We start from the raw sequence: 136,529 nt of genomic DNA, 5'->3' as shown, positions 1-136,529 counted from the left end.
AGTCAGACATCATGGATGCTGCTATTTGCTAGTTAACTGCTATTTGGCTAATGGCTTTATAGAAGCTATGGTTCCTTCCTTTCCAGTATTACATAGTGTAACTTACCTTTATTGAAATGGCAAATAATAATAACCTGCTATACGGTTTCTTAGAACCTGTGAGGTCTGAATAAAGCAAGCAGCACATTTTTATTTCATAATAGAAAATGTGATAGTCAGTGTTTTTTGGAAACTGCTAAGACTCCCCAAAATAGAGTTGTAGCTATCATCAAAAACAATACAGAAAGCATTTAAGGCTATAAAAATAAAGCTGTTATAAATATGACAGCAGGTAAGTCTTGATGCAATAGAAAAGAAAGATATGTAAGCTTAAAAGGAAACATTACAGCAAGGAAAGTACAACCATACTAAAGAATTGCTAGCAAATATACTGAATTCAAGCTTCAAACAGAAGTGTCTTTCTATGACTAAAAAAATAAGGCAATAGCAGCAATTTACAATCTGGTAGTTTTAACGTAACTCATTGAGAATGAATGAAAACTAGTTACTACTTGTGTTATACTATTGGACAGACTTTTGCACTGAAGAGTATGCTTTAGATTTGTAGTTATAAAGCAGGTTTGGTGGGTAAGCTAGGGGTATGTAGCATTGCTTAACTACTGAACAAATCAAAACCTCTGGCTCTTTATATTTCAGTATGATGAAGTTTTCTTTTTCATCTCAGTATCTTTCCAGAGTTTTATCTTGGCTTGTTAACAGTGCAGTCTGGGGTTTGTTCTAGCTTTGTAAAATCCACTGGGATGCTCTCACTGGCCTCAGCATGTGCAGGATCTCACCACTACCGTAGTACTTCAAGCAGAGGTGTGCTGTGCACAAAAGTGGAAGGAGTGCTGGAACTCCAAATGCTCTGTGGTGACAAGGACTTCAGGGAGTCCAGGCGGAGGGAGAACAGCCATGTTCCACAGGCACTCGCTGATAGGGTTTTCATATCAAAAGCTGGTAGTGTGACTTACTGTTTCTTCCAAGTTCCTCTCCCCAGCTGAGAAGGCATTTCAGGACACCCGACGTAAAATTACCATTCTTACAGGAGCTAAGCAGACAGTTTCTGACTTTCTAGAGCAGCATGCAACTTCCACATGTTCACAAAATATTTTCTCTCTGAGATTTTGTCAGTTGAGCAAACCCCATGTACTACAGTGGACTCCCTAGAGAATTTTCCTTCCTCCTCAATTTTCTCTATGGAGGGGGCGGGACGCAGAATGGCTCAGGTTTGCTAAATGGGTGTAATTCTATGTATTTGTCACACACAAAGTCTTTGTAACTCATCATGCACATTATCTGGATCTGATATGGGAAGGATATTTATCCATTTAGTAGAGAAGCTATTTAGTATTTGTGAGTGTGTGAGGATTTATGTGGACTCTGTCTGGTGTGAACACTATTCAGTGTTCTCCCCTCTTCTATTCAGAAATTAGGGAGAAAGACAAAAAAGTGGAAGACTAAACAAATGTATTGTGAGTGCAAAACATGAGATTGAACCCATTCCCATAGCAGGAAGGAGGGAGAAATCAAAAAACAAACATAATACACAGAAGGTTTCTATTTTTATAGTAGTTCTGTTACACGGAGACCTAATTTTAAAAAGCAATTCTTGAGTTTCAGCCTAGAAGCTGTGTTGCAACATTTGTTGTTTGGATTTTTTTTTTTTTTTAATTGGCATAAATTCTACAAAGTAAAGGATTTGAATTCAGGCCAGTGAATAAGTAGAACCTTTACAGTTTCTGTCATTCAGTGCCAGGAAGCTATTGGAGAAGATGATTCAGGTACATGCTTCACATAAGTTCACCATTTGACTCAAAACTATTCATTGAGAGCAGTATTTGATTATTTCTCTTTTTGCTTATTTTGCTGTTCCCTGCCAGCTAAATGTTGATTCTAGGTGCTTCATAAGACTACCATATGGAAAAGCTATAGGTGCTGTATAGAATTCCAAAATGACATGCAGCAGGCATTCAAGAAAACTTCAGGAAGGTCTGAATTTTCACTTGTCGTTTCCTCAGGGAGACAATGGCCCCTGAACATTAGAGATTTCCAGTAAAATTAATGGACTTACTGAATTTATACATGTACTGAAGTAATGAGCTGAAGACAGAAAGTAAGTTAGAAACTTCAAGTGAAAATTACTATTAGATACCGCAGGAATAAATTACAGATGTCATGTTGTAAAACCTGCATTAGGTGGGATCATGCAAATCAGCTTTCAGTGGGAAGCTTATGTCTGCCACAAGCACTGTGCTGGGTAGACTCCACACAGCCTGCTCCCATTACTTCTTATTTTCCCTTGACTCTTCAGCGGTGTCCTTTGTCTTGATAGCAGCAGAAAAACTGATATTGCTGTCTTGCCAAGATGACCGACTGAGATGTCGTGGTGGTATGTTGTATGCATCTTTCATGACTTTTGTTTCTAGAGGCAGGGGCTATTTTTTTTTTTCTGTGTTCATATACTGCTTAGTGCAGTGGCTTCTGATTAATGACAAGGCTTCCTAGGTGCTGTAGTAACAGAAGCAGTAATTATTGTACTTTGGCCATATTGTGCTGTTTATCCATCATTATATTTTGTCCTTATCATGAATGAGTAACATAAATATATCACTGGGTGACAGAGGGTCCCTTTGCTTTTATTTTTTGCTCAAATATTTTGAGGGGGAAAAAAGGCTTAGAAGATGTCTCTATGCTTGGTTCACATTCACACATACAGGTGTCAAATACCTTATTTATGTAGCCAAAGCGGTTAGTAGTTATTCTAGTTTTTGTAGTGCTGCATGCGAACTCTTGTGAAAAAGCAGTGGCCTGCCTATTTTACAGAATATGTTGAAATACAAGGCAGGCCTGGCCCTCTTGGAACACTAATTAGCTCATCAAAGGAGGCATGGCTGGGGTCATGTGACATTTGATGAAGTGACAGCTGTCTAATTTTGGCCTTCTTTCATATCAACTCATTTGGAAAGATAATTTTGAGGGCAAAAGATGAGTATTTTCTTTTAAAGCCAAAACTGACTGCTTGGATAAAATTTAAATGATTAAGATAGACCCTGCAGGGCAGAAAAAGTTATGTGATTACAGGGACTTATATTTAAAACTCTTTCCCTTATACTGAGCACTAGCTTTTTCCTTTCGTCCTACCATTGTATATCATAGGAAAGAATGAACTTCAGCAAGTAGGTTTCAGGCTCTTTTCTATCATATTGCAAGAGATGGTAGCTGAGAAGAGACAAATACGAATATCTTTCTATGCTGTTTGACTGAAGAAGTCACTTGACTAGGCACTAACATTAAAAAAAAAATACTGGGAAAGAGGTGATAAAACGTGAGCATATTAAACAATGTTCAAGTCACATCAATTCACTTCTGCTCATGCACTCCTCCTCTTTCCATCTTTTCTCTGTTTTATTTTTTCACAGAAAGGATTGTCTGTCTTCTGAATCAGGTCCTTTTATATCCCAGCTCAGTAGTCTGATGTGTGAAGCACAAAGTCTTTTTTCTTCCATCTGTTTTTCTTTACATTGAAATTCTTGGCATTGGCCTACTACAGAATAATAGATGTCTTAAAACAACATCAGTTTTCACAGAGGATTGTTACCTTCCCAGGACTGTGTAAATAGCTGTCTTCCAGAGAATAGGTAAATCCCTAAAATTAAATTTTGAGGCAGGTAGGATATAAGACAATACCATAACACAGTGTTTTACAGCATTTTAAATTAGCAGAATGCTGTATGCTGACACCAAACATTTGTAAAAGTGCTAGTCTGCCTGCACTGTGAGACAAATGATGCTCTTAGACTCCATTCATATATGTAACAGCATATATTAAATTTATTCCCACCCAATGACTGGGCAGTGGGATGACTAAAAAGATTGTTTCTTCTAAGACAATAATTTGTAAACTATACAAAAAGATCATTGTATAGGCCATTTTATGCAGAAATCTTATTATCAGAGAACAGTTTATAGCATGCTGGTCCTTCCAGAGACTTCATAAACCACCATGAAGCCTGCCTGGAGAAGTGGGACAAGTGTGAAGTTACCCAGTTATCCTAGCATAATTGACATTTTCTGTCTTCCAGAGATCAGATGTAATTTAATCCAGGTTTTATAAAAGAAGGGTAGGCCTTAATGGTGAAATGCAAGTATATGATTGGTGGCATGTCAAATCATTGCTGGTGGGCTCTGTTGGACTTGTCCCAACTCTGGGCAAAGCATGTGGATGCAGCAGTCTTAAGTCAGCACGCTGAAGAGAGGAAGGGGAGCTAGACCCTAAAGGTGTGAAGCACCGCCAATTTTCTGAATTTGGGTTCAACTACAAAAGCAGTGGGAATGAATAATTTCTTCCTTGTAATTCCTCCCTTCAGCCCTGTGTTCCCAGTCTATTGCATTAAGTGGTTTACAGGGCACCGTGACAGGAAAAGACCATGAGAGTGAGTGAGCTGGACCAGTGTTCTAACTTTGTAGGTAGAGACATGAGAGTGTGAGAAGCTTTGATAGAGGGAGCAGTGTAGCTGTCAATCCTGCAGGTCAACTGAAGACCCATGCCATGATACTTCAAGAAGAAGTTACTCCCTGGGAAACTGGACAAGAGACCCTATTTCATTTCTTCCATGTGCAAAATACAGGTAACATGGCACAGGAAGCTTGTTATTTTGAATTAGGAATTGGTACTTTTATCTGCTTTCTGCAAATATCCGATTTCGTATTGCCTAAGAATACCACCAGTAACGATTCTAACAATTCTGCTTACTGTAAATGAATTCAAGCTTTTGGAATTGAGTTAATCACCTCTGTCTGCTCTGAAGTCCACTGCAACTATTGACTAAAAAGTCAGGGAAATGTAGAAAGACGCAAGGAAACTTGAAACTAGTCTTTCACTCTGGTAGCATCTGCTGTTGTTAAGAGTCAGCTGAACCAGGAAATCAATATAAGCATTTAAAATGCAAATCTTCTTTAATTAATAGGAATACTGTTTCCTATAATACGTAACTCAATCTTGTAACAATAAAAAAATGCGGACTTCTTAGAGCAGAATTAGCTCTAAAAGATTTGCCAAGTTCTGTTGCATGCTACTTTGTATTATTAATTGCTGGTAGTCTGTTCCTACTTTCTTTTAATAGGATGCAGTTCTTCCTTAGATGGACATTCTATTGTAATTTTTTTTCCTTGGAAGACTGTAAAACTTGTAGGGGGCTTCCAGAAGGGTTTGTATCTTGGAACTAAAGCAGGATGCAACAAGAAAAACATCCTGAAACTTCAGTAGGGCATCAAAAGAGGGGCCTCCTGGAACTGAGGAAGGAACTTTGTTGAAAATTTGCAAATACTCCCAACTGATGGTTAATACTTCCAAAACTAGAGCCAAAAAAAACCCCAACATTGTTCATGTTGTGCTATAGTTGGAACTCACTTGGAACTCATTCGGAACTCATTCGTAACATCAGAATTTTAACAATGTAAACTGCATTTCATTGGACTGTATATTTAAATTGTTGAGATAAGAATGTTTCACAAGTAATTATGAGGAGATTTAGTAACTTGTGCAACAGCTTCTAACCATTTCCTATAATAAGTGGGATGGTGCCAATGTAGAATTATAAAATAACAGATCCCACGCATCAGGATGTCACTTGGCGTTAAACAGGGTTTCATGGGACTGGTACAAGTTATGAGGAATATCGCTGTGACCCAAGAGAAGGAAGTTGTTAGTGTGACAAGATGAAAATAACTAGATACAACCAGGCAACTGGATAAACTGTTTTGTTAAAACTTTTAGTTAATTTTCCTTCTCTATAGAACAATGATAAATAAAAAGTTGTTTATATATTTTCCTTGTAGTATACCTACTCCTTTTAGAAAAAAGAGCACTAGGAAAATGGCTGTACTGCTGTTTTTTAAATGCAAAAATAATGTCTTAATTGGAATATTTAAAGGAATTGCAGAAACATTTCTATCTATGTTGTTCCAGGATCTTCCCTTTCAGACTAACTCTATTATCAGTGTTTTTGTAGATGAAACTCTGCCCTTGGGATTCCTGCAAATTACTAATGAGTATTACGAATTCACTGCACTTTCTCTTTTTAGAACCATATAAATCCAAGTTGTTAGTCTGGGTCATTTTCTCCTGTATGAAGTGTTAGTGTTCCTTGAAGTATTAAGCATTTTTCAACTCTGAAAACATTCCATTCACGAACAGTAGCCTTCTGCATGCTCTTTTACTTGGATTTAAATTTTTGTGAGCCTCCACAGGGCTCCGGATTCTCAGTTGTGAACATAAATGGTTAACTAGAAATGCAGAAGCAGTCCTATTTACTTCAACATGAAAAAAAGAAAAAAAGGTTTAACTGTTTGTTGGAATATAGTAGGAGTCAAGATTTTACTCTGACAGCAGTCTACTGTGAAATGTTGACCATTACACAGAATATACCCAGACTGACTACAATATTCTTTGCAGTAGACAAAATTGTGGAATATGTATAAATTAATTATTCCATTTATAATTGTTGGTGGCTATTCAATAATTCAATATTCAAATTAATTAAATAACTGTTCAGCATATCAATGGACCAGCATTTTATATCTAGGCCTTGAAGATTGTACCTTCAGTTTGATGCTGAAACTAATTTTTATTTGAATATGTTTATATTTTAAAAATACCTTTAGTTTCTTATATGCATGTGTGGTATTTAAGTGTATTTATCAGAAGAGTGGGAAGAAAATGGCAAGATTCAAATGCTCTCTCCTAAACTGGACATTACGAGGCAATTCAAACTGGAAATAAATTTAGTAATCTTTAACAGAAAGCAAGTACAGATTTATTATGCTACAAAATACTTTGCTAAGTGCAAAATTAAGCAAATATTTAGTGTTCTAGAGAGAAGGAAAAAATAATAAGGCTCCAGATTTGCTAGTAGTTAACCCTGTCACAATCCAGGCTCCTAACATGGGACCTTGTCATCTTGTCCTCGAGGAAATGTTAGGTCTTTCTCTTTCTGGAATGAAGAAAGAAGAAGGACAAGAAAAGCGGATGGCATTGCTTGTGAGCAAGAAGTAATCAGCATGCTATTTTTGCAAGTGAAGTTCTGTCTTTGTAGATCTCTCTACAGCTCTTTCCGGTAGTATCTGAGAGTCTGCAAGAAACAAAAGATGGCAGTGATACCTCTTCTTTCCTTGCTGACAAGATAAAAACGGTGGCCAAGTTGCTTTCATTTTCAGTGTACTTTCAAAACCTTTTTGGCTTAAAAACATCCCTGTGACAGGCTTATCTCAACCTATGTTAACTGCAGAGCAGCTATTTTAATCTTACCAACACATCTCTTCTATAGCTGTCCATTATTACATGAATTCTGTTAGTTCCTCTAGTATGGTGATAATGCATGACTTGGGGGAACTTTTAATAAATAAGTAACAAAATTAGTGTTAATACAGACCTGATATTTACCTAGATGTTACCAGCACTTGAGAAATTTGGTGGTTGTTTTAGAAGCAGAACAGCAGATGGTGCTCAAAAATTAATTGCAGTATAACTGAGTTGTTGTGGTGCATTTTCAATTAACTTATTTTCCTTTTTTGTTCTTTATAGAACAAATAAATATATGCTTATTACACATATTTCTTAATTAAATGGAAATGTGAATAAGGATAGAAGAACGGAATACCCAACGCTTCTTGGAACTCAGTCTCTGAATCCTTCCTAGTTTCCTTCTAGCAATAATTGTTGGGTTTAATTTCATCATTTGTCTTATATTACTTAATTTCAGTTCAAATGTTAAGTTTTATCTTAAAACTTTAGCTTTCCTCCTAATCAGACTGAGATGGTTTGCGTCGTATATTTAAGAATAAGTATGATGATATTCGGAGGGGTGATGGAAGCTGCAGATGTTAGTTATTAAATTTTTTAAAAAATAGAAAAAGTCCCTGCTTGATCTGAAGTTAAGTTGCAAAGATACACCAGTAATCTTAAGAGCCTTGGGAATTTTATACACAATATGTTAACCATTAAACCTTCTGAAAATCTGAAAATTCAATGTTAATTTCATATTCACAAAGCAAGCATTGGCCTGTGTTAAAATGTAGTAAAATTAATATGTTCTTCCATCCTGTTAAGTCTCAGTCTACAGCCATGACAACCTGTTGACATGCTATATTCTAGATGATGTGAATGATATGCCCAGGTACTTTGAAAGCTAGCAGCTTTACAATCCCTGCTTTCTTGGGTATTTCACTTGCAGAGACCTTGATAAATACCCACTTCAGTTTATGCAACAGAGTTTGAAGAGGAACCTAGCTTGGGAGCTTTGGTAAACCCCACCTAAGGTGTATAGTCTGTTTTTAATTAAATGTATTGGCAAGTTAGTGAAGCTGTTTTGTTTGAATAGTAAAAGCTTAACACTGGCAGTACCTGCCTTGAGGTAGCTGTACCGACAAGAAGAGAGAGGTGTGAAAAGAATCAAAAATGTGACATGGTATACTGGTGGTGGCATTTTGTGAAAGAAGGATAAATTAGACTGGTCTTTGGCAGGACAGGGATGTATACGGTGCTAGCTTGCACATCAGTAGAGCTAGCTACAGAACCCAATTCATCTAAGATGTATATAGCAAGTAACAAATTTTGGGTTACGTAAATTCCAGGGAAATGCAAGTAGACCACGTGCTACAGTGGAGTTTGGGAAGTAGAAATTACATGTGTGCATACACACCCACACACAAAACAAAAGCAAAACCGCCCGTACATTCTTTGGAAAGGAGAAAATGCAATTTAGAAACAGGAAAACCTTGCAAAACAGATAATTTACACAGCATGCAAATAAAACAAGGTACTGGTCTTTGTTTCTTGCTACTAAGCCCATTGTTATAGACTCGCTCTTAAAGATAAACTTTCCATTAGTGTTTCAACAGATGCATCAGGGGAAAAAAGTAAAGATTTATCATCTCTCTCTTAGACTGCACATAAAAGGTGAGGCATTAATATATGACCTTCAGAAAAAGCATTTTCAAACAATCACAGCCCTGTGGAAACACTGTAAGTTGCTTTGTGTAATTGCTGGTGCTTGGCGCACTTGCAGCATCCATGAGAAGCACGTCTCTGTTTTAGATTTTCTGCTGTAAACTACTGAGGTTGCTGCATTTCCAGCAGAAAAAAAAAATTACTAAAGTGTAAATTAAGATTAAATTCAAAAACTCTGTAAGCATACATACAATGTGATTTTCATAGACCTTAAATACAACTTAAGATCTTTGATAGACTGAGAATGAATCAGACTACCCAGCAAGTCCAAAGCCATATATATATGGAGACTGACTGACTTTCAAGTATGCTGTAGGCATGAACAGAAAAAGAAAGGTATTTTTGTAACTGCCAGTGTCACAATAATCCAGTTTGGAAGTTACGTATGCTGTGACATGTCTTTAAACTCAAAGCTGATCAAACAGTTTCCTGCTCCTCAGCTCTTACTCTGCTGGCAGTGTAGGCTCCTCTATGTAGAACACCTTGCTTTGCTTTCTCAAATATAGAAATGAAGTAATTTGTTCATGTTTTTAGTGAACAAACAAGCATTGTAATGGTGTATATTGATTTTGTGGACTATGCAGCTTGAAATCAAGGCCATTCTTTAGAGTGTATCTACCCTGAAGCAAGATATTTTGGGCATGTTCTCATGGAAGTGGTCAGGAGTTCCTTTGGAAATAATAAGGATGATGGTAACTATTAAAATTAAGGATGGACATAGATTTTTTTCTTTGTCACACTGCCATCCTTTTTGGTTTTGATTTTTAGTACTATTGTTGCTTTGTTACTGTTGTTGCATATGTCATTTACCACGGTGTCCATAAGTCCTCTGATTCCAGTATGTTTAAAAGCCTTGTTTCCTGCTCTGTTTTATTCACATTCATCTTCAGCTAGGGAATGACATCATTCTTCTCTTCAACTGAGTGCATATATTTATATTTTGTAGACTTGGCCAATTGGAAAACCAGCATAGATATGCTGAGATGGAGGTCATGGGGCTTAATGTCATGGAGTTCAGACATGCAGTAGTTGCTGACTGCTGTTTTTCTGTGGGGAATAGGAGACTGATGTGACAGAAGCTCTGAAACCTCTGGCAACGTGTAGTGGACAGGAACAGCACTAGGCTCAGAACAGGCCTGTATGAGCCTGGAGCTTTAGCATCTGTTTCGACAACAGCTTCAACAGAAAGTTATTTTCACCTGATACTTGTGGGCTACCTAACATGTGGTGTCCCTCACACTAAATTGGCCCTTCAGGAAAATGCAGTATCGATTACCTCAAAACCTGGCTCTTTTCAGTAGTTTATTAAGGGTTTAGGGAGAGGGGTCTGGTCTCTAGATCAGAGGCCAGATAGCACAGAACTGGTTATAGCCACAATACGTATCAGTTGGCCCTTGATGTCCCCTGGACAACAACAGAGTACTGCTATGACTCTAGGCATAATTTGTGTGTGCACGCACGTGTGTGTGCGAGAGAGTTTTTTCAGCTCAGAATATTCAAAATTATGTGAAGGATGTGCAGCAGCTCATGGGACTGGTAAAACACTTACAGATAGTGTTATACAGAGGGTATGCGAAAGAATGCTGGCTGGTACAGTCAAACCACGCCAGGAGTGTTGTAACAATTAAGCAGCATTGATGAACAAGGGTGCAGGGTTCAATCTTGCTCCATGTTCCTATATAATTCAACAGTAGAGACACAGCCTGCCTTTATGACTGTTGAAAAGTCTGTGATAAATTGTCAACGCTATCAGGGAGATACCACTGTACCATTTACAATTTTCAGACAATGTCAGTACAGGCTAATAAGGACTAATATAGACTTGTTTCTTTAGTAGCTACTTAATAAATAGACAAACTGAAATCAATCCCAGATTTATAGCGGTTTCTTGTTCTACCTGCAGAGGGCATTCATACTATTCAGTACATCATTCCTCTCCATTGACAGGGAATTCAAGGGATTATTTACAGTTATCTCAGTTAAAGGTGCATGAATCAGGAGCTTTGTGGTACTTGGTTTACTGAGCATACCTGCCTTCTGTAAAGACTGAGAACCTATAGCTGGGTATGTATGAAACAGCTGAAAAATGTAGTTGTGAGAAGAGTTGTAAGAGATGGTCAGAAATTTTCCTAAGCAGAAGTATTTTGCTTGCTGAACTACTTTTTCACTTCAGTTATCGAGTTTTTTAAACTATTGTTATTACTAATTTCTAACCCTTTGCATTTCCATAAATCTCTAGACTTAGTTTGTGCACAGTGCTAAACTCTTTAAACTCCTTTTCGATAAAGCTACTCCACAGAGCCTGCACTGAACTTGCAGAGAGCAGCAAAAGTTGCAAATATGAAAATTTTGGAAAAGACACAATGAAGTCAAGCTAGAGTGTAGAAAGACGGTATTTTATTTTCTTGGAACCAAGCAAGAAGCATAAGAGGGGAAAGATCATTATATCAGGGCTATTAATCAAAATATTTTTCAAAGCATTTATTTCAGTTTTAAATTTATTATGAAAGTGATTATTGTTGTTTTTTCGAAGAGGGAGCATGGCCCTTGAGGGAGGCTCAGGAAGTATCTTTATAAAGGATCTCCCCATCCTGGAAGTGGAGAGGGCAAGGAATGTAGACTAGCTGGAAGAACAGGTCTGATAAATGGTAACCCAGGCCCATTGTATCAGACAATGGCAAGTGCTGAACAAACACTGGCAGGGCAGTATTAGTCTGCGCAAGGAACAAGCTGAAGCACAGAACACTTGAGATCCTATTCATGAGACAGTTGTTGATCCTTAGATGCCTCTGGAAGAGATGATGACTGTTGGAAAGTTAGCAGTCTGTAACAGTTGAGAATAGAGCTTTAAGAAACGGAGAGGAACAAGAGGAATTTCTGCCTCTTTTCGAGCCTAGTCATTCTACTCTTGGGAGTTCATTCTTATCACAAGCCATAAGACAATATTCTCAGGAAGTTTGTATTCACTATGTGAAAGTGACTGTGAAGTATATTACTGAGAATCCAGGGCACTGAGATGAGGATAAGGTGCTTGTCAAGAAGGTCATCCTTGGCAGCAGATGCACCTGTATTGCAGAACACAGTATCGCTAGAACTGCGGTTTCCTTTCATGTAATCATGAAACTGAGAGTGACTGAATGCTATATTCCAACTTCTAAGTGCCTGACAGCTCTCCCCTTGGATGCGTTTCTATAGTCTCTTTGTACTGTCACAAGCTGCTTGACACACAGCTTTCTTCGCTGAACTCTCATCAGCTCTCTGACAAAGCTTATTGATTATTCCTTAGTGGAACTTACATAATAAATATTTGAGTGCAATCACTGCAGATGGTGTGCTAAGACTTGCTGCTCTCAAACATATTTTTAATACAGAGGCCTTTCTGCTTATTCACACTTCCAGTAAAATAGGTTATGAACCTTAAACATTTGAGAAGTGACTAGTGTTACAGCGATTACCAGGGGGAAGAAATTCAGAAAAGTTTTTCTTGCTGGCCAACACAGAGATTTCTTTCTATAGAATCCCCCCAACCTTACAGTAGGCTCTATAATATTCTGGTAAATTAGGCAAATGATGCCTAGTGCATGTATCTAGGCATGGGAATACAAAAAGTACTCTTAGGTCTGCTGGGTCAGGTGTTGCCAGAGATGAAATTGCAAGTTACCTGACTTTTGTATGCCTCTGGGTGGTGAAACGGAGGATGGGAGGAGTTGTTGGAACTTGCTGTTTGTTTTAAGTTTGTCAGGCGATTCTACCCATCTTATTATTCCTCTTTTCTGTTTCGTGTACTGCAGATTAAACATGATTACTATTCAGGCAAGAGCTGCTGGTGAAGTAGATCTTGAAGCAGATAAAGAGAGATTTCTAGCAGAAGTGGGAAAAGGCATTAGCAGCCCATTCCTTTACCACCAGTTCCATTGTGGCAATCATAAAATATTTAATAGATGAGATTAGAATTCCACTATTCCAAATAAGTCCCATTTTTTGTCATGCCTACTATGTAAATGTGAGGCCTGACTTAAAAGGTGTTGAGCTGAGCTTTACAAATCAGTAAAATCGCTGTGGTTTTTCACTGGACAAGGTGAAACCGTTAATAGTCTCTGGAAAGTATATTTGGTCTTGATGAGACTTCTCACATAAAAATGATAGACTGTATGCAAAAGCTAAAATATACACTACAGTCAGGTCCGGAGGGTTTCCTGTAATTTCCAGCACGCCTTTTGTCATACCTTGCTTTTACCAGCTGCTAATATTCTCCTTCAATAAATTAAATCCTTTCTGTTAATCTGTAACTGAAGTAGACTGTTTGCAAATGAAACGCTACAGTTCTAATCAGATTGCTGTTTACTATGGCATTTTGCAATGTGTGATACTCGCTGGTATCTGGTGCAACCTGGAGAGATCTCTGGAAAGGCAGGTTTGCTGGATAAACACAAGGAGTAAGCGGTGTTGCGTGGAAGGATGTGAGAAATATTATTTCACTTTCTTCTTCCCAGCATCAGCTTTACATTTGTCATGACTTAAGCACATTACAGATTCCTGGTGTTCTCTGTCATCATACTGAACTTTTCTGTGCTGTACTCCTGTTTTTTACCTAGATGATACTTGACTTGCACAGTCATCAGAGAAAGCTTCCCAATTTTAGTCCTTCCCCCCCTCCCAGGAACTGTATACAACTTAGATTCCTGTTTGTAACAGTTAACTACATGTAATTGCTACAGCTCTTAAGAGAAGATTCTCTTCACAGTGGCTGTGATAATGAATGCTGAATGCTGCCCTCACTATCTCTCCCATTTTCTATTTTGCTGAAGATTGCAAAGTGTTTTTCTTATCATAGGCCCCAGATGTCTAGGATTCTTTCACAGAAGTAACTTTCAGAATATATCTTGTGATTTAATTTGGTGTTAAGAGAGTGGCTCAGTTAAAACTAGAAAAATGGATGAGAGAAGAGGTTAAGGGAATTTCAGTAAATAAGGTATAGCTTAATGATTGTTGATAGTTAAAGAATCGAATTAGTAGATGATGTTTAGTGTTTTGTTAGCAAGGAGATTTTTAACCCCTTACAGGACAGTTCCTGATAAACTAACAGGAGCAGGAAGATTTGTGGCTCCTCACAAGGACAGCTCCTGGTAAGAACCAACGGAAACTGACCCTTTGGCTTGGACGAAAGCCAAGGAGCAACTGAGTCTGCGTAAGAGCAAGGGGTTACTAGCGGTGACGAAGAGGAGCCACCGGCCTTCATCCTCACGACCCTCAGCGACCACCACCAGAAGGCACTGCGCAGGCGCAGTTGGGAGGGGATCATGGAAATAACGTGGGGACAGATCATGCGTATGTATAGGCGTATTGCGAAACTTTATGTGTATGCAACACTTCGCTGTATATATCCGAAGTAAGTGCCGCGTTGGGGCGCGCGCAACTTTGGTGGGACTACCCCCCGTGCTGCCCAGCGCTGAATAAACATACCTACTTCACAGTCTTACAGATTGTGGAGTCCGCTTTCTGCATGCAGTTTGGCGAGCGAGCCCGGAGGCTCTCTGCTTGACAGCGGGGCGGACGCCCCTGGGCGCACCCCGAGCACTTTCCTCGGAGGAGCCTCCGCTGCCAGCCGCTCACCGTGGGAGCAGACAACAACCTCCTGAAGCCGCGGAAGAAAACGGTATGTTTTATAGGAGGGGCCTGTAAGTCATACGCGTGGCCGGGGCAGCCGGTAAATCGCGCAGAGACGTCTGGCGTGCAGCAGAGTCCCCGTGTGGGAAGGGGTACCCTGCATGGTAACGAGGGGATTTGCTGACCGATGGGGCGGCCGCTAGTGATCTTGGGCGTAGATCGAGCACACCTGAGCTCGCCGCTGCATCCCAGTGTCGGGAGCCAGGACGGACCCGCTAATGACTGGTGTATAAGAAGCAGGAGAAGGGTAAACGGGCCTCTCGCAATTGCGATTGTGGATTATATTTGCAGCTGCTGGATGGAAGTTAACTGCAGTGATAATTGTATGATTTGAATGCCCGGGAATTTTATGTTAAAAGTCTTTGTCTTTGTGTGAGTGTGTATAATGTTTAGATAGGTTGTGAATGCCTCTATATGTTAATGAAGGAGGAGGGTGAAGGGAATCACTCCTTTGGTGGTTTGGGATCACTCCTTCGGTGGTTCGGGCTCGAACCTTGGGAATATTTAAATGAAGGAGGGCATTGGATAAGAAGGGGAAACGAACAATTTTATTTAAAAGGAGCGTATGTGACTCCTGCAGGGCGGAAACTGGCTTTAGATTGGGAGCAGCCTTCAGATGTCTTTATAAGTCCCAGTGTTGGTGGACAAATAGAAATAATTCCCTGGTTTACATGTGGATTTGTTCCTAGGCTATATGAAATTTGGCACCAGGCTTGGGTTTTGTTGAGGTGTAAATCTTGCGGGAAGAAGGTGGTATTGTATATCCAGTAGGCGGAAAGCAAAGTGCCCTATGTGCTTTCCTCCAAACCCCACAGTTTTATGATTGGGAAAGAGCCCAACAAGAATCTGAAATAGTGAAATTGGTGTGTGGAAAGGAAAACTTGATCCCGGAAATTTGGGCGTGTGGGAGAAAAACTGGGAGAAAACCATAGGGAATTACAAGAAACAATTTGCATGGAAGCTTACTAAAAAGATAGCAAAAGCCAAAATAAAAGATTAATAGAAGTTACAAAACGGGTAACGCTCAAGGGGGAATTTTGAAGAGAAGTCCCTTAGGCTGTGTGCTTGCTCATTGGAAAGACATTGTTGAGACTGGAGGGACAGAAAGTAAAAAGACCCTTATCAAGTATTGTAATCAATGGTGGCCGTTGTATAAATTAGAAGGCGAAGCTAAGTGGCCACTTAATGGATCTATAGATTATAACACTCTCTTACAGTTGATGTTGTTTTTAAGGAGAGAAGGGAAGTGGGATGAAGTTTCATGTGCAGATATGTTTTTCACCCTCTGAAACCATCCGGAGTGGCAAAGGGACTGTGGAATGGTGCCACCACAGGACCCTATGGTACTCGCACTTGAGCGAGAAAATAATAAAGAACTTAAGGGTAAACTGAGGCGGTGTTGTTCGGCATGTAGTATTGGACAAAGGTGTACTAAAGTAGACAAAATTCACCAGGCACCAGAACAAGATCTAACTGATTTGTTTAAGCCTCCCTCTCGATCACAGGAACAAGATGCAGACTCGGGCGAAAACTCCACTCCCCTGGACAGTCCCATATCTTCCCGCACAAGGAAGAAAACTGCCTCTAGGACTGTCCCTACAGCTTTACAAGACCCTCTCCAAGAGGCAGTGGGGCCTGATGGATGAGCAATGATGATTAAGGTGCCCTTTTCTACCACTGATCTAGGAGAATGGAGAAAAGTTGCAAGGGTGAGTGTTACTAAGCATTTTCAGTTCATAGTAAAACAACATAATCCAGACTGGAAAGATATACAATTGCTCTTAGAATATATGACAGAAACAGAAAAGCAATTAATTTTGAAAACAGCAGGGAATTTAGCTGAAGACCATTACAAGATAACGGGGGGGATGTCAAAGAATATTTTCCCCTCCAAGACCCAAAATGGGATGCTAATAAATCGGCCCATATGGAAAGGTTACAGGAATATCAAGAATGGATTTCAAAGGGAATGGAAAGAGCTATTCCCAAAACCGTAAATTGGTCAGCTCTATATGCAGTTAAACAAGGTCCTTCTGAGTCCTCATCTGAGTTCCTGGATCGACTGAGGGATGTAATGCGCTGTAGCACACCGCTGGATCCTGGGTCAGAGGTAGGGATACAACAATTAGTCTCCCTGTTCTTGAGGCAGTCTACGGGAGATATTAGGTGCAAACTCCAAAAGCTGTGCCCTACGGAAAGTAGAAATTTGGAAACCCTGTTAGATGTAGCTTGGAGAGTGTTTAGCAACAGGGAAGAGGAGGGCCGGAGAAAGGATAAACGGGCCTTTGTAGTAGCATTACAAGAAGCTGAGGGAGCTAGAAGAACGAGACCCAGGGTACCCCTAGGAAAGGATCAGTGTGCTTGGTGTAAGCAGATAGGACATTGGAAGAATGAATGTCCAAAAAGGTGAAGAGGGAAAGGAAGAATAGTAGCTCATGTGAAAGAGGATTGACGGGGACCTGGGGAATCTACCCTTGCAGATCTACTGGTTATAATGAGGCTAGGGAAGAAACAACAAGTAGAATTTTTGGTTGACACAGGAGCAACATACTCTGTTTTAAATCAAACCTTGATGCCCCTGGGGAACGACTACATCATGGTAAAAAGGGCGGCTGGCCAAAGCGAAAAGGCATATTTTTGTAAACCTTTGAAGTGTAAATTGGGAAAACAATGGGGTATCCACAAATTCCTGTATATGCCCAACTCCTCAAAGGCACTCTTGGGAAGAGATTTGTTGGAAAAATTGAGCGCAAAAATTACATTTGAAAAAGGAGAAATTACTCTGGAAGTAAAAGATCAGCAATATATACAGATACTGAATCTATTCTTAAGCAGTCTCCACACAGAAGGAAAGAATAGGGAGGAAATCTTAAACCAGGTATATCCTGGGGTATGGGCCACTGATGTACCTGGAAGAGTGAAGAATGCACTAGCTGTTAGGGTTAGACTCAAAGAAGGCTGGCAACCGGCAAGAGTTAAGCAATATCCCCTAAAGAAGGAAGATAGGGAAGGAATTCGGGCAGTGATTGCAAAATTTTTACAACTAGGATTATTGAAAGAGTGTGAGTCTGATTTTAACACTCCTATATTACCTGTTCGTAAGCCTGACAGGTCATACCGTGTGGTCCAGGATCTACGGGCCATAAATAAGATAACTGAGGACCTTTACCCCGTAGTGGCGAATCCATATACCCTGTTGACTGTATTAACACCTGAACTAACTTGGTTTACTGTTTTAGATTTGAAGGATGCCTTCTTTTGCCTCTCTCTCCATGAAGCCAGCCAAAAGTTATTTGCATTCGTATGGGAAAACCCCAAAACTGGCCGCAAGACTCAGCTCACTTGGACGGTGTTGCCACAAGGATTTAAGAGCAGTCCTACCATCTTTGGCAATCAGCTTGCAAAAGACTTGGAATCTTGGGAAATCCCATCTGAAGAAGAGAAACTGTTACAATATGTGGATGATATCCTGATTGCCACCAAAACAGAGAACGATTGCATGACCTGCACGGTGAGCCTATTAAATTTCTTGAGGCTCCAAGGGTACCAGGTATCCAAGAAGAAGGCCCAAGTAATGCAGCACAAAGTGATTTATTTGGGCTATGAAATTAGTGCTGGACAAAGAACTCTGGGACAGGCCCACAAAAAGGCAATATGCCAAATTCAGAGACCTCAGACAGCGAAAGAGTTACGGACTTTCTTGGGAATGACCGGATGGTGCCGACTGTGGATCTATAACTATGGACTGCTTGTTAAACCATTACATACACTAATAGCCACTGAACAGAGGCCCCTTAAATGGAACAAGGAGACCACGCAAACCTTTGAGCTACTAAAACCAGCTTTGATGTCGGCTCCGGCCTTAGGGCTTCCAGACGTGAGCAAGCCGTTTTTCCTTTTCTCCTGCAAGATGCAGGGGATTGCCCTGGGGATATTAGCACAAGATCTGGGTCCATATTGACGAGCAGTTGCCTACTTCTCCAAACAGCTGGACGCAACTGCGAAGGGTTGGCCTGGATGCCTGTGAGCGGTTGCAGCTGTAATACTGAACATACAAGAAGCCCGAAAATTTACACTGGGCCAGAAAATGTCTGTCTTTGTGTCCCATACAGTATCCGCAGTGCTGGAAGCGAAGGATGGGCACTGTTTTTCTCCACAAAGATTCCTGAGGTATCAGGCTATACTGGTAGAACGGGATGATGTGGAGATTGTAGTTACTAACATTGTCAACCCAGCTTCTTTCCTCAGTGGAGATACAGGAGAACCAGTGCATCATGACTGCTTGGAGACTGTTGAAGCAACATATGCAAGCCGCCCAGACCTGAGAAACAGCCCTATGGAAAGCAGGGAAAACTGGTTCACAGATGGAAGCAGCTATGTCCTAAGAGACATGCAGGATACACCATTACCACCAATCAAGAAGTAATAGAGTCAAGACCTTTGCCCATGAATACCTCTGCACAAAAGACAGACCGTGCCTTGGAATTGACCCAAGGCAAAGTGGTGAATATTTATACAGACTCAAAATATGCCTTCGGGGTTGTGCACGCGCATGGAACAATCTGGAAAGAACGAGGATTATTGAACTCGCAAGGGAAAAACATCAAACATGCAGAAGAAATCTTGAAGTTGTTGGAGGCAGTCCAACTCCCTGAGAAAGCGGCAATCATGCACATTAAGGCACACCAAAAAGTGAGCTCAGAATTGGAGAGAGGGAATGAACTGGTGGACAGGGAGGCAAAACAAGCAGCCAAAGCAGAGGTAAAAATAGAAGGAGCTTTGGTCCCTGATGAGCAAATCTCCCTAGAAGGTAAGCCAGAATATACCAAGGAAGATCAGAAACTTATTACAGACCTAGAAGGGTCGTATAGCAAAGAGGGGTGGGCTCACACCCCACAGGGAAAACTAATTATTCCCTCCTGCCTGATACGGCATTTGATAAGAGAAGAACATAAGAAAAGACATTGGGGGATGGAGGCTTTATAAAAACATTTAATTCGAGAAATTGTGGCCAGAAATTTATACACCACGGTGAGGCAGGTGACTCAGCAGTACGATCTTTGCCTCCAGACTAATCCCAAAAATAACCCCAAGCCAGAAATGGGCCAAATTGGGAAAGGTAATGGACCTGGACAACAATAACAGATTGATTTTACAGAACTCCCAAGAAAAGGGGGGTATCGGTACCTACTAGTATTGACTGATACCTTTTCAGGCTGGCCAGAAGCATTCCTGACTCAGACAGCCAAGGCTCGGGAAGTGACTAGAATATTAGTACAAGAGATAATACCACATTTTGGGGCTCCGGTAATCACATCCTCTGACAGAGGACCACATTTTTTCTCGAAAGTGGTACAACAAACTAGCCGCCATTTGGATATAAACTGGCAGCTTCATACCCCATATCGCCCTCAGTCGAGTGGCCAAGTAGAAAAAATGAACCACTTAATCAAACAGCAAATCGCTAAATTGGGACAAGAAGAAAACTTAGCCTGGCCTCAGTCTCTTCCTCTAGCCCTTTTACGCATACGAACAAGACCAAGGACAAAGGAAGGATTGAGGCCCTTTGAAATCTTGTATGAACGACCCTATGGAATACAGAGAGGGATGTCCGTACAAGCTGGGGATGAAATCATGACTTCCTACATAGTGGCATTGGGCAAGCAGCTCAATAGAGTCAGAAAGCATGTGATTGGGACTTGGGGAAGAGAGTTAGATGGACCTGTACATAATATACAACCTGGAGATTATGCATATATAAAGTCTCTTGCAGAAAAGACTCTGGAGCCACAGTGGGAAGGACCATTCGAAGTACTCCTTACCTCCTTTACAGAAATCAAGATCAAAGAGCAGAATGCCTGGATACATCACACTAGGGTGAAAAAAACACCACGAAAGGTTTGGACCTCTGAGGTCCAGGGACCCCTAAAGCTCAAACTTTATGTAAAGCTCAAACTGCGTAGGTAAAACGCAGATTAAGATTTGTGTAATCCTGGTGGTATTTGAACCAGGCACTCTCCCCACGGTATATACAGTATAACAGAGTTAAGAGAACAGAGGATTTTGGGTGTATTAGATATTTTGTTATAAAACAGAACGATAGATCAAGCAGAGATAATGGGACAGAGTAGTAAAACCATAGTGACAGTTCTGCTTAGACTGATAACTGTGAGCAGCGTCCGTGCGGTTTTTACAGCAAATACGTTTGTGTCACTTTTACAAAATGTAGTTAATCACACTAATGTCACCAACTGTTGGATTTGTGGGACAGCAGAACAAATCCAGGACCCGTTGTTGGGCATTCCTCTGAGCGATTGGACGGATCAGAATCCCTACGAGACGCTTAAGTCATTATTGTGGACACGGCTTTGTACCATATCAAGATCAACACTATTCTCTAACACTAATCAATAAACAGTAGTGTATGTTAATTATACAACTGAGAATGGTATGTACCTGAAAAGGTTTAATCAGACTGAAGGAAACTGGACAACACTTGCGTTGTTGTAGCCACTGTGAGATATTATCAAGGCGTTGAAATTTTCACAGGGACATAGAGCACAATGATGGGCAGACTATTTTGGGGGATTAAGCACCACCAATAACAACTTTAGCATAAATGCCACCTGTAACTTACCAGAAGGGTTATGGTGGCTGTGTGGAGATCAATTGGCCAGGAAACAGCTACCCAGAAATTGGACAGGGGAATGCACCATGAGCCTCCTGGTTCCTAATTTGCAGGAATTCTTCTAAAATTAGCGGTATCATTAGGGGCACATGGAAAGCCTTTAGAACTAAGTGAAGTGCAAATCCTTTGGTAAGATATAATACTGGTTTTCATAGCTTTGTGCGAACACTTTTTCCATCACTAGGAATAGTACAGCTAGAGAAAGCGATAGTTAATGTGTCAGCAGAAATGGAAATTATTGCTAATTGCACTGTAGATGCAATTGTAGGCTTACAGCAAGAGATGCAATCTCTTAAAGCTATGGTATGGCAAAACCGTAAAGCGTTAGACATCCTCACTGCTCGAGCAGGAGGAGTCTGTACTCTGATAAACGAGACCTGTTGTGCTTATGTGGATAATGCCGGAAAAATACTCACAGATGTTAATGATATTTGGCAACATGCCAAGATATTACATGCCATGGCGTCTGATAACACCTCTTGGGGGTTTTCTAAGCTGTGGGAAAGGTTAACCTCTTGGCTACCCAACCTAACATGGTTAAGGCAATTGTTTGTCGCTATAATAATCATTGTCTCTTTGTCTATAGTCCTTTGTATAACAATTTGATGCAGTTTGTGGTGTTTTCAGAGCACAGGAGACTCTTATAGCGAATGGAAGAAGAACCAGTTACGACGCAAGCTTGAGTCAAACAAGTATTTTGAAAAGATGTTAGATAAGGATACACTGTATTAGAAACAGGCATAGTAAAAGAATTTACTAACTTTTTAGAAAAGGGGGGACTGAGAGAAGGAGTTAAGGGAATTTCAGTAAATAAGGTATAGCTTAATGATTGTTGATAGTTAAAGAATCGAATTAGTAGATGATGTTTAGTGTTTTGTTAGCAAGGAGATTTTTAACCCCTTACAGGACAGTTCCTGATAAACTAACAGGAGCAGGAAGATTTGTGGCTCCTCACAAGGACAGCTCCTGGTAAGAACCAACGGAAACTGACCCTTTGGCTTGGACGAAAGCCAAGGAGCAACTGAGTCTGCGTAAGAGCAAGGGGTTACTAGCGGTGACGAAGAGGAGCCACCGGCCTTCATCCTCACGACCCTCAGCGACCACCACCAGAAGGCACTGCGCAGGCGCAGTTGGGAGGGGATCATGGAAATAACGTGGGGACAGATCATGCGTATGTATAGGCGTATTGCGAAACTTTATGTGTATGCAACACTTCGCTGTATATATCCGAAGTAAGTGCCGCGTTGGGGCGCGCACAACTTTGGTGGGACTACCCCCCGTGCTGCCCAGCGCTGAATAAACATACCTACTTCACAGTCTTACAGATTGTGGAGTCCGCTTTCCGCACGTCATGGACACGTGTAAGGATAGAACTTCAATATGTGACAAAATTTTTGCTCTGAAATCTGCCTCCTGGCTTTTTTCCCCTCTTCAGGACTGTGGTTCAAATCTTTCTCTGAACTGAGAGAAAACTGTGGAATGTCTTCAAAAATGACATTGAAAGAGCCATCAGTTAGGGATGATCTTTGTGATGATCAGTAATTGTTGTTGGTACCCTTCCAGGCACGTATATAGCGCAGATGGAAATCCCGGTACAAATTCACTCAGAAGATAGGACAGCAGTTTCCAGCTGTCTGCCTCGCGGAGGTGAACAGGCTTCTGATTAAAGTCTCAGTCATAAACTATGCATGAAAAAACTGCTGTAAGTAACATCAGGACTAGAAGCCTTAATAAAAGAAAAAGCGTACAAGATAGTATTACGTCATGTATAAAGCAGGGAACATGTTGTCCACAATAGTACATTTTATTAGGAAAAAGAAAGAAAAACATTAAAAAGCTTCCACATACATTTAAAGTAGTTTAAGGTAATTCCCCTTCTTCATTACTCCCTCATCTAAGTGACCCCTATCTATGTCCTGTCTTTTACCTGTTTTTGTGAACTAATTTAAAGACAAATGGGGACTTAAATATCTGTGACCTTTGAAAAATTAGACTTCTTAGCCTGAATGGTAATAATAAGGACAACCTTGAAAACACCTATGCTTGAACCTTGAAACATCAGGTAAATTTGCACCCCTACGAATCACAAAGGATCTTGCCCTTAAGCCAGTAGGTTGGAGTTCATCCATGGTGTCTGACTCTTCTGCGTTAGTGACTCAGTAGAATAGGTTCTCTTCTTTGTAGAGAGTAATTTCTGTTCTGTTTTACTGGAGAAACAATACATGTTTCTGTGACTCCTTGACTCTTGGAATACAAGAGACTCACTTTTATTGTCTGCTTTGCTTTCAACAGAACATACGTTTAGTCTGGTTTGCAATTTGTAAGCATCATATTAACTGAATAAAATGTATTCAGGTTAACTACTAGTGCTTTAAATCTTTATGAACTAGAGTTTACTTTTTGTCAGCTACAAATTTATTTTTTAACAGATATAATTTTTATCATAAGAAGGATTAAAAATCTGTTACTTTCTTGAAAAGCATGGGCAAAAATATTTCATTTTGTATTCAGTAATTCCAACAAAAAATTGCAGTAATCTAGATAATTAGAAATTTAGTTGTCTCTGCCATTTCAGTTTGAAAGACCTAAATTCAGATTGACATTCATTACCTTTCAGGTTTCCATAGGAATGATAGCTGCTTGATGAAGCTGCATCACTTTGCTTCTTTTCATACATTAAGACAGTAACAGATCTGATTTCCTGACTCAGTCTTAGACCATTGGTCAAAGTCATCAGAGCACAGGCCTTGAAGAATACCAGCATTAAACACTTTCACTCTTGACTAAGGATGAAATCATGGCAAAATTCATACTTCACTTTTCTTTTTGCACTGTGCATTTTTTTCATCCACTTTCATGTGAAGTGGAAAAAAGGTGGCTTGAAAAAAATAAATTAAAAAGAAGGAATGGTTTATCTGCTAGAAATGAAGACAAATAGTTACACAGTCTAGACTAATAGTCACTCTGATCTAGAAAGGACAGAGTGAAAGGGGGATTAAAGCTTCAGTATGCAACGCTAACCATCTGTCCAGCCCAAGAACATTATTTTAACTTGTGCCTTGAATCTGTTCCTGTACCTTCATGTTCCTTAACCATGTAGTCTGGCATTGCTGGACATTTTTACCTCTTGATTCTCTTCCTGTCATCTCAGTCTTCATATTTTATGCTGAAAAATGTGATGTTTCCTTTTAACAGTGATAACTGCAGTCTATGTTTTAAAAATATTCCTGTGAGGGCAGAAGGAAATTGATCTCCTTGAGCCACCATGCAGCTTTATCTCCCTGTTCTTTTTCATTCACCTTAAGTGTTTCAAAAATTTTCTGCCCATGGGCCGAGGATATTCTAAGGTGCATCTTGAGTTACTTAAAACAGGTTATGCAGCACATTTCTATCTGTAAAATCAAGAGAAAAGAGTTAGTTCACTTGAAAAATGTTTGTGTGACTCAACCCAAATTGAGATCATGTTGACCAGAGTCTACAGCTGCATATTTCTCAAAGGCAGTTTCGTAAGTAGTAAAATAAAAAAGAGTACAAACCATTTAGGGTGACTTTTTACTTCTCTATTTTCTCCTGCTTCTGGGCAACACTGTTTCCGTCTTTTCTCTTTCAACTGTTTGTCCTAGATACACTCTGATGCATTTAATTAGTATATACATGTTTATCTTTGTGAATCTTAGCCTGGAATGAAGCCCAAGAACTTGTATCTGACTGTAATGGGCTGACTTTTAAGGTTCAACCAGGTCAATAAGCCTTTCCTACACTTCTAGGGAGAGATAAAACATCTCCTTGTCCCAGTGCTCTCACTTTCACACACACTGGCCTCGGAGTTGTTAATAAGGCCATTCAGCATCACCACTTTACATAGAGCTTCTAAAGTCAATACCCAAGCAAGTCATTCAGCAGAGATGTGATTTACCTTCTAACACCACCAAACTGCCTTTACCAGCTCTTTGAATGCCTAATTCTTGAAAGGTGTGGTGCATTACAATGTAAAAAATAAGACTGAAGGCAAAATCTTCAAATAATAATTACAGTAGGTTCAAAGAAACCACAGACGTCTATAGCACTCTTTTACCTTTATTAAAAAATGAGACCTTTCTGTTTAAAAGTCAGACCTCCAAATATATCTAAAGAACCTCGGAACATAAGAATGGCCTCTCTATGTCAGACTGAATGTCTTATCTAGCCTGGTATCCTGTCTCAGACAATGTCCAAAAATGGATGTTGAGTAAATACTGTAAAGGAAGGGAAAGCATATATACTTCCCCAAATATTCCTATCATCAAGCAATCTGTGGTTCAGGAACTTCCCGAGCCAGTGATGGTGCTTTGTATTTAATAACTCTTGATGGATTTCTTTTCCATTAACTTGCCCAGTCTTCTCCAGGAAGAGATAGAGGAGATAAAACTGGTGCTCTTTTCGTTTTCTAACCTTTATTTCTGGGAAGTACATTGGCCCCATTCCACAAAGTCAGAAATAGCTATAGTGCTCATATAGCAGCAGCATGGCCTACAGCTCCAGTACAGAATGGCAACTTCACATCTCCTGGCATAAATGTGTGACACTGGAGCTACACAGTGGTCATGGAGCTGGACTGACTGATGCATTCAAAATGGTTTTGCTGTATTTAGTTGGGTTTTTCTTTTCAAAATGAAGGTTAAAAATACTTTTAACAAGCTCCTTAAAAGTTGAATCTTCAAATCTTTTAATTGTGCAATTGTGCTGCTATGCATAAAGCATTGCACAGTCTTCTAAATCTGGTCTAATGCCCAAGTCAAATTGGCTGAGCTAAGGGCATTTCTGTTTGCTGGTTCCATGTGGGGCATTTAAAGTGCTAGCCTAGCTTGTTTATTTTTTTACTTTAATGAAAATATCTGGACAATTTCATGCAACCTTTGTCTCTGATTACTACACAGTACTTAACTGGAGTGAATTAATAGATGTTAATGCATAGTAAAAAGCAATGTAAACTGATGCATGTATATGTAGTAATTAACATGATAATTCTAAGCATCGTTGTATGTGTTTTTATGCTACAGTAAACAGAACAAACCCAAAGTTTTTGTAAATTAAGCCTTTTTTTCCCTCCTGACTGTGTCAAGATACGAATGAAACTCTCCAAGCCATGCCGTACTCAGTGGATAGTAAACAGTGGCTTTAGCATAGCTGTTTGGAGGGAAGAAAGAATGAAGTAACAGCAGCTCTGATGCCAGGAAGAGTGCTCCCATGGTGTACAGACACAATCCCTCTATTATAAAAAGTGGGAAAACTAGTGCTAGAAAATGCTCCATATATTTCTTAAATAAAAGTAAACTTAGCTAAAACGTAACTGCTTAAATTAGAAGTGTTTCAAGATGCTGAATACATACACTGCGGTTTGGTAAATCAATAGCAAACAGGTATGCATACAAGTTATGTTTTTATAAAACACACGCAAAGGCTAGACAGCTTTCTCAGTCTGTGTTGCCATGGGCTTGTTGTTATGCGTGAGACTACTTTGCTCTTTATCATTTTTTGTTTACAGGGCAGATACAGTGATATATATATACTGATGCATACATACCAGAGAATATACTTGTGCTACCCTTGAGCTATCCCGTCCTGTGTACTGCTGCTAAGCATAGCCGAAGACATAAAGAATTAAGCTTCTAAATTCTCCAGGAAACTTGGCTCTGAAAATGAGTTGTTAGCCCACGCTGAGCTCAGCTGCTAGTTTCAAACTGTCTTTGACATGTCTGCACAAGCTGTGTTGAGTACGCGTAGATGCGCACTAATGAGGTAATTCTGTAAGTAGAAACTGGCAAACTGCAGAAAAGAAATAGTCAAAGCTGGGGTCTGAAATTACTTGAAGTTATTTATGCAAACTTTCAAACTCAGATCAGTAACAATTTTCAGCTGAAGATCTCAAAGAATTTCTGCAACCGATGTTTCATGTCCCGCTGATGAGGCAAATACTAGATATAAAGCCACATTCATTTGTAACACACAGCCTTGAGCTCCTGTCCATGTTCATTCTTGCTTCTTAGAATCATAGCAATAAGTGACATACTTGGAGAATGTGTTTGAAAAGGTTGTGGGAATTATCACAGTTGGTAAACGCAGCCAGGTACTCTCACTAAAGCCTTTGTATAAGTATCTGTTTATTACTTTTATTCAAACATTTATTGGGAAAAAAATTCCGACTTTCTACGAGCTTAGAGCACTAACAATTTCTGGATCTATCAAGTGGCATATGTGCCTACAGTGTGACTTAAATGGAACTTGGTGCAGTGTGGTATTTTTGAAACTGCCACCATTGAAGGTGGGACGAGCCTTTTTTGACAAATACCTTTCCCCAGGTCCCTAGAATTCACTGTATGCACATATGTGACCAGAATGATCTTGGATCTGTCTATTCTGAAGATCTCGGTACCATCTTGTCTTTATAATAGGCAACCTCCTTTTGGAGCTCCTTTGTGGGGTCCATTCCATCAGTAGGTCCCTAAATCATCATACCTGAATAAGCATGCTGCACACAGAGCAGCATCTCGTCTCTTGTTAGCGTTCCAGAGGAGGACCGCCTCTTCCCTCTCTCCTCCCCATTTATTCAGCTGTCTAATCAGAGCATGCATTTCATAACATCCGCGTTATGCACGCTGCAAAAGCATCGTAACATATGGCAGTAGATTCCACCTAAATGTACGTAGTGCCTCAGAGGGTGTGCAGAAAGAATGAGCCCTGTAAAATTACCCAGGCTAGTTCTGAGTGAGCTAGCTAAAGTACCAGGAGATACAAATTTGTGCAGCATAAATCTTCTCCTGGGCTAATATATCTTGCTTTCGTGATACAGTACAACCATAGCAGTATCGCTTTCAGGACCTAAGATAACTTCTCTACTGATGGCTTAGCTATTGCTACATTTTCTCTATCACTGTTGAAGAAATTGCCAAATCTCTTTTGGATCTAAGTGTGTTTTTCTAATAGAAAAAGGAGATTATGTTTCTTGTAGTGTTATTTTATAATACAATAAGACATAAGCTAATGCATTACTAATCACCTGAATAAATATTATGAACGTGTTTTTTCCCAAAGGTGTTTTTCTTCCTAAGTATTTTTTAGTGTTCAGACTATAGACTTCACTGTTGAGGATTTTTGCACAGCTTACTTTCCTAGTTATATATCAACATTCATAATTTGTAAATTTAGTGCATGATGGCAATTTAGTGAACTTGCAGTTTCTTCTAAACCCTAGGCAAGCTTAATGTTTAAATTCACTCTTATCTATCCTTCATTGCAACTACTGCGGTTAACATGATTTGAAAGCATTAGACAAAGCTGTTTTGAAAAATAATTAACATTGCAACAGGATACTTCAGGGCATATGTGATACCATATCTTAAATCTCTCACTACTCCGCATCATCTGAAGCTTTCTAATACTACTGAAGTGAAAAGTTATTCCACATGAATACCTCACTAATTGTTATTTAATGCATTCCCAAAAACACTGTTCAACGAGCAAAATAACTTACAAATCATGAAATGTAATGTGGTAAAACATTCACCTGGATGATCCAAAGGCAAAAATAAAACCAGCAGTGTAAAAACATAATGGTAGCAATGGGAATGCATCATGCTAATCTTAAATATTACCCAAAAGGACAATGTATCTCTAAGAAAGTAAATGCCTGTAATGTACGCATTAGGAAGAAAATCTGTTTGGGGCAGTATTAATGAAAGAAGAAAATGTTTTTGGATCTGCCCCTGCATTTACTATTATATGTAGTAGCAACTATTGGGAAAACCTATAAAAGGCAAAAATTACTTAGCCCTATATCTGACAGTATCAGGTACATTTTTGTAGTCTTATTTGTAGTTCCTCTATCAGGCCAAAGCATTAAACAGACAGCTGCATTGCTTACAATTTAGAATAACGTGATCCATCTCCTTGTCAGGGTGAAACCTGTCTTTGTGTAGATGGCAAGCATAGATATGACCTACATATAAATTACTAAAATGTAACATTAAACAAGAAGACTAAATGGTACCACCTGTGTAATTCTGTTTAGGTTAGAGAAGTCTGTGATGCTTTAGTTACTGTCATTGGACTCCATTGCAAAGCAGTACACTAGTACAAACCCAGCTGTAGGGTAATTTTAATATTACTTTGGGTTACATAGATAGGATAGTCCTAACTTGAACTATTTCCTATTTTTTCCTTGTGTAAGAGAAGATAAATCATTCTTTTATATGTTTCATTGCACTTCAATAATCAGCCGGTCCAAGTGGTCAGGCAGTTGGTCCTTGGATCATTGTAGGTCCGTCCCAAATGAACTACTCTATTCCATTCCATTCTACTCTATTCCGATTTAAAAAAATCAGTAGCCCTACCCTAAACTGAATATAAATCCATCAACATATTGCATAGGATGTCTTTATGCTCAGATGGTTATCAAATCCATGTATCAGTGCCCTACTTGGTAAATCTCTGATGCAAATTTTGAGCCTACTCATTTTAAAACCAGTTTTATAATTTTCCATGTACTTAAAAATATAGGATCCACCCAGGCAGATGCCTTTTATTATTGTAATCCAATTTTCTTTAAGATCATCTGCTGATGAGAGTAGAGAATACAAGTAGTTGTGATATAAAGTAGTGCTATCCCATTTGTGCTGTTAACTAGCTGGGATTTTAGCAAATTGTGTAATCTGCAGGCACTGAGGTTATTTAACATTAGACAGAAATAATAATTTTAACTTCTTAATGGTGGTAACATTGTATTATTTAGAAATGCTCCCCAAGCTCCTTAGAAAAAAGGCGTTAACAAAATGCTTACTATTCCTCTTGTGTATTTATAGATGAGATGTGTATAGTGTTCTTCAATTAAATGCACTGTTTAGATGGGCACAAAAACCTGCCCCTGTGCCTACAGCAATACTTTCAGTGGCTATATGCATGTGTGTGCATGCTTCCCAAAACCTCACCCGCATGCTGGAATGCAAACACAGAAAAGGCAACTGTTCAACACGATGCGATGTAAGCTGATTGCCTGCTCTGTAGAAAAAAATCACATACAGATTTGGTTTTCATTTAAACAAAAGCAAGAGTCATGTAATAATTTCTTGTTTTATGTTTATACTGTAAGGGTAAAAAAAAAGATATTTATTGTGTCTGCTATACTGGCAGAATAAAACAGCTCAGCTTTCTAATATATTTTAATAATGCATCATAAAATTAATTTAACAAGGAAAACACCCTTCAATTCCATATTCTATTTCACACCTATATTGCACAATGTCACACAAAACATCTAGTGTGTGATACAGTATGATTTTCTATGTACAAAACTACACTAAGAGAGCATTCAGATTACCTCCTTAAATCACATAATGCCCCTAATACGCTGTTAAAAAGAAAGACCTTGTAAACTGACATTTACAATAGTGAAAAATATCGTAAGACCTTGTGGTCTGTTTAACACATCTAATAGCTTTTACCACGGGCAATAATGGGCATACCTGTTTGAAAATCACACAATCTATTACATTTCTACAGCATCTTTCATCCCAAAATATTTGTATTCCACATTTCTGGCACTCTCTTGAACACAGGAGACCAACAACCAGCACTATCCTACCGTGTGGGTGGAAGCACAGAGATTTTCCCAAAGCCATCTAGGACAACTCCTGACTGTTATGAAAACACCATGGGATATTACTGCTTTTTCAAAACAGGCAGGACTTTGTTTTTAGTCATTTAACTTGTATGAAAAACCCATACTTAGTAAGCTGCCTGGAATTCCACGTCTCTACCTAAGATAGAAGTTCTCCTTCAAATAACAGTTGGAACTAACAGTTCTTACTACAAGCATAACTTGAAGGTTATGCTAACAGTAATCAGAACTGGGTATTAATCTGCAAACATTTATACTGAATATACAATGGCACCAAGTACGTTCACTGAGTGCAACGGGTGGTGGCTTGTCACATGGATTAATGCCTCCAGCTAAGTGATAGTTTTACCTCAAACCATAGACAAAGGATGGCATTACTGCAACTGTGCTAATAATATATTATTAATATAGGTTAATAATAATAGCTTCCTTCTTTGTTAACTGTGACAACGATATCTTCACAGATCAGCTTGAAAAAACTAGGGAAAAAACTTTTCTTTAACTGTTCTTGCTTTTGACTACTCAATTGGAGAGACATGAATAGTGTATTAATAGCCCATTGACTTGGTATTCCCTCTTGCAGCCTTCTTTTTATCGTGTATGACAGTTTTATTTGCTTATATGAGCAACATTTTGAGTTCAGGATAAAGTTGTGAACTTTTTAAAAATAGAAAAATAAAAAAAAATAATTTGACTCTGTCAACATCTTATGAAACTTGAACACAGGAGTGATTTTCTATTATTAGAATACAAAGTGCCATAGGAGTCTAGAATTTGTTTTTAAAAACTGAGATCCCTAGGACAAATGGTATCTCCAGCATCTCAGAAAACCCGCTATTTTAAGTCTAGTCATCATAAAACTGTCACTGGAGAACATGGCCTGCAGGCACTTAAGTTTAGATCCTAGATTGTTTCTAGTGATCAGTATTTCATACTTAGTTAACAATCAAGATTTGAGTAAGAGAGGTGGTAGTGTAAGAAGATAAGCATAAGCTCTCCCCTCTAAGTGAGATTGGCATTATTCAGTGAACTGCTTTTTTAGATAATTCACCGGTCTCTATTGGAAATTGCCACTACTCACACATTTTTTTAGGTTCTTTCCCTGATGTCACTTTTCTCCCTGGCATTGCTGAGTTTCAATTATTAGCCCATGTGAGCTATTCAATAGATTGCAATCTTCATGGCATTAGTACTTGCCAAAAGAATTACAGTATAGCATATAGTGGTTTTCAAATGAGATTATAAAGAGAATGGTACAACAGTTCCTTATCTGTTGGCCCAGCAAAGTTTATTAGAAGGGATGACAACATCACACCAACTTATCTTACTATTCTAGCCAATATACAATCAGCTACGAAGGTCTTCAGTTCAGTTGAAACAGTGCTATAGTGTTGAATCATCTGACACCTTTGCAACATGGGAGTTTCATTACTATTTAGAAGATGCAGTTACTTAATGGTTTTGCCCAAGAAGTAGCTAGTTGGAAACATGAAGTTCTTTTGTACTTAAACCAAGGCTACGCTGTGATTGCAAAAAGTTACCCTGCCCTTACTGCAGGAACAGTCAACATACAAAGGAATTATTTGTCAACCTTCATCCTAACCTAGAAAGTTGCCAAACAATTTGAGGAGCCTGAGAACAGAAAGTGGACTGTCAGAAAAAGGGTCAGAGACTTACATAAGGTCTTCAGGGGGATTGTTGTTGTGATTCTTCTTATCGATCAGTCTGTTGAACACTGTGTCTTTGAAAACTGGACCGTGGAAAATCCATCTGTCTCATCAGTGATTAATTTTTTGGTTTAAGAAACATACACAATTAATGGGCCATGCCTGATAATGGCATGTGGTTATTCAGGGTGTGAACAACCTCTAGGGTCTGTCAGAACAGGCAGCTTCAGGGTTACTTAATCTCTATTGAAGAAGCAGAAAATAAAAGCAGAAGAAAATCTTTATTGAAGCAGCACAGGACAAATGAGAAGGACATACTGGGAGAAGCAAAATATTGTTAAAGTACAGATCTATGTTATACTAGATGCTAGACAATGTTCGTATTATTAACATAGAATGGTCCATTATAATATTTTTTCCAGATATTTAATCTTAGAGCTGTTCAGAAAAAGGACATGGATACAAAAATGCAATGTTCTGCTTTGGGGGGGAAAAAAAAAAGTATAAATGCTTTGTCGTTGACTATTTTTCAACGTTGTGTTAAGCACTGTCCAAAATATTACCTGCATGAAGAGTTGTATCTCACGCTGCGTTATCATCTCCTGGTCACACGGCCCAGCTGGGAAGGTGCCCTGTGCTGACAGGGGCAAGTAGCACCTACTGCCCCATCTGCGCTTTAGGTACTGCAAAGGAGCAGCCTGTCACACAGAAAAGACTCAAGTCCCGCCGCTCTCGAAGAGCAAACTGCAGATCCAGCCGAAGCCACCCTTAGCACCGGCCACCGGTTACCCGCGACGTGAGCAGGTCACACAGTGCTTCAGCCGCTGCAGCCAGCTGGGCAGCCCCCGGGGCCGGGGCCGGGGCCGGCGGCCAGGGATGAGGCGGCGGGAGGGGGGCGGAGGGGCGACCCTAGGGCTGCCGGGGACAACCGCGGAGAAACCAAGGCGCACACACCCGGGGCGAGTCCCCGACGCGCTCGACAACGGGCAGAGGGCGAACCTAGCTTTGGTCACGGAACAGAACCGGCGGCCTGCGGGCGCTGGATCCCGCCGCGGGGTCTGGCCGCCGCCCCTGCCCCCGGCCGGCCCGGGGCTCCTCGCCTGGCTCTGCCCACCTGTAGGGATTTCGCCCCGCGCCCTGGTGGCTGGAATGGGGAAGGGCTGAGCCCGGCGCGGCCGCCGGGACACTTTTGGTCGGGGAGAGGAAAATTCCAGCCGAGAGGAGCGGCCCTGCCCCCGCTGGCCGCCGACAGCCCGCGGCCGGGGCCGAGCGGAGTCCCCGCACCCGGGCCGCCACTGGAGGGAGAGCCGGGTGTGTGGAGGCGGGCAGGCAGCGAGAGCGGGAGGGAGGGAGGGAGGGAGGGAGGAGCTGGCATGGGAACAGGGAGGTTCTGTGTCTCCGCGGGTGCCGGAGCGGGAAAGGTTCCGCGTTTCAAGTTTCTCGCCGCGAAGTTTGTTTTTTTTGTGTGTGTGTGTGTGTGTGTGTGTTTTTTTCCCCTCCGCCCAAGGTGTGGTTCAGTGAGCGGCCGCCCCGGCGTAGCCAGCCCGGCGGGAGCCGTGTGCGTGGCCGCGGCCGCCGCCCCGGGAAGGCGTCCCATAGCCGTGCTGTAAACAGCGGGGAATGCCTGGGCTCGGGAGCAAGGCGGCGCTGGGGGCGGCGGAGCGGGGCCGTCTTCCTCAGCCCGCCCCGAGCAGGTGAGGCGGAGAGCCGAGGCGCTGTGCGGGCGGATCCCAGCGGCTGCGCCCGCCCTGCCCCCGAGAGCCGACTTGCGCTCGCCCAGCCGCCGGCATGGACGGCCGCGCTCCGCAGGCGGTAGCCCCGCCGCCCTCGGGGTAAGCAGAGCTCACCGCACGGGTGGGAGGCCCGGGCGCCCCCCGGCTCCAGAGGGACAGCCGGCGGGGACCCGCGGTCATGCCGGGCCCCGTGTGAGGCCGGGTGAGGTGAGGTGCGAGGGGGCAGCTCGGGTCGGGGAGGCCGGTGGTGCGCGCGCCCGGCTGTGAGGTGCCGGCGTTCGGGAGGCAACCGTGGGCGAGGGGCGGCTGCCCCGCGCCCCCTCCCTGCCTTCGGCAGCGGAGGGAGCGACGCGGAAGCACCGCGCGGGAGCGCAGCGCCTCGGCCGAGCCGGGAGCGGGGAGGCGGAGGCAGATGGAGCAGCGCGACCGTTAAACGGCTGCCGGTGCGGCGGGAACCGGCGGGCAGAGCGCCGTCCCCCGCGCCTTGGCGGCACCTCGGCTGGTTCCCCTGGCTGAAAACGGGCTCTCCGGCGTGACGAGCACGTCTGGCCCTCGGATCGCCGGCGCCCTCCTCGGCGGTGCCTGGCCGAGCAGCGGCGTACCTGTGCGGGCTGCACCGTCAGCCCTCGCCGGGGGCATATCCGCAGGGACGAGCCGTACCCTGCCTGCCGGCCTCCAGCATTGCCAGAAACCGCTAGTGCAGGACCTGTCGGGGAGCGCTTCCTTGTCGGCATCGGCTCCTCTAGGAAATCTCTGAAAACGCAAAATTTACCCGTCTGACCATCTGTAAGGTGTGTGTATGTCATCTTTAAGTTCTCTGTGTGAAAGCGGTGGTAGCGGTGTGGGAGAGCGGGGCACTGCTCAGTGCTGTGGTAACTGCCCACGTTGTAGGAGAAAAAAAATAAACAAGCAGCATCTGTTGGGAGAAGTAAAAGGGTTTGTTTGTTTTAAAATGTTAGGCTCCTCTGACGAATTGCTTATAATCTGGCAGAAAATCTAACTTTAAAGAATGTAATTTCAAATCTAAGTGAAATTACCCCACTTATAGAGCAGGAGGAGGAGGACTTCTGGCTGTCAGGTACGTTTGAAGAAAATGAATTAACCCGCTAACTTCAGTAGAAACTTGAGGGATTCAGAATACTGACAAGACTGTTGGAGTTATCTTTAAATAGAAGGGCAAAATACATGGTAAGTGTATTTTTTAATACCAAGACTTTCTTGAAGCTTTCATATTATATGCAAAATGAATTCGTTGGATTTCTGACCAAATGAATACAAGATAAACAGGTGCAGTTGATGGTAATTTACAGTAGCATTTGCAGTAGCAATCAGATCAGTTTGAAATCATGGCTCTAGTGGATATGGAAGACTCCTAGAGGAGGCCTGTTTATTCACTTTGGGCCTCATGGCAATTCCACGTTTATGTATGGCCATTGAGAAATGAAGTTACTCAGTGTAGAAGGTATAGTTACAGTATAGATAATCACTGCATTTTTAAGACTTTGGGTATGTAAGCACACTGGAAAGGACTGAGCATAGGATAATACAGCATGGTACAAGGCTAGGAAGTGACTAAAACAGTGTGACTTGAAGGTCCTCAGATTTACTTGGGGGCAGGAACATGAAAACAAGCAAAAAGGCACAATTAAAATTTTGGTTGTTCTGATGGCTTCTCTGGGCCTGTCAGCTGCCATAAAGCTGTTGGTTATACTGAACTTTGGCTGTTGCTTGACTTCTGGAAGTCAGGAAAAGTAGTCTGTTCCCTTAATGTGACTTCAAGCATCTGTCAGCATTCACATCTTAGTTTTGAAAAACACGTACCTAACAGCAGTGCTTATTTGTGTTAGCCCTGCAGATATATTTTCAGGCCTTTTATCAGCTGTTGCCATATAATTTGGTACTTAGGAAATCAATTTACCATTCCTCTCTTGTTACAACAAGAGGTCTTTATTGGCTGTCTTAATTATTTCCTGAAGATGGTCTCATTTGCTCATCAAAACGCTAGATTTGAGGAAAAAGATCTGGATGTACCACAAAAAACGGCAACTCCCAGTTTACTGAAAATGATCCACAGATACGTTTTTGAACAGTAAGCAGGATTGAGGTTCTGTCTCTGAGATGATAGGAAAAATTGTGCAATCTGGGAAGAATTTCAGTTGAAATAGCAATTTTCTTTAAATGAATTACCAAAAGATATGATACTGTGTTATATCTCTTCTTAACCTGTCTAGCCAGGTGAAAGAATGTTGTTAATTTGCAGCTGAAAACTGTTCACCGGTAAATGTGTTCTTAAATCACTGTTTGAAGTTATGTGGTATAATTACTGATAACTCTTCACGGCTTAGAAAGACTATTTATGCTAACTGCCAAGAAGGCTAGAGGTGTTAAAGGTGTTTTGTGAGTTTTCAAGCATTGGTGTTTATTTAGCCTTGGAACTTCTAGATAACTTAATCATCGGCGGCTTTTCAATACCTAATTATGTTATCAGTTCTATGGGGACAAGCTTTGGGAAAAGATCCTGTAATTATATCCTGGAAGATAATTTTTTTTGCATGCAGGATTATGCTTTCCTATCAAAATTGTTTATTAAAACTGGTTCTGAATACAAATGTTTGTTTGGATTTGGGGAAAAATATGCCAGTGTTATTCTCACCATACAATCAAGGTAAATCAGTGAAGACTTTTACAAAAACAGCCTCCTCTGGAATTTTTTTTTTTTTACATGGTGAATAGAAGGTGTGCCCAGTAACTGGCTGGAATTTTTTGGAATTTGGTGAATAGGAGGTGTGCCCAGTAACTGTCTGGACATGACACGTAGTTTCTTCTGGTAGCAGAATAAAGTTGGCTGGACCTACTTCTAAGGCATTTTATAGCTCATCTCTCTTGCCTTGAGTCTGAGCAGCACTTATGACACTGTGCTCCTGCCAGGCCAGTTGACACAGTCTGCTCGTGTTCATCACAGAGCTGAAATGGCTTTATATATTGGCTGCAATACAGGGTGATAGGAAAAATGTGTGTTTGAATACTTTAAAAAAAAAAAAAAAAAAAAAAAAAAAAGGAAGAGTGGCTGTGGTTTGTATTTGGTCTCTTGAACACAGTTTTCCTGCTGTTGCTGGATAGCAGTCCTGTACCCTGGAGTAAATAATTTTTTACATTAACAAGTAGATTTCACTAGTTGACACAGGCTTTTACCATGAAGAACTGTATTATAAGTTACTATGTTGTTAAAATATTGGAGCAAATTTGGATTTTGGTATGACATTTCCTTTGAAATACTAGAATGCATATTGAGTCCACCTTTAATTCAATTCTAATCAGTTTCTGATAATTTTAGATAATTTCATTTGTTCCCTTAAATCATATTTAAAGCTATATGCTTACTTTCAAAATAACAGCTTCTGACCTGCTTTACCTAAGCACACCCCCCTTGTTTTGTCATTTTCTTTTTTGTGTGTCTAATGAAAACATGCTTAGGAGGTACAGCTGCTCTCCAGGGGCTGAAGATAGATGCTTGTATGGGGAGGTTATATGGGAGCCAAACTAACCTTTGGTTAGCTGACTGCCAGAAATGCTCCTCCTGTGCGTCTTCATGCTCCCGGTTCCCTGGTTGCTTGGCCTAGTGAATATGTTTGAAAAGTTTAATAAGAACAACAGGAATGATGTCTTTTTCCCATGTTTAGGGCTGTCTGAGGAAGTGAGAGATGTTTTCAGAAAGAACAAGAAACCTACCTTTTCTCTTGTGTGTGTAACCATTGAGTTTTTATCAAATAATTTCAATCAGATTACGGATCTCTGGAGACATCAGCTGTGGCTCAGTGTTGAGAAGTGTGTGGCATGAAGCCTAGAACACTGATTTGAGCTCTCTTCCTCTCTTTCACATTGTCGGTTGAGTCAGTTCATGACATCACCACAGGTTTGTTCAAGTATAAATGAAAGTTTTGTCTGTTCTGGAGTGTGGGATGGGACAGAAAGTGTGGCAATAGCTTCAAACCAAGTGTCCTATTGCCAAGCTACAGCAGCAGATTGCGGGGTGGCAGTGTCTGAATTTGCTGTTTGGTGAAATTTAAGTCAGGGACAAAGCTGCATTTTTATCTTGCAGTGAATTAGCTGTTGCTCTATGTATTTCATTGTCGTATATGCATATTTATGAATAAATGCAAGACCTTTTGTGCTTGTGCTACTAAATGGTAGCACTGCCTAGGATCAGAAGTTAGGCTGGCATGGATCTAACAAATAGTCCAATCTTAGATGTGCTTTATCTATTAGATTGAGGACTTCAAGATAAATAGTTGGCTCATTTTTTTTTTTTCTCACCCCCATGACCCTGATGAAGATCAACTAATTGCTCAATAACAAAATGGAAAGAACTTTGAGAATTTGTGACCATCGAGTTTGCTGGATGTTTGGAACAGGGAGTGAGTTAGCTACTTTGTGGGTGGATCCCCATCAGGAGCCACTTGAATGCTAATCATTCCAGGGGGTAATTTGCCATCTGAGTTCTGAACATACACGTAATACTTTTTGAGGTGATTATGTTCTTTTTAATGTATCTGCCTTAACAAAGGCAATGTCAAATAGTTACATGAAACAGTGGTGCCATGAACTGAATGCTATATTTAAAAGCTGGTTTGATTACTCAAACTTTGTCAAGTCTGAAGTCATAGCTGAGTGCCTATCAAGTAGTCAGTGGTAATGTTGACTGTTGGAGTGTGTTGCTGTGGGAATGAGATCAAGGAAACCTTAGGGGGTTGAGGAATGTGGATACTAGTGTGAAAAAATGTGTGGGAGGGTAATACACAAATAGAGAAATGAGCAGAGTTATTTCAAAGCTTCGTCCAAATGTGATGGTAGCCTGTGAAAAGGAAAAGTGAGAGCTAGTCTTTACTGAGGTATCAAAAGCATGTGATAGGGAAAAAGTGCTTGAGACTGGAAGGTGGGTTTCAGCGTTGCCTTAGGATACGTTCTTCTGTTTCTATTGTTACTGGATTTTTTGGTGAACTTTAAAGGAGATTACAATGTTTATGTAAACCTGAAGATCACTGTTTATGTTTTGTAGGCATATCTGTGTTGGGTGGAAGAAGAAAAGAGCCCATTGCAGGGGACCAAAGGCTTAGATTTTAGAGGAGACTGAAGATATTTACAGGATTCCTGTCATCTGGCAGATAAATTAACTCACTAGGAATATTTTAAAGTCACAAATAAATGTTTCTCCTTTAATCTGGCAACATCTAAATAGGTCTGCCTTCATGAAATCCACTACTGCTTCTGACTTTCTTGACTGTAGTTTGGAAGAAAGTTTCTAAGTGTGCAAGGTTTTCTAGTTTGCTGCTGTTTCTAGCTGCCACTGTTGTAGTTTCATACGTGCTGGGGAGCAGCAGGTGCCAAATTATTCAGCCAGCCATTGGAGCTGTAACAATGTTAGTGCCTGCTCAACTAAATATTTTTTTTCCTAGAAATTAATGAGTAAATATGATGAGTTGCACTGTTCATGTAGTGGATGCAAGGAGTGCTGGGTGTTCTTTTAAGGCTGCTTGCAAGTTAAAACAGATCTGATTGTGCGTTTTCTTTCCTTTTCACCTGGCTCTCACTTGCTTTGCCAACAGCTGACCTGCTTCTCTGACTTAAGTTCACGTAGCTGCCTGCTGTTTGAGAAAGAGTTGCTCTTTACTGTGAGTATTTGCTATCACTATGTACTGCTCTAAAACTCAGAGAGCTGACATCGGGGAATTAGAGGATGACAAGAAGCCGAGATGTTGGCTCCTAGACTCCTGTAGAGTTCTGTGGCCATGCCCAGCATTAGCACAATGAAGAGGAAACTCTGACTGTGCAGCATGTGACAATGGAGGGTTCAAGGGGGAAAACCACCCCCTGCTGTCTTCAGCTGTAACAAGCAATTAAAAGCTTGGTTTCACCTGAATTCTCTCCTAAGGTAAGGTCCCACAATTAAAAATGCAACTCTTTGTATGAAAATAAACATTTACTAACTTGAGTTCCAATAGATGCATTCTGACAAAATCTGCATGGTAATGGACTATTGGATAAATGTGCATTTTTTTCATAGTTTAAGAAACATTTTTTATGCGTCAGAAGTGGAACACCATGGGAATCTTTACAGAATTGAGAGTTCTTGGATTTGTTGTTTATTTGCTCGATTATCTGGTTCAAAATGGGCTTGTACATTTATATGCATCTTTTAGTGGTTGTAAATGATCAAAGTGCTGTAGGTGGTTAAAGGATGGATCCCTAATCTATCTATGAAATGTCTCCCTGGGGAGCTTGCATATATGTCAACTGTGCTGCAAGACTAGGGTTGTCAGGTTTGTTATTTTCAGTTAAAGAAAATAGAGCACACGAGTATTTTCAGCTAGGAATAAGCTTTCTTCTGTGAGAAAGCACTGGTTTTGTTGGAAGCTTTAGTTCTACAGAGGTTTTCATTGAAGAAATAGCTTCCAAGCTGTACTTCCTTAGCTGTATTTTAAAAATCCTGTCTGCACATTTCTTTGTATTTTATTTCTGTTCTGGAAATAGAGCTACTTGGTTTGGAAAAGAAGGTCAAACTTATTTAAAAATAGACAAACAAACCAACCTCTCCTCCTTCCCAAACAATGCAAATGATTACTCTGTGCTAAACAAGAAATGTTGTGAGCTTGAATTTTTCTCAGATACCACAATGGTACAGTTTTTGTTCTTTGCCCTACATCTCTCCTGCAAAGTGATACTGTCTTAATAAAAAAAGAAACCCACAACACTCTATGTCAAAATAACAGCATTAGAATTTGTATTTTTCTTTAAAATCAAATCCCTTTTCGATTTAATATGCCCAGATATTGATTTGTTGTTTTAAAAATCTCGTTCTTTTCATGGGCCTTGGCTTACTGTTGGGAACTAATTTTCACCAATATTTCACCTGGCTTTCATGTCAGACCTTCAGATGCATTTTCTTCCAAAGACTAAGGCTCTGTACATGGGTTTTTAGCAGGTAACTTTTAAATGTTTTGCTATGGAAAAGGCATAAACATCTCTTTCAGTCATCCCTATAATACAAACATATGATTGACAAAGTTGCCTGGAGGGACTGCTTTTTCTGTTGTTTTCGTAAAATTATTATTTTTTTTTATTGCACGTTGCATCCCATTTGACTTGTTTGTGGTGTTTTCTTTCCCCAGATTGACACGCTGGGAGCTTTGCTGTTATTCAGCAGTGGGTTAAATAAGAATGTTCCAGAATATGGGACTGTCAGTAGGGTAGCAGTGGAAATGTTCTGTTACTGTTGCCCAGATACTTCTTATGTGTCAGTGTCAAGGTAATTGGAAGGGCTATAGGGGAGAATACAATGTGAAGTTTGGGTTTTGTCATTTACTATTTTGACATGTGTTTAAGTATCATTGTATTGCTATTTTACTGTGTAAAACCTAGTACAGTCCTCCTGAACTGTCAAACTAGACTGACAAAACAACTGGATGTAGTGTTGCAGGTAGAAGATAATCTGGTGAGGTATCTATTGTTTAACTGTCCTTGTCACAGCAGTGTTGAAAGCATTGTTTACTTGGTTTTCATTACTTGTACTTTACAATGTTTTGTCTCTGGATCTAGTAAAAAAAAAAAAAAGAGGAGCCAAAAGGTCTGTTAGTAACAAAATTGAGAAAACAAATGTTTACAACTGGTCATGCTGGGTTGTAACCCCTTCAGGCAAAAATGAAGTACATCTTTCTTCACGACTAGCTGTGGACTTAAACCTTTTGTTCTTTTCATTAAAAATGCATGTTGTGCAGAATTAAATATGAAACCAGTCTGGCTTTAAGGGCACAGAAACTATTTGCATGGATGGATTTATTTTTAGTTCTCTAGTTTGTAAGACAAACAAGGTGTTAGTTGATGGCGACTGTGTAGTAAGTAGAATTGCCAGAGGTGGAATTTGTGATGATTTTCAGGAGTTTGTGTAAGATCAGAATTCAAGCCATGGCAGAAATCTGGGCTTTGACCTTTTTTTTTTTGGGGGGTGGGGGGTGGGGGAAGTGGGGGTAGGGTTTGTTTTTTTTTTAATTCAGAAACTTTAATTCAAAAATTTGGTACCGCTATGTGTTGAAAGTTATCCTGAGGTTCCCAGACTTTAATTTCTTAAGAGTTATTGCTTTCTCCATCTACTTTATGAAGTCTCCAGACATAAATGTTTCTGTATCCTCTGCTGGTCTGTGATTCATGGTCTCTTGCTTCCCCTTGCCTGCAATTTTGATCCTCTCCTTCCACCCACACTACAAAGCAGCCTCACTAATTCCATCCTTGGCACCCTCCTTGAGCTATTTTTACCTCATTCAGTTTTTAAAGTACTCACTACTTGGAGAAGGTCCTGTTTTGCTGAATCTTAAACTTCAATGTGCTACTGCGTCTTTTCTAAAAGCCTTTTTCATAGGTCATACTTAGGAACTTTGAATAATTGTAACAATTCTGAAGGCACCTTAACTGTTGTGGCGTTTAACATTTGGAATCTGAAATGGTCTTTCCCCATCTGATTTTATTGGTGGCAGATGCTCCTGAAGACAACACTTGGATTTTGGGTGTTTTGGGTTTTTTTTTCTTCCTTTATGGGGGAGGAGATTCCTTCCTCCTATTACCTTAAACTGTTTTGCAATGTGTGACCCTGTCCTTAAACTCTTTCATAGACATATTCTGTTTTTGGCTTTTTGGATTCTGTTTTTGTGTGTTACTTTAAAATTTGAGATTTAAAAAGAACCTGGCTCTTCAGCTTGGTCCTTCCATCTGTAGTTGGTTTTTTTCCCCTGTGTTCCATGCTGCCTGTATCTGATTTCTCTTCCCCCCTTCACCCTCAAACTATAGATTCTTCTTTTTCTAAATGTGTCTTTGTGTATAAATATTATGTATCACGTTTTACCTAGGTTAATGCATCTTATTCCCTTGTACATACATGGGCATGGAGACTATTTTCGCTACAGTGTTAAAGGGGAGAAGGGCTTCCTTTCATACGGCACTTCAAAGAGGGTTCATTGTCTGTCTTTGCAGTTGCTGTTCTCGTCTGCTTACTTATGTACAGTTGAGTAGTGCCTTGGACATCATGCAGGACTTGGAGCTGAGATCTTAAGGCAGCAGTGATAGCTAGAGACATGAAATGGGGTTTATTTTATTATTTTTCTCCTTTCAACTAAATCAGTTTACTTATGACTTCATTGGTCCCGTAGCAGTAATTTTCTTAATGTATTATATGCTATCCTGCCTCAGAATTAGATATATAATTTGATGTCTGCATGACAGGTTATCAGGATATTTGTTGTAGAAATGAACTGATGGAACTGGGTCAGATTTGTCTCTCTTCCTTTAGCTCCTTAATGCTTCCCTTTTGTTTCTTGTTGGGTGGGTGAGTTTGTTAGGGGGTGGGGAGAGGGATCTGTTTTTCTTCCAAGTGATGCGTACAAGGATCAGGATTTTGAAATCTAGGTAACTTTTGGATTTTGTTTTGATTGTTGTTCTGCAGTGTAGGGTGCCTATCCCACCCCCAGGTATTATTGAGATAGTCTCAACACACCAGGCAATGCTTGTTCACCTTTATAGAAAAGCAAGGTGAAAATCTAGACGGTATAGAAAACCAAAGCATTTTATAAGCATTCCTTCAGAGCTGATTGTCAATAATGAGGGAGATAGGAGAGAATCTGAAGGAGCTTATTTTGGAAAAGTAATAAGGATCTGACATCATTGTCTGAACTGTTGGACTCTGTCTTATTTCTAAGCATCTTTCTTTGAATGTTCTCATATTTCCACTGCCCAAACATTCTTACAAATTTTCCAGTCTTCCTCCCAAATGCGCTGCTGTAATGCCTCTTTATCCATAAATCTCAAATGAATAAAGGAGAAGGAGAGAAATGCAACCAATTGTAAATGTTAAATGAAACCTTAAAAATATATAATGCTTTATTTTAGAAAAAAAAAGGCATTTGGTGCGATGATAGTTTTAGAAATATTGAAACAAATCAATCTGTTACTGCTTTTTCTTTCTGATGGTGCTCTTTAAGATACTGCTTATAGGCTTCTGCCTTTTTTTTTCTTCCTACTTTTACGTACCGAAAAATGTTCCTGGATTCTGTAGCTCCAATATGTAAAGCCTGCCAGCTAACAAGTTTACGGGATTTTTTTCTTTTTTTTTAAGACTGCTTGCCAGCACTTAATCCAGAATAAGTTCTTCTGGTAGAATTGAGAATGTTTGGAAATAATGACACATAACATAAATGCTGAAACTTCATCCTATGCAATGAGAAGTGTTTTATATGTGTTGACTGTAGATGCAGATTTTAAAATTACTTGGTACCCTGACTGAGTGGCCTTGTTGGAAGGTCTATATGGTGTCAGTCAAAGCTCTGCCCCCTGCAGCAGAGACGGATGTCGTGCATGCTGTCACTACTAGAGAAGTAGTTCTGGATTTTCCTTCACATTTCCTGAATGAAATCTCTCTGTATTCCGACAAGCTGATGCTGCCTCTTCCTGTTCGTGGTGCAGAGATCTGTACTAGGAAATGAAGTGTCCAGTGAATTGTTTAATTTGTAAATAAATGTTTGTCAGAGACACTTGGAAAAACTTTAGCAACTTAAGGTAGAAATACCCTTGCAAATCCTACCATGATTAATTGAGAATGTGCAGTTCATTTGCCAGCAACATACTCTTAGAAAGAAAATGTTAAAGTATATAAACAGTTCTTCTGTTACATGTAAACAAAAGGTCCAAGATTAGAAGTAATAATTTTATGCGTTTTTAACTTTAATTTTAAAAATAAAATTAAAAAAAAATGTAATCTGGAAAACTTTATCTACAGTTATTGGCTTCTCCCACATCCTGTCACATCACGTTTCACATCTCAGTCATGCACTGAGAGTGTTTCCTTGAGTCATTTTGTGGTATCATGTGAATAAATGCTCAATGTGGTAGAAGATCTCCAGTCTGTTTGTAGAAGAGCATGTGATACTTTATGAACAATAGGAAGGAATAGCTACACATGGCATAGCATTTCTTGAAATTGTAAAAATTTAGTCATTAAGCTCAACCCGTTAAAAAACTTTTTGGCTTCTGGCAGTAAAATGAGATCCATCAGAAAACGTGAATCACATCCTCAAACTGACGTAGCTGTACCAGTATTACATGCCATTATGTTTATCTGTGGCTTTGATTAACAAATATTTTCAGTTAACTATTTCAATGGCAGCAAGAAAGAAGCAGTTCATTCAGAGCAGTTCGTTCATTCAGAGATCTGGCACTGGATATGGAGATTCACCCCCCTCCCCCCCTTTTTTTTTTGTTTTGTTTTTTTATAAGTAGTCGAATAATTAGCAGAGGTTGCGTACCTGTCTCCCTCCCTTGTGGACAATCTAGGTGGAAGGAAGTTTCAGTGTCATCTTCTGAACTGAGTAGGTTTGCTGCTGTTGAACTGGTGGAGTAAGTTTGTTGCAGCTTCATTATATACTTCAGTTAGAAGTCAGTGATAAGCTGTTTGTAATCACAAAAGTCTGAGGTAATTCCTTTTTCTCTTTCTAAGATTAGGCAAGGCTTTTGTTGCTTTAGGCCCTCTTCCCTTGTCTGTATTCTCCTTAGGATATTCTTTTAGTTTGGGACGTTTTTGAAGTGTCAGCTTTGAATTTTTGGATCCAAAGAGAGCCTTTCTGCTTTAAACTAGCCCCACAATGGTAGCGACTTTATATCCATGTAATAAAAATTCCAAAAATTCTGGAAGTTGTTCTTTTATGTGTGTGAAAAGAACAGCTGGATAGCTGTTAGCCACAACTTGAATCTCTTCTCCGATGTGAAGCCAGATTTCTTCCTATGGATTTCCTCCTTTGGGCAGTGTTTGAAAGCCAATGCTTATAGGGAGAGAGAAAGTGTGGCACTTAGAGGTCAGTGGGGTTTAGGTTACTAGTGCTTGGAGTTTTACTTCGTGGAGTGACGGTGAACTCTTCAATTGCACAGTTTTCAGCTGAATTTTAGCACGCTCTTGTTTGTGTCTCCTGCTTCTGTCTTCTGTGTAGATAGATGCCCATGAACTTTTCCCAGATTGACTGACTGCTCTGTTTTTCAGCATGTTAACTTTAGTTTTATAACAACATTCTGCGAAGCACTGATCTACTGCAGTTAAGTTTGGGGAAATTGGGACAAATTTTGGAGACATTTTAGCAAATGAACTATCTGCAGCCTGTCTCTGACCTAGCTCCTATCACTAAGCACAAGAGTGGAAGCTCTGGTCTGATCTACGCACCTTGTCACTGAAGCTCCTATTGTAGCTGCTGATTTTGCCTATCCTTCCACCTTCACCCCCACCACCCACCCCACCCCAGGCCTTTTTTTGGCCAGTATAAGCTAATTCAAAGTTCTCTAGTGCTTTTGAATCAGGGTCATTAGTTTCTAATTAAGAAATTTGCCCTGTGTTGGTATTAGTAGTGGCCTTTTTGTTTCCACTGACATTCTGCTGGCATGCTGCTTACCACTTGCTTGAAGATAAATTGGTAAAAAATGTGGGTGCCTTGTAGATACAACTAGCAATACATTCCTCATAAGTTTTTAGTGATTTAATGTATTCAACAAGCAACAATGTCTTCTAAAGCTGTTTTGAAACAAGTGCAGTGGTTAACAGTGAAGCACTCTTGGTCTTTCTATTTCTAAAGCGTGACAACATGTGAATGGCATGTTCATGAGTTACTGCATGGTTACAGAGTATGAGGATGTAAATCATTCAAAATGCTATTTGGCTGGCTACTTTCATTGGTAGGAATGTGGAAAATACTGGATTTCTGGCAGGATTCTGACCATTGTGATAATACAGGATACAGAATTATTAAATACGTGAAATAATCTGAGAAGTGTCTAATAAAAAAATTTTATACCTATATTCTTTTAGCCATTTTACAGAGATTCTCTGTAATATTCAGGGAAAACTTATAAATCCACGGAGAACTTACAGAGGCAGTTTCAGATCTCAGGAATTTGTGTGTGTCTGTTTTAAGGGTTTTACGAGATCTTACGGCTTAGGTCATTTGAGCAGCATTTCTATCTTTTCCTCTGAAAACCATAAAGTAAGAAAATCTTTTTTCTCTGAATTTTCTTGGGTGGTTTTATATTACTTCCTGGGTGGAAGAAGTGTGTTACTTTTTTTAGTTAATATCTGTGAACGTAAGTCACATTGTTTCAAAGCATTTAGTATACATCTATATATTCTGTAGATCAGGTAGGTACCGTATTAGAATTTTCAGAAGGAGAGAACCAGGAAGATAAAATGCTGCTAAACTGGAGGGTGCTGTTTCTCATAGTGAGAAGGCACTCAGTTGTAGGAACTCTTATAAATAAAGCCTGTAGACAAACTGCCCAGCTGTACTTTAAGATGAAAACAGGATGTTGGTTGTATTGCTGGAGGACTACTGTATAAATCAAAGGATATGCTATTATTGCTGTGTAAGGAAACTGTACTCCCTTAGAGCAGTTCTGTATATAAAAGAATGGTAATTGCCATGCTTATCAAGGACTGGCAGTTCTCCTTTTCCAATTGTGACCTGGTGAATCCACCTCTAGTTCATGAATTAAAACAAAACGTTGCCAGTTATTTTAATTCCCTATTCAATAGGACAAACAGAATGTGGTTATTTTTATCTCTTTATGGTTCCTTAGATTATACAAATAGAAAACCTCTTTCCTGTATTCAGGCCAAAGGTGGGTTACTGAGTGGGGTGTGGGTTGTTTCCCCAGTGCCTGTTAAACCCTGCCCGTTCAAGTTGTGTCCACTTAGTCACGTCACCTGGAAACGGCCAGGTGGCTTTCTACCCTTGCCAATGTCGGACCTTTCCTTCTCCTAACTTTGTTTTGGTGGGTTTTTTTTTTTTTTTGTTTTAGGAGTTGACTTATAGCCTCTGTAAATTTTTGTCTGATACGCTAAGCCAATTTTTGTTTATTCCTATAAGGTCTTTTAAAGCACTTCTCTGCCCCTGTTCCACTCAGTGTACTGTTCTACTGTTCCTCAATGCTGACTAGAATGGTGTTGCTTTTAATTTTGTTTTTAAAATTAATTTAATTTTTATGCTTCTAAGCACTATATCCAAGTACACTTTCTGTCTTTAGGAAGGAAGTATGTCTAATTACTTTTCTGCTTTTGGTTTCCACCAGTTTATTTTTTTCTTCAGGGACATCATAGAACCATAGAATTGTTTGGATTGGAAGGGACCTTTGAAGATCATCTAGTCCAACCCAACAAATAGATATGTAGTACACTGTCGGATAGCCTAGACTTATTTAAGAAATATAAGTTTGTCTTAGGCAGAAGTAGCTGAATCTGGGACAATAATAAGTATATGGATAAAGGTTAAATTGATGTTCCTGTGATATTACATGTGTTTTAATAGAAATTTTTGGGGGGATATGTCCTCAAAACCAGAACTATTTTGGTGGAGTGATTTTAGCATAGCAGTTTACACTGGTTAGTAGAGAGTTGTCAGTCTCTTCTTACTGCTAGTCAAGTGTAGAGTTAGCCTCCCTGCAGCAAGACTCCTGACCATGAATCAGATTTGAAACCAGTCCATGCTGATGATGCCTACACGGTAGAGGAACAAAGAGAATACAAAAGTGAGAAGGTGGCAGTGGTGACTCAGTAAAGCAGAACTGTAAGGGAAAGTAGATATGCTTCACTCTTGAAGGCTTTACAGCATAAACTTAATATTTTTATAATATTGATTTTACTTTATACTGAATTATAAATTCATCTTTCAATTTTATAGTTTTCAAGAAGTTTGGTATTCAGAATGACTTTTCTATTATTTACCATGGCTTACCTACATTTCCCTGAAGGTCTATGCGAGAAGGATGTTGCAGGAGCTGTTTAGGCTTATGTAACAGGTCCTCGTAATGCCTAAGGAAAAATATTTCTATAATACAATGTTCCAAAAGACTTTTCAATCCTGTTCAGATGGTAGGACATTTGAAATAGGAACTTCTTTAAAGGGCTAAATAGTGTTGTTATTTTGGAACATTACTCATGGCTCTGATAAATTTTCACAGTTGAGACAACTGGTTGTATTAGGTTAAACAAGCTACGCTCCTGGTGTTTGACCTGTTTTCTAAATCACACTTCAGCTGCCACATTATTTATGTACACTAGAAAACTATTCAGTCAAAAGTACTGGAGGTGAGATTCTCTCGGGGATACCTATTGGAGCACTTTCTGTTATTTTTTTAACATAAATGCTGATAAAATAACTTTGGATTTAAAACTGGGATGTAACTGTATGCCAATATCAATTAACAGATGTATTTCTGAAGAAGTGAGACCTCGCTAATGGCTTCTTTCTGCTTTTTCGCAGGGGTGGAATAGGAGGAAGAAATCTCAAAATCTTGAATTTGTTTCATGTCTGTACTAAACAGTAGTAGGAATTAATCGGGAATGAAGTAGTCTTGTTGAAACACAATGAGTTCTGTAGTACAGGTTGAGTTATATTCGATGTACTTGGAGGATACCGTATTACATGTAGAGATATGTACTTTCTATGGAGGGAGAACCTTTTCTTGGGCTAGAAACTAATTTATTGGAAGCATTTTTTCAGTTATCAAATGTCTTAAAGTCTGTAGCAGCAGGTCATCAAATAAGGGTAGGTAATGATTTAGGGTAGACCAGTGATTTTGGAAAATGCATGTAACTTTTAAGTAGTCATGCCCTAGGGTCATTAAAGAAATTTTAAACTCTAGCTGTTCATATAAACACGTGGTGTTCTTTAACAGGCCAGAAGCATGGTTATCAGGAGATATGTTGTGGTATTACCCTGATGTGACCTTGTAACTGGTGGATTTGAAAAGCATTAAGCGTTATTTGAACTCGTTCAGTACTCTGAAGGCCTCTTAATTATACTGCCAGTATTATTTTTCTTAAAACTTCTAATGAAGGGGGTTGTATTCTGGAGCTGTTGTCTCAGTTATGCACTTACACAGACAGTCTTCACTGTGCAGGTTGTATTGTATCTTAAAATGTTTGTGATTTGTTTGTTTTCTTTTTAAATTTTTGAGCAAATATCACAACTTTTCATCCACAAAGCAAATAGCTGTTGCTTTTGATTAGTAACTTAAACCTTGGCAAGTATGTAAATTCCTCAACAAGGCACTGGTTTTGAAGAGCTACTTATGTTCCAGTGAGAAATCTTTTGAACAAATTGTTTTAGAACATGTGATTTTTTTTTTTTTAACACTTTTTTCTTGCTTGTGTACTACACTATCTGCACTGATTTACTCCTTTCCTCCAGGAAACACATTTGCATTAAAGATCCGGTCTTCTGTTTATTTAGTTCCTGCTGCTTATTACTTCCATGGGGTGTTCTTTGACCTTATAATTAACAGAAAAATAACTGATATCCTGGGAATTAAAGCAAGCAGAAATTAAGTACAAGGAGCTGATAAATTCTGATGGGTTCTTTTACTAATCAAGCTTCTGTTTTGACATGCAAAGATCCTCAGTAATAAATAAAAATACTTAAAAGAAACACACATAAGGAGAATGTTTTTCACAGCATCTCTGGTGCTTCATGGAAGGCTTTAAACTACAGCAGTCAGGGATACCACTGGTTCCTGTTGATAAATGTAGGCTTTGTCATCAGAAAAAGTTCAAGTGTGATTTCTGGAAGGTACTCTAACCTGGCCTGAGCCAATTTTTATTTATCTGATCTGTTTTGGCTAATTGCCTTTAAAGTAGAATATTTGCATTATACCATAGCATTTCATAGTCCCAGCTGATCTACCCTGACTTCTACTTGAAATTGAACTGCTGATGAACAGATTCTTGCTGAAATTAGTGCAATATTGAAATAGGAGTAAGTATAAGGGATCGCTTAACTTGCTTTTAAGCTTAATCACATACAGCAAATCCAGTGAAATCGGTGATAGTTCCGAGATCTGCTTTCTTTGTTTCTTCATACTGTATTATATTATTATAATTTTTTTGGAAATAAAGAAGACTGGTGAGAGATGAAACTGGCGTATCAAAGAATTGAAAGGCTTGATTGCAATGTTTTCTGCTTAATGTCCCTTTAAATAGCCAGACTTGCTAATTTGGTCTGATTTGAATATAACAGTGACACATTCAAGGCAGAGGATGCCAAGGAAGGAAGGAGATGATTTACATTCCTTGAACTTCCATAAGTGAGAGTTTGAAATTGCCATTTGACTATAAAATATTCACATTTTTTCAGGGAGAGCTACATGATAAAACAGGATGGGATACCAAGGCATGTACCTGGATCCTTTGGCAACTAAGCTTGTATGTTTTCCAAAATGTAGAAAAGGGTCTGCTCTGTCTTGGAAAACAGCCAGCTTGTTTCAGTTTCTACTGTCTTGAGTTTTACAATGTACTTACATGTTTTACAAAGCCAAAAAACTTCAGGCTAGTATGATAAACAAGTGCTACTGTACATCTTGAGATTGAGCTCTCCTGCTTCTAACTCAACTAATCTTAAATACTGGTTAGAAGACCAGACATAACAATACCAAGCCTTAGTGTTGGTGAATGTATGGAACTGTGTTTCATTATGCTGATGAAACTAAGCTCTCCATCCATATTTGTTTGTGGCGTATAAGCAAGAGTGTATTTTGCAGGTGAAAAGATCTCATTCAAAACTACTAGAATTGCTGTTTACTCATTTGACTTGTTCTGTTGGCTTACATATGCTTACACATACTTATATATGTATACTCACTGACAGTGTTTGAGTTAAAGCATTTTCCTTTTTTTCTAGACCTTAATCTTACAAGTTCTGCGTATTTTCAGATGACGTTGTTGTATATGTTGTCACTGTTGGTAGTTGCCAACAGTAGAAACTATCTGCAAAGGATAAATTAATTCTGATTACACACTTTCCTAAACACACCTTCTAAAGCAAGCTAGGTGTCTTGAATTCCAAGTACACAAACCAGGATGCTCAATATACATGTTCTTCAGGAATCTGTGGTGACAGTTGTCACTGACCACAGTGTGGTGCTTCACATAAGCTCAAGAAGAGCAGAAGGATTGTTCTTTCTAGTTTTAGTTTGTGTTGTTCTTCACCTCCAGCCCCCTCACATAAGAAGCATGGAAGTCTGGGATTTCTTGCCAGTGTTACCCAGCGGAATGTTGCAGGTTTGCCCACTATGAGCAAGTGGGGATGATTTCCTTTCTTCTTTTTCTCATTTAAAAAAAAAAAAATTGAAAGAATACGAATAGGAGTGGACAACCTGAAGAGATGGTTTCACACCTTCAATGAAGAAGATGAGGACTTGGCAGCGTTAGGTTTATGGACTTGATCTTAAGGGGTTTATGGACTTGATCTTAAGGGTATTCTCAAACTTAAATGATTCTGGTTTTTTCCTTCACCAGTCACTTAGCTGCATCACTTAGCATTAGTTGAGATAAAGTTATGCAGCCATGTAATTGAGGCTAAAAAAGACCAGTAAAAAGATAGAGAAATGATAGCTTGGCCTAGCTGTAAAATTTGTCTTGCAATTTTCTCAGGAGCTTATGTCATTGTTATGATTCTTTGCTTTTGACAGCCACCTGATATCCTTACTAGCCACCTTTGACCCCAGAAAGCTAATGATATAGAATATTTTTAACGGCTGCTGAATCATACTTAAAGTTATGGTCCAAAAAAAAAAATGTTTCACATAGTCTGCAATGTTATTGTGACAGATGTATCCCCAGTTCGACCCTGTTGTTTCACATAAGCAAATATGCAGTCAATAGAATTACGAGACTAAAAATGATGGTGAGCTTGAGAAACTATGTGACTGCCCAGACAGAATTAGCGTACTGGTATGAGGTGTTTTATGAACAACTGTTATTTAGCCATGTTAATTTTCTTTTTTGTTTCGCTAAGAGATTCAGCCAGGCTGTTGGTGAGTGGTTAGAAGATGTGGTCCAGTAATTCATATGTGATTAGCAGTGGGATCCAGTGAGTTTGTGTAGCCAGTGGCTGGTCCTTAGATACAGAAGATGGTGAAAGGTTGGTGGACCTGATGAAGAGGAGGAGGAGGGTGAAGGCATCCAGAATCACGCAATCTGTTTCCTCTGTCTTTACCTACTGTAACCCCGGATTTGATGAGTGAATTGTGGGTATCTCCTCGTACTAAGTCACAGCTTGTTTGGTCCTCTCTACATATCTGAAGTGACAAAATAAAGCCATGGCCTGTTTTTCTGATCCCTATCTGTATGTCTAAGTCAATACTAGACCAACTTTGTCTAACAAACTTAATTTGCGGCTATCCCAGCACTTTCAACACAAAACCACTTACGTGTTATGGTAGCTGCAGTTACGTGATTACATCCGTTTTCTGTGCACATTAACTCCCCAGCTCTGAAATTATTAAAGTAGTCTTCCTGTATGCAGGCTGCATTTTTAAACTGAGTAGATATCCAGGAGTGGAAATACTTTTTTTTTGATCTATTAGATAATCTTGATAGCTGTTATTAATCTCTTTCAAGTAGATGATAGAATAAATGTATTTCCCCTAGAAAAATGCAGAAAGTTAGCATAAGTTTTAGTCATACATCAACAAGAGACAGAGACAAGATTGTCATGGTGTGATTGGGCTTCTGCATCATAGGTTTTGGACTCCTTCTGGGAGTGATCTGATGATAAATAGTCTGTCTAAACTGTTACATTTTTAATTTGGCAGAATTTGTACTTGTAAGGTACTCATGTACTGTTCAGTTTTTAGCTTATGCTGTCAAGCATACCATACTAGCAATACAGATATTTTTGTCTTTTTTGGTTGTTTTTTTTTGATCTTGCAACCTTGGTTGTTCATTTAAAGGAAGACATATGTGTTCTAAAAACAAATGACACACACAGAGCTGTGTAACCAAGTGACCCAGAGAAACGTGAGTTCCCATGATTTATGTGTATATGCAAGTGATGGGGACCAGAACTTGTTCTTTGTCCAATAGTTCAGTTGTGCATGGCCTCAAGGGAACATGTTCCTTGTACTGCGAACTTCCCATGGGAATTTAAGAATGTGTCTCACAGTGCTGGCTAGGAATAGTTGTGTGGGGGGGTGTTTTGCTTTTTAAAATTTGTTTTCTTAGATATAAGTTTCTGTGGGTTGTATAGAAATTTGGGCTACATATTGATTGTGCTTTTGAGGAAGAGCGTAAAACTATGTGATACTGCAGTTGTTGAGAGTTAGACATAAATGTTTTGCGTTGCAGTGACAAAAGCTATGCAGCCGTTTAATTTCTGTTCTTTACATTCTTGAACAAGTACTTCTGTTCTAGGTTATTTGAAAAATGAAGGGAACTTCTTAGTCATCTGCATAAATAAACAAATGAAGTTCTCAAATACCTGTGATGTGAAAACGTGTTTGTGTGTGTGTTGTTTTTTTTTTTTCTACAGTGGGTGAGACAGGACTAGGATTGGCATAATCTGTTGTTTGGTATTTGATTTTTGTCAGTTTAAATTGGAGTATTTGAAATTTTTTTTTTCTTGGGGGTATGTGCGTGTAACCTCTCATCTAGAATTGAAAAGTTCTGTAATGCCATATCATAGACCAAGTTCCATGACCAACTATGGAAGTTTAATGCATTGGCTAGTTTTGCAATTACAATTAGCAATGTGATTATTAGCAATATGATTTGCAAAATTAGCAATTTAATTGCAGTAGGGTTCCTAGTGCCATCCTGAGGCATTATGCCAAAGCTGTGCAAAATATGTACAAATTAACTATGAACACTTCTCTGCCTTTTAAGGAAATCAAAAAGCAGAAGAAAATAGAACTCAAATAGAAGAAATGCTAGTTACTTCCTCCATATATCTCATTATACACAGCTTTCTCAGAGGCCATGCTTTGAAGTGTATGACCTTGATGAGCAAAGTACCTACTTCCTGAACTTGTACAGTTCTGTTTAGCTTTCTATTAGTAATGGTATAGGTGGCAATAGAGGTGGACAGAAGACCTATTTTGAAGCACTGTTAGATTGCATCTAGTGCATCTATTTCTAACTTAGGCAGTTTATTTTATTTAGAATTAATGGAGCTCACTTCCATTAGTTGCATCAGCGCATGACCTTACTGTGTTGTATGTAAACAATATTATAGTTTGCGTAATTGATGAACTGGGAAGTTATTGTATGAAGTGTTGTAATTATTGCTACTCAGTGTCTGCAGGCAAACACTTCAGCAAAACCCCTTGCTCTCCAAACCCAGGCAGAGGAAATAATAATAGCTAAATCTTACCCGTAATAAGTATTTTTCTTTGTGTTTTGTTGTTGGTTGTTGGCTTATTTGGGCGGTTCTTAAGTACTTTTCTATTAAACACATAGTTTTTAAGACTGACTCCAGGCACTGAGTTTTTGGTATCAAAGTCAATTTATTTTACCAGTTCACTAACTTGTTAATTTAGTATTTGTCTGAAACCGTTTAGAATGTAGAGTGCTTTAGTGTAAGAGTCAGCAAAATAACTATACAAATTTGATTTGACGATATTATTTACCTTCGGCAATCAATACTATTACATAAACATCTGCCTGATCCAATGTTGAAGTCAGTGCTATACTGGTGTATTTCTTTGCCGACATATTAATTTCATGCTATCAAATAGCAACGTAATCTCCATCCACAAACATGTAAGAAATACAACGAGCAGTATTGTAGCAGGAAGAGTGGTTTATAGTTACTTTATAGTCAGTTTAAACAACTACCAATCCACTTTTGAACTTCTGTCTGAGGGAATAAAACTTTCTATTTTCTAGAATTCTTTCCCGCTGGGGTAAGGAAAATGACAGCAGATGAATTGATGTTCTTGTTTGTAATATGATGCAACTGAGCTAAAATACAACTTTTTGCTTATTTTCATTTATTACTGGAAGCATTGACAAGAAAGACTGTTGCTGATCATACTTTCAAACTGAAAATTTAAAATGATCTAGGGCTTCAGGCAACTAAAATGGTCATGCATAGTCATATATTATCTGTTAGTTTAGAATTTACTGAAATATCAGCTTTAAACCCTGAAGGAACCTTTTGTTTTATAGAGTGGAAAGTAACTGTTGCAATCCTGGATGACCTCCAAATCTCCTTTGAAAATCAGTTTCTTCACTAAATGAACAGGAATAGCTTTTCCTGCAAATGTTTTGGCTTTTAACGCAAGTGCCAGGGATTTGAAATTTGGGGGAGAAGCAGCCAACAAAGCAGATTAGACAGACTGCTAAGTTTAGCTTTGAAATATTGCTGTATTAAGTCTTCTATTTTGGATGAGATGATCTATGATTCTTTTATACATGAGAAAGGAAATGTTTCAAAAGGAGGTGGTAGTGTTGAATGCAGTATTAAGACTTTTTCACAGACTTTCATTCACTTTCTCAGAAGTTAATACTGTCCTTCCTTTCAGAGGAAGAGAAAACTGTTTAGAGATTTTTGCCATCTTGAGATTGATAAAAAGTCATGGTATGAAGAAAATCCTTTAGCCTTTGTATGAAAATGCACATGCTTTTGAAGAATTTTTTTTTTCTTAAATTATTTCAAAATGAACTGACAAACCCAAAATACATAGAAATTCTTAGAGTATTTTTACAATAGCATTCTTGTGTTATGCTCTTAAATACCATTTAATGAATTTATAAAATACCCTGATATCTCTGCAGTTGAGTACCTCTTTTAAGATACGATTTATATTCTAGGGATATTTGTTGCTGGACAAGACAATGCTTGAAGAAAAACTAATGAACCATTCTTCTGGTTTATGCAGAAGGGATTAGATATGCTCTGCTTTTGCCTGGAAAAGAGTAAGAAGCCAAATAGTCTCAAAATATAGCCTACCTGCAGTGCCACCCTGTGGTTTTTTTTTTTTCCCCATGGCTTCTCTTAAACTAACCAGTTTCTGTTCCTTCATCCCCAGCGGGAAGATTACTTGTGAACTTCTAAAATGTCTGTGTTCCTGGCTGCAGACCTGGTTTAACCAGGCTAGTACAGCACAGCTGTCTGCCTAACGTCTGGCTGCATTATTTGTTCCTGCTGAAACCTGCTTAGATGGAGAACCAGAAAGAGGATTTCTGAGCAATACCAGTTCAGCAATGACTGGTTTGGTCATCGGAAAGGAAAGTTCACATTGGAGCTGGAGAGCAAAAAATGTGTCAATTCACAGCAATAACTTGAGCATGTTAATTGTACTCATCGGTTCCAGCAATGCTATGTATGCATATGGTTTGTTTCCAGGTAGTCAGTTTTCTAGGAAAATGTTTCATTTTAAAATTAGATTGTCTAGATAGACACAGCACTTCTTATTGAGATAGTTGTTTTGCATTCAAGACATCTGTGTTTTAGTTTACTTCAATTGAAGGACGTCAGAGAGACTTTGTTCTTAAAAGCAGCATTACCTTTTTGAGAGATATGTTGTGCTTTGCCTTGCACCGTTTTAAAGAGTCACTCAAATCTTGGTGGGGTAAGTACCTGCAGGTTTAAGACACTGGTTTTCACATACGGGAAAGAATACAATGTTGAGGCTGTTTTATGCCAAGCAAGCATATAGGAAGGAAATTTTCAGCATTTCACCTGCCTGGCCTGCCTCAGAGAGCAAAACCTGTTTGCTTCCTCACAGCCAGCTTAGTCTTACTAACATCTCTGGATGAAAGGCAGGGGTTTACCTATCTGTATTTTCTTCCTGCTCTTCTGGCAGGGAACTGGACAAACTCTCTTGCCCCTTCTGCCTGAGTGGCAGCACGAACATCATTGCTCAATGCAGGAGCTTCATCAGCAGTTCCCTGGGCTTACCACCACAGCCCGCCGCCTGCGCCCAGTACGCCAAAAGCGCACCTCCTCAGCCCAAGGAGAGTTTGGCTACTTTTTTGAGTGTTTAAAATTGGTGCTTTTAATATTATGTTTTTATTGTAATGTTTTGAATGTGCTTTCAGTATTTTCTTGCTGCAAAAGTAGTTACTTATTTTAATGAAATGAACTTTCCATGCTTGCGTTGCTCTGCTGTTGGCTTGATCGTGCTGCCTCGATTTCCTCACTTTCACAGAGCGCTTGCTGCCTGCCCCAGAGCTACTCGCACTGTGCGGAGGCAGGACGAGTGACTAAGGGGACAGATCGAGTCTGGGCTAGCAAAGCCCGGGCATGTGTTATTGAGACACCTCCGGACTTTGGCGTCTTCACTGAGGGCTTTGTATTTTTCTGTAGTAGAAACTTAAAATATGAGAGCATGGTAAGTACTAAGCTGTATATTTAATATGCATAGGATTTCTCTGATAAGCAGGTGCTTATGTTCACATTTGTGTCCTAATTATAGAAATTATACTCGGCCTTTTTTAGAAGACAAGTGCTTCTTTTTCTGAATTCACATATCTTGCTTGTAAATTTTAAGTGGAAGTATGTGTATGTGGGGTCTGAGTTCTTGCAGAAATATCAGATACTACCGCCCATACCTGTAGGTTGCACTGTTTGTTTTGTGGAGTCGGAAAGTCTTAAATAGTGAGAATTAAAAATACAGAGTTTTCTTCTTCCAGTGTTGGCAGAAGGATTTCCATTCTTTGACAAGAAGTGTAGCTTTTTAAAAAAAAAGGTGTTTAATATAAACGCAGCGAGTATCTAAGCAAAATGATGAACAAAAGGCTTAAAAAGCAACAGTTAAAAGACTGTACTGTATTTTCATAAAACTGTTTTGAGTAGTTCAATACTTGCGTTTAAATACATCCTCTTGGAACCCTGGCTTTCCAGATAGTAACAACCAAAAGTAGGAAAAGTGGATGTGAGGGAAGTCACAGAGGAGTTTTTGATTACTCATCTTTTGTTTAGGAAGCTTGTTTGCTCTTTCTACCACACATCAGGCTTCTGCAGTAGTAGGGATGTATAAACCAATGCGTCTGTGATTTAAGGTTGTTATTACAGAATCTCTTCAGGCTGCTATAAATCGCAATGGAAGGAACAAGTTCATTGTACTTTATATCTTGGTTTTTGTTCAGTGGATGTTTTTCAAATGCCTCAAATGTAAGTCATGGACAATTCTGATTACTCTTTCTTAAAGCAGAAGAAAGACTATTGAAATGTACACATGCATGTACATTCTTGTGTATCATAGGTCATGGCTTGAGTCCTTCCTGTATTAGAATTTTGGCTAGCAAAATGTCTCGCTTCATTCCCTAGATCACAAAAAGACTGCAATTTTATTTTAAGAAAATACATTTTAAAACTTGTATACTGTGTGATTCAAGTTCTAATAAGACTTCAGCATTGTGAATAAAAGCCTGTTAGTATCCGTGATGGCTCTTTATTTCATTGGGAAAGAAAATCTGTGCTCACTGTTCTGAAAGTGAAATTCATGACTCTGCTGTATGCCTTTCCATATCTTTTTAATAGATACTTTTGTTTATATCTTTCTTTAAAAACAAATTCAAAAAATTGTCATATGAGCTCATCTATAAAATTTTCTGTCTTTAGGAACCTTTATGAAAAGATGCTTTTTGGTTTTTACAAACAGTCTCCAAGGGGAGGGGAAAACAAAACAAAAACCCAAACAAAAAACCCTCGTGTTGATACATGCTGCTCCTTTAGTTCTGTGGTATGCTGTGTCTAACTTGGACTGTTTGATGCTTGATAGGAAAAAAATCTGCTAGAAATAGCCACCTACCACGACTTTTTGCCCTTCTGCTGAAGGCTTTCCAAGTTTATGGGGCTGAAGTAAAACACTGAATCATAAAAACTTGGTGTATTGTGTGCCTAAGTTTAAAAGTAGATAACACCAGGTAAGCAGATGAAATGTTCTGTGCCTGCTATATCACTCTACAATAATGTAATGTTTTTTTAGCAGCACATCAAGACAAGACACCTAGAGTAATTTGTGAATTTGCTATGGCATAAGAAGCCTCTTACTGCATGAATAAATATTTTTCTTTTTCTCTTTTTCTCTTTTTTTTTTTTTTTTTTGCCAGCAGAACTCGGCTTCATTAAACTGTGCTGTTGGCGTTTCATCTTTCCTCCTGCTTTCATTCATTTTGTTCTTTGTAAGCTTTTTCAGTTGATAGGATTTCAGTATTTGTACTCCACAGAAATAGAAGAGTTTGAATACTTACATCACGTCTTTTTTTTAATCTTTTCTGAGTAGGTAGAAAATCAAGCTGACAGTCCTGCTCTGTGAAGAGCTTATAAGAACTTCGGATGTTTTAACATACAGAATTTTATTAAGCATCTGTTTTGTACTATTGCACAGAGGAGACAGACTGCGCAAGTGGTATAATGGCACTGTGTGATGAGCTGTACACCCATGCAGTTTAGGGTGTTGTACCTAGTTTCTAGAATATCTGGTTTATCTAGTAATTTCAAGGAGCTATGAGCCACTGTTGAGGTAGTGCAAGGAGAGTTTCTACATTCAAGTGGGCTTTCCAGCAAAATATTAGAATGGTGGAAGATAAAACATGAGCTCTGTCAATTTTTGCTGATGTAAAATATTCCCCCCCCCCCCCGCCCCCAAGATAGCTCATGGCAGGAATATTTTTCTAGGGTTATATTGTAGATTTTCGAAAAATAAAAAATAATACTCCCCAATACTATAACATGTGTAATAGAGATTGAGTATGACTGGAGCACTTGTACTTCTGAATATTACTCTAGAATTGTGGTTTGAAGCAGACAAAACCAAACCTGAGTGTTTTAAAAAAAAAATTTAAATCATAATGGTGCAAACAGCACTTTCAGGGTGTTAACCTGTTATGTCTGATCTTCTTGGAGATAGTTTAAACTGTTTTGTTAATATGGTAAACAGAATGGTACCATACCATTTCTGCTACATCTGGAATGAAGCCTGTATTTTGGGAAGCATATTTTCTTATCTTTTTTTTCAACGTCATTCGTTTGAGATTTCTTCTTTTGAATGCTAGAGAGAATGCCCAAATATGACTAGCTGCTCCTTCCAGAAGTTGGTATGGTACACTCCCAGTTTAGTTGTCCATGATACTGATTCCAAAGATACGTGCTTATCTGAATTAAGAAGCTTGTGTGTGTGCATATGAAGTAAGAAGGAACACTGTATTTTAGTTCCTCATTCCTGTCTTATGGGTATCAGGGAACCTGAGACATGTTCCTTCCCACATGCCATCTTTGCAACCTTGGGCTTTTGCTCCCTAGATGGCTTCTTTGGAATGAAGGCCCTCCTGTAAATTAGTTTAAGGTCCTGTAAAACAAACTCTAATCTGAATTACTTGATGTCATCGTTAAAAAGGGGAAGGCTTTTCATTACAAGTTTTGTTATTGATCCCAGTACAATTAACTGTATAATTTTTCCATTGTCTCGTGATACTGATTCTGATACTTCTGAGAAAGTATCAGAAACATGCATGGCAAAGTTTATAACTGTAGGATAATGTTTGCTTTTGTTCTTTTTTTATTTATTTTTTATTTTTGGGGGGTGGGTTTTGTTTGTTTGTTTGATTTATCATCTATAAGCACGGGGGCTCAAAAGATTAAGAGAACACCACCAGATATGCAGTTTGAAGAACAAAGTGAGTGAGTGCTGGACGAAGCAGACAGAAGGTGTCCTTGCTTTACAAGCTGTTTAGCGTTGAAACATGGCAATTATTATTAACATTTTGTTTTGGGAGGAGAAGAATGAATGTTACTGGACTTGACCAGAGGTACAGGTTTTTAAAACCGGCATTATACTATGTGTAAACATTCAGAACAAGAAACTTGTTCAACTTCTTATTAAAGCTACATCTAAATTCCTTACAGCAACAGTGCCATGAAAAGATCCATCAAAGTACAGACTATTCTGTCAAGGAATGGCTGTGATTATGAAAACTTGTATGTGAAACTGGATCTGAAAGTTTCTGAATTAAAGCATGGGATTTTCCAGAAGCAAATCGCTGTGGGAGCTCTATTTTGTTTGTTGTTTCTTGATTAACTTTCTAGGCCTCTGAGGGTGATTTAAGGAAGCACAGTAACTCTGTTTGGAGCTGTAATTCTTAGATCTCCAAAAACGCTGCGAGTTTTGTTCAATTGTTTGGTTTTGGGTATATTTAATTGTTGAATTCCATAGTGACATTTAGTGTTCCAGAAAGTCTTTGTTGTGCATGGCTTCCGCTGGTTAAGGAAGATAATGCTGTTTCAATTCTTAATGTCATCTAAATAAATTGTGACAAAGTGGGAGGGTTCCAGAATCTTGCAGAAGAGTCATAATAATAATGTGTTTATTAAGTAAGGTGTTTGTTAGAAAATCCAAATTCTCTTTCCTGGCAGTTCTCTCTCATAAGTGAGTTTGGGGGCTTGAAAGATATTTTTAGCTTTACAACTTTTAAACAGTTGGATACTGCCTCTCTTTAACTATATAACTTCAGTCACAAGTAAAATTTTCCACATTATGTTCCTTTCATGATGGCTTGGCAGTAGGTATCCTCTTTCGAACCTCTAGCACTATAAAAAATGGTACGGTTGTTTCCATCAGGCTTTGCCTGGTAGCTCAGTACGTTACTGCTTGTACAAGAGTGCTGTCAGTGTAGATTTTTGGTGATGGCAGTTAAAAAAAAAAAAAACAAAAAAAACCCCCCAAAAACCCAACAACAACATCCAGTAATATTTTGGGAGCTGATTGTGCCAAGCTACCAGTTTTCTTGTGCCATAGCACCAGCGCAGGTATCAGTTATCTGGGGATAGGCCGGTACCACCCGGGGAAGGCATGGCCGGGGCGTGGGTATGGCTACTCACTGCAGCTTTACTCTTGCAGCATAGGTGACGCGGTAATGCGAGCTGCAGTGTCATCAGTTAGTAACTGCTGTGTGGATCACTAAACCCCAGAGGGCTTTTAGCTGTGATACCACATCCTTCACTACTGTTTTAATTATGTTGTTTAACTTACAGCTTGTGTTATGTCTGTCTGTGTTACAGCAGCAGCTTCATTTATGGAAATAACCTGAATACAAAATTTGTGGTGATTTATCTTTTTTTGTCTTTCTAGATCCCAGATTTAGTGATATCTAAATATGTCATATTTCAAGCTTTTGTGGAGGATCATAAACTGGGATTTAAAAAAAAAAAAGGATTTATTTAAGCATTCATCAATGATCTTATGGTCACACTGAAAGCAATAGAGCAACAGTTGTTGAGCCTAGCTTTTCTGTAGAGTGTTTGATGTAATGTGTATTTGAAGAATTCTCTAAGTGTAAGTTGGTATCTCTAAAATAAAAACAAGTTGAAACTTCCCAGAGGCAGCTGAATTAGGCCTGTTCATGGCTTTCCTGCCTACACGCTCTGCTAAATAAAATAATACAGTTGTTTCACAGATAGAGGGAGTGTTATGAAGGTAGCTTTACTGTGACATGAAATCAGACTTGAGAGCTTTCCCAGAAATATGAATATAGTAATTATATGATTAAACAATAAGGAAACTTTCTGGGTTGTGCACTTCCTCAGGCTATTAACCTAACCACTAATTAACCAACAGGAAATTCCAGACCTGAAAGTTTCATTATTGCTATACTAAACTGTGAAAATGTAAGTGTGTTAATGAGAATTTCATTATAGCCATCTGTAGCTTGTTTTTAAATTGTGTCAAAGCAGGAAAAACATGATATACCATCTGTTACCTGGCCATATCAAGTTGACATGAAAAATATTAGAAAAAAAATCCCCCAATTTACAACCCCGGTTGTCTCTTATTTCTTATATTTTATTTTAACCACTAGTGCCGTGGCAGTACCACCACCATACTAATGTGTAATTTAATCCTTAAATGATGTATTTTATTTAGTTTACAATTCCTACATTGTAACCTCAATACTTGGGGAGTAAGAGGTGCTGACTTTCTGAAATGGTAATTTCTGGGCAATTAGTGACCCCTCAGTTTCAGTGTCATATTCTCTGAAACATGTCTGAACCACCAAAACTCAGAAGCTGAGGATTGTCTTGCAATTTACAGTTCTTTTTGGTTTTAAATGAAAAAACTTCTGCATAACATCTACTAATATTCTCTCTTAATAGTTAGCATGAATTGAAGCATTTTGCTGTCATCAGATGCTGGGGTTTTTGCTGCTCCTTTTACCTTGACCCTTGTGTCCTTATAGAGCTTAATCCTTACAAACTTTCCCAAGTCCCTTGCTTTGTGGTTCTCTTTGACCTTAAATAAAAACGGGGGAAGTTGTAATGTATTACCATGTTGTAATGTATTACCAAGTTGTAATGTATTACCATGCACTTATGAAGAAATATTATGGATTCTTAATTGTCAGATGTTTGTAGGTAGAATGCAGGTAGAGCCCTAGGTGAGAAGGTGGTGTTCCCATGGAAAAACTTACAAAAATTGCTCTCAAGAAGAGAATCGGCACAGAAAAAGATACCAAAAGAACTGTGGAATAGTGAGGCAGGTCCTTAGCAGCTGAAATGGTGACTGAGGTCATAAAATGTGCTAATGTTTGCATGATGTGAAAATGAGGATAAAAGGATGTAACTGAGATAAAAGATGTCTTACAGCAGTTTAAGGGAAGTCACGCTGTGGACAGGCAGCCCAAAATATGGGCTTGTCCTTTTGTCCCCAAAAGTTTTCTGAGAAGACACTCTCTTTTTGTCCTGAATTTGCACAGCAACTAGCATGGCTTTGGTGAGGGCTCTTAAGTACTACCTTAGTATTCAAGACAAACTACAAATTTGGTGGCTGAACTTAGGAACAAAATGTGTTTCTCTGCAGACTGTGATGCAGCAAGCACAGTTAGAATAAAATGAGGAACTCTTTGATATAACAGTATATCTACAATGTAAATGTCCTAATGCTGTAAAAATATAAAAAGAATCCAAGTGCTGTGCTGACCAAATGGATAAGGAGAAGCCAGATGATGCAGTCTTTCTGGTCTTTCAAAAGGCCTCTGCTAGTCTCTAACCTAAAGCCTTTTAGGAAAACTAAACAAACATGTCATAAGACAGACAGTAGACCTTGCAACAGCTAAATAATTTGCCTCAAAATAAGAACAGAGAAAACTGTCTACTATGAAGGTGAAGGGAGAGGCCACCTTGGAGTTCCCCAGTTATCCGTGCTGGAACTCTTAGTTCAACATGTTAATAATCTAGAAAAGTGTCTGAATAGTGAGGTGGCAGTTTGGTGACAGTAAAAAGTTATTAATAGTGATTAGAGGAGACATGACTCTGTAGACTTGCAGAAGGATTTTACAAAAATAAATGTATAATGAAATGGGATTAAATTCACCTTAGATAAATTTAATACGAATCAGTTTGCCATGTGTATTAGTGAAGGAATAGAGAAGAGAAAAACATGACTATGCCACTGTATAACTCTATCATGACAATACAGTGCACAGTTCTGGTCGCTGTCATCTCCAAAAGGATATAGTAGAACTGGAGAAGGTTCAGAGAGGATCAACAGGGATGGCCAAAGGTGTGATATGACTTTCATGTAAGGGACATAGTGACATGGTCTCTCTGCTCTCACGTTCTTACGTTTACCATTTGTACATGTACCAATTTGTTGTGTTCTAACTGTTCCGAGTGAGTGAAAAGAGAACATACAACAGAATTGTCTAATGATGCTGCATAAAATCCTTAAACCAAATGTTAATAATGGAAAAATAATTAAGTCCCCTTTAATGTTGAGTTATTGTACAATCTATAATCAACTTTCCTTGTGGATGTGTGACTCGCATAAGAAAACCAAGTTCTTGGTCTGCTTCCAAGCCATTTGGAAGCCTCTCCTCTATGCTCTCTTCTCCAATTCTTTTTGACAGAACAAAACTATTTGCCTTTCCCTGGAGACTTGAATGTGTTGATCCATCACAGATGAGATGTCATCTCAGTAGGTACAAAGCAACTGGAGAAATGGAGTATTTAATAAAGCAGGAATTTAATCTGGAAGAATGCCTATTCTTAGCCTGGTAACCCAGGTTTCCTGCTATTCTTGCTGCTTTCAGACTTTAGTTTCTCATGGATATTATTTTAAAAAAATAATCATTACTATTTCAGGGTTAGATGAAATACCAGATAGTTTTAAAAAACAGTCTTTTGTTTATAACAATAGAGACAATAGGTTCAAAGAACTCACAGCTTCATAGATCTGTCCCTGTTGGGGATTTTTAAAAAACGGATAATAACTCCGACCAGCTTTTCCATATGCAGATAATTGGTACACATCCGTTGAGTTCTAACAGCCTATTGGGCTTTTGGAGTTTTGCGGGTTTTTTTCCCCAATGCAGAAATACTCAATGCTCTGGGTAATCACAGACAAGTGAATCTGAAGGTATTAAAGATCTAAAAATTAATATTGTGAAGCTTTTGTTTTACTGTACTCACTAATATATGCAAGTCTTCATACCTGTGGATTAAAGAGCATGAAACATCTGTACTAAAAATGTGACCTCTACAGGGACCTCTTTAGAAAGTGTGTTGTATTTAGCACTATAGTGTTTAGCAACATTAGATTGTTTACTACTATTAAAACATACACACAAGAAATAAAATAAATTCCATGTTTATGATCCATTCACATTCATTCCCTTTTGCTGCTGATACTAGTCAGTTGATGTTTCCTTTTTAGGGAATGTTTGCTAATACAGCAATGCCAAGATGAGTAGTTTAAGTAGATGCTTTATGGAAAAATGAGAAGCATTTTAAAATTCTAATCCTAAAGAAATTCTAACAAAACACTTTAATTCCATTCCTTTAGATGGAACTAAATTCCATTCCCTAATACCCTGTCTAAGCTCTCCTCCCACTCCGTCTTTTAAAATTCTCAACATTTTACCTTTCACAAGTGTTCTAGGAACTTAAAAAAAAAAAAAATACTAGTAGCCTATGCTGAGTGATATCGGTGGGAGAAGAAGTAAAAGTAACCTCTGTGAGATGCAGGGGAAATAGCCAGGCACATACTTGTAAGAATGGGAAACCTTTCCTTTCTTTTCATTCAGGTTACCTGAAATGTTAGGCTCTTGCTTACCACGGTGCTAATAGTAGTACTAAAGTCCATTGGTGACTCCCTGAATGCAAACTGCATGATTTTTCAGCAGCAATAAATTTATTGCGTAGTATGTGAAAGCCGTAAGAAAGGAATTGCTAAGCAGATGAACAGCATGGAAAACTTAGTACCACAAGATACCAGTAGGACTGAAAAAAAATCAGATACATTATTATTGTGAATATTAATTGAATCTTTCTAGCTACAACCCTTAGACCCGGATAGTAATTAATGCCTCCAAGTGGAATTCCCAAATGTTTTGTTTGCGTAGGACATACTAGCCATAGGGATTGTGCTGGTGTTTTAGACAACGTAGATATCCTGTCTGCACTGAAACTTTTACTGCTGGCGGTCTAGTCCTGCAAGTCTGGCTGCGTCTGCATTGTCGCCATTCCCAGCTTTTCAAGCAGTTAAAATTGCATCAAGGTTTTCTATTTGTTGTATTGTTAACTCTTGAAGTTTGGTTGCAGGGTGCAGTTGACTTGGAACACCATCAGCAAGTGATCTGACTTTGTTTCATTCAACCTTACATGCATTAGTTAAAACTGACTTAGATTTCTGTTTTGTCTGACATAAAGGGGGATGGATGCTGGTGGTAGGATTTCTCAGGTAAGAGAGGCTAGATAAGGAACTGTCAGTAATGTTGTTCACTCAGCACACTTACACAGGTGTTATCCTCTCACTGAAGTGCTACACAAGCCACTTCAAAACACTATGTAGCCTGATAACAGATCTAGAAGCAACATTTGCCAATGACAGGAACCTGCAGGGTGTTGCCATTGATGATAGTGCTGGCCCAAAAGAGTTTGTTGATTGCATTCGTTTCCATTTTCTGGGCAGACTTAATTGTAAGCAGTCCTCACATGGCTGTATGCATTAGGTTTGACTTTGGAAAGAAGTAGCTGAGTTGAGAATTGCTTTTAAGCAGCTTCTGTTTTTAATTGACAATACAGTCAAGCTTCTATAAATTATCCTGCCTCAAACCCTGCAAAGTTGTTTTTTGTTTTCCTAATAGCATAAATATTGTACTTTTGTTTGTGAAATTAATTAGTCAAGACCTTAAGCTTCAATGATTTTGTAGGTAGTACTGATGAACAAATTAACTGTATGTAAATAGGCATTTGCCTCTGCTGCCGAAATATTCCACTGGTCACTAATATTTTCTCACCTGAACTGTTTAGTTGGGTGTCTTACAGACAGCAAGATAGGGAAGGCTAAAAAGCGTGGAGAGAAGGAAGACTCTTAATTCTAAAATTTGCCATGAAAGTTGTCTTGCAAAAATAAAAGGGGCATGGAAGACAGGAGTGGAATCTTTTTATGGTATAAAGCCACAGAAGACACAACAAAGCTACTTAATACTCTCTTTTGAATTGGCTGAAGTAGATATGTTGGGGGATTAATGGCTATACAAATCTCTAGATGTACTCTGTAGGCTGTTTGGTCAGGTGGTGGGATTATAAATAGGTAGGCTTACTGATGTCACCAGTAGCGGAAGGGAACAACAGTGAGCTTGCCATGCACACACATACTCCGTCCCTTCTACCTACATGTGCTTTTGAAAGAAATTAATTTGATTTTAATGGAGAAGAAAAACCTGTGTTATCTTGGAGGTGAGCAGAGAAGTACTATAATCCATTTTAGCTATTCTTTTTCCCTCTCCTTGTTTAGATGATCAGCAGAATGGCTTCAAAGTAATACTTGTATTATCTTACCAGGGAGTTTCATACTGACAATTTTTGTTTGCTATACGTGGATAGAACTTTGACCTACAGAACTGTTCTAGTTGCTGAAAAGTGCTTGTTGATGTAAAGTGACATGTATTTTGCAAGACTAAGGATGCAAATGTTAGTATTTACACAGCATTTCCTTGCTTGTTTGGTTGAACATGTCCTAACACCTGCTGTGAGGAAAAATATTTACCAATAATTATATATCTGCAGGAGCATTTAAGTCATTTCTCTTTGAGGGAAGGCAGAATTCGGGTGTAGGGCAGGAGATAAATTGCCAGAACTCAAACATAGGCCTGTAAAAAGAAAGAATAACTAATGTCTGTTCTCCTATTTTCAGAGAAAGTATGCAACTGTTCCAGTCCAAGGTACTGGACTTTTTTTTTTTTTTTAATAATCTCATTTCGGGCTCAAAGATTTGGGTATATAAAGACTTGTAAATTTATCCATGTGGATGGACTGCTGAAATTCCATTGGTGCATTTCTGGATATAGAAGCTGTTCTGTATTTTATTTTCAGTTGATGGTCGGGGCCTAGAAGTTCAAATGAGGTTCTTCAGATTTATTTTAAATGAGGAATGTTGTTATTTCATGCAGACTGTAAGGCTTTTCTGACTTTGATTGTCTTTCATCTGATTTTGATCTAAAATTTTGTTTGGAATAAACACTCTTGTTTGTAGTAACTTGTAAAAGTCAATGCCTTTAGTGTTTAATATAGTAGAGTCCTTGCTGTGTATTCCTTGAGTATTATGTATCACTTTCATTTATCATGGAAAGCTATAAAACAATTTTGTAATAGCTAAAGAGACTAAATACCTAAATAACTACACAATGCCAAGATGCACTTTGCTTATAACAACAATGAAAGAATTTAAGCAATCTTGTTCAGTTGAACTTCTTGTAAAAGTCAGTATGCTTCTGGCACTGAATCATGTGTTAATATCTTAAAAATTCAGCAGTGAAAAATACCGGGTGTAAACTTGTGATTGTGAAAGTTGAAAAGGATGAGGGGGTGAATACAGGAGCGAAACGTAGTTACAGCAAATTATTCATCAGCATAGTTGTATAGGAAAGTTTCTCAACTGCTGCTGCTGATTACAATTGTTATAAAGATCATGAGGAAATATGCTTCTCCCTTTCCTAAAGAGTTTTTTCCTGCTTTATAGTTAATGCTGAATTCCTGTACCCTTTTTCAGGAAGAGCAGAGGCTTTCCCATTGAAGTAATGGGTCATCCAAAATAGCTTTGATGTTACCACCATCACGCAGGGAGCCAGCTTGCTTTGAAGAAATATCTTCTTCCTTCCTTGCCTGTTGCAAGAATCCAGTAAGAAATGGATCTGTGGGATTTCGAGTACGCAGAAGAAAGTGGAGAAGGGGACTAATGACAGCTGTTGTATGTAGATGGGGATGAGTTTGAGGGAGGAAATAGTAGCGTTCATTTGGGGCTCAGGGTTGCCAACCAATGAGGGAGTTTAAATTAAAGTAGGACAAAGGGGAGGGAGCTGCCTCTGCCAGCAGCAGCAAAGGTGGCTATGAAAACTGCTGGTTGGGCTTGTGCTATGAAGAGAGCAGGGATAGGACTTCTGGCTGCGCTCTGCGCTTCGTACCACCTATCTCCCCTCACACAGTGCCTAAGAGATCAGGCTTGGGCTCCTGCAGCAGCACTGGCATTTGAGGACACGGTTAAATGCAGCCTTGTTCCTGAAGGTAAGAGGGTTTCCCACTTTGCTTTCTGAGGAGGATTCAGGGAGGGGAGTGAGTGTTGAGGAAGAAGCTGTAGAAGAGCAGAAGAATCTGGTGGCAGGAAGGTACTCAAAGCATTTCTTCATTTTGCAAGGAGTGTTAGCCTGAGATGCTCGGTGCTTCTGTTTGTGGAACTAAAGCTATGTTGTTCATACTTTGGGAGAACCGGCTTTACTACATCCTAGCTTTCAGGATATTAACTGCCAAGATGCTTCTCTTGCAATGCAGTAAAGAAAACGCTTGTTTTAATACAATTTCTTAGCCTGAACTTAACTTTTTTCTCTTTCATTTTTCTTTCCTGTAATGAACTAGGATGCCTTGTCTGCTGACATGGCTGTCTGTGTAGGAACACTGTCCATTCTTCATGTGTCACATAGCATCTGTATATATACATATATATTTTTAAAGCTTCTTGCTCAGGATAGGAAACTTTTCCTGCTTTGCATTCTCTTCCAGTGCTTAATATCACGTCAGTTCTCCAATTTACTAAACCCTTTTATTTCTTGGTTATGCAAATGTACAAAACATTTTGAAGTTTTTACCAAAGGTAGGTAGCTAAAGCTCATAACTGCTAAGAGAAGGCTCCTGATGGCTGAAGAGCTTTCTAACAAGGGAGAAAACTTGTGTTCCAAACACCTGCATAAAACCCAGAAATTAGCTGCAGTGCTTCCCAAAGTCATATTGCTGTGGTTGGCTCAATTATTTTTCCTATATCTGAACCTTCAGCTGGGAAATGGGACTGTCGCAGTTGAACCCAACCTTTTATAGCAGCTAAAAGGAGGAGGGAGTAAAGTTTGTCTTCCTTGTTACTGCAGAGCTTCCTAGTTGCTGTCCTGCATTATTTTGTCTATTACCCACCCACACCTGCACCCACATACCTATATTTGAGGTATGTGTGTATGTGAGGAAAAAGGGAAGGGTCCATATTAGCCTCTTTCCTGGCTGTTGTGATACTGAATGGCTCTGCTTTTCTTTTCCTTGCCTCTCCCAGCCTCTAAATCCATCCAGTGCCTGCCTCCAGTGTTACTTCTAAAACATGATTTGAACAGGAGAGAAAAGTAGCAGCAGAAAAGCTCAGATAAATTGACAATTCTTACCTCTATTGATGTTCAGAACAGCAGCTGAAAAAGCTATGAGCCGCACTTGGTGTTTTATCTGCAGGCTTTGAAAAGACAGTGGTGTTATACCTGCTTTCATGAATAGGAGATGACGGCCAGAAGGGCAGATTCAGGTTTTGCTCTATTTGAGAGCCCTTAATTGAACTTCTTTTACTGGTCCTAAGAGCAAAACATCTGTATGAGCATCCTTTTACAGCAGTTCTGAAAAAAGATTTGAGGGTTTGTTCCTAGTATGTTTGCTTGTGTTTCAAGCATTTGTTAGATTTATTAGTGTACCAAAGGTTAAGCTCCCCTTTTCAGTTCAAGCTGCTCTTTGTTTTCTTTTCCTGTTTATTCAGCCAGTTATATATTACTCAATTACTGTTACAGATTTACTGCTTTCTCTTCCCTGCTCTCCTTCCTTTCTGTCAGGCTGTTTTCATAACTGTAAATATAATAAAGGCTGAGTCATATGAGGTTTTAATAGTTTTGAATGTCATTCAAGTTTTCGTACTTTCTTTTGGTAGTTATTTGGTTATTTTTTTGCATTTGATGCTTTGTGAAAAGGTTGTAAATAGATAGAAGTATCTGCTTACTGCAGAGGTATGTTGCACATGGACATGCCAAGTTTGTATTTGTATTTTGTGTTAGCCCTATTTACTTCAGGAGTCTAAGTTCTTAACCTCCATAGAAGTGACAACTTTGGAACTAATTTTCCACTACATGTCTTTTTGTGTGTTTTTTAGGAGAGGAAGAAATACTTCTTTTGGCACAACAGAATGTGCTGTAAAAGAACTTTTGTATCAGAACACATTTCTATAGTTCCTCAGTAATAATAATAATACATAAAGTATTTTTTATCCTCTGTTGCCTGCTAGGATTCTGAGCTCTTGTCTGTCTTTCTAACAGTGAGGCATTTCTTACACCTCGAGAAGTGTTAACTATGTTTTGGTGGATGGTATAAGACAACACTAAGTCAGTGGCTATCTGTGCTCAGGAGAACAGTTATGCTTTGGATTTGAAGGGCAATGAATGAATAATTTTTCGAGAAATGTTTTAAATTTGTACTTGACATAATTATGTTACATAAACTTATATTTGAGTTGATGTCCCTTTAATGCTGAGGGACACAATTAAAAACATGCCCGTACCATAGAGATTTGTGTTTGCATTGCCTCTAAGTTGCCCATTTTTCCTTGTAATAAGGAGAAAACACTGCATGAATTATGGCTCGAATACAGTCTCTTCTGTTTTCAAGACTGCCACTACCATGGGGACAGACAATCAGACGGGCAAGTGTCTGTTCCAAATGGTCTGGAGGGAACTGGAGGATTCATTTGCTGCTTTCTTGCTTTTAGTGTGAACCAGACGTCCAAAGATTCCATTGAGCTTTCACCTTACTGTCATGGTTACCGGCCCAGTCTGTGATTTATTTCTCTCTAGGATAAGACTTTTTTTAAAAAAAAACCAACTGTTTTCTTCAGATCTATGAGGCTAGTTAGCAGGGGGATTCCACACATCCCATTGACTAGGAAAAAGCTTTAGCAAGAGCTTTGAAAACATGTCTTGGTTCCAGAGATGTCTTGGTTTTTTGATACAATTTATTAATGGAAAGAGAGTAGAAACGCAGGTATCTTACATTTTTTGCTTTCGTTGTAGCAGTTATCTGAATATGGGCATAAATAAGAGAACATCTGCAGATGATGTGTTGTTTGGTGGAACCTCACTGAGTACACCCATAAGGATAATCTTCAAAGATCAGTTTATTCATAGTCTTATCACCCATAGCATTACTACTGGCATATCAGTTGGTGTATCAGTTGCACAACACATTTTTATGTTGGGAGAGCTATTTACCCAGTGCCTCATTTCTAGTACCATCTTATTCTTATGTAATGTTTTTAAAATACCAGTATTATTTGCAATATTGGTCTCCTTTCAGCCTTGGGAATCTGTATAGAGAAGTGCACTGTGAAATACCCCATTATCACAAAAGATTTACAAATTGTTCATGTTTGTTCCTCTACCTGGAAATTGAACTTAAAATGTGTTTTTGAACTTTGGTGCCTATTGAGCCACCTGCTAGACACAATATCCATACAATATAACCTCAGAATCTTCCTCAAATAAATAAATGGATGAGTTTAGAACCTGAAAGCACATATTTCTCTGTGGAGCAGGTATAGCAAATATTTTTCCTTTATTTTGTCCTACATGTATCATAAGCCTGGCTTGAAGGGATAACTTAAGAATGAACAGTGCTTGACTCTCATTGATCCATACCTTGATCTTAACATCCAGCTGGTGCTTTTACAGTAGCAATAGACAGAGACTGTGTATCAAACAGTGATATTGATCTAGAGATGAAAGCCTAGTATCGAGGCTGGTAGGCACATTATATGGACATATGAGGCTGGTACAGCAAATGCTTTGGCTGCTTAATGTTAAGGAAAAATATTAGAATACTATAGTATGTTAAATCTAACTTAAAAGTAACCTTTTTTGCAGCACTTCTGGCAACCCAAATTTTGTGTAAAACCTGTGTGCCTGGTGATAATTTAAGTCAAGATGAATAGAACGTGACATTTCAACTAGCCAAACTCCAGTTAAAAATTACTATTTTGAGTTCCAGCAGAGAGTTGCTTTTCATGAGCAACAGCAAGCTGTTCTTCGAGTGTGCCTTTTAAACATTACCTTGTCATGTGTTCAATTAGCTCTAAAATTAAAAAGCTAGTAATTTTCAGGAGCTGTAGGAAAATAAATTAGAATTTAGATGGAATTTATTGAACTGGTATCAAAAATCAGTAGGCCTACTAAACCTTAAAAAGTCATGTAGAAGTAGAAGTGATGGCAAGTTAGACACTCTGTGAAAGTCTTCAGATAAATGTTTAATGTTTTCAGGTTAATCAGAGTTGAGAATGCCAGAAATGGTGAAAAAGCTCCATTCGGAATTAAATTAGAATAATTCTTAGATTAATTTTATGTTTACAGTCCCATGTGGGTATCTGTCGTTACAAAACATCAGCCACAGACCTAAGTAGGAAGTTCAGGCATTCATTTAGAGAGTGAGAAATGTTTCCACTTCAGAAACTGCTCATTATGCTCTGCTGATACTTTAAAAACAAAATTGCAAGTTTTCTAATACGCAGAACAAATCTTAGTGTTTTGGAGTAGGTTTTCTGTCACGTACCAGAAGTTGTCTGGTCTTAAGGATTGTGATTGAGAAAACTATATTGCTTTAAGACTTTCATTAGAAGGTGAATGTGGACAATGTATTACAGCATTAGAGAAGAAAGCAATGTACTGCTGAGGAGTCTGTTTTCTGTGATCCAAATGCAGTTATGTGAAAACGAAGTAATCAGTATCCAGAGGAAGACATAATATTACCAGTTTTGTGACTTTTTTTTTCAGATTCTTGGCAAGCAGTGTTGGAATTAAACCAAAAGTCAAATGTGCCATATAAGACTACCTTCAGCATTTAATTTCCTTGCATAAGAAGAATTTAGAGACTTTCATGTAAGAAGGGAGGAACAAAGTTTGGTGTATACGTATAGCCATTTATCTTAAGCAGAGGCAAAGATTCATGCTGAGTCTAATGATTGTATACCTATTTCATGTATTATAAAAAGCTTCACGTGAATGGAATATAATTCCCGTGCTCGGTTATATATTTTGCTGTATTGGTGGGGGTACGGGTGGGAAGAGTAATGGTCCTATTTCTTGAGTATTTTCAGTCTATCACAAGGTTGTGGAGAGTGCCTTTATGACATCTGTAGGTACTATAACAAGAAAAGACATGTATTCCAGTTTTCAGGCTAAAGAAAAAGAGTACTTGTGAAATAGATATGTCAATGTGATTGTTAGTATTCAGATTAAGAACAGTAAAAATGAAAATCAAGCTGCACTTCACTGAAGGAAAGAAAACAAAAATATCACCCATAATTATACTGCAGATGAAACTGGTGTTTCAGACTGGCCCATAGACAATAGACACTCTTCTAAAATACTCAATTTTTCATGTGTTTGTTTATGTAATTATCAGGTCCCAATTTGGGAGCTCCAACTGGCAAATGAACTTAAAATGTGGATTACTGAATATTTATCTCTTATGAAATACTTCCGCTTGTCTGTTTTTTTTAATGGAGGTTGTCTATAGATATGCCCTGAAACATATAGCCGTGATTTTTTTTGAGTGACTTGCATTGATAACTTCAGTCGTTTGCTGGACTGTGATGAGCAGATCAGACAGTAATGCTGCAGTTGTCTCTAAGCTTTTTCCTAGCAAGTAGTGTTCAATCGTGAAGATGTGCAGTGGTGATGCTGTGAAACCATAATCCCCAAAGAGGGAACTGAATAAACAGGAGGAAAGTTGGTACTTTCATGATCTTTGCTTAGTGTAGAAGACACATTTGCTCTGTGATTACTAAAGATGATTATTGGGCTGGGAATGCTGAGAGGGCTAAAGTATTTTGTATACCTGTTGGCCAAAACTGATGTATTATTGTAAATAAAACAAATTAATGTACTTAACGTAGGCCCGAGCTCTCGTTCAACTGTTCCTTCGTTGAGCAGATGATGTGCAAGGTTTTGTGTGTCTGCTACTGTGGCGTAGCAGTGGAGCAGCACTATTGTAATAATCGAGAAAGCATTATAATAATTGCTAGGACTAAGACGTCAAAGGCAAGGAAAGCTCTAAAGGAAGCTTTATTGCAGTGGCCTTTTTCCTCTCGTGATATCATCTTGTAGAGTTAGATCCCTTTCTGACTTTGAAAATAAAATGACGTGCTGCTTGTACTTTCGGTATATATAATTTTGTAAAGTTTGATATAAAAAAAAAGTGTTATTGCTTTTTGTTTAAACCTGTGTTCTTCGTGGCGCCACAAGTCAAACTAATAAACTTAAGCCTATCTGTTTTGCAGTAGAAATTTTTTATTGTAATGAGCTTTTTTAGTACCTGAGAGATGACTGAATTTCAGGTGAGGTCCCTTATGACCTTTCCGGTCTTAGGCGATTGCTATAGTAAACTAGAGACACGGTTCTGATCTTGGAGGTTAGATCCAAAATAATTGCAGTGCGAGGGCTGTCAAGCTGTCTTCGTATATGTAATTGTGTTCAAGATGGGAAGTGCTATAAACTTTAATAGTCCTTGATAAGATTTGAAGAGGTGGATATTTTATGCTCTAGCCTTTGGTTGTGCACAGATCTAGCAGATAGATTTCCTCTTTTTTTCTCCTTTTTTTGGGGAAAGTGATCCTTATCAAGAGGAAGCGCTGGTGATAACTGGAATATCCAGGTCACTGTAAGTTCAAGTATTTCTCATTATTTTAAGTGCCATTCTCCAGTTACTGATAGTTAAAAAAATATTGCTTGCATCTTTCTAAGAGAAATTGAAAGCTTGTTGGTTTTCAAAAAGGTAACATCAAATAAATAGATGCTTTGTTTATTTACTTTATTTATTTATTTTTGATCAGGGCTTCCACACATTCAGATCATTGATACTTTTTTTTTTTTTGGCAGGTAGGAAATATGATGAGATACAGCAATGACACTTTATTTTGTAGAAGAGGGATCTGAAACACATAAAATGTCGACTTTATGGCCTTGCATTTGATTTTAAAATATGTATTTTCCTTAATAAAATGATGAAATCTATCTGCATTTGGCTGAAAGACTTCTTTAATGTCTTTACAGGAGCTGTATTCTGTCACAAAGACTGGTGGGAATTGCAGATGGGACTTCAGAAATTTAAATTTCTAAGATATGAATAAATTCTCTTGAGAACAATATAATCTCACAAGATGAGGGCTAGCTGAAAGACTTGGCATAAGCAGTGGGATCCAGGTACACTGGTAACAAGGGAAATACAAACCCTGCCCAGGCTGCACCAGGCTGTTTATGGGAACCTCGTGAGCACCCTGTCGGTGTCGCGCTGGCTGCCTTTTTCCAGGGCTAGGAAGAATCAGAGAAGAAAGATATTTTTTTTTTTTTCCCCCTACTTTGACAGAAGATGACATTCAAGCTGTTGCAATGTAATAGTAGCTGGAATTGTTTAACTAGTGATAAACAGTGGGGAGCACATTCCTTCAGGTGAGTTGAGATTGGCTGTTTTGATGTCTGGTGCAGGAAAAGTCAGTCAGTTGATGGGGCTGGGGCCTATGGAGACAAGGAAGGAGTGAGGACTCGCATTGTGTAGGATACTGCAGCACAATTTCCAGAGTTTTTCGTATGAGTTGTGGCCTTATTTGGTTAAAATGTCTCTTTTAACTCCCTCTATGTCATAGCTGAATAAGCTGTGCTTTGATTCTTCCCGCAGCTTTCCTTTAGTTCTATAGTAGCCATGAAAATAGTATGGTTTTGGTTGTTCTAACTCTTTCTAATGTTTACTTTGAGAATTACAATAGGTCTGCTTATCTCCTAGCACATCTGGAAGCTATCTGAACATAAAAGGTGCTATGAGTGAGAACCATTTACTGAACAGCTTTTTTTCTGACCTCTAAAGTGTTATTTTCATATGATTGGCAACTTACTCTCTTTGTTATGGTTGTATTTCACCTTACTAAAAATCAAGGTTTTTTCTTTTTAGGAGAAGAAACTACCTTGACTACTCTGTCTTTTTAGCAAATGCTTTAAAAACCAGCAACTCTCAGGGTTTGCTGAATACCTGGTAGAGGTGAAAAGGAAGAGAGAACTGGGTTTTTGTTTGTTTGTTCTTTACCATGGATAAGTGTTTGAAATGATGGTGTAGACCTGGACTATGGATAGACTTGGACTTGGATATACGTATGGACTTGGATAGATGTAGACTTGGACTTGGATAATGCTGGTTTTACTTTCTGGTGTTTGAATAAAATGGCATGTGGAGGATGCCCTTTGTGACAGAAATCACCTGTGTCAGCTTCTTGTAGGCCCCATAGTGCAAAAGGGGAGGGGAGGGTTTGTAAGTTAAAACTATCCCTGTAAGTGTATTTCCACCACCCTGTCACTTGCTGCTCTTGATATCCGCCTCTGGTTGTAACCTTGGTAATGAATTCTTCCTGCTGCCCAGTACCAGCCGTGGGGTGCTGGGAGTGTGGGGCTGCCCTTACCTGTCAGGCAGCCTCTCCTGGGGCAAGACAGAGACACAAACTCAAGGAAGGAAAAAGCTGTAAGACCAAAAAGTGCTTTGAGCTAAGAATGAGAGATGAGAGAATTGGTGAAAAATGAAGAAAGAAGAGACTCTGCATCTGGAAGCAGAAAATGGAAGTATTGGGATCCCTGTTGTTTAATAAGAGGCTGCCAAAACCTCAGCATAACTTCTGAGACAGTACACTTGGGAGATTTTTCTTTCTTTGTGTGGGGTGCGAAACGTAAGCATAACGAGCCATAAAGAACATACAGATGTGCTAGAGATGGCGAGGGTACATAGCTCTGCAGTGCTGTATGTGGGCATTCAGCCACCCCCATTAGACTGCTTGATGTGTGTGTGTTCTTTGTAAACATGAAACTTCATCTGTATCACTATTGCACATGAGTTTTGACAAGAGTATTTTATCAGTTCTAGCTCTCTACAGTGTAAGTTAGACACTGTATAAATCCACATTTTACTGATGTAGACCATCCATTTATTGCTGTGTGTGATTAAGCACTCTCTAGTGATTGTAGAGTTCCAGCAGTGAAACTGCATTCATCTGCTTAATGGAAAATAGAGTCCACTAGCATTTGCAAACAAATCTTTCTGTGGCATGTAGTCTTCAAGGATTAAATTCTGAGTTCAGTTGTGATAAATATTGTTTAACAATTTGAAGTCACTTAAAAATGTAAGAATGAGTAAAGAATGGGAAAAGCAGTACTGCTTCACTTTGGGTTTGGATTTTTTTGGTATTAATGTTATAGGCTGAGTTTGTAATTTTTGGGGGGGGTGGTTTTTTTTTTTAAATAGCTATGTTGAAGTTCTGTATTGGCTAATAATTTCTTTTTCACAGTTATATGAAAGCTAAAAATCATGGAAAAAAAGAAAAAGTGGGTGACGAGTAAAAAGAAGTTTGATTCATACATTTTGCAATGTTCGCATAACCCAGAAACAAGCCAGGCGAGTTGCTGTAGAGACCAAAGTTAAATTTGCAGCTAACGTCACACATCTTGAACTGTATGCAGTGTGCACCAAAACTAATTTAAAACATTAACAGAGAGGAGGTCTAAATTTTGATGGCGAATCCTCATTCAGTGTGTTTGGAGGTCGGTGAGTACCCCCGATGAGCTCTGAGAGGCTGTGAATAGTTAATTATTCAGCACGGAGTTCTGAAGTTCAAAACTAAGCACTTTCAGCAACAGATCGGTCATGTGAAGTCTCATTATGCAGTCGTCTCTTGCAGTGCTGCTCTGGACCTTGTTTGTTCCTTGTTGTGAGTGACTTTAAACTTTGTTTTCCCGAGAAAGATGCGTGTTTCTAATTGTTGTACGCTAGGTCTTTTGTTTTAATTCTGTAGCAGAATTATAGAAGTTAATTTCCTTGTTACATTTAAAGTAAACAAATTTTGGTATAGCTCCAGAATCTAAATTGCAAGCATATTTTTGGAACCTTTGTGTTTTATGTTTTTAAATTTATTTTAACTTTCTGTGAATGTGGCTCCAGTCAAGCTTTTTAAAAGAATGTTTATAAGACATTTGAAAGTTCTCATGAGGTAATGCATCTCCACAGCGTGTTTTGGTTTTGTTTCTAATGGTGAAATTCTTAATAATAGTATCTTTTCCTCGTGACTGTTGGTGAATTGTGGAAAGTTATTTGAATAAAAGGGGATGCTATACTATATGTTGTAGGACATGGGAATCCTGCCCTCAGAATTTACTGTAACATAAATAGATTAAGAGATGTAGATAGTTTTCTTTTTATACCATTCTGGATTTTTATTCTTTTTTTTTTTTTAAGTGAAATAATTGAAACTTATTTAGTGATCACTCCGTGCATTCAAGATTATACTGGCTTGTCACTGAGATGGAAAGGATAGTGAGAAAATTAAAATAGGAAATCGGCATAGGTGAGGGGAAAACAAGAAAGCATATTGTGACTGAAATGTCGAGAAATATTACAACACAGTAGTGTTGGTTATACTACTATTTTATTACTGTATAGAAATAAATAGACTAGAGCTGGTAGGATTTGTTTGAATGATTTTGATAATAAAAAGGAAAATTTGGAGAGGACAAGTGTGATTATTCCCTCGTCTGTCTATCCTATATATTAAACATACTGTCAGTGCAATTTGGCTTCATACTGAATAGTACAGTATTTCTGTTTATACTAATCCAGCAAATCTGTTTGCAGAATGCACAAATGGGGTCCTTTGCATAACCCGAGGGAGAAAAAAGTAATTAACTTTTAAAAAGTACATTAGAAACACTTTTTCTTTTGCGCTTGATGTTTATTGGGCTTTTTAATATGTCGGGTACCTTAGCCTATTGCATCTTCTGTCACTACTGATTATGTGAGTGAAAAGAACTAAGTGCGGTTCATCCCTGTTCTGAGGCTCGTTAGCTGGCCAGTATGGAAACATATGTATAAATACATACCTGACTTTTAATTTTTATCAATTTATTTCAGAAGAAAATCTAAAGCGCCACCTCCTCCATCTGAAACAAAACCCATTGCTGTTTCTCCATCTGATGACACAGAATCAGCCAACCTCATCATGGAACAGAAAGAGCATGTAATTGATAGAGACATTGAACTGTCAGTGGTCCTGCCAGGAGATGTTATCAAGTATACTACAGTTAATGGGAGGTAGGTTACACAAAATGACATTTTTGTTTAATTTCATTTTCTTGCTCTAGTTTACCTCAACCTTCATCTGGGTTTTAATCACTCAGTAAGATATAGAATTGTGTAAGCCTGAACATCTTTGGATTAACGGTTGGACTTGATGATCCTGAAGGTCCTTTCCAACCCTAGTGATTCTGTGATTCTGTGATCTTTGGGTAGGTGTGGAAACATACACATTATACGTTTACCTACCTTTTGGGAAGACTTTTTTGAGATTCAGATATTCTGTATGGCACCTATCAGGATGAGTAGCCATACGTGTTGTTCTTTCTAGTCACTGCAAATTGCTAGAAAAATACTGGTTTGTATGAGGCACTGAATTTTCCCACATAAGTTTTCCGTGTTAGGCCTGAAGATGAGCCCCTGCATATTATTTGGGTACAAAGTCATGTGTTCAGCATTTGCCAAGCACTACTACATGTAGACTACTAGCAGTCCTAAAAAAAAGTGTCATCATTTCAGGCAGAATCTATAATGCTTCAAAGAAATAGTTGCTAGCTACAGCTTTGGAAGACTTTTTTTAAAAAATCAAACCTATTTTGCTTAAACTGCTTTTAATTTGAAATACATATTTCAGTCTGCTAATTGCTAGTATAGATTGTGCATATAACTCTCAAGTCACCTTTAGTTCAGAAAGACCTGGACATTGACTGGTGAGTTGAAATCCTAAATCCTGGGACTTAAAATGTTATAATAATTATCATAGCACATCTGCTAAGAAGGCTCCTATGCAAGCCCGTGTATGGATCAGAGTGATTAGGTCGCCAGTTTGTTGCTTTCCTAAGCTGAAATAAAGAAACTTTGTATATTTTGCTTGTGTTAGTGTATTGCCAGGGTCTTTGCTACTGAAAGCAAGCAGACTGATTGATTGATTTATACCAGGTAATGTAAATGTGTATTTACACCTACTTCACTTCTTAATGAGAGAGGAAAGACTTTTGTGGCTCAAATCTGCTTGCATGCTTTGTCATTTGCTAGAGTTCATGAGGTCATTGCTTAGACATCAAATACCTGCTTGTTTACCAGAGCCGCAATGGATGAATTTTTGTGGATTTCTCCCCGCTGACCACCTCCGTGTGATTTTCAGGATAACTTAAATCTGAGGTTATATTCCTCAAAAGAAATTTTCTGAAATAATTGGTGACTATTATGATGCTTTATGGTGGTGTTGCTGGTGTGTTTACAGCAAGGAGTATTGCTGTCTATAAACATGGTGCCTTCCTCTCTTTTAAAAATTTCTTAAAGGTGAGACTCCATGTGTACACTCTCAGACGCTTCTCTCTCTTCTTTTCACTGCCTTTGTCCACACTTACGAGTACCATGTGCCCTCTGTCCTGCTTCGCTCGGAACAAACTGCCAGAAAGGAATGTTGCATGTATCTTCCCTCAGTCAAATTACACTGTATATAATTACTCAGTGTTCAGGACAGGCCTCACAGGCTTATCAGGAAGCACACACATTTCCCAATCAGTTTTATTATACTGCAGTTACTGTTTGTGGGGTTTTTTTTCAATCAAGATACTGTATGTGACTGATTTCACAAATGGCTCTCTTGCAAACAAGAACCTATATTAGCACTGCTTGGCTCACTCACAATGAGGGGAGATACTGTGCAGGACCTGCAGTCCGCTGTGAAACATATTTCAAACTATCTTTTCTTCTAGTTTTGCTCTGTCTTGATAATCTTATTTTGTGGACAAACAGGTAAGATTCTCTAGAAAAGACATAAACAGATAAATTGGTGATGTGTCTCCTTCCTGTTCATAGTCAGGGGTGAGCAGTTTCAAAGCTCCCAAGGCAAGAATACCTTTTTAAATTTCATACTAGGAGAAACAAATGTACAGCCATGTGTTCAAATGCCATAGTCCACTAGAAGGAACTTCTTTGCTGTTCTCGGATGAAGTTGGGTTGGTTTGCTCCCTGCTTTGGCATAGTGGATAGCAAGAGCTATGTAGAACAAAGCAAGATGTTACACAGATAAATATCCTCGGTGAGTAAAAGTAGGCAGAAGAGGATCAGAATGAAATCTAAAAGGAGTTTTAGCGAAAAATGTTACAAGAGAGAATAGTTTTTGATCCTTGACTTGTTCTATGGGCAACTAAAGCAAAAAAACTGAGAAAAGGAAGGAGGGCTGAAATAGCCCATTCCTCATTCTGAAACTTCAGGTGTGGGTGGATTCTCTTATTTAAGCCTAGACACCAATTTGTATTTCATAGTAGCTGGTGATAGTGATTCAGTTCATTTGTTCAAAATCTGATGGTGGCATTTGTACTCTCTTATCACCAGGATTCCTGCAAGGGAGTCCAGGCAAACAGTTCTTTCAGACCAACGAAACAACCCCAAAAATATGGCAAGAGCAATGAGTGGTAGGAATTGAAGGTACACTGTTCAGAGGAAGGAATGAGTGAAGCTTTTGTGGTTTAGTTGATTTTGGTTTGGTTTGGTTTTTTTACTGGGATGTTTTTCAAAGAGTGAAGTTTCTGAATCTTCTCCATTGATTCTAAATACATCATAGGACTGAAGAGTTTTCTGCAGCCAAAGAAGAAAAAAAAAAGAACCTGAAGAGCTACTTTAGTTAGCAGCCTGATCATTTTAAGTTTGTTTTTTGTTTTCCCACAAAGAAGAAATGCAGAGTTTGAGAAAGTTTTCTCAAAATTAAATAATTTCAGTTGTATGCATCAGTAAATTAACTTAGATATTTCAAGGGCCAATATGATAGTAACATGCATTTTATTTGGAAACGGTGTGTCAAACAGTTTTGCAGGGTAGCATGTTCAGGGCTTCAGTTTCAGACTCCTTTCAGAGAGACCTTAGCTTTGCTGAATTTGTTTTCTTAGAGTCCTTTGTGAGTTTCTGTTTGATCCGTTCTTGAGTATTTTCAGTCATTAGGGTATTCTTAATAAACTGTTGGTTTACTCCGTATAGCCAGCTAGTGAATAACAAGCTTTGTGGTGTTGCCCTACTTTTCAAAACCTATTGTACTTACATTTGTTAGTAACAAATTATGGGGGTTTTGATGGGTTTTTGTTGTTCTCCATGAAAACAAATGTCTTTTTCTCTTTAGAGAATAGCATTAGTAAATATTTTTGCAAGGAAGGCCATGGAGCCATAGGCTTAAGTAATCGGAGATGTCTAGAAAGCCAAACTGTGTAGGTTTCTTTGCTTCTTTCCACGCCCACCTCCCCTTCCATCCCTACCTAGGAATACTTTTGGTGGTTACTGACAGTTTTGTTTGTTAAGTAGTGCTTGCTGTGAATCTCATGATGGGAAGACTTAAATTTGTTCCTAAAATTTGATGATGTAAGAACCTCAATGTTTTGGGTTTTTTTAAAGTAGCTAGTTTCTAGCCCTTGTTTTTGGAAAAGAGTGTAGAAACTTGATGCATTTTTCCTTTAAACACTTGATCCAGTATTTGAAGTGACACCTTTCACTGTTGGGTACAAACATAATATGGTTTGTTACATTCTAGGTGAAAGTCATCATTAATTATCAGTTATGTGATGTATCAAGAGGCTGCTATTAGCCACTTTTTGCTGTTATTTAGTCAGGTAGGAATAACCAGAGGAAAATAGATAAGGGATGAAGAGGTGCAGGAATATGTAAATAAATTTATGATCGGAGATTTCCAGAAAACTAAGTAATGTGATGAAGCTAAAGAAATTGCAAGTAAAGATTTTACTGAAATTAGATAAAGGAGGACAAGCAGATGATGTACTCTAAGAAAGCTGATGGCCACTTCTTGGAGTTTTGCTAAATATTACTTATAGAAGTTGTTAAATTTACTGTGATACATATATTTCTGTAACTGCAATCCTTGAAGACTTTAGGAAAAAATAGTTTTACAAGTTTTGGAGGATGTGATTACAAAAAAAGATTGCTTTTTGTATCACTGTAGGAATAACTATCTAAAGCAGTTGTTGAAGGTGTCTTGGCCTCCAGTGGAGGGGGGACTTAGTCTAGCGTCCTCCAGTCAAGCAGGTCATTTCTGGAAGTACCAATGGAAAGCAAATTTGCACTGAATCACTGTTTTCATGTACTAATTTGCGTGTACCTGTCCGTTGTTTGTGAGCAGCTATGTTTCTCACTTATCATTCTGTCACTTCTTGTGACTCTGGTTAATGTGAGGGCTTGCTCCTGTCACCGTGGTGCATTTCCACAGGACGGCTTTCTGCAATCTTTGCTTGTGAATTCTCGTCTTGGTCATCTTTGGTGTTCTTAGCCTTCTCCAATAACTGAAGGCCAGAGGAAGGGCAGCTTCTAAAGCCAGTCAGTGTATAAAAATGCATCAGAAAAAAAGTAATGGGTAATTTACTGGATCAGCTGATAACTAAAAAGGTCACTACAGAAGTAGTGTCTGCTGCCTGCTCTGGCACCCTCGTCCCCTGCCCTCCCCCGGTGAAACGGGGAAATGACATGATCTGCATTTGCAGCTATTTTCTTATTAGGGTGAGATGGATGTACTTGTTCTGCTGTGGGTTAGAAGTACAATAAATAGAGTAGTTTCTTCTAATCAGAGCAGGCTGTGGTGTATGTGAGAGAAGATTTGAAATAAACTTTCTGGTTTAGCTATGTGAAAAGGGAGGAATAGTTATTTTTCTGCAGTGCTCAGTGCATTTCTCATGGTATTCCTCAGGCTGATATGTATCATCTAGGTGAAGGCATGGACGTATATTACATTCTTCTATACCTCCTCAGACCATTTGATAGCTGCTTTTTGACACCTTGGAGCATCATTTCTGTATGGTTTTTGGTTTTATTGTTCCTCCTGCCCTTGTCACCTGATGCAAATATTCTCCAGCCACTTCAGCAGGCAGAAACTTTCCCCTGGGGCAAAAAATAACAAACAGGTCATCAGTAACTGTATCTATGAGCTTTCAAACTGTTTCCATCTTCTGGAAGTGCAGCCTGTGCACCAAAGAGTCCAGCCCTGCTTCTAGAAATCAGAAGACAGTTTAAGGAACACTTGTTCATTAAGACCAAGTGAAAACAGGAATGATACTCTAGGGTTAATTAAAGGGAGGAAAAAAAACCCCAGTGTTCAGAGTAATTTCTAACACTGAGACATTCTTCTTACAGAACTGCATCATGTGAAAACTCTGTTTTAACTTCCTACTTATAAATGTATTCACCATCTTTATATTATCTAGAATGCTGCTTAGTTTGATGGCTCTTTGTAGAAGCTATCTCTTTTCACATGTGGCTATGCTACCAGATACTTGTATTTATTATGAGATAAAGCCATACCAGCCAAACCCTATATTAATTTTCTCTTAGACACTTCAGTGTTATTTTGAACATAGCATTTGATTGCTTCACAGACTTTTAAATTATTTTCATGATATCCTTGTGAGACAGAGCAGGTGATAGATTTCCCTGTTTGTAGCTGTAACTAAGAGCTGTAGAGGGTGTCAAAATGAAATGCTCCTCTACAGATCATTACTCAACTCTTAGGGAGTGACCCGTTCCAGTGACCCAATAGTACGATAACCTTAGCAGTTGCTGTAATACGCAAAGTTAGGATACTCTCCTTACCTTTGGTCTATTGAAACTTCTGTGACACTTCTGTTTAAAGTACAGCTTTAATAAATTTATTCCACTAGCAACTGGGAATGTTCAGCCTGTCTTAATGCACTGTTCTGCACGTTCTGCACTGAGAGAACAGGGACATACAGTTAGTGACTACATATAAAAAATTCAGTTTGCCATACTTCATAGTGAAAAGGACATCTGTTGCATCATACAGAGCTTCTCAAGAAATGGCATTCAACTGCTGTATCGTCATTTAACTTCTTTCCATCTGTCTGTATTAAACACCTGACTCGCATTTTGGGATCCCTAATGCAAGACCTGCTTAAAAGGTGACTTCCTCCAACTTCATTTCTCCTGCTTCCTCCAAATGGCTCATGCTCAGAAGTTCTGAAAATGAAGTCCCTTGTAACCTCAGAATGGATATAAAAATTTCAAGCTTTGGAAGGAAAATATTATTAATGAATAGCAGGGCATTTATCGCTACTGCTACAATTTGCATTAAATGTCAAATGAGGTAGCTAATCCACATCTCCCTGCTGACCTCAGGAAAAGCATCACTTCACACAAGCAAAAATTTCCCCCTTTGCTGAAGCACTTGGCATACTTTATGCAAGTTGGTTTCATTTTCTTTTTAGTGGTGTTTTTTGGGGCTTTGCTTTGGGTTTTTTTTTTGGGGGGGGGGTGTGGTTTGGATGTTGAGGATGTTTAAAGTTGATGCTTGGCAGTAATTATTTAGTCATACAAGGGAAAGGATGACTTGGGTTAAATGTTTAGCAGCATGTTTTATTATAGCCTGCTTAACTGTCATCTGTTGTGACAGTTCCATTTGTCTTTTACAGGAAGCCCATGATGGACTTGCTGATCTTTCTCTGTGCACAGTATCATTTAAATCCATCAAGTTATACTATAGAGTTGGTATCAGCAGAAAACAGCCAGATTAAATTCAAACCAAACACACCACTAGGAATGCTTGAAGTGGAAAAGGTGATTCTAAAGCCAAAACAAATAGATAAGAAGAAACCTGCTCCGGTTATACCAGAGGTGAGAACTAAAATTGAAGTGTACTGAGAAAATTAGAATTAATATTGTATTCAACAAGTCAAGCTGGTAGCTCAGCCTGTTTCAGCTTTTCCTGTTGTCTGTCATCCTCTCACCATGCGCCCCTGTGAAATGCTTGGCTCCGTGTTCTTGATAACCTCCTCTTAGGTAAAATAGATCTCAATTTGTTGCTGCCAAAAGAAGGAAACATTACAATATTATTTGAAATCCCATGCCTTACTGTCCTTTTGACAAATTCTGCAGATGAAGTGTGGCCGAATGCAGCCTTCCACAAACTGAAAATCAACAACCTGTACCGTCTGTCATGCTCTGATATATATGCCCTTCTGTTTGTATGTTCATTTTCCTTTAATACATACTGTACTTTTTTGTTGTTACTTGTTTTTTTTCTAATATACGCTTAAGAAGGCAGGAGCTTTTAGAAGTTATAAAGCAACTTCTGGGTGTTGCCTAAATCTGTCCTTCCGCCTTTGTCCTTCTGCTAGATAGAAGAATACTGTTTTTAAATTTACCTAAAGCACTTCCACAGGGCCAGGGGAGCTCTTCTGCTGCCCTTCTACCTTCGTCCTACGCGTGTGCACACACATGCACTCATGGCTCGTTGGCTGACTTCTACAGCTACCTAATGTAACCTAGTAGGGCATCTTGCTCCAGGCAAGTACCCTGCTGGACAGGCAAGTGATGGCTGCTAAAGGAAGAGCAGACTGTTTCATGTGGCCTTTCCTTGAGTAGAAGGGAATCACAAAATAGTTCTTGGCTTCTCTTGTAACGTTTCTGAATCTATAACATTGGTTAAGTTTGCCCTAAGGGGCATTCCTGTGATTACTATAAGGCTGTTATAAAAATGCTAGTTGTTTTATAATTGTGCTGGTATTCATTGGAATTTTCTTCTCTTTAGCAAACAGTAAGGGTAGTGATAAACTACAGGAAGACGCAGAAGACGGTAGTAAGAGTTAGTCCACATTCACCCCTTCAAGAACTCATACCAATTATCTGTAGTAAATGTGAGTTTGATCCTTCACACACTCTGCTGTTGAAGAATTTCCAGTCTCAAGAACCCCTTGATGTGACAAAATCTCTTAATGACCTTGGACTAAGAGAATTATATGCCATGGATATCAGTCGAGGTAAGATAACTTTTGCAGTTATAGAAAAGATAATTACTTCGTATTTCAATAACGTATATGCTTTGTTGATTTTTTTTTAAATTTTTTTTTTACTTATGAAGAAACATACACTAAATAGCTAGAAATTAATTTCATTAGTTTTCCACAAAATTGAAACTGGGACAAGTTTACCTGTACTTATGTTTGAGAAGTACTATATAAAGGGGTTTTTTTTTTTTGTAACAAAGTGTTAGAAACCAGCAAAGGTGTCTAGGGACAAATCATGACTTAAGACAACCCCTTTCCTTTCCCACCCCTTCCCCAAAAAGACCAACACCTTTAGCTCATAGAAAAAACATAGAATCATGAATGCACTAAAAAGAACAAAAACATTACAGAAATTTAGTTTTGTTTCTAAATTATTTAAAACTTTAAAAGTGTTAGAATATTCTGATGGTGTTTCTGTATATTTCTTAGTGCTGTTTGCCAATTTTATAGATTGTGAAGGAATAATAGTTCTCTCTCTAATTGTGGTCCAACAGGGGCACTATGAACTAACTTCCTTATATTTGTACAGACATTCTTGTGCCTGGTTTTAACTTTAGCTGTAAGCCTGATTTTTTTTTTTTTTTTTCATGAAGGGTTTATTGTACTGTGATTAAAAATTCTGTACAGTGTGGTTTGTTCTGTTTCAGACATTTCTCACAGGAAACTTTACCTCAATATAGAATGCAGCAATATTGGCTCACTCCTGTTCTTGACCACTGTTCTATTTGCTTGTTTTTCTTTCTGCTCTAAAACTTTGGGGTCTTTGTTGGGTTTTTTGTTTATCTTACTCTCTTCTACCTAAATACAGTAACCTTATCGTTTTATGGTTACAGTTCGAAGAGTTAACTCAATTACTTCCCAAAGGCCAGTTATCTTGAACAACAGGAGAATGATACATTTGGAAAATATGTCCTTTTCCCTTGGAGAAAACAAAAATTTCTTCACTGGAAAACAACCTATTTTTACTGCCTAAACGTGTTTCTGGGACTACATGTGCCCATAGTGCATTGTCTTGTTTGTTGTCTGGCTACTGCTTTCATCTACAGACTGGCAGAGCTGCCTTTTGCATAGTACGACCTGTGCTTCATTTGAATCAACAGCCAAAAACCTTAGGAGAGAATACAAGGGCATATACACTTTCTACAAGACAGTGCCCTGCCAGGAAATTTAGGTATACTTCAATTTTCTTGACACAAAGTAGTTCAGCATTTCAATTTTGCAGACAACTTGAAAGCTCTGAATTTTCAGCTTTCTTTATGAAAGTAAATGGTGAGGTGTACGTTTGCTTAATAGATTTTAAATTCAAATCTTATTTAATTCAGTTTGTATTTTAATTGTACATTTCTCTTTCTTATCCAAGTACGGACTGCCTGACAATCCATAACTTACAGAGCAAACTATTCTATATACTAGTTTTCCTCTCTCCTTCAGAAATACAAGTGGACCCTCTCTCCTTATTTACAAGGTTCCAGTCTGTTGCATGTCTTTACGCTCAAGTTCTTAAATAGCATATAGCATTAGGTATAAAGGTACATATCCTTTTTCTTCAGGAAGGTACCCAGTTGCTTTTCCCTAATGTTGAAGATTCAGCTTGGCTTTCTGTGTTTGTAACTTATAACTGCATCCTTGATTCAGATTCACATTTTCTGTCTTTCTTTTTGTCTTTCTGTAGCCACATCACCAGTTGATTTAAATTTACCATCTTTGCAAGGTATGATTTACTGAAATAGGCGGTGAAATTGTAGCACTCAAGTGACATTACCATCCGCTCCTACAGTAACATCTGCTTAAGTGTGACATGAATAATTATCTCTGTCCTATCATAAATACACATTTAAAAAGATAAGACAGAAGTGGATATACCCAGCTATATATAAGTATTTTTGTATGGTTTTACCCTAGATGTATTGATTAAATTTACAGTTACGTTTATATTGATTCTTGTACCAAGAGCCCATAGTAGCCTTGCTGATTTCTATTGCTTATTGCATTTGCATTCAATGGTATTTCTTTAAGGAAGTTAAATGCAGTAAAAATTAGTGACAACTTTAGGTTTACAAATTGTCTGCATGAATAAGACGATGTAAGGAAGATAAATTCTGTAAGGTACCAGAATGAATTCGACTATCTTTACTGTGACTGTCATGCAGTTATGTTTGCAGCACCTATCGAGTGTTTTGGCGACCTTTCTCCATAGTCGTACTATGTACAGGCTTGTGCCTGACTTGTCCTACTTCACACTTCACCGTGAACTTAAACTGTTAGGAATTGAGAGCTGGAGAGGCTGATGCTCTTTTTCCCTTTTACAGCCTTTGTGGTATGAACCCCATAACACAGGACAAGTGCAGTGGGCTGGACTGAGTGCTGGGGTTATTAGTAGCTTCTGAAACTCATCTGTTCAGAGGTCTGAGAAAGGCACAAAGAACATGGATGGTAGGAAACCTGTTCATACTGCAGTGTTTAGAAAAACTATTAATACAGGTGACTTACGTTGTGTTTTATATATCCTTCCAGGAGGCTTATGACAGACAGTGAAATAGTAAGAATGCAGGAGAAATAATCTGTGCAATAAATAACATCTGGAACAAATGTTTTCTATTTTAGACTCCTACCAATCTGAAAACTTAGATGTTCTGAAGGAGAAAGAAAACAAAGGATTTTTCAGCTTTTTTCAACGAAGCAAGAAGAAAAGAGAACAAGTAAGATGTAACTTCGTATAAGCAAAACTTTAGGAACATATCCATATGGAGCGATCAACGCTGTTTGTTTTCCAGAAGGTATAAGTAACTTGGATTTTTTTTTTCTTCTTCTCCTCCCTGCTCCCAAGGCTGCCAGTGCCCCAGCAACTCCATTGATGAGCAAGCCACGGCCAACATTTGTCACGAGATCTAACACTGTTAGCAAGCAGTATGATTCAAACACTCTGCCATCTGAAATGCCAAAGAAACGGAGAGCTCCTTTACCGCCTATGCCAAATTCTCAGAGTGCTCCCCAGGAACTTGCACAAGCTCAAGTCAGACCGGCATCCGATATTGTGAAATCTAACAGCCTTGATAGGAATGAACAGGTTAGTTACATTTCTTGCACTTCTCTTAAGAAGTTTAGAAATAATATTCCTTATAACCCTGTTAATATCTGCTGAGGCTTGAAATAGAAGTGTAGTACTTGCTTTTAAAAAGTTTAGTTTGAAAATAACTACAGAAATTAAAAGATGCGTTCCTTTTAGACTTTATATCCTGTATGCAAAGTAGCTGCTGAATTTTGGAAAGGTAAAACCAACTTCTTACATAAGTTGGTATTGTAAGCACCTTTTTGTTCGTTTGCATGAATATTTCATACATTTAAATGTGAGGACAGTGTCTCACTTCATCTAGTAATTGACGTTTTGATATTTCCAGTCATTTTTAATGTTTTAGTTACATGTGATATCTTTACATAACTAGAAAAAGGTGGAAATCTTGGGGAGTTGTCTCAGCATTCTTGTGCTCCCAGAAAGTTAAAGTAAGGTTTTTATTTTAATCAGATAGGGATGTATTTAATCGAAACTATGAGATGTGGGCTACATATTTAAGTAACCCATACCCCATGCAATGCAGAAATTCTACCATTCTACTATGTATTATCCCGGTATTGCACATATTGTCAATTGTGAATTCCAATTGAAGATCAAGGCTAAAGTTGTCATAATTATTTTTTTTTAATTTCATGCTTTACTTTGAATGCAGTATCCAAAGGTCGTCTTTAATAAATGAGGTTGTTGGCATGCTATAAAAATAAAACACAGAACTAAATGAAATACAAGTCTGAGGGACTAATTTTGTTAGACGCGGAGACAAGAAATTTCAAACTGTGACTTCCTCTATAAAATGATTTACTCTTTCATTAATGCACAGAACCACAAGAGAGCACTGTTTAACAGAAGTTCTGAATTTGTGTATTGTGTCCTGCTGAAAAGCTTTATCATTTGAAGAAGACAAATTCTTCCTGTATTTTGTTAAAAGGAACTTTGTGGCCGGGGAAAATCATCTTTTTTTTACCTCATCATGTTTGTCTTTTAATTGAATTAAATTTTTTAAAAAATTATTTATTAATGTCAACATGCTTTAAATGATTAATATCCTATTATGTCTAACCATAATGTATGACTGCTGGGCTAGGATCTGTCACTCAACAAAATTGCTTAGATTTATTATTTTGCACTGACATTTCTTATTCATCTGAAGTGATTTGACTGAAGTTGAACAGCTCACAAAGAGAGGAGAGAAGTCTGGACTAAGTTATGTTTTTGTGTGTATTTTCTATTTTGTATTTCTTTGTGCAGCTCCCTTAGAGCTTAGAAGCCTTTTGCATGTGATTTTTAAGATTACTTCTGTTTCATTCTGATTTGATTGCACAGTGATTTATCAGATAATACAGAGCTTGGGACTTAAATGTGGGCAAATATTTTTCTCTGTGCTCTGAATTTTATTAATGAATGTAAAATATTTTCTCTTTTTAGTATCTGTTTTCCAGTAAGTATCATCTAATGATTTAATTTGGACTTCATAGTACATATTGCTCAACTTGATCAGGGAACTCTTAGGAGTGATCCTGTGAGAGACTTCCTTGGAGGATAAAGCTGCTCCTTGGAAGAATGCTGAGATATTTTCAGACAGCCTTCCTGCAGCACAAGAATAGTCCATTCCCCTAAGTGGGAAAAGGAGTAGGCATAAAAATAACCGGTCTCATTTAAACATGCTACTGAGAGTGCTCAAGTGCAAAAATAAGCATGTGAGGATGGGAAGGGGGCAGAGCAATTCAAAAAAAAGAAATACAGAGATGCTTCATGGACATGCAGAGATGCAGTTAGGAATGCAAAGGCAATCCTGGACCTCAAAGCAGCAGGACATGTCAAGAATAACAACACAGACTGTTGTAAGTTAGTGGCAAGCAGAAGTCCAAGGATGAAGGATGAGGTCATCTAGCTTTATTTTAGCAAGATGTTCATCACAGTCCAACTACAATGTTTTTTGCTGAAAAAGCGGTGTATGGACCTGCCAGATGAAACACAAGATAGGACAAAAACTGGCTAAACAGCTCAAATGGTGGTGGTTAATGGCTCAGTCAGACTGGTTGTCAGGTGGAGTTCCTAAGGAGTTGGTAGTATGGCCAATACTGTTAAATATCTTTTCAATCATCTAGGTTGTTTATATTTAATGCACCCTCAACAAACTTGAAGTTGACACCAAACTGGGTGGAGAGGTAGGTACGCCAGAAGAGCTGCCATTCAGGGAGATACTGACAGGCTAGAACTGCATGAGATTTAAAAAAAGATGCATGAGAAATTCTGTATCTAGAATAGAGTAATCCCAAGCACCAGTACAGGCTGGGGTCTGGCTGTGTGATCCACATTGAATCCAGCGTACTCAACACTTTTTAGGCCACACCTGTACTACTAAGTGCAGATTTGGTTCCTGCAGTTCAAGATAGAGATTAAAAACAGGCAAGAGTCCAGTGGAGGGCCACCATGATTTAAAGGTTGGAGAACATAAACATTATAGCAAAAAGAAGGCTCAGATGGGATCTAATCACATTCTTCTGATACCTAGAAAGTGTTACAGGGAAAGTAGAGGTATATGCTTCATAAGGATGCATTGTGACGGGATGAGGACCAATGGGCTCTAGTTGCTTCAGAGGAAATTCCGTTCAGATACAAGAAGAAAACTAATCACTATGAGAAAACTGAACACTGGAATAGGTCTCAAGAGAAGTGGTAGAAGCTCCCTCACCAGAAATACTCAAGCTGTGTCTTGACAGGCTCTTCCAATAACCTAATCGAAGACCTTGTGTTCAACAGAAGGTTGGACCAAATGATCTCCAAAGGTCCCTTCCAACTTAGACTGTTTTGTTTACCTCTTTATTTTCAAAACTTTATGCACGTAATTAAGAGAACAGAAAAAATACAATAGGGCTTCATTGCTAAAAGAAACCAACAAATACTTGTTTTTGCTGTGAGATCAAGCACTGCTTGAGTAATGCTGGCAAGGGGAAGATTTGGAAGCTTGTTTGTTAGAACTTCCACTGAAGTCTCTCAAATAAACAAAAAGGTTTCTCCAGCTATTGAGACTTCTGGTTTCACTTAACTGTAAAATAAAGGTCGGTTCCCTTAAAAACATAATGTGTTAGGTGAGGGACAATGTAAAATACTTGTATTTAAATAAAAATGTCACTTACAGGATTTGTAACTTTATAAATTAAATTGGGCACTATTTAAATACATAGTAAGAATCAGTCTTTGTTCAAAGAATTGACATCCTAAATACGGAATTTGAAATGAAACATATGAGCATTGTAGAATAAAGTAAGTTTTCACGGTTGCACAGCATTTCTTCATCTGTATCATGTGCATGAAAGTTTTCTCAACCCAAAGCAACCGATTTATACTTGTTTAATCCGGGTTAGTTCTCAGTAGTATGGCAAGTACAGTCGTCACACTAGACCACAATTACTTCATTATAAACAATATAAGAATTTGGCCTCTGATATGCCCCACTGTTGCAAAATGAGCATCCTGCTGATAGGATTTAAAATCTGGTTCAGTTTGCTCACCAGGTTGATTGGTGTGTTTGCTCGGCTATTTAGTACGTCTGGGAGTTTCTCTGTTATTGCACTGTCCCATTAAGTTAATTTCCAAACCTTAGGATATGCTTTTTTTTTTTTTTTCTTAAGGGTTACTTTTTTATCTGCTTTTGCCTTACAAGAAGGGTTTCCTTGCAAATCATATTGCTTTTAAGAATGCTTAAGTTCTGAAGCTTGCCCTTCAGTTTATTTGGCAGACTTGATACATACTTTATTTCTTCTATGGACCAGGATGACCTTCTGCATGTGCCGCCTTATGGACAAATCTCTTTTGTAACATCCACAAGGAAGACGAAGTGAAATGTCAGTTTTGCCTGGGTAAACTGTTTTCCTGGTTTTGACAGAAACATGCCAAAGTTGTAACATCAGACAACAGTGAACGGAGCCAACTTTAAGGGAACAGTGTTCTCACTGTTTTCTTTCTTCAAATTCACAGTGTATTGTAGTCCAAATTCTCACAGTATGAAAAAGGGTTTTAATGTGTACCTCCTACAGCTTCTTCACTTCTTTTCCCTTAAGAAAGAAACTGCTTTTTCTTTATATGAGCAGTTACATTCTGGTATGAGGGTTGGAATTTTTTCTGCCTCAATTTCAGAGTTTATAGAATTAGTTTTTTGAGATATGTTCATATTTTTAGGCAAGAAATGAGTACAATGGATGCAAGGGTAGCTTTTACAAGTTATTACGAAGCGCGATTTGGTCATTCTTTATGAGACTCAGAAGATGGCTTAAATCGTTAATATTTGTCCAGCAAATTTCTATGTTAAATCAGATTGGAAATGAGCATGTTAGTCTCTAATATTGAAATCTCTCACTTATTTGTCAGTTCCAATTTTGGGCAAGATGGCTCTTGCCAGAAATATGTTTAGAACTAGCATGTTTAAATACACTTGCAAGTAGAGAGGACTCTTGAGAGTTTTTGCAAAGTGCTGTTGTATAATGCAGTATGTGTATCTTCACAGTTTTCATAAAAGCGGATGCAATTTTCTAGTAATAACACTTCTTTCAAAGCAAATTTATTTTAAAAGGAAAGCATTTGGTTATGTCCAAAATGCTATTACTGATTTTATTCCTAATGCTTTACTTATAAAAAAACTAGACTGTGATATCTTCGTTTTATGCCATGAATGTCTCCTTACACTGTTTACAGTTTTTGTAAAGGAGCATATGTAAACTATGCTTAGACAGGAACAATTAAGTGGATATTTTTAGTCAAAATATTTACAGTTTAAAATAATGGATAGAACTTTTCAGTTGTAGAAATATAGTTTGCTTTTATTTGCACAACCCTAACTCCTAAAGAAATATAAATCTCCAGTCTACTCCTTAGAAAAGAAAGAAGAGGAGAAGATGGGTGAATGGGAGGAAGGTGGGAAGCAACTAAACCATGACATATTTCTGAAAAGACTTATTAGCCAGTGTTGCAGAACAGCTTAGTTAAGATTTCTGTGAGGGATGAGTTCCCTGCTTAAGAAGTTACACCAGAGGCTCAGTTGCCTGAAACTTGATGGTCAGCCCTTTAAAGGAGCTGGGCAATGACACAGAGACCGCTATGAACATGAGGGGGGGTCTTGAATAGACCCTGGGAGAAGACAAGGCTCAGGACTACCTTTCTGCTCTTGCTGAAGTTTGCATGAAGATCATTTGATCTGATTCTGGTATGATTCAGAATTGGTGGTGAACATTGCATGCATCCATTTTCCGTATACCAAATGCATAACCATGTCCTCTTACTGTATTTACTTCTGTACCAGCAAGTATGTAGATAAATCATAGGAGAATATAGCAATATTGGGAGTTTGGACAGAATGACACCAGCTCAGTTTCTCCAAATATGTTCTGTATGTCCTTTCTTTCCAATAGGTCAGAGGTATACTACTTCCTCTGTAGTACTTTGGCTAAGTTTAAGTATTTTTGGATGCTTAAGTCTTGTAATAGAAATTGAGTGCATTAATCACTGTAAGAACAAACACAATCTTTTTTCCTGTTACTCCTTGGGTATATGTTTGCCTGTATACTTGTACAAAGGGAAGAAAGAAATACTAGCAATATGGTTAGCAATGTGCTTTGATATTCCAGTCGCCTGTACTTCTTCTGTTAAACCTAGTTATCTATGGGGCAAAAGAGGTAGGTATGGAAATGTGTATATAGTGACCCTTGGTGGGGGGTACGCTTCCCAGCACACAGAAATGCTCCACTACCTCTACATTCTTTCCTTGGTACTTTTTTTTTTCTTTCCATTCCATCTGCAAAATTACTGTGGCTTAATTACCTTTCCTTGGCTTTTTGAAATGATAAGAAGGGCCAGGCAGCACGTCTGCCACTGTTTACAGAGGCTGGAACTAGGGAAGCACTGGCCTCTACAAGTGTGTGCTTGGGGTGGTCTGGGATTTGGTGCCAAATTTGTCTGTAGGCATTTGAGGCTAAAAAGCTTCAGATCCCCCCTTGCTTGTTCCGAGATGAAGAGGGTGTGCAGTGTTAAAAGTGCATACATTGCGGAAGTTATGACAGAGTTCACGTTTCTGCACAAGCATGGTTAATTACTTTAGTGATTCTAACATGATTTTTAATTTAAGTGTAACTGATAAAGCACTGGTTATCACTGGCAGTTGGTATGACACATGAAGACCCAATGTATATTCCAAAACTTTGTCAGATACGTCTTAATAACATTTTTTTTTCCATCTGTTTAAAGTACTATTTTCACATTACAGCCTTTGTTAGGATTTGAAAGCTCTTAATATTCATATGCTGAATAATTCCTGAGAAAATCTGTTCAACACTTGAACCTTAACTGGAACATTTAGTACTTTCTTGAAATCTCTCTTTGCAAACGTTTGTTTCTTTGGATGCAAAGGGCAGTAGAAAGGCTTATAAAAATCTTCTAGTAGCATTTGTGCTTTTATGCTGAGAACATTATTTTCCCCCTACACACATACTCTTTCTGTGCAGGAGGGAACGCTGCTGACATCTGTTTAGCTGAGCAAGTGTGCGCAGAACTCTGTGCCAGCCAAGTCAGCTGAGGGAGCCTGTGCGAAGCAGATGAGGGTGCAGACCTTTGAACAGAGAAACAGCGTCTTTGTGCAGAACGGGGGGGCCACAGCCTGGAGAGAGAGCAGCTACCAAAGAGGAGAAAAATAGAAGTGCCCAACAGCAAGGAGGAAAATGATTTAACAATTTTAAAAAAGCCTCATTTGGGGAAATAATATTATATTTGACATCCCCTCCTGCATAAGCTGAATACCATTAATTCTTTTTTTTTTTTGTAGAACTATTTGTGAACTGTGAGTAAGAAACTATAACAGTATAAAGTGATTTTTGCTGTGTGTCATTTTAATCTAGAAACTGACTTGTTTAAAAACTATTCAAGCGTGCAAGTCTTTTTAATTAGGAGTGGCGTGCTATGTCCATATCCTCTGCTGTTCTTAAAAGAACATTTCACTTCGTGCTTTGTTTTTTCTTCTTAAAACCCTGAGTCCCACTTTGCTGTAAGAGGTTTAAGATGCTTGTTTTGGAATTAAAGTGATTGGTAGAGGAATTGTGTGAATGTTTTGGACAGTGTTGCCCCTTACAGCGCAGTGAAGTACCTACCTGACACATCAAGGTGGGACAAAAAGACGACTGAGTATGCCCAGGGTATCTCAGAGGATGGTTTTCATCATCCCGGTTAGTTCGTTCTGGTTTTCTATTGAGATCTAACACGAGCTGCCAAACACTGCTTCACAGACATCTTGTGCCTGTCTCTTGCTCTTGTGAGTAATTTTCTTTATAGTTTTGATTGTGTACAACCAAATACTCTAGCTTTTGGTCCCTTCCTGTAGGATTTGTGTTTGTTCAGTGGTAGCTTTCTAAATGGTAAGCATCTTATTCCATGGATATTGACGGGGTCAACGGTGATGTTTTTGAAAGGATTGTCAGTGAAACAACAAGTTGTAGGTGTATTTATGCCATCCCTGTTCCTAGTATTCCGCTTTGTGAAGCGGGCTGGTTAACTGAAGCACAGAGAAATTCTCTGAAGATCACCCCACATCCAGTTGCTGTGTGGATCCTTCTAGCAAGAAATGAATGTCACTTCTGGATTTTATTATGTTGTCAAGTAGACAAGTGAGAGGGACCAGAATTACTACAGAAATAGGCAGCGATGTCTAATGCCAAAATACACTCCTTTATTGCTGAGATCCTGAAAGTTATAATTCCAATTGATGTGGAAATACAGGGTTTCTTCAGCATAAGGCAAACTGCGAGTGGCAGGCAGACTTACAGCCACTGTCCCTTTGAGACACAGAATGTATTGTAAAACGCAATTGGACTACCATATCATAAAGCTATGAAGTCTTCAGTAGGTAGCCTTTGTCCATTTTTTAATGCTTTTGATTATTTGTGAATTAAGAAAGCTTTTTGTTTTTTGCTACGATAATGAGGACATTATTACAATTTTAACATTCGTAGGTATTAGAACAACTTATTACAACTTACTACAATTTAACTTCAGTAAGTATTATAGGACAGTTGTACTTTCCAGGATAAGTTTTGAAAGCTGGCATTCAAAAAATTTCTATAAAAGTTCAAGTATTTCAAATAAACAAAATCCCAGTAATTATGTATACAGCCCAGTTAGGACTGCTGTTGAAGGAATAGAGAAGGAAATGTTGTGTCGTGTCATTGCAGTGGGGTGGAGTTGAAGCATCTTTCCACAGGGATTTTTAGCTACTTTTTACAAAATATTTGGGGTTTGTAGAATAGCCTTTGGGCACAAAAGAATTTAAATTGTCTTTTATACTATATGTAACAAATTATTTTTTTTTTTAACTGCGGTATCTTGTACCTCTGTGAATATATGCAATTACTCTAGAAAATATATTTTTTTTTTTTTAACTACTTGGAGGAATTAAGATGAGAAACATAACACATTTGGTAATAGGTATATACTCTCCTTTTTCCCAAACGTATATTATAAATACTTTTGGGGAATAATTATTAGAGCTATTTTGCTGTTTTCCTTTGATTGCTAATAATCTTCTTCTTCCCCTGGCTCCCTTCGTAGGCCCCTCCGGGATTAGTACGGAAAGGCTCTCTGCTGCTTAGTGACAGTGCTTCTGTGAACTCTTCTCTGCGGAGGATGAAGCGCAAAGCACCCTCACCACCCTCTAGAGCACCAGAAGATCAAAGTGAAAGCAGTAATGAGACTGGTAATCTTTTTATGCTGTTTAATTGGGAGGCAACAGAAAGTCTGGCAATTTGGCTAAACATAGAAATACCACCTTATGAGAGAAGAACTTCAAGTAAAAAATATGAGTGCCAAACATCTTCAGATTGTAAGGAGCAGTAATACTACTTTGAGATTGGCTCATGTAGTGTGAGAAAGCAGGCAGGTTTTAGGGCACACAGATCAGAAAAAAGAAAATACCAAACTAATTATGGCTAGGTTAACTATAGCAATTGTGTTTGTGTTAATCAAACACAAATCTGGTGTTTGATGAAGTTGATGAATTGATGATCATTGGTGAAACAATGATCTGGACAGACCGGAGAGTTGAGTGGAGGGGAACCTCATGAAATTTAACAAGGACAAGTATAGAGTTCTGCACCTGGGGAGGAACAACCCCATATACCAGTACAGGTTAGGGGTTGACCTGCTGGAAGGCAGCTCCATGGAGAAGGACCTTGGAGTCCTGGTAGACAGTAAGTTCTCATGGGACAGCAATGTGCCCTGGTGGCCAAGAGGGCCAATGGTATCCTAGGGTGCATTAAGAAGAGTGTGGCCAGCAGGTTGAGAGGGGTTATCCTCCCCCTCTACTCTGCGCTGGTGAGGCCTCATCTGGAGTATTGTGTCCAGTTCTGGGCTCCCCAGTTCAAGAGAGACAGCGAACTTCTGGAGAGAGTCCAACGGAGGGCTACGAAGATGATTAAGGGACTGGAACATCTCTCATATGAGGAAAGACTGAGAGACCTGGGGCTGTTTAGTCTGGAGAAGAGAAGGCTGAGAGGGGACCTTATAGATGTCTGTAAATATCTGAAGGGTGGCTGTCAGGAGGATGAAGCCAGTCTCTTTTTAGCAGTGCCCAGTGGTAGGATGAGGGGCAATGGGCACAAACTGCAGCACAGGAAGTTCCACCTCAGCATGAGGAGAAACTTTTTCACTGTGAGGGTGATGGAGCACTGGAACAGGCTTCCCAGAGAGGTTGTGGAGTCTCCTTCTGTGGACACCTTCAAAACCCAACTGGACGCGTTCCTGTGCAACCTGCCCTGGGTGATCCTGCCTTGGCAGGGGGGTTGGACCACATGATCTTCAGGGATCCCTTCCCCTTCCAACCCCTACCATTGTGTGATTCTGTGAATGAGATGGACATCTTGGGGTGGGGAGAAAAGATTAACTTCTCTGGATCAGAGAAGGTTTAATAGGAACAGGACTGAGAAGAAGAATTTTAGAGAAAGTTTTATATTGTTCTTTTGTAATTCTTCTGTTTGAAAAAAATTCAATTCTCTTTGGTTCAAAAATACCTCAGAGTTGAGACTAAATTATCTGGGAAATGTGACAATGAGCACTGGTTACTTAAGAGAAGGTGCATTTCTTGAAGAACTTGCCAGTCTGTAAGATCACAGTTTAACATTTTATCTAGACCTTTTGTTGGTGCAGCAGTTGAGAGGCAATTAAAAAGCTTGTTTCTTGACTTTTTGCAGTAACAGAATCAACAGAATCAGCCCCTACTAAAGTGGAAGAAAACAACACCGAAATGCAGTCTGAAACAGGTTGGTTCTTTTTCCAAACACATTGATAAAATCTACTTCATAGCAAGCTATAATAATTAATGGTAATAAATTACTATACTATAGATGTGTCCTAAGTATAGAATTATTTTTAACACTTCAGATCAATTAGCTTTTCCTCTGAAGTACAAATATGGCTTTCTAAAATAAAAATGTTTTATCTTTACTGTCTACAGATGCAAAATATATTGTACTGGTCTCTGTGCTTTACATTTAATACACTAAACATGATCCCTGTTTTCCCTCCTCACCCACAAGCTGTAGACAAGAACAAACCAGAACTTCTGTGATTTTTGTATACCTCATAACAAGCCTTTCAAAAGCTAAAACCCACTCTTGTTTTCAGAACCCTGCCTTGTGCTGCCCTTGACCTGCATAACCTAAGGGTAGGAGCAAATCTGTGCCTGCCTTTTGGTTTGCAGCTGAACAGCCTTTGAAAACATAAGCTGTAAATATAAACTGTATGCATAAATAGTTGTTTATACATTAAATTGAATCTTTTCTTGGGTGCTATGGAAAAATGTGATATATAAAAGTATAGCTGTTTAAAATACAATTCTTTAGCTACTGACCATAATACTTTTTTAATTTATGTACTTTTACTGTTAAGTACTGTTGTTTGTAAGCATAACACTGTAGGAGTCAGGTACAAGATACAGCATCTAGGAGTCTTCTAAAATTTAGAATTTTTATTCTAAAGTCTTTTAGAATAATCAGTGAAGCCTGGAAAAATCAATCTTCAATGTATTTCACTGAGAATGAAATATATAAACACTAAGCATGTGAAGTGCCACTGGCATTGTATGAGGCTAAACACTCAATTTCTGTGCTAGCTGACAGGAGCTCTTAAGTAATTTTCCAGCTATTTTATTTGGGATGCCAATCAAATTGGTTGGAGTGATAAAACACAAATGTACCCCCAACAAGGGTTGAAGAAGTCACTGGCCATCCTGTGTCTCTGACAAAAAGTGATGGAGAAAAAAACAAAACAACACAAAACAAAACCAGTAATGAGTAAATTTGCTCTTGGTTTCTGTTTAGGGCAATCTAGGTGAATTGTCAGAAAAGATCTTTCATAGAAATAATTTGTAACTTAGTAAATGAGAAGTATGAACCTATACTCAGGTTGAAGATGTAATGATGCTGTAACCTTTCCTTTTCCTCATTGTAGCAGATGAAGGAGGGTAGTCACTTCTAAGTGAATGGCTCTTAATGATGTTTATTAGTACTTAGTTTTCTGTGTTGAAAACTGTGTTTATCTACATGTGATGGGTCTAAGAGGATGAGCAATGTTATCATACTACGATTTAAAATCAAAGTTTTTTGTTCTCTTGAGCTTGTTTCTATCTTAAGATTGTAGCTCCATGCTAAAATTTCTGCATTTCCCATCGCTGTGATGTCCAAATGCTGCATAGATAAACAGCCCTGAGTTTCATAGAAATGCCTTGTTTTCTTTTCCATAGATGTAGGAACCTCTGCTTGAGGCATTTGAGTTTGTAATTAAATATTTTAATTTAAGCTGCAATGGAGAGAAAAATGTAATCATTTTCACTGGGCTTAGACCAGTCTGTGTTGAGTCCTGGGATTTATCTCTGCAGTTAGTGACAGTCTTCATTGTCTAGTTCTGGTGATGATGTCTCCATGCAATTTCCTTTGCTGATGACTTAATGCAATGCATTTTTTTAAATGTAGAGACAAGTCACATAGCACAGCTTCATTGCCGTTTTTCTTTTTCTGATGGGATACTGCTGCTCTCTGGTGGCATCTCTCAAACTGTCCTGAGGCCTATTTATAAAGGGGCCTTTTAGCAACGCCCGTCATGCTGTGAGAATCAATATTCACCTGCAGCAAAATAACTGCAGTGCACTTGTCCTATTCCTAGTCTGAAAGTTATGCAGATTTGGATATTGTTTTAAATAGATAAAATAGTTCAATATCTCTGTAATTGTTAAATGGGACATAATTCTATCTTTACATAAACTCAGTAGTTCTTTCTGTTTGGATTAATACTGCTTTGGTTGTCTGGCTTGTTGGAAGCATTGCGAGTTTTTGTTCATCTGTGACTGGCATTCCCAAAGGAGTTCTGTTATGCATTGCTACTTTAGCAAGTGTAATGTTACCTTCTGCCCTATAATGAACCATTGCAAGTGTTCAATAAATGTTATTTGGTGCCCAAGCAATGCATAGCTAATAGACATCAAGTGGAACTATGCTATATAATTTGAAATAGGCAACATTTCTGTTGTGAAATTACAGTTTTCCCATGGTATAAAAACAGACTGTACCGACAAAAGTAGTTTGAAGGCATACATCTACTAGAATAAACATTTAGAGAGAATTAATTTGAACATTTGGCATTATAAACATCATTTTTTTTTCTCAATTATGATTTTTGTTCCCCTTCCCAAAGCTTAATTAATGTTTTTTTTCCTAGGGAAGAGGGTGAAATGGTGCTTTAAAAACAAAAAAATTAAAAAACTACAGAGTTTTAAATAATTTCTTATCAAACAAATCCCTTGATATAATCTTCTTGGTTACAGTATCTTATAAGAACTGTTTTAAGGACTACAGAGTCAAGAGCAAAAATACTGACAGTTTTGCATGGTGTAGTCAGGCTTTCGGGCTTTGGTGTTTACAAGCAAAGGGCTCACAGAGCGGTGTCAGCCTGTTGTCTCTTGTGCAAAGAGTATTCGTACTGACTCAGAGGAGACTTGCAGTTGGTATGTCAGTCATCTTACCAGGTATGTCTTCATAACTTCATCCTGTAGGTTTTAACAATGTTCCCTTAGGGCTAATTAAAACTCAGTGACTAATGTTTGTAGAGAATAGATTATACACAGACAAAAATGAAACTTCTATTCTATATGTACTTACATATAGGGTATATAAGCAATAAGGCAACAGTATATAGCCAGTACTGCCATAAGTACTTCCTAGCAATATGTTGCATACAAAAACTCTAAACTAAGTGTTTGGAAACAAGTCATAAAATATGAGCTGTTCCTCTGGGGAGTTAACTGCATGATGTATGTGGAGGATGGCTGTTAAATGTTGTTTATGTATCAAACGCATTCAGACTTTATTCTGTTGCAGCAGTGGTGGCCCAGGTCTGCAATGAGATCCAGTAACAGATGAAAACCCACCAGTTGAAATTAACTCCAAGCAAGGCCGATATTATGCTGAGAAATGAAGTAGAGCACTTTTTACAAAGTGTGAGGGTTGTTTTTGTTTGGCATTACATATTTGTAGGTCAGGTTAGTCCACTCCAAAGCTTGGAAGTGTTCCTAGCACAGCAAAGGACAGACTTTCATGTAGCAGGAATGTCAGCAATGTCTCCAACCAGCCCAAGCTAAGTTTCCATCCCATCAGTATAGATACAACTCAGCCTTTGTTATACTTGTCTCCAGAGGAGAAGTGACAGAGATGACAGCCGGGCCTGGGCAGAAAGCCATAGCAACTCCAGAATGCTTCCATTTGTCTTGTCAGAAGTCCTGGCGGTGCTTTGTTGTATAATTCAGGTTTCCACAGAGTATTCAGACTGAAGGTCTTACTTAATCTTTGTTCCTGTGGCTGGTGATGGCTCAGGCCCATGGCATAATAGTTCTCATCAGTGAAGAAGACAGTGTTCTTGAGAGCTCCTTACGGGCTATGGAATAGTCTCAGCAGGTTTGATGTTGCCCACGTTCTGTTACGCTTTGTTTGTGCCTTGTGACGTATGTATTTATCTTTGCATACATTGTACTGCTATCACTAAAATAATCTCTCAGAGTATTAGGCTGCTGGCATGACTTTTTCCTAGATGGAGATGAAAGAGGTTGGTGGAGGGGGGGAAGGAAGAGAAGGCCTTTACTAACAGTATATTCTTAAGGAGTCCCTATAATAGCAGTGTGGCATATTGGTATGTACCTGTGCTTAAATCACATGGAAGGAGCTCACCTGCACCACTTTGCAGTCTTGCCCCTCTTTCCCTGGGGTTCTAAATCACCTCTGCGTTCAGCACCATGACACACGTCGATCACATTGCTCAATGTGTAACTACAAAGCATTATTACAAGAGTGCAATACAAAAAATAAGAGTTAAATAGTAAAGTGTTTGGCTTTTGTACTTGCTCTGTGACTGTGAATGGGTAACTTTGGTATTACTGGACTCTTAACTAACGAACCTGTTGTAAAAATCAATGTTTCTGTTTTGTACTGAGACGTTCTCCAATATATACAGTCCTCTGTTATGTTTTTATAACAGTGTATTTCTCTAGAAGTACTGGAAGCATTGTATGATACCAGTCTGTACAAAAAATGTCAATTTAAGATTTTGTACTCTGGGATCTGCTGCTTTCCAGCATTGCTTGCTTTAAGCCAGTATTTTTTTTTCATTGTTAGCCTTGGTTTATGCTTGGAAATTTACTGATACAACTTGGAAAAGTCTGAAACCTGACTGCCCAAGTGCAAGGCCTGTACCTAACTGGTATTGGTGCATGCAAAGCTGACAGGTATATCCTGCTCAGGTCAGGCAGAATGCAGCCGGCTCTGTTGTTGCCAGTAGCCTTCCACAGCACCATATTGCACTATATAGGTAAAATTACTATTTTCGTTCTGTTATAGAGCACAAGTTGCAAAGCCAAGAGGCTAATTGTATGGTCTACTTACTAATATTTGAAAAATGTGAATCATCATCTTGTCGTAGGTAGATTCCTGGCAGGGAAGTAATGCTGGAGATAGTTAATCCCTCTGGAAATCAAAATAGGTGGATTTATTAGTTTTATTTCAGGTACGCTGACTTATGTGTGTCCTAATGCAGTAACGAAACTTTTTAGCTGAACGACGCTATAGCTGAAAACTTCATTATTTTTACGGACTAACATTTTTCTGTGTACTTTGTGCACTTCTACTGTAACACAGGGCACTGCATAGGACACTTCTAACTGTGGTAATACACTGAGGATAATTATGGCAAATTTTTGATAGTGGCGAGCAAACTTGTTCAAACCATGGGCAAAACTGAGATTTGGTTTGTTCTTTAGTCCTCTAGCATGCTTACTCTGATATAAAAGGACCATGTATTTTAAACCTCATTCGAGAGCTAATGTAAGTATTAAGAAATCTGGGCAAAATTAACTGTCTGCCTCTCTGAAATTTGGGATTATGATATTGTTGAACATACTTTGATCTATCCTAATCCAGTACTTGGGTTAAACAAAGAAAATGTTACAGATGCAGAAACAGATGGACAGTAGCATATTCTCACGGGTAAAAAGAGAGAATTGTGAAGAACTAGAAAATATGGTGAAGTTAAAACTTTGAATTTCAGAGTCTTTTTTTTCTTTTCCTGAATTATGAAGAGAAATCTCCTCAGATTGCCTTCTTCAAACTACTTAGGCTGACTTTACAGACCCTTTGTATCTACATCCTGCATTGAGATATGTGGGTTGTTTTGTTTTGGTTTTTGTTTTTTCTTTCTGTGAGTGTAGGTGTAAGAAGCTCAGAATACAACCTGGAAGAAATTGATGAAAGGGAAGAGATGAGTGTGCAACAGAGAGAGGACAGTGGAAGTACAAATACCTCTCTTGGGACAGGAGAGGTTACTGCAGCCTTCAGCTCTGCTGAGGTACTACTGGAAACTGAAAAAAATGATTGTGCTTCATCAGCTCCAGTTCCTGGCAGTGTTTCTGTAGACAACTCACAAAGCCTCAAGGAAGAAAAACAAGAAAATATGAGCACAGATGGCAAGTAAGTACGTTTTGTGACAAAGAAAGGAGCACTGGGGAGGGAATGGGGGAGGCAAATAAAACATAGAGTGCTGTTTCATTGTGGAGCACAGAATAGAGAACTGAGAGAGGAATGAGCTTAATATGCTTAGCTTTCATCGTAGCACTCTGTGCACGGTAATTCATGAAGCTTTTCAACAAAAATGACAAAGAAGTGTTCTGCAGGGTATTCTGTTTAAGGCTCTCCTTCCTTACTACTCAAACAGCCAGACCCTAGAAAAGCTGAACCCAGCTCTAAAATACCCAGCATACTTACTAGAGTGGTGTGCTGTGAAAAGGTTTGGACTGATTAGTCAAATGAGGATTCACAATTTCACTCTTACAGTTGGAGAAACACAGGTAGATTGGCCATTTCTGTTCTTCTGGGCACAGTTATCTATTGCTTGCATATTTGTTTTGGTTTAAATTTTTCTTTTGTCTTTCCCTTATATGTTAGCCAGTTGTCTTGACCTGTCTTGATCCATCTGCTCTCAGGAAAACAAGTTAATTCTTCCTTTTTAAAGAATAAACACATTAGTTTTCTTAACCACTCTTTTTTTTGTTCTGGTGATGCTGTACCTTTGGCCTTCAGCATGTTTGCTAAAACTACCTGACTCAGCAGGTTTCCATCATGAGTTAGTGCCTGCATGAAATAAATGTTGGTTGTCCATAGAAGTCCCATTGTGTTAATGTAATTCACTACTTCTCTGTTCCCTGGGGCAACTAAACTGGCTACTGTTCCCAATTTAAATTGAAAGAACTATTTCAGTTATTGTACTGAAGCCAAAATGTGTGAATGCTGTAGTAGCCAAGAACTTTCACGGTAGCGTGGAGATCTTTGACTTGTATTTCAAGGGTCTGTTTTGTCAGTCCAGGGCCAAGCGGAGTTTTGCAAAAATCTTTGGTGCTTTGTCCTGACAAATATTGTGCCAGTTGCTTGGGTGTTTCTGCACTATGGGAATCTACGAGGAGGAGGATTAGCCAAATGTTATTTTTAAGTTGTCTTGAACTTAGGACTTAGCAGACCTGTGTTATTGGGCCAGTTAGGCCAATTGTCCTGGGGATGTTTCTCTCTGCCCCCCGCCAACTTGTAATAGCCTTTCATGGCCTATAATCCTGGTGGGGATCATCTAGCGTGCGCTGTACTCTACCTTTAGAGTTTAGCAGTCCTTTCTTTCCTGAAATATCACAGGGATTCCAAAATGAGGACTAGAGTTTCTCTGACATTATATTTCTGGAAACCTTTTGATAATTCAGATCTTTCATAAAAGATCTAGTTACTTTGAAGAACTGCTTTTTAATCAAACCAGGGATGTGTGTAATATTCCAGCCAAACCCACTGATTTCTGTAATGACACTCTGTGGCTCTGTTTAAATAAAACAGATCAGCCTGTTGTGAATGCTTGTTGTTCAGTCCTCAGCTATGTTCAAGGGGATGGAGATAAGCAAGAGTATGGAGTGCAGGACTGAGCTTTAACTTTCTTCCGACAATAATTTTGAGAGTGTATGCTCCTGTTTAGTGGTTTGTTGGACACTTACAGAATATATTGCACTGTACAAGCAACATGAGGATGGATGGTTATTGAGGAATTTACCATTTTAAATTATTCAAAGCAGATGTTTCCACTCAAGGCACCGGTTCCTGATAACTAGTACATTTGATGTGGCAAATTAATTGGAATCTTCATAATGCCAGTATTTGTAGCTGAAGCAAATACGTGTCTTAGACATGTAAGTTTGAAGTTATAATGCTTTTTTTAAAAAGAAGTTTTAAATATGTTGGCCTTTTTCACTTACCTTTTTAAGCCAGGTACTTAATATTTCCTCCCTAAGAGAGGAGGTTTTTTCCCAGCATTTTTGCAATTCTCTTGTCCACTACTGGAGAAGAGGAGGCTGAGGGGAGACCATATCACTCTCTACAACTACCTGAAAGGGGGTTGTGGTGACGTGGGTGTTGGTCTCTTCTCCCAAGTAACTAGTGATAGGATGAGAGGAAATGGCCTCAAGTTGCGCCAGGGCAGGTTTAGACTGGATATTAGGAAAAATTTCTTCACTGAGAGAGTGGTCAGGCATTGGAACAGGCTGCCCAGGGAGATGGAGGAGTCACCATCACTGGAAGTGTTCAAAAAACGTGTGGCTGTGGTGCTTCAGGACATGTTTTAGGGGGCATGGTGGTGTTGGGTTAATGTTTGGACTTGATGATCTCGAAGGTCCCTTCCAACCTTAGTGATTCTGTGATCCAAGGACAGAAATTTTATGCATTTGCAAATTGCTTGGTATGCAAGTAACATGTTTGATGACTATTTGTTGTTCTCAAGGTATTTCTTGAAAGGGACAGAATTTTTCTTTCCTATTGAAAAGTCTGTACTGCACAGTTCATAGTTTATATTCAGTCTCATGCGGCTTCCTGGTATATCGTGTCGGAGACAAAATCAAGGACACGTTTTAAATGTTGGGAATGTCAGAAGTCTTCACACTAAGAACACTGTTACCTGAATGATAAACCATCATCTTTGTGGCTTCACTGGAACTGAGTTGTTACTGGAAAGGGGCTTGTTCGAACTGCACGAGTAAACAAAAGGAGGGGAAAAAGGGAATGGAAAACTGGTCATCTGCTTGCACAGAAGAGAGTGAAGCTGCATGCCATTTTGGTACAATATCATAGCAGCATTTCCTCTTGTTTTAAAGAAAAAAAAATCTATTCTGTTGAGTACTCCAATGTTTGGCAGAGTGATTCTATTTTGTCCATCTGTGTTTGGAGAATATTGCCAGTTCTCTTGCATCGTTTCTTGTGTTTACTGAAATGAATGATACCAGCATATTTAATGTACTGTTGTGCTTTACAGAGGACTACAGACTAAGATAAGCAGTGAGCAAGCTGCATTTGAAAAAGACAGGAAGCCTAGAATTTTGGATCAAAATAAAACTGATGGTGAGTAGTTCCCACTCATTTCTAATACCTTAAAACAAGGTTGAAGAAAACTTTTCTATTCCTTTGGAAAAAAATGACAATACAGTCAACTCTGGAATTGCTATCATCAGATTATTTCCTTTATGCTTTCTCTAACTCTGATGTATCTTCTTTGAGATGAGGTGACAAGGATTGACTGCAGTTTTGGGTTTTTATTTTTAATATTTTTTATTACTTCTAATAGCAGTAGTCAAAGCTGCTTCGTCGGGCAGTATGAGTGGAGCAGTGCTGAGGAGAGGGAAGGCTGGTAACAGAGGCTATCTTGCCACGTGGTGTGACATGGGCACTGCACTGCAGTGGGGCAGGAGAGGCCATCAGTTGTTCTTCACTTACAAAATTAGTATGAGTTTTCTGCATGAAGATACAAATACTTTTAAACACAAATAGAGCAAAGTGACAGGCTGATCGGAAAAGAAATGATGGCATCCTGTGCATCTAATGGTTCATAATTTTTTCCGTGGATTTAGTGACATGACTGATTTATTTTACCCTTTTGTGACACTGATTTTCAGATTTATATATTAGGCCTTCCATAGTCTTTTATATTCAGTATAATTCTGTTTTTAAATCATAGCATACTGCATGAGTCCTGTTTATATGTGACATAAGTTTTAACTGCCATTTTATAACATATTTGAAATGAGGAGAAACTTTTTTTAATTTATTTTTTTTCAAAATACCACTCCAAACAATTATTCCTAAAGAATTTAATTTTTATCAGACCTGCTAAACAGTTGGAAAAATAGAGTTGGAAAATTGCTGTTGTCAGTATGTTTTCCAATTGTTCCCTTGTACAAATACATAAGGTGTAGTTGACAAGTAACATTTGTAATGTTAAACTAAAGAAGAGAAGCCACAAAAATGTGGAACTAAATAAAAACTGCATCTAACTTAATATTGAATAGTCCTTGAAATCTTAAGTCACTGATGCCTGTATAATCAACTGAAATTCATTAGCACTTTCTTGATGATTCTAGAATAGATTTTTCTATTAAGTTGATGTATGACACCAGTAGCCTGTTAATTAAGGAAGAATACCTGAGTTAGAATACTATTATTTGGCAATATTAGTCAAACATAAGTATATCTTTAGCCTTTAAAAGTAAGTGCTAAGAAAATTTTAATATCAGTGAGGAGCCAGTCCTTCTAGTCCATACATTGGATGTGGGTCTTTGTGATGTAATGGGGAAAGTTTAATCTTTTTGGGGTTTGTATTAATTTTGGAATCTCTCTTTGACTTAAAGATCACAGTGATACAAAACTCTTTCCAACAGCAGAAGAAGAGAAAGAACTTCTGTCAGCCGAAAATAAAACAGTAGATTTTAGAGAAAATAACAAGCTTGAAGTTGACAGACTATCAAACTGCCAGGCACGTAAAAATGACATCTCAGTAAGTCATAGGAATTATCCTTATCTGATTCCAGAAAAGCAAGATCAGAAAACAAATCAAACCAGCTTGGACACAGTAAAAACTCAGGATGTTGCAATCCAGACAGGTCCATCGGATAGCAATTTGGGAAGGACTACACAGAAACAAATCATTGTTCCTCAAGGTTGTGAATCATCCCCGTTCAGAGGACTGGTCCCTCAACACAACACAGATACAAACAACCCCCTTCTTCAAGTGATGCATGGAATACGAGAGGATGAAGATACTTCAACAGAACAAAATCTTGAGAGACAAGAAGTTACCCATGAAAAAATAATTCCCATAAAAGATCAGAGTCACATTTGTATAAATGGCAGTAATTTTGCTTCACCAGAAACAACTGCAAAAACTCCAGATGGCTCTCCTGTAAAGGGTTACCCTCATTATAGACAGGACACCAAACCTAAACCCAAGCCCGCTAATGAAATTACAAGAGATTACATACCAAAAATTGGAATGACTACTTATAAAATAGTGCCTCCAAAATCCTTAGAAATAATGAAGAGCTGGGAATCAGAAATTCCATCAGATTATAAGGATCAAGAGGTATCCACTTTGGAAAACTGTCTGAAGCAGGAAGACCCCAGGGGATTCATAGTGCAAGCTGAAATTCCTCATCTTCCAAAAAGTGTGGGTCATTTACAGATTGGTTCACAAACTGAACCTGCAGCAGCAAATGATCTGCTGCACAGAGTGAACAGCATTTCTGAACGTGTTGTGACGTCTGGAGCTGAGATTACTACTGAGAGCAATCGGACAGAAATAGAGTCTTCCAAACAGCATGTCCCACTGATGCTAAGCTTAGATAATACAAATGCTTCCTCTGAGACTCAGGACAAGTCAAATGCATTAAGTCCTACAACGAAGCCCAGTTCTTTTTATCTGCAGATGCAACGAAGAGCTTCAGGGCATTATGTGACATCCGCAATTGCCAGAAGTAGCGTTTGTGCTCCTAATTCCATTCAAAATGAAGCTAAAAATACAGAGGTGGGAAAAAAAATCTCATCACCTGATCCATCGTCTTTGTCTTTACATAAAACAAGTACTTCATCTCCTCCAGCAGATGAAGAAAAAGTTGATGATGAAAAAAAAATTGAATCCTTCCCTTCTCCTGTTAAAAGCAATAAGCCTTCAAGTTTCCCCTCCTGTCCACCAGCACCGTTGAACCTAAGAACTCTAAGAACTTTTGCAGTTCCAAAGCCATACTCCAGTTCAAGACCATCCCCTTTTGCTCTTGCTGTCTCATCTGCAGTCAAAAGGTCACAGTCGTTCAATAAGACGCGTACAATCAGTAGCCAGGCACCGAGAGAGGAATTTCCTGTTGAACTCTCCACTGCCACTTCGGCAGCTGAATTCGCCTCAGCTACCTCCGTGCCTCAAGTGAAAAACTTTTCCTTACAGACCATAACAGGGGTGTCACAAAATAGTCTAATGGATAAGGTAATCTTTATTTCTAATATGGGTTGACTGTCGATCCACTGCCATCTAGTGTGACTAGTCTAGAGGCTAGTTTGTGAACTGCTCCCTGATCAGAAAGCGCTGTATTCACACAGCGTAAACACCTTGTGGTGTCTAGCAGTAGCACAGCATCATAATGAAATGCAGGAATACAGCGAAAGTTGAAGGTTAACACCTCATTCACATTATTGGAAATACTTATTTATTGCCGTAACTAGCATCCCCTACTTCGAAGAATAGTAAATGGAATCATTTATACTGTGTATACCTATTTTTATGTTCGTGGTGCTTATGACTTGTTCTTTATGGTTCTGTGTGTTAATTTCTTAAACGTAATTCTGCGTATTGTGATCAGTTTGGCTTCAAGTGGTCATGGCACAAACACTTGAATGGGGCTATAACATTTTGCTGGCATAATTATGTGAGGAAGAAACTATGTGCTGTAGTGGAAGTGTGGCTGATCTCTGAAATCTTGAATGAAGCAAACGCTGGAATGGTGGCAGTTTGAGATGCAACCTTGTACCAGGTTGCATAGTTTTCCATTTATGGCTAATTCAGATTAAAGGTTTTTGTTTTGTTTTTCCTCCCGCTTCCTCCCTTTACAGAAAGGCAGCGATGTGAATAGTGAGCAGAAGAGTCAAGCGCAGTCAGGTGCTTCCACTGCCCACCCACCCCCTGTCACTAAGAGACAAACGGCGATGACGTTCCAGCGCTCTGACCCAGAACAGATCCACCAGAGCCTGCTGGCTGCAATCCGCTCTGGAGAAGCTGCTGCCAAATTGAAAAGGGTGAGTTTTCATCATTGTATCCATAACAATGAACTCATGGTGCTTCCTTCAAAATTACCATATTGGTGCCTGACACCAGAAGCGGTGAGCGTTGGCCCAAAGTGCTGCCAGGACGTCTCTTTAACAATGGGAAGGGAGGTGGGGAAGAGAGCTCAGTTTTGCAGAATAAACTGATGAATGCACACACAAAGCTTCAGATGTCCATATTTTCAAACAGTGCAAATCCAATCAGAAATCCTCCTGAAATGAATTAAAAATCTCTAAGGTATCAATTAAGTATCTCTTTGATAAAATCAGGAACATATTTAATTACTTGTTTGTGTGGTTTGAAGTGGTATGGTTTTAGACACATGCTAAGCAGCTTCACCCTTCACCCTGAAGTAGCTGCAATCTTTTGCAGGCAGATAACACATAGAAGCTCTGAAGATTTTACTTTTCTATTTATTAAACTCTATCAAGTCCTTAATTCTGCTTAAATGTACTTGAAGCCTCCTGCCCTCCTGCTGCTGTTTGGTATCATTAGTAAGATATTTCTCAATGTTTTGTCAACAGTCCTGGTAGGACCATCTTCCCCCACCCTCTCAGGTTAAAACTGTGGCTTGATTTTTCTTTTCTCTCTCCTAAAACTCACCTATACATCTCTCATTGGGTAAAACATTGCACACTTTAAAAATCTGTACTGTTTTAAATTTATCACTAGACAATGTAATGGCAGCCTCACACAAAGCTTTCTTGATCTAGCATTAGTATTTTGCATTCTTTATAGAGGAGTAATTTCTCATTGCAGAAGGTTCAAGAAATTCAGTAGGTTTTGTTTCTCTTCCCTTTCCCACTTGAAACTTGAAAAAATGAAATAATGTGTGGTGGGTGGATGTGAGGGGGTGTTTTGAAGGTTTTTTATGGAAGTCTTTGATTCCCTAGGGTCAAAATCTCAGTGGATGGTCAGATATTAGGGCAATCCCATTTCATATGTAGGGTTTTGTTTCAGTGTAGCACTGTGACAGCCTCTCTGAGACTTGTGGACCTCCCGTCATTTCTACACTGAATAGGAAGATTCAGTTTCCCGGACAGGTTACAAGCATGCTCAAGCAGTTTTTGACCTTCAGTCAGTAAAAGTGGTACATAATGCACTGTAGTATTACTTTCAACTACATGTCACTAACCACAGCTACTTTAAAAACAGGATAAGATTATGCAAATGCTGTATTGTTTAGAGTCACTTGGAGGTCAAATCTGTCTGTTCTACCAGAAATATTGTTTGGATTTTACTTGCATAGATTTTTTTATTAAGGTGGGGTTTTTTCCTCCAATGCATAATTACATTCTGAATAATATTGAACTTTATTTATTTTGCATAGTGTGTGAACTTTGTTTTATGATTCTGTGGGAAATATGCATAGGCGTGGCTGCTGGCACAGTAGCTTGTAACTGTTTTAAAAAATAAAGTTCATAATGTGCTTTTCAAAATTGAAGAAATCTATTTCTACTAGAAAAAATACAAAGAAAAACTTCATTACATAGTTATTCATTCTTTTCTAATAGAAATGTTCATAGGGTAGATTTGACCTATATAGTCTTTATCGGTCTAGGTACAAAAATGGCATGGGGAAGAAGAGGAAGATGATGATTGAAGTCCTTTTTCCCCTCCCTTTCTCTACTGTGGGCAGGAGATGCTCTGTCTCAGTATAGTTGAGGCTGGGTGTGAGGAGAGTGCTGTAGTTTTTCAGGAGAAATTGTAATAATGAAGATGCTGTAAGCATAAAGAAAAGGTGCAACACGGAAACCTGAAACAGGCTTAAAAAGAAACCTGAAGCACACAAAAAATGCAATGAAGAACCCACTGAAATTTTGCCAAACATAAAATTGTACATGCTGTTCTCTTCACTCTCACTTACCCAGAGCACATATGCTGTGGTGCAGGTATGTCTGACAGCAGAAAGAGAGGTTTTTTGGCCTATGGCAAGTTTAATAAAAACATGGTCTCATTTTATGTTTCACGTGGGGAGCTGGCAGTAGTAAGACAAATGGAAAAATGGAGCGTTTTGTATCAATAACTTATTAGCACCCAAAAGTGATTTCCAGTACTGAAAGGACTTTTTAAATGCCTTCACCTCCTAGCTGCCATTATCGTGCTGTGCTCAGTAAAAGGAGTAATTTTTGATCCATTTGAATTGTGAAAGACATTTGATCCATTTGAATTGTGAAAGACATCTGTCAGGTGTTTGCTTCTCTTTTTACCTCTTACCGTACTCTCCCTTCTGTCAGCTCTGTGAGGGAATCATTAAAAAAAATAAAATGCTGGCACCACTACCCGAATTCTTTATTTCTTTCCCCTGTTTGACTTAGTATGTTGTGAGCATGCAATGCTGAGATCTGTGGGCTTTTGTGTTGCTGGCCTTTTCTGTTCAATAGGGCCCTCAGTAATTACTAACCTAAAATGGGTCAAGTGAGGTTTCTTTTTAACCATTTTTCTCTTCAGAATGTTTTCATTGTGTTTAGTAAACTGCGTGCTGTGGTATGTGGTTCGCATGGCTGTGGAGCATCCACAGCTCCTGTTAACTCCAAAAGGAGTTGTTGGTTTATGCAGCTCCCCTGAAAATCAGGTCTTTGCTATCTAGCCTAGAAGTTATAGTTTGCTCCTGATAAAAGAAACATTACCATGGTATAAAGGATTGTTAGAGATTTTGTTAGAAATCAGCTCTATTCAATATTTAATAAGAAGTCTTTGGTTTAGTCATGTTTTTTCAAATATTTCTTTGCAAGCAGGTCTGGAGAAGGACTAAAAATTGTGCGTGTTTTGAATAGTTATATACAGAATTTTTAGATAGAACAAAATATGTTTTTAAGTAATTTCTTATATTTCCACTTCTGTAGCATATGTGTGTTGTCCAGAAGTCATATAGGAGGTCTTTTACTGCAATAAGAAAAATGCTAACTGAAGTAACAGTATTTCTGTTTCCTTCAGGTAATACTGTGTAACATACTACAGAGAGAAGAATCTGAAAAGTTAGCTTAATATTTCTTTTTTCTTTTTTTCTCTTCCCCTCCCCCCCCCCCCCTGCCTCCAGGTTGGTCCTCCATCAAACACCGTATCGGTCAATGGAAGAGCCAGGCTTACTCATTTGTATTCCACAGAAGCAAAAGCTAATCACTAGATATTATACCAAATATTTTGCACTTTACTACTGCTTCATAGGCCAATTTAATACTAACTACAAATTTTTGAAAGTGTAAATGCAAGTATATGTTAATATATTTTTGTCAATTGTTATAGGAATTTCAAGCTGGGTCCTTTGATGCCTTGGAAAGATTATTAGAATGTGTAAATTATGGTAATATTTTGCCTTTTTCTCTTTATAAATCTGACTATGCTGCTAAAAAGATTTAAGAGAAGGTGCAGATGAGCTTTGCTTATGTTAGAATGAAATTCAAAGATTCTTGATTTTAGCCTTCAAGACTGAACAATATGTAGCACTACGCTGAAATTATAGATTTAAAGCAATCTAAGAATTTTAGATCATTAATTTTCAATTGTGTATTACTTTAACAAATTGTATAAATTTAAATCTACCACATGCTGCCTCCATATTACTTTGTTAAATTAAATTTGTAATTAGTAGAAAATCTTAATTATATGCAATACTTTGTTTCTCTTTAAAAAATGGATGGTTTTGTTCCTTCAGCTGAGAGTAGTTGGGATAAGTATTTTGATTTTCTTAATCTCCTTTAATTTTTTCCTGGTAGTGCACACACAAAAAAAATCAGGACATAAATTATTGGAAACTTTTGTACTACTTAAAAACTTTTCTTAATAGTAGCACTATATGACGTTTCTCATCTACTCTTTGACCACCTGTATATAGTATTTACCTAGCACTCAGATAAGCAATACTTTTGTGAACTCAGTAGGTTTTAAAGTAGTCAGCAGCATATAGTCCTTAGTGATAAAATGCAAATTCCAGTTTTGATACTTAATGAAATAGAAGAAAAATTTTTTTCACTGGAAGTGTGACTAAAGAATGAATTGCTTTGGACTTATTAATGTAAAATATTTTAATCTTAAAACAGCACAATAACACACTTACAAAGCATTCTTGTGTCTGAGAGCATCTATTTATAGATTAAGTGTTAAATACCAAAATGGGAATATATATTAAAAGAAAATGCTTCATTTCATTTTTTATCTATTTTCCATTTCTTGTCAAGGTTATAAGTTTTGGGGAGAGGGGTGGAAATACGATCACACTTATGATGAAATAGCTAGATTATGGATGCATGCAACAAGTGCTGGGGTATTTCCCATATTAAAATATTTTCTTGCTGGACTTGATTTAAATAAAAGTAATTGTATTTAGTTTGTATTCTTTAACAATATATTTATTTTGTACTTTAGAGACATTCTGTAACTCAGATTCAGAAACTGATCTATGTGTGCATTTCAAAGGGTTATTAATGGTTTGCTGCCAGGTTTTTGTGCAATAATCTCAAAGAGGTCTCATTACTTTTCTAGTACAGAGTCAATTATTGATTACAAATAACAGTGTTAATGCTGAAACCCTTCAAGGAATGTTTTAGTAAATAAAAATTCATAAAGAGAGCTGATGAACATTTGTTCACTGTGGTTCTCTCATGTTTGCTCTCCTATATCTTAGTCCCCTGTCAATGTGTCTTACCATTTCCTTCTCCACCTTGTTCTTGCCTCCAATCAAGGGCTAATTCCAAGGGTGGGGGGAACCCACATGGTAGTTCAAAAGATCTGTTTCAGGATCTGATTGCAAAAGAACACTTCATCCTTCATTTGAAGATGGTGAGATAGAAGAGGTAGGGGTTTTTTTTTCTAGTTTCTAACTGAGGCTTATGTTCTAGATTTCACTGAGTCTTGAGGGACAGACTTGAAAATTCTAACTCTCCCAGGATTCTAGTGTCTGTGTTCATTGTGGTATTTGATGTCCATGTTTTCAGCATTCCTATACAACATGCTGATCTGTAACTGCCACGGAGAGGCTGCACTGCAACAGGAATCTCCTTGTTTGTAGTTCAGGTGGGAGGGGGTTGCGTGTTTTTTCTGAAACCTTTGTATTCTCTGTTAAGGTGACTAAAGTTATTCCATAGGAGTAATTTAATCTCCATCTGTGGTAATACAAGTCTACATGATATTTCACTATTACAACCAAATCGGTGGAGTCCAATTATTCTGGCTGGGGGAAAGATCAAATAACCTTGCTTTGTTGTGGTTTTCTTTGGTTTTGACTACAGAACGATACTACCGTATGTTCCTTAGTCCCTTATGTTAAAAGTACATTGCCCTTTTATGTGAACTCCTGAGGGCAAGTACGATCTTATGTAACAGATTAAAACTAAAAACACCTTGCTTGAATTTTAGGGTTTCTTGTCTTTGTAACTGAACTTACTTGAAAATTAACTGAAATGTCTACACACAATAGTACTGTGAAACTCTTAAATGAGTTTTTCTGTTACTAGCTGGCAATATTGTTTAGCGAAACTTTCTCTTTCCCCCTTTTTCCGACATATATATGTAAGACATTTTAAAATCTTGCTAATGTATATCTAGAGACTAATTTTTTTTCTTATACTCTTGTATTAAATTCTACCAGAAAAACTCTCATTGATGAATTTGACATGTTTGTTCATTGTTCAAACAAGAAAACTTTTCTGCTCCGCTAATGAGTGTTTCTAGCAACTGCCAGGCAAAGTTAGACAGCAGTAAATTTTTGGTTTGGATGCCTTATATGAGGGCAAAAATACTACAGTTTGGGCAACCTGTACTACAGATGTTTTCCAACAGAAGGCAACTAGTTACGCCATACCACTTACAATCCCCTTGCTGCTTTTGAATGGCAGTCAAAATGTTTAGGGAAGGAAAGTCAGGTTGTTCAACCTGGAGAAGAGTCCAAGGAGACCTTACATAGCAGCCTTCCAGTACCGGAAGGGGGCCTACAAGAAAGCTGGAGAGGGATTTTTACAAGGGCAGGTAGTGACAGGACAAGAGGTAATGGCTTTAAACTGAAAGAGGGTAGATTTAGATTAAAGGAAGAAATTATTCACTGTGAGGGTGGTGAGGCACTGGAACAGGTTGCCCAGAGAAGCTGTGGATGCCCCATCCCTGGAAGTGTTCAAGGCCAGGTTGGATGGGGCTTTGAGCAACCTGGTCTAGCGGAAGGTGTCCCTGCTTATTGCAGGAGGGTTGGACTTGGATGACCTTCAAAGGTCCCTTCCAACCCAAACTATTGTATGATTGATTCTATGACAAATAGAAACAAAGAAAAGATGCTGTTGAGCAGAAGGGTGTACATCCTTGAATGTAATGCTTGGCCTGAGTGTATCTATCAGGCATTGGATTGAATGAGTTGATAATTGAATTGAATTGAATTACTAGATTGAAGAGTAACTGTAAATGACTTAAGTTGATGGGTTGGTAGCCAAGCAAATAGAGCTCTTTGTAGAAGGGAAAATGTGTCTTAATTTAATTGTCTTTGTTGATGTTAACAGGCTGTGAGGCTGAAGTCAAAATGGTGTGTTTGGACCACAGCTGCCATCTTCACAGGCACAGCTGTTTCTGGGTGCTGTGAATGGTCTGGGGTTCTGAATCTGCAATGTTCTGTTCAGCTTGGCTGCTGACTGGATAGCTGAATCTGAAATATCACTTGTTATAGATGGATTTCTTACAAAGTCTATTTCAATTATTAAAGAAAGCTGTAGCAACATCAATGGAAATGCTTCACAGCTTTTAATTGAAAAGGATGCTTTCTATGTGGATTATTTTATACAATCCAATTGAAAATCACAGGTAAGGTGGAATAAGGAAAGCCTGATACATGAATGGGGATCACAAGTTAATCAGTACACTGATGACAGTGCAGTCCTGTGCAGGACAAACATTGTTCCACATTGCTAATATAGCAATGAAAGAAAATCTAGCATTGGGAAAGGGAGAAAAGGACACTGAAACTATTAGGAAATTTTAACTACATCTGTTCGTAATTGTTATTTCAGAGTGACTGTGTATGTATAACTTAAGGCCTGGAAATAACAAGGGCTGTGTCACGTCCAACAGAACTCCAGTTGGATACACAATACAACTCCAGTGCCAAAAAGAATCCAAAATAGTTGGATTTAGATGTAAGTTGCCAATTCCTCTGTGAACTTCTCAAACTTTGAGAATGGTCTTGTGCCAGTAACAATGTGATTATGCACAAAATGCCAGTGACATTTCCTAGTTACTAGTTTGTGATTGTATAATGAGTGTATTTTTAGTAGCTCCTTTTGTTGTGATCAGCTGCTGCATGTGAAGAACAACTGTCTTCTGCTTCAACAGATGATCTGCTTGGCGATTTCTAAAGCATTAGTTTCCATGAGGGCATGGGCATTCCCAAACAATACAGAAGTTTAGGCGTAGGGTGGAAAGCTAATTCTAGGTTCCTCCTTAGTCATTTGAATACTCCTCAGAACAACTGGTAAAATAGATGAAGAGGCTGAAGAAAACTTACCAGATTGGAAGACTAGGCATTTCTGAAGAATACACTCTAGTGTATTTCAAGGCCAGGTTCCTATATGAAATGTAAGGTGGCATTGTTTTGTTATTTGTATTAATAGTGATCCAACTCTCAGTAAAAACTGGTAATCAAGAGGTGAGGGAGGGGAAGCTTCAAGATCAATGTAGTTGAACTCATTCAGAAAAAAAACACAACCTGCTGAGGGACCATTCCCTTGTTCCTTCCATTGGAGAGAATAAACTGAAGTATCTAAAATTGAAAGCCTTAATCTTTTGATTTGATTGGAGTTGCATGATTCTTCATGGTATACCTAACTATGCACCACATATGAATTAAGTATCATATTCCCATAGTTATTTAGTGGCAAAAAATGGAGATCAATCACCATGTGGAATATTTGAAAGTATTTACATAGCTATCAAACACTTACAGATTTCATCTTATGATTTGTCCGTATTTTTATTCAGCTGTGGTATCTAGTTGCATCAGGTTATGTGAACTGTAAATCTGTAAAAGTCTCCTAGATCTCGGTTTACTGTGAGGATAAGAATTTGCAGAGTGCCCAAAAATGTTCATTAAATATCCCATCAGTCTTCAAAGTTTCAAAACTTTAAAAATAGAGCAATTGTCAGTATAGGGGGTTCTGCTTCAACAGTTTTCTTGCTCAGATAATGTCAAAGCAATGGGGCATCAGCTTTTTATAGTTTTAAAACTTGCACATGTGGTAGAGAACAGCCAGAGGAGTAAAGGAGTTGAAGCATACAATCAGTTTGGGGCAAGAGAGAATTAAGTCCACAGAACCTGCAGTCCCAACAGCTGTTAAAGAATACACCTGGCCAACAGTGGCTACTTGCGAGTACTAGTGTACTTGGTGTACTAGTGCTGGTGTACATTAACCACTAGTGTACTTAATAATGTTTAATATATTTCTAGTTGAAAAAATAATTAATAAATAATTCATAAACTATTGTTGGACTCAGAGTTTTCTAATTTTCCCCCAGCTATATATGTGTGTCTGCCTGTTTTGGTTACTCCCCGCCCCGTGATCCTGAGTGAGAACTAAGACATGGTAGCTACAGTCACACTTAATCTGAAGTGGTAAAGCAAGGACAAATTATTTTATTTCACAGTTGCTTAAGGATTTATATAGCTTTGATTTATCAAACATACAGAGAAAATAGTCTTTAAAAGAGTTAAGCTGATTGCAATTTTCTAAATGAAACACTTGAACTAAAGAGGGAGACGGGGAAGGTATGCGGAGAGCACTGCAATTGGTCACCCTGGTTAAACAGCATGATAAATCCCATCAGCAGATGCTATTCCCTTTGTTTAAAAGTTAATTAAACACTTGCGTTCTGCAAACTGAAGTGTATTTGGCCACAAAAATGTGGATCACAACGGGGGACACCTGCAGCTACAAAGTGCATGTACCAAGCAAGTCAGTCCCTATAGTATGTATGCCACGCTGCTCCAATTCCGAACTCCAGCACCTAAGTGATACAAAGAGGTGAAGCAAAGGCTGAAGTGGATTGCAGGTGACTTTCTTTTTAAATTGTAGGGGACTGGGAGACAGATGGGCAGGCAGGCAGCTGCGCAGCCAGGTGCCTCACTTTCAAGGATTAGCATGTTGTTAATCCTTATTAAAAGCTGCAGTACTGCTTGGGTTAATTCTTGAATGGTCAAAAGGTCTGTTGGGAGACAGCCAAGAGGCAGTTGAGCTGCTGGTGGCCCCGGCTCTTAGAGTTGGCATCTTTTAATCATCTCCAGAGTGCTGAGGACAGAAACCTCTCTGATAGAGACACCGTTTACCTGAGTTTCCCTTTACCCAGATGACCGAGGGGTGGGAAGAGGAGAGGAGAGCATTTCGGCTTGTGTAGCTGCTGGTAACTGCATGGTAACTCTCACACGAAGCTGTGTGAGAGAGCTCTACTGTGAGCTGTGTAAGGGAAGTTGTCAAGAGCTGTGTGCACGGAGTTCACCTGGGGCTGGCCCATCAGGACAAGGGACCCTGAGAGAGGGAGGTTTGGGGGAAGTGGGCTTCAGGGCTCTACCTGGAAATGATGGGTTTAATTTTTTTTTAATTCAAATTGTGTCTGCTATTAATGCTTTTTTAAAAAAATAGTATTTTCAAAATGAAAAGAAAAAGAAATATTTTAGGCTGTCGGGTGTGTTTGGAAGTTCAGTAAACTCTTTTGTCACTGGCCTTGTAAAAGGCATATTCCTTGGTAGCCACTAAAGGTGAAAGGCTGAGAAGAGAAGTAAGGAAGGTTCTGCTGGACCATGTTGTCAGGAAAAGGAAGTAGGTGAGTCTTTTCTTGTGTAACTATTACATTTAATTAAAAACCAGAATTTGGTGGTGATGTGAAATATAAGTTGCCTGATTATCGGTGGGGGAAAAAAACATAGCAGAAATAAAGGTGCAACCCAGCATGAATGATTTTGTTTCGAAGTGGAAAAAAAAAGGTGGTTAAAAGCAGCAGATATTTTAGATTGAATTCTGACTCTTTAGATTGATAATCTAAAGGTGGAAGGTAATTTGGGTGAGAGAAAGAATAAAACAAGAGTTATAAGGCCTTTAGAAAACAAGTCGAGAAAGATTAAAGAAATAAGGTTGGTTTAGTGTAAAAAAAAAAAAAAAAAGACTGATTAGGATGACATAACCATGTTTCAACACAAAAAAGTTCCTACACCAAGGCAAGTGATTAATCACTTTATCTTCAAGCAATGGTCTGTTCCAGCTTTAGAGCATAATGGAAGAATGGCTGTACTGGGTCAAAGCGAAGGTTCATTTAGCCTGTTACCTCGCTTTTGACAATGATAAAAAAATTATGCCCAGGGAAAAACATAAGATTATAAAACACACAAAAGTAATACTTACCCCAGGTATGCTTAACCTTCAACAATTTTTAGCTCTGACAATGCCTGAGTGAAGATGATTTCTGTGTATATACTAATCTTCTTGTTCAAGAACTTGGCTACTCATTCTTTCAACCCCTGTAAACTTTGAGCAGTGACATTGCTGTTATGACAAGAAGTTCCTTAATGACACACTATCTGAAGAGCCATCTTTTTTTTTTTTGTTGTGAACTTCCACTTCCTACCTTAATTTTATCCTCTCCTATTCTTTTTCTGAAAGAGACATTAACTCATCAATCCCCATTCATGCTCTCTATGCCACTCATGTCTTTACATAACGTAAGGATTTGTACCATTGGCATTTGAGACTTGTACAATTTTGCCATTTTATCTGTTAGATGTCATCAAGGTTTGTCAAAACAAAGATGTAGGTCTGAGCATGCCTTATGATTCACTTCTCAGTGTCTTGGGAACAGGATGTTTTCTCAGACACATCTATTTTTCAAATCTGTTGTCTTTTGCAGCTATTTGCCATAGTGAGTCACCTGCAGGATACACCTATCTTCTCTGTACAAGATCAAGAGTTTGACAGCAGTTTGTGTGTCACACTTCTGAAGTACTAAATATCCAGCTGAAGAGAATCTTGCTAAGTCCTATTTATTCACAGATGTGATCATCTGATTCAGAAATGATCTTTCCAGTTCTCTGTCCAGTGAAAGAGTTTAAAAACTTGAGGATATGATACATAGGTTGCTCATTTTACTGTGATAGTTGTTCATTAGTTTCAACTTAAAATAATGAGAATGAGATTGCTTTGGCAGCTAAAATGTGCCACCTTCACATGTGAAATTTCAATCTATTTTTCTTATAGGAATTTCTATTGAAATCCATTACCAACATACTATGGTTGATTAGAATAGCTCATCTAATCTTTCTAATTCATCCATTAGCAATTTTCCCAGGAAGTTATCAAGGCATAAATATGTAACATTTCCAACAGTGAGATGAGAAATGAAGAAGCTTAACAACAAAAACAAAACCCTTGCCAAGCAAACGCTCATGCTACCTCCCACCTGAGCACGAAGAGCTGTTGCTCCCAAAGGGAGGGCAAGTCAGAACCCAGAGTGGTAACACAGGGATCCTGCTGGGCAGGGCCCTGTTCCACCATCCCTGAGTGAGGGAGCAGGGCAGGCTGGGAGACAGCAGTCGGGGTCAGCCAAGAGGCCAGATGACCAGACAAGTCCATAGTGAGGAGGAAGAGTGCAGCTCTGGGTGCAGACTAGCAGGTCCATAGCCAGACACAAGGCATGGATGCAGCAGGAACTGTAGCTCAAGTGGGACAAAACACTAGAACTTCAGATCAAGAGCAGGTCCCCAGGAAGGGGACAGCCCTGACTACAGCCTCCGCACCAAGCTGTCTGAACAGTTCTTCCCAGGGTCGCCAGCTGCCATGGCCTGGCCTTGAGCTCAGGGAGCCAAACCCACAAACCAAGGGAGGACGGGCTTAGGGCCTCAATACCCAGCTCTGCTGGAAAGTATGCCCCTGAGCGGAAGAAGCTGCGGCAATGTAATACTTGAGATACGCTAGAGTTCACCCCTGGAAAAACATTCTGCTAGCAGATACACACCAGGCTTGGCAGGAAAAGCAGGGAGCTGTGGGGAAGCTCCTGACACTCCTGTGGTTTTCTCATCCCCCTTCAACCCCCATCCACCAAACTGAATGCAGTAGGCAATATGGTCGCAATTCGTACTTCCTCTCCCCTTTTTTAAAATCATATTTTCACTATAGTCAATCGCTATGCTGAAGGTTACTGTAAAGCGTCAGTTGAATGAAGACCATGTACTTGCATGATGAGCACTCTTGCCTACGTATACAGGTAGCTGTCCAGACATCTGGAGCAGGGAGAATGTATTGCCTTTTGTTCAAATTTTCTTTCTCGTCTGGCTTGCAATCAAACGCAGTGTTTTCTCCTGAACTGTTTATGCTGATTCATTATTAACTTACTTTGTATTGCAATGTTAAAGTGAAACATGTATCTTTAACTCCCTTTAAATGAACTACCTTTGTGGCATTATTTTTAGATGGGTCTTCTGATGCCTTTTTAATGGTACATTAAAACTTAATGAATGCTGAGTAACAGGAGAATCCCTATGGAAGCACATATGGTATCTACATTAATACTGAATGAATGCATAATGACCAGTAAAATTTCTGTGATTTCCACATGAATCAACAGTGATGAGCCACTTAGTGTTACACTCAATTACATCATGTTTAATTTATGTAGCATTGTTTGGACATTATGTTTAAAATGTCTTTAGTAAATCATTGAGACTCTAATTGAGCATCCATTTCGGTGACAAATTGCACTGTAAACATTAAATTCAGTTTTTTACACAACAATTAATTTATGTTGAAGCCTGCTTGCAAAGGGTCAACAATTTGATATATTCTCACTATTACTCCCTGAAAAATGGAATCCTAGTATGAAAGCAAATCGCGGTACCAGTTAAATTATTTCTGTTCCGTTAGTTAGGCAGCAGCCAGACACTGGAAATGCATTAATTCCCTGAACTCTGGAAACAATGGCAATACCTCAACTGCTCTATATAACTGCTGCCAAGCAGTTCGGAAGACCTTTTCAGGTCAGAGTACCTCGTCCACATCTATGCAACAGACTCAGAAGAGTTCTCCACAAATTCCTGCCTCACCGCGGTGTCACACCACCTCTCATGTACTTGGGAGGCCCTTCTAGCACATCCATGACTCGCAGTGCATATATAGCACAGCAAAGTGGACCAAGAGCGTTTGAAGAGTAATCATGCCACCAGTCTGCCACAGGTAGCCAAAGAGGTGGTGAGGGAACCTACACAAAATGCAGACACTGTCTTTCAGCTATGCTCCCATCCTGTGCAGGACAAGGAAGCAAACACTTATTCCCATGGTGTTGATTAACTAACAGGCTGTGCAGAGGAATATAACCTTGCCTCACTTCCAAAGGAAAAGCATGGGGACCCACCACCTCACTTCACCTCTCTTGTTCAACCTTGTAACACACTGAACATGGGCAGCTGGTTGCATAGGCCCTGGGGTGAAGGCTCTGTAAAAGGCTCCCAGGGGCAAGAGGATTGTCTGTTGCTGTAGCCCTCCCCTAAAGTCTTCCACAGTAACTGTGGCAGCAACAGAATTTGGAGTGAAATACGGCAGAGACTTATCAGAGTTGCTATGCAAGACTCCATCTTTCCAGACTGGCTTCACATGAAGACTAGGGATATGCACATATCTGATCACAGTGAAAAATAATACAAGTAAATATGCTTTGTAAGGGAAAACTGGAAATAAAATACACATACTTCAAACCTCTCTAGGAATGGTAAACTGTTACTTGGCTTTCACTTTTTCCTGTCAGGTTCTTCTAGCAGATAAGCTCCTAACACACTGTTTCAGAGTGTCCGCTTAAGCTGGCTTTGGAGATGTTCCAGGGCAAGTCTGTAAAGATTCATTCACAGAGTAAGACTGAGGTTGCCTATTTTACTCTATCAGCTCAGTTACCTGAAGAGCCATCTGAACCTGTCTGATTTTTGGCAGAGGAGATGCCCTCTTCCACTACTCCAGAAAGGATCTTGCACTCTCTCTGTTCTCTCAAGTTGTTCTTTCTCCCTGATAGTTCAGGCCAGCAAGGTCTTACCAAGAGTCTTTTTGTCTTTAACATTCTTCCTCAAATAGCTGTTCAAAATAGAGTAAGCTTGAGAAGTCTTGGCTTAGGGGAGTTTTTAGTTCTGACAGGTTATCTAGTCCAGCTGTCTCTACAAGAAGGACTGCAGGGAAAGAGAACCAGGTTTGGAGACAAAATCCTATCAGCTATTTACAAACAAATCCATCAATATTTTTTTAGCTTCTGCAAGTTTTCTGCATTAGCTTCTAGCACCAGGCACTGCATCCAGTTGCTTTAGTTTATAGAGGATTTACCATCTGTGAGTATATAAAGCTATCATTTTAATTTGCTGTTCTTTTTGATCTACTATGAGATTATCTGATAACTGGCAAGGCATCTAACAAACAGCTGACCAACAACTTTCTTAGAAGATCTATAGACAAGGAACTTTATAATGATAATGATCATAACAATAGCTGCTCTCATTTCTCTGGATTGCTGAAAAATGCAAATTCAGACCTTTAATAATTGCAGCCCAGGCTTTCATTTCTGACAGCAAAGTGAGAGAGAAAAAAAATCTATGCTAAGAAGCTGTAAAAGAGGCTATCAGCTTCTTTTTTTTTTTTTTTTTTTAATTATAATTCACTTCATTCTTGTTAGAAAAATTTAATAAATGAAGTATAAGAGAGAAAAGATACTTATGGAGAACCTTTTCATTTTGCTTCAGAAAGTCCGTTTTTGGTTTATGTTGATCATTTTAATGATTCTGTTCCCATGATTCAGGAATTCTGTGCTGTGTTAATTCAGCTTTTATTTGAATTAAATAGAATATTGGCTAGCTTGCTGTCTACGATGATAAAATGTATGTACTGCTTAAACAGAAAGTATTTGAAATATATAAAATAATCTGAAATACACTTCTCTTCAATGTATGCCTAATAGATTTTAGTGATGTAATTATTTCTAATTTGTTATGTAGCTATATAATTTTAGAGCCTGCCGTGTAAGAATATTTAAAATTAGATGTAATGAGGTTATAATACCACTATAGCCTTTGAAATAACACCAATATAAGAAACAGTACAAGAAAATAATCGAATGTATGCCTTGAGCTACATGATGACTGTACAAACAGACTTCATGGCAAATTAGATTTCCTTCACTAGTGTTGTGGTTACAGTGATATAATTCATGTTTCATAACTCTGAAGAAATAATGAAGACATTGTAACCAGAAATGTGTCAATTTGAATAAATTTATTATGAATTGCTTTGGTTCTAAAAGCTCCCAATATGTTATAATAGAAGCCTACGTTCTTACTTGAGAGCCAGCCAAAGTATCTGTAGAAAATGGAATGGGTTTTTAACATCTTAACAAATCACTTAATGGTAGATTTTCCCTTCGAATAAACAAAACAAGAAGTGTTCTGAAGGGACTGTGCTAATAAAAGAGACTGGGATACACCTTTCTTTTAAAGCCACTTTGGAAGTAGAATGTTTGGAAGACTTGTATTTAGATGGTGGCCTCTTACTCCCCACAGATACTCAAACCATTGTTAAACTGTGCATCCATTTCTGCCTGACTCCAAGTTGCAATGAAGCAAAACTTAGCCCATACAACAGTTAACTCTCTTCACCCATTACTGAACTGCAGTTACATTTGGACTGGATGCAATATTCAACGGGCTACCTCCAGCTACAGTGCAAAGTAACTTCTCCAACTAAAACCATGCAGGCTGATGGACTGTAAACTCGAATTTAGTTAAGGGCACCATCTAACACTTGCGCAAAGTACAATTTATCTGTTAGGAAGTTTCATGTATCACCTTCAGCGACACGTTCTGGCTTTAATATGATTTCTTGGTCAGAGGTTTGGTATTGGCTCTGAGGCCATGGCTTGACAACATGGTAAAATGGGTTTGAGACCTTGAAGAGCTGCCGCAGGAAGGAGAATCCTCAAACTCACTTTGTTAGTTCAAATTTGTTACGGAATTTTCAATGGGTTGAATTTTTACCAGTAGACTTTTTGCCAGATCAGGTATCGTCTGTCCTCCCACAGCCTGCATAAAGTCAACGCAAACATAGAGCTGTTACAGATTCTTTATCGTGTGCTGTGGCTAATTTTACAGAAATGTGACTGTGTACTTATTCCTTCTGTGAAACGGGTATGTCTTCTTAAGTGATCCAGTAGCACAGAAGTCCAGTCATGAGAGAGAATACCAACTTGTCCAGAAGTTCTTCTTGGATAATAGGATGAAAATTCAAGTGGGTTAGAAGTCTGAAAACTGCATTGCTATTGTTTTATAAAATAAGTTGAAAGAATGTAAAAAAAACCCCAGGTATTGCTTTCTCATATTTGAATTCTCAGAGAAGTACAATGGATGGAGCTAAGTTTATGGAACTGACGGAGAACACTGAAGGTTGAATTTAAAAGGGTTGAGTGGCTATAACAATTTTCCTCATTTTAGATGTGAGCTCAGTTTGTACTCCCGCTTCCCAAATGCTTCAAATACATCAGATGTTAAATTTCTTTGAAGTCAGATGCAAATTATTTATTGACTTGTTCAGTAGCCAGCATTTTTCTTATTTCCCCTCCCACCCAAGGGAAAATTTTGTAAGACTTTTGGACTTTTAAGTAGAATTTACCAGGCTACTGTATGTAACACAATTGTCTGGAATTACCTTGTATGTTATTACTCATGTATTGTGTAATGTCTCCTTCATAAATACACAAAAGTGAACTAGAAGGTTGCTTACCTTCAGTATTATGAAATTGTTCTATTTGTCATTGTAAAATTAGGACTGTTAGAAAAAAATAACTTTTTAAATTGAGTAGCTACTATACAACTTGAGCACAGATTTAGTAAATGAAAACATGAAATCAAAGGAAAAGGTATTTTTTTTCTCCAGCTCAAAGGAAAATCACCTTTTGGACCAGATTTAAAGCTGACTTATTGTCAGTAGTACTGCAGTATTAATACATTTCCACCTTTTTTATTTATAGAAAAAAGAAACCTTCATTATAGTTACAAAGAAAGATGGCCTGATTGTTAAGAGTAGTAATTTGGGACTCAGAGTTTGTATTCCTTACTCAGCCACAAATTCCATTATATCCTGAGAAAATCACTTAGCAAATTAATTGCATTGTCTAATTTTCAACAGCTGAGATGCTTAAGTCAGAGGACAGTTCTACCTAGGTTTCCCACATAATCAGAGGAAACAAAAAGTAATTCTGGGATGGCTGTCAGTGCTAAAACCCCTATGTGTTTTTAAGTTGACCTCTAGAGTCCTGTTTCTCCCCTTGGAAGTTCTGTGCCTCTATGTTGCATGGCCAGCCTAACCTGGTATAGTGTCTAAAGTCAGGTACTCTGAATACCCACTTAGGGTTAATTTTTAAACATGTTCAGGGCACATAAAGATGCAAACATTTACTCATCCGTATGAAGGGAATAAATACATTAAAATGTTAGGTGCACTGATGTTGTGATAATTAGGTTCATAGTAAGTGCTGAGATTGTCGTTGTTAGATAGGGTTCCTGAATTACAGGCATTTGCATTAATAACCTTTTAATATAACTTCCAAGCAGTCAGCACAATGCTTTTAAAACATGAACATGTTTGGTTTTTCAAAGGTTTATTGAACACCTCATTCCCTGAATATAGATTTCTTGGAAAAACTCTTGAGACAGAGCAAATGCCCCTTCGCTGTGGAAACGCTGCAGGATTAATTAATTCCACAGAGTACTAAATGTCCTACCAGGTGATGTATTAAAATGGTGGCAGATATGTTATCACACAGTGGCACTACCCTAGGAATTCCAGCTGGCCAGATAAGCATTTGTTTGTTTTACTTTCTGTCATTTGGGAGGAATGTAATGACTCCATCATTAAGGTTCAGCAGAGCTTTCCATTTCAGGGCCCATTTTCAAGGCATTCTAAATTGCACATGCACAGGTAGATTGATTTGGAAATTGCTTTGCTCGATCAGGGCTGGTGCAAATTTGGGGGTGCAAATCTTGCCTAAGTTATTCTAGTGATCTTAGAAGAGAAAAATTCTTCCTCCCCTCACATGTATGCAGATATGCATACAATCACATTTTAAATTTCTTACTATTCCCAGCATTAGAGAAAAATCTTCTTAGATCTAATGAAAGCTTCCAAAACCCAATTTGACAATGCAATATGTCTGAAGTTACTACACTTTAATTTTGTTTCCTGAAGTCATGGATAGTCTATTGTGAGCTGCATGTTACAGATGCAGAAAAGAAACAATATGAGTGAAATTCAGGCACCTAAATACAAGTGTCTGGTGCCATATTTAGTGTCCAAGGATATCTGAAACATCCACATTGGGCTGTCACATGTGTCATATGATGAACAGGAAACACATGCTTTCTTAGGGCATAGGAGAATAGGTATCTAAATTGGTATTAGATACCTGCATTTAGGCAAATATATCTCTATACATAATTTTTTCAAAATACAGAATTAATTTTTTCTTTAAATTTCATGTATCAGCCTTGTACTCTGATAATAAAAGTGGAACGCTCCCTGCCTTGAGTCTGACCAGGTATGTTGTTTCTTTTTGCCCAGAATAACTCTACATCTCCCTCCCTCTTTGCATGTATCTGGAGACTCTTACTGTGCTTCGTCTGGTACTGTTGCTTCAGTGTCGTTGGCAGCAGCTCAGAAATGGCTGAGACTTATGAGTGATGTGTCTGTTTGTGAAAAGTCATTTTAGCTCTACATTTCTAGTTGTTTTTTGGTGTTTTTTTTTAAATTTATTTTAATGCCTGTATTTTGTTTCTCACTCTACAAAATTACTAGTGTTAAAGGATCTTGAATCTGATTTCCCAACAACTCACATTACGGAAACTTAACTTCCATGTGCTGGATAAACACAAGGAGTACCAGAGAACATAGTCACCTGCACACTTCCTTCCATAATAATTACATGTTTATATGCAGTATTCTGAAGGTATATAAGGTCAGAAATGATGTTCTTTGTGTAAGGTGGAGTTCCAGAAAAAGGGCTGTAAAAAGTATCAGCAGTACTCTGCTATTGTGAAACATCACCTGTTTAATTTATCTAAATATTTTATCACTTATGTGATGTTAAAAGTTGTCCACTCTTCACAGTAGTTATTTCAGAGGAAAAGCATTATAAAGCATTAATTATCACAAATATTTACAAGGGATTAATAAGAACTGAGAAATGTATTAAAAGAAAAATATTTCTTCCATTACAATACTATCATTACAAATGCTTGACACCGCTAAATCAGTTCCCTGAGGCTCATCAACTCACTTCCACAAGTAACTGCAGCCGTATATTATGCAGTTCATTCATCCATAGCTACCCAGATGATTACATCTAGTCCAGTAGATTTAGACCCATTAGATGAAGACCTAGCCACTGTAATCCACACACATGTAATATTCACCCTGGACTGTTACAGTTCTCTCTAGTCCTCTCTAGGAAGGAACTTTATGCCTTATGCTCAAGGTTGGCCTGTGCAGATCGCATCACCTAATGCACAGCTTATTATAGATGCTGCTGAATGATTGATTTCATACAGCCTTAGTGCAAGGGAGCAGAAGTCAGTGTTACATTGTCTGACCTGCATCTCACAAGCCCAACATGCCACCCCGCCATCAACCCTATACTGAACCTAATTATATGTTTTTAGCTACAACAACCTTTCAGAAATCGTAAGCTCTTGATTTGATTTTATTTGATTTGAAGGGTATCATTCTTATTTTCAAAACGCTGCAGAGAATTTAATTCTGTTCTTGTGCTACAGCTCAAGGCAAAATTCCAGCAGCGGGGTGTTCTGGGCTGAGGACAAAGCTTGTCACAGGGAATCACAGAACTTGCTATTGAAATAGCAAACACTGTTGTCAAAGCTAGCAATAAAATCCATCCCTCTACTCAAGTTTCTTATGAAACTATTCATGCTTTCCAGTAGGTAAAAAATCCCAAGCCCAAACCAAACAACAACAGAAACAACACAGTGCAAATCTGCTTCTTGATAGTAAGTACAGAAGAGGAAAATTAAGTCAGAGGAAACACCAGCGTATTACCATGCTGTGGTTTGTTTAAGGGCATGCAGAGGGGCTTTCAGATTAGGTTGAACAGCAGCGTCTGGAAAGGACTGAGACTGGCTGTACCGATTTAATTCCTTGGAACATTTTCCCTATCTGCAATAAGAGATACACATTTTATCTGTAATTCTAAACTTAACATTCTATGCGAGTTATAATAATAGGCAAGACTCCTCACAAAACATTCAACCACAGATAATTTTCAGTTATGCAATGCTGCCAAGAAGTTAGATAGTGATATCTCTGCTTGTGCTCATTGGACAAATTTGTCTCTCTTGAAGTACTGCCCAAACAGATAGGACAGTTTTCAAAATTAAAAATGGGCTTTTGAAAGGTTCAAGAAGGAGCAAGGATGCACAGCTCATTGTATCAGGACCATAATACGTGTTCCGAATATTCTAAGTACATTCCCATAATAAATACACATAAATTACAAATTCAGGTTTACATCTTCAGGCATGCCTTCTTCACTGGACAAATAAATTGTTGTGTGGGGGTTGTTTTTGTTAAGGTGATCCTCTGTATTATTACATTTGATGCAATTTATTTTGGTGTGATTGTAGAGAAAACAGTGTATTGGGAGACAAGACTTAAGCCTGCTTATAGCCTTGCACTGGAAAAAATAGCTACTTCTGTGGGTTCAATCTAGTACTTCAGAAGAGATAATTCTTTTCTCTGCTATTGTGGCTACGACAGAAGATGGTGTAATGGTATGATATTAGTTCTCTTAGTGTAACCATCTTTAAGAAATTATAGCGAAGCTTTTTATGGTGAAGCCATTGCACATATAAAATCACATGGAAAATATCTTGATGAAAGCAAGGGGTGTGGGGTGTGGAAGGGCAAAATAAAAAAATCCAACAAAAACCCTCTACAGTTTTCAGAGATAATCACAGACAGTTTGGATTTTTTAAACGTTCACTTTGTCAGTAGTAATTGTGAAAGTTTACTCTAATTAAAGTCATAATTTTGTCACATTAATCAAGTGCTGTGGTTCTACATAGCACACAGTCTTTTGAGAACTGGAAAGCTTGATTTTCTGAAAGTGGGGTGCATAACGAATAGCTTGAATCTGTTTGGTTTTTTCTCAATATATATTTTTTATTTCACTTGATAAACACCTGGACCTGATTAGGGCTAACT

The 136,529-nt window shown here is 38.6% G+C and overlaps 1 protein-coding gene across 1 annotated transcript; it reads left to right on the top strand.

Moving 5' to 3' along the window:
- Nucleotides 1-33,793: 33,793 nt before the first annotated feature.
- Nucleotides 33,794-118,411, top strand: COBLL1 (cordon-bleu WH2 repeat protein like 1; the record flags this gene model as incomplete). Its single annotated transcript, XM_082001863.1, has 14 exons — nucleotides 33,794-34,417; nucleotides 81,520-81,699; nucleotides 88,107-88,308; nucleotides 89,225-89,453; nucleotides 91,153-91,191; nucleotides 92,085-92,179; nucleotides 92,308-92,547; nucleotides 101,143-101,287; nucleotides 102,780-102,848; nucleotides 108,335-108,593; nucleotides 111,457-111,542; nucleotides 112,826-114,450; nucleotides 115,074-115,256; nucleotides 118,325-118,411. The coding sequence occupies exons 1-14, from the start codon at nucleotides 34,344-34,346 to the stop codon at nucleotides 118,409-118,411; spliced, it is 3,513 nt and encodes a 1,170-aa protein (XP_081857989.1). The 5' UTR covers nucleotides 33,794-34,343.
- Between the last annotated feature and the right edge of the window lie 18,118 nt (nucleotides 118,412-136,529).

This window comes from Phaethon aethereus, assembly GCF_964289735.1.
Source record: "Phaethon aethereus genome assembly, chromosome: 6".
Classification (NCBI taxonomy): domain Eukaryota; kingdom Metazoa; phylum Chordata; class Aves; order Phaethontiformes; family Phaethontidae; genus Phaethon; species Phaethon aethereus.
The sequence above is the reverse complement of the archived record's forward strand: the minus strand, read 5'-3'. Positions and strand labels throughout refer to the sequence as shown.